The sequence below is a fragment of the Hakea prostrata genome, chromosome 1 (assembly GCF_041222555.1).
Source record: "Hakea prostrata isolate BN-2017 chromosome 1, UWA_Hpros_2, whole genome shotgun sequence".
NCBI classification, from domain to species: domain Eukaryota; kingdom Viridiplantae; phylum Streptophyta; class Magnoliopsida; order Proteales; family Proteaceae; genus Hakea; species Hakea prostrata.
The window spans coordinates 48,766,317-48,910,495 of NC_142600.1; positions in this window are offsets into that span (position 1 = coordinate 48,766,317).

A 144,179-nucleotide genomic window follows, 5' to 3' on the forward strand; every position below is an offset into this window, starting at 1 on the left:
AGCATCCATCATTGATACTCTCTCGTGATGCCCTACCTTTGGGATGATGTTGCGGCCTACAATGCGACCGATGATTCTAGCCGAATCAGTCATCTGTGCACTAGTCTGTGGCATATAGCATCTGTCATCTCTCCAGAGTGTGGTGCAAATCTCATGAAGCTCATGTGGTAGTAAGAAAGCATCTATCTCTACCCCTGCCGGTATCCATACACACTCATGAGGATAGTGTGGTACTCTGAAGATCTCGGCCAATGTGCTAGTAGAAAATCGAATCCGTGTCTCTCGAACTCGACTCTTTAAGATCAACTCGAATGGACCTCGTCTCCGACCCTCCTCGATAGATGTAAGGTTGCTATAGAACAACTTCACTAAATCCGGATAAACTGGAAGATCCTCAGTAAAAAGATGTGTCCACTCCATCGTATCAAATCTCTGACGAATCCGAAATGTGGTAAGCTGTCGTAGCCTGAGTAATCTGCCATACTCAATGCGGCACCGCTCAAAGAAGGCCTCGTATAACTACTCCGCTCGGGGTGTACTGAATAGATCTCTGCGATTAACTTCGTCTCTCGGCTCCAAAAGTGGAACCTGACCTCTAGCTCTGCCTCTCCTCCCACCCTGTCGTCCGCGAGGAGCCATGATGTCAATATAGCTGTAAAGAAGACAAGAAGAGAATTGACATTAGTAGAATTTCAAAATTTAGCATGAAGGGTATTTTCGTAATTTTTCGGAAATTTTCGATTTTGGCAAAATTTCAGTTTGAGCATACTAGCATGTGCATGATACTTAGAATAGTAGGTTAGTATGTTTTATTGGAGAAAAACTTATCAATTTGATGATCTAAAGGACAAAATTCAGCAAGCATAGAAAGGGGGGAAATTCTCAAATTAGGTCAAAATGCAATTTTTGAAGTTTGGAATTGGCTTAATCGATTTAGATACGCATGTTCATCATATCATTGCAAGAATGTAGGAATTGATTTGAAGGCGAAACTCTTTGTGGTTTGAAAATGAGGGAAGATTTTCAAAAGAAGGTTTTCGGTTGAGAAATCGTTAGCAAGAAACCATGAGATCAATAGCAAGCGTTGTAAAGACATGGCATTGTATTAAGATCACCTAGAACACATTCCTAGACATGTTTCCTAGCAATCCTAACAAGTAAATCATGATATTTGAAAGAATGCATCTTAGTTTAGAAGTTGTAAAGCAAGGAAATGAGAGATTTTACCTTAGATGGTGTTGTAAGAATGTTGAAGACACTTTCTTGAAGTTAGATGGCCTAGAATGATTCTTGAAGATTTTAGAGAACCTTGCCCTAGAGCTCTCCCACGAAGCTTGGTGTTTTGAAGTGAGAATGAAATGAAAAATGTGATTTTTAAGGTGTTTTTTGCGCACTGTTTGAAGACTCGACCCAGCCACTCGACCCAAGGTGAAAATTTTTGGAAATTTGGGATAAATTTGGGATTTTGATATATAATTCTTGGGTGACTTTATGATGATTAAAGTGATGATTTTTAGTCTTATTTGGATATGCTAAGACTAAGGGCAGAAGTATGAGGAATTATTTTACTTTGCCCCTGAGTCTGTAAGACTTGATCGTGCCAAGGCAAAGAAGTTTTTCAAGGGATTGCGTCCTGCAATCAAGGCTTATTTGACTGTGATTCTGATTGAGAGCTACGCTCAGGTAGTTCAAATTTCGAAGAAGATTGAAGAAACTGAAAAAGAAAGTGCACGTGTGCAAAGGACGTGGCAGCCAAGGAATAATGGTCTGGTTGACCGTTCGGAAAGAAGATTCGTTAGGCCTACTCCGTATCCTACTCCTAGTTTTCAGCCTAGAAGTGTGAGCCAAAATGCTAGTTTTTCACCACTGGACAAAGAGCGTCAATTCAAAGGTGGGAGACCGACAAAAATTGCGAATGTTCCAAGTGCTAAGTCAGTGAATGTGAATCCTCGACCTATGGGTCCGAAGTCTCCAGTAGTAGTACCTTCAGTTGGACCGCCGGTTTGTTTCTTTTGTAAGCAGCCCGATCATTTTGCTCGTACTTGTCCCAAGAAGCCTAATCAGCCCTATGTTCCTGTAGCAAAGAGTGTATCCGCCTTTGTGCGCTCGGAAAAGTGTTTAGTATATCTAGTACTGAACAAGATGCAAGTCATGAAGTTTTGACAGGTACTTTGTTAATCGCTTCTATTCCTGCATTTGTATTGTTTGATACGGGTGCATCTCATTCGTTCATTTCATCTACATTCATTAGGAAGACTGACTTGATACCTAAGAATTTGTCTAGTTGTTTGATGATTAGTACTTTTACTAGATCAGTTGTGAAACTAGATAAGATGATAGAAGATTGTCCCGTTATGATTTGTAAGAAGAAGTTGAAAGCCGATTTAGTGATTCTTGACATGAAGGATTTTGATGTGATTCTTGGAATTGATTGGTTGACAGCCCATAAGGCTGTAATTGTTTGTTCTTCGAAGAAAATTCAATTTCAGATTAGTAGAAATCCAGCCTTTGAATTTCAAGGTGATAAAGGAAGAATTAGTAAGAAGACTTTGTCTGCTTTGATGCAAGTCTGTGCATTAGTGGAAAGTGCTGCAGCTGAAAGTGAAGTCAAGGAAGTGAAAAAGAAGCTTGAAGAAGTTGAAGTTGTTTGTGATTTCAAGGATGTCTTTCCAGATGATTTATCAGGATTACCTCTGGATAGAGAGTTGGAATTTTCGATTGAATTAATTCCAGGAGCCGCTCCGGTATCTAAAGCTCCATATAGAATGGCGCCAACCGAGTTGAAAGAACTACAAGACCAGCTGAATGAACTCTCAGATAAAGGTTATATACAGCCTAGTGTATCGCCTTGGGGAGCCCCGGTTTTGTTTGTTAAGAAGAAGGATGGTAGTATGCGTATGTGCATTGATTACCGTGAGTTGAACAAATTGACCATTAAGAATAGGTATCCGCTGCCTCGGATTGATGATCTTTTTGACCAGTTAAGAGGTGCAGCAGTGTTCTCGAAGATTGATTTGAGATCCGGATATCATCAGTTGAAGGTAAAAGCTAGTGACATTTGTAAGATAGCTTTTAGGACAAGATATGGTCATTTTGAGTTTAGAGTTATGCCTTTCGGTTTGACTAATGCTCCTACAGTGTTTATGGACTTGATGAATCGAGTATTTCATGATGTGTTAGATAAGTTCGTTATTGTATTTATCGATGACATTTTGATTTACTCAAAGAGCGAAGAAGAGCATCAGAAGCATCTTGGTATGACTTTGCAAAGACTAAGAGATAAGAAGTTGTATGCCAAGTCTAGTAAGTGTGATTTCTGGCTTCTAAGAGTGGTATTTCTTGGTCATGTTGTTTCAGCCAAAGGTATTCGTGTCACTCCTGACAAGGTTAAGACAGTTGCCGAGTGGGAAAGACCGAAGACGGTGTCTGAAATAAGAAGTTTCTTAGGTTTGGCTGGTTATTATAGGAGATTTATTGAGAACTTTTCTAAGTTGGCTGCTCCTATGACTAAGCTAACTAGGAAAGAAGAGAAGTTTGTTTGGTCTGACGCATGTGAGAAGAATTTTCAAGAATTGAAGGATAGATTGACAAGTGCCCCGGTTTTGACTATACCCGATAATTCCGGTGGTCTGACAGTCTATACTGATGCGTCTAAGATTGGTTTGGGTTGTGTTTTAATGCAACATGGGAAGGTGATAGCTTATGCTTCAAGACAATTGAAGGTTTATGAGCCGAACTATCCCACTCATGATTTGGAACTTGCAGCCGTTGTTTTTGCTCTAAAGATTTGGAGACATTACTTGTATGGTGAGAAGATTGCGATTTTCACAGATCATAAGAGCTTAAAGTATCTCTTTACCCAAAAGGAGTTAAATATGAGACAAAGAAGAAGGTTGGAATTAGTCTCTGACTATGATTGTGATATCCAGTATCATCCTGGTAAAGCAAATGTCGTTGCGGACGCTCTTTGTAGGAAAAGTAACAAGAAGGATTTAGATTTGAATGCTATGAGCAAGTCGTTGTTGAAGTCAATTTCAGATTTAGAATTGGAAGTTGTTTCTCAAAGTTTAGATGTTGTGCTTTCAGCCATGACAGCAAGATCCACCCTTAGGGATCGAATTGTTGCCTTGCAAGATTCGGATCCGGAATTGAAAGAGAAGATAGAGAAGATTTCTTTAAATTCTGATTTGGACCCTGATTTTAGTATATCTATGGATGGTGCATTATTGTTTAGAGGAAGACTTTGTGTGCCTGCAGTTGAAGAAGTTAAAAAGGAAATTTTGAAGGAAGCACACCAGTCGATCTTTACCATACATCCAGGAGGTACAAAAATGTACAAGGATTTGAAAGAACATTTTTGGTGGATTGGATTGAAGTCTGATGTGGAAGATTTTGTAGCTAAGTGTGAGACTTGTCAACGTGTTAAAGCTGTTCGACAACCTCCATCTGGATTATTGCAGCCCTTACCCTTGCCTGGTTGGAAATGGGAGAACATTACTATGGACTTCGTGACTAGTTTGCCCCGAACAAGTAAAGGTAATGACACTGTGTGGGTAATTGTTGATAGATTGACCAAATCAGCCCATTTTATTCCTATGAAGATGACTCACACTATGGATAAGTTAGCTAGGCTTTATGTGGACAATGTTGTTCGTCTGCATGGAGTGCCTGTGAGTATTGTGTCTGATCGTGACCCTAGATTTACTTCAAGATTTTGGAATAGTTTGCAGAAAGCTTTGGGAACCCAGTTGAATTTGAGTACTGCTCACCACCCTCAGTCTGATGGAAAGTCTGAGTGGAAAATTCAGATTTTGGAAGATATGCTTAGATCGTGTGTTGTTGATATGAATGGTAATTGGGATGAACATTTAGCTTTGGTTGAGTTTGCCTATAACAATAGTTATCAGTCTACAATAGGCATGGCTCCTTTTAAAGCTTTATATGGAAACACTTGTAGAACACCTCTGTATTGGATCGAAACTTCAGAAAGGAGAGTGTTAGGACCAGAAATGATTGAAGCTACTATTGTGATGGTAGATATGATAAGAGAAAGGATTAAGACTGCTCAGTCAAGACAAAAATCTTATGCTGATAGAAGAAGGTCAGATTTGGAATTTCAAGTTGGTGAGAACGTTTTTCTAAAGGTATCGCCTATGATATAATGAGGTTTAATGTGAAAGGAAAGCTTAGTCCTCGTTATATTGGACCTTATGAGATTCTTGAAAGAATTGGATCAGTTGCTTATCGTTTGGCTTTACCTCCGTCACTCGCTGAGACTCATAATGTATTTCATGTTTCAATGCTTCGGAAGTATGTTGAGAACCCAGATCACATACTACAACAAGAACCTGAAGGACTTTGTGCTGATTTATCTTATAAGGAAGAACCGGTTAAAATCTTGGATAGAAAGGACAAGCAGTTAAGGAATCGAACTATCCCTTTGGTGAAGATTTAGTGGAAGAACCATACCCCTGAAGAAGCGTCTTGGGAAAAGGAAGAAGATATGAAGGAGAAGTTTCCTCATCTTTTTGGAAGTTCAGGTATACTTTCAATTTCGAGGACGAAATTTATTTTAAGGAGGGGGGAATGTGAAACCCGGCCCTAACCTTAACCCGGATACTCTTTGATTGTAGGTCCGAAGACCCGAAGTAGAAGTGAAAGTCAACTATGGGCCATATTGGTAGATGATATAGTGTTCGACTCCAAACCTATGGAGATTGAAGATGATGCCCCATACTTGAAGTCAGTGTTGGATATAGAGAAGAGACTGGACCTTGATGAAGAGAAGATTAGTTGATGACCTTAGAGCTTGGTGGGATATGATTTAAAGCCATTTTTCCATGCTAGGTATGTTATAGAATATGTGTTTAAAGTTTCGTTTGATTCCGAGTAGTGGAAAACCCTCAAATCCCTATTTTTGGCTTTGCTGTCAGCCTGGGTCGAGTGCTTGGGTCGAGTGCTCAATGCTACCCAGCCAATCGACCCAGTGTTGCTGAACTCGAACGAATCTTCTGTTTTGAGAATCTTGCTATATATACCCCATGACTTCGTGATTTTAGTATCCCTAGCCTCCATAACACCTAGAGAACGAAGGGAAACCATCTCCAAGCCTCCAAGAGTGAAGAAGAAGACCTAATCTTGCAATCTTGCAAACTCTCTCTTGTTCTTCAATTAAAGGTTAGTAATCTATCTTTTATGTTAATAATTTATTCTTTCTATGATCACTCTCATCTCTGAACTGAGATTATGATGAAGATGCTGCAACCATGTAGTCATATCTTTACAATCTCTTTTCTATTTATGGAAACTGAATCTTGATGAAGATCGGATTAGTTGATGGACTTGGAGTGCTCTCTATCTTGGTTTGAAGGCATTTCTACCTATTAGGTAAGTCACTTGACATGTGTGCAAAACCCCTTTAGGATTGGATTTGATCTGGGCCTTCAATTCCCTGTTTTGGATTTGCTGTCAGCATTAGTCGACTGATTGGTCGACTGGGCCAGTCGACCAATCCACTCGACCAATGAGTGCTGTCTTTGGCAATTAGGTTTTTCTTGCTCTATTTAAGTCCAATCTCGAGTCCACTTCGTATTTGCTGCCTCCAAACTCTTTGGAACGAACCAAAGACCTCTGCAAGTCATCTCCCTTGCATCCTTGGTGATTTTCTTGACGGATCTTCGTCGAAACTCTTCCTTTTCGTCAAAAGGTATGTCTACACTCTCTTCTTCTCCTCTATCTCTTATTTTCATTCCTTTTTGAGTTGGGACAGTAGAGGAGATGCTGCATTCTCTGTTGCAAACATCTCTGGACTTGTTCTCATGATCATCCTAAGGATTAGAGGCTAGAACAATGATCTTAACCATGATCATTGCAAGCTTTTGAAGGAATCATGATCAAACCATGATCTAATCTTGTTAAACTTCTGATTTGAATTCTGATCTCTTTGGGTCTTCTATATTGATCATGTTAGTAGTTAATTACTGTGTTTTCTTTCCATGATCCATGATCTATCAATCTCTAGTTGTTCTCTTCTACCATACTATGTGTTCTTCATGAATCATGGTAGTTACATATATGGTAGGTTTTGTTTCCTTATTTAGATTTATGCTTCTAAGCCTATTTCCTTGAAGATCTAAGTATGTTTTCATGATACCTTTACCTGAAGCAATGATCCATCCTCCTATTGTTCTTGTCTTTGATTTCTATTTCGAATTCATCAAGATCCATGATTGATCTAATTATGGTAACTTTTTGTTTCCTAATTTGGATCTTGATGTCTTGTTTGGATTAGTGTTTTGAGGTCCCCTATATGTTAGAATACTACTGATGTAGTTTACCCCTTGATTAGTACCCTTTTGAACCACCAAATTCGGATTTCATATCTTAAAACTCTGTTTTTTTTAGGCTATCGTTTCGCATTGGTCGATTGGACCAGTCGACCAATCCACTCGACCAATGAGTACAGCAACTCCATAATTGGTCTGTGTTGGATGTTTTGGTATCTTTTCTGTTAGGGATCTTTCCTAATATGTTGTATACACTTGTTTAGGACCTTCTTCTCAAGTTTGCCAAGATCTTACTTGATTTCTTAGGATTCCTTTGCGAGTTATAAAAGGTAAGGATGGTTATTTCCTTAATTACATAGATAGCATGAATCTAGTTTCTATATTTGAATATCATTGATTTGTTTCCTTAATTAGATTCTTATAATGATATACTACTGTTGCATAACCTTGATTACAGTAGCATTACTTGTTTATGATTAATTGATTCATGTATGATTTACTTGCCAATTATATACAAGTGATTGTAATTATCGATTTCTTTCCATATATGAAGTTACCATATATGTGATGATATGAATTGATGCATGTGTATGCTCAAGTATGGTTTGGAAAGGAGAGGTGTCCTTTTGACACTTCTGTCCTTGGACTACTACGGGAATATTATGGGATGTTTACGGAGATGCCCTCTGGACACCCTCCTAAACTGTTGGATGACATATCTAGGATTGTCTAGTAGTGTTTGGCTAGGATGTCCTGTTATGTCAGACCCTAATCGGAGGGGTATTGAGACCGAACGACCCGTGGTAGCAATGGGGATTCATGGGCGCTCAAGACCGGTAACCAACCCGTGAGAGGACAGGAATCACATTGTGGGGGCCATTTATTGGTAGGGTTGCATATGGTTAGACTTGGGCTCACGGGCGCTTAAGACCGGTAACCAACCCGTGAGAGGACGTGAGAGCTTCCCGTTTACCATATGTGGATGATCAATAGGGTTGATGAGTCCGTAGTCAGGGACTATGAGGACTCTAGTGTGAAGGATACCGGAAAGGATCGTCGGGGACGAGGAATGGACGTATCTGGATCCGACTTGATGTAACTAAGTAGAAGACTTGCATTTGGCTAGGTTTTACCCTGACATGCGCCGGTACTTATGCCAAATGGTTGTGAGAGAGTGTGTTGACTTAACCCCCTGCCATGGTTAGTCCTGAGGGATGAAGGACCCATTACCAATCGGCTGCTCAAGACCGGTGAAATGATCCTTGAGAGAATCCAAGATATCTTAAATGGTTGAGGATGTGAGTGGACTTTCCTAAAGAAGTACGGTGCTATGACTTAAAGCATGTCTGCCAATAGAGACCAGCATACATAGAGTTAGATTCATTCATTCATTGCTTGTCTCATATCATATTGCATTTATGTTTGTTCTGAAATCCTGCCATTTATGTTATTATGGATTTAACTGCCTTACTGGGTTTCTTTGAAACTCATTCCTTTATTGTACAATGTTTGTTAGACTATCCTGCAGGTACTGAGTACTCTGACGGTCCCTATGAAGAAGCGGAAGGCGAAGAGGCATATCTCCAGGAAGGTGATTGCGGTTACCACAATTACACTGAAGATTCCGCGAGTGGTTATGCTCCGTACGATGCTTAGTCCGACCATTGAGTGGAAGCGTCCTTGTGCCATTTATGAGATTTACACTTATAAGGATGTTGTCTATAAAGTGGAGAACAATTTAGTTACCCATTGTACTTGCTACTGGGATTAGATTTTGTCTAGTTTATTCGAGCTACATTTCCGCTGGTTGTAGAGTGGGATTTTTGCCTCACTTTACTTATCTGTTTGACACTCTGATTATATCTATTATTCTGATTATTTATGATTCATTTTTTCCTTATTGGATCTATGGTTTATCTTCCGCACTTTTATTATGATTGTTCATGATTATGTTATTGTTTATGTGGGAGGTTGATCACTCGATACCTGATCTTCAGGCTGTGGATCACACTCTCAGGTATGCCAGATAGGGTACCAGCTGGGAGGACGTGACACTATACGGAGCTTTAGATACCAGAGGGCAATCCTGACAGATCATCTGGAAATACATCAGCAAAATCACAAGCAACCTTGACTTCTTCAAGTCTCTTCGCTTCTTTGACCTTGCTTCAAGGTGAAGCACTTTCCACTAAAGCGTGGACTTGCATTAAAGCGGTCAAAGTTTTCTTGCTAACTCTTCCCTTTTCTCCTCGGAACTGGAAAACTAAATTTCCTTCCTTTCGAAACTAAATCTTCTTTGAAGAGCACAAGATTACAGCATTGTAGGATGTCAACCAATCAATTCCCAAGATTACATCAAAATCCTTCATATCAAACAACACTAGATTTGCCTTCAAGTTCTTTCCACAAATTAACACATGACATTCTTCTAACACTTTATCTAGTTTAACAGCAGACCCAACATGTGAAACCCAGCCCTAACCTTGACCCGGAAACCTTGTTATTTGTAGGTCCGATGACCCGAAGTAAAGTAAGAAGTCAGCTTTGGGCCATCCCAGTAGAGGACTTGGTGTCTGGCTTTGAATCCATGAAGGTTGATGATGAGGTTCTATTTATGGAAACAGAATCCTGATGAAGATCTAATTAGTTGATGGACTTGGAGTGCTCTCTATCTTGGTTTGAAGGCATTTCTACCTACTAGGTAAGTCACTTGACTTGTGTGCAAAACCCCTTTAGGATTGGATTTGATCTGGACCTTCAATTCCCTGTTTTGGCCTTCTTGTGTCAGCATTGGTCGACTGATTGGTCGACTGGGCCAGTCGACCAATCCACTCGACCAATGGGTGCTGTCTTTGGCAATTAGGTTGATTCTTGCTCTATTTAAGTCTAACCTCGAGTCCACTTCGTATTTGCTGCCTCCAAACCCTCTGGAACGAACCAAAGACCTCTGCAAGTCATCTCTCTTGCATCCTTGGAGTTTTCTTGGCGGATCTTCGTCGGAACTCTTCTTTTTGCATCAAAAGGTATGTCTACTCTCTCTTCTTCTCCTCCATCTTTGTTTTTCTTTCCTTTTTGAGTTGAGACAGTAGAAGAGATGCTGCATTCTCTGTTGCAAACATCTCCGAACATGTTCTCATGATCATCCTAAGGATTTAAGGCTAGAACAATGATCTTAACCATGATCATTGCAAGCTTTTGAAGGATTCATGATCAAACCATGATTTAATCTCTGTTAATCTTCTAATCTGAATTCTGATCTCTTTGGATCTTCTTTCATTGATCATGTTAGTGGTTAATGGTTGTGTTTTCTTTCCATGATCCATAATCCATAGAATTCTAGTTGTTCTCTTCTACCTTACTATGTGTTCTTCATGATGCATGATAGTTACATATATGGTAGGTTTTATTTCCTTATTTAGATTTATGCTTCTAAGCCTTATTCCATGAAGACCTATGCATGTTTTCATGTTTTCATTACCGAAAGCAATGATCCGTCCTCCTATAGTTCTTGTCCTTGTTTTCTATTTCAAATTCATCAAGATCCATGTTTGAGTTAATTATGGTAACTTTTTGTTTCCTAATTTGGATCTTGATACCTTGATTTGATTAGTGTTTTGAGGTCCCCTATATGCTAGAATACTACTGATGTAGTCTACCCCTTGATTAGTACCCTTTTGAACCACCAAATTCGGATTTCATATCTTAAAACTCTGATTTTATAGGCTATCGTCTCGCATTGGTCGACTGATTGGTCGACCGGACCACTCGACCAATCCACTCGACCAATGAGTACAAGCAACTCCAGAATTGGTCCGTTTCGGATGTTTTGATATATTTTCTGTTAGGGATCTTTCCTAATATGTTGTATATACTTGTTTAGGACCTTCTTCTCAAGTTTGCCAAGATCTTACTTGATTTCTTAGGATCCTTTTGCGAGTTATAAAAGGTAAGGATGGTTATTTCCTTAATTACATAGATAGCATGAATCTAGTTTCTATATTTGAATATCATGAATATGTTTCCTAAATTAGATTCTTACAATGATATACTACTGTTGCATAACTTTGATTTCAGTAGCATTACTTATTCATATTGAATTGATTCATGTATGATTTACTTACCAATGTTATACAAGTGATTGTAATATCGATTTCTTTCCATATATGTAGTTACCATATATGTGATGATATGAATTGATGCATGTGTATGCTTACGTATGGTTTGGAAAGGAGAGGTGTCCTTTCGACACTTCTGTCCTTGGACTACTACGGGAATATTATGGGATGTTTCCGGAGATGCCCTCTGGACACCTTCCTAAACTGTTGGATGACATATCTAGGATTGTCTAGTAGTGTTTGGCTAGGATGTCCTGTTATGTCGACCCTAATCGGAGGGGTATTGAGACCGAACGACCCGTGGTAGCAATGGGGATTCATGGGCGCTCAAGACCGGTAACCAACCCGTGAGAGGACAGGAATCACATTGTGGGGGCCATTTATTGGTAGGGTTGCATATGGTTAGACTTGGGCTCACGGGCGCTTAAGACCGGTAACCAACCCGTGAGAGGACGTGAGAGCTTCCCGTTTACCATATGTGGATGATCAATAGGGTTGGTGAGTCCGTAGTCAGGGACTATGAGGACTCTAGTGTGAAGGATACCGGAAAGGATCGTCGGGGACGAGGAATGGAAGTATCTGGATCTAACTTGATGTAACCAAGTAGAAGACTTGCATTTGGCTAGGTTTTACCCTGACATGCGCCAGTACTTATACCAAATGGTTGTGAGAGAGTGTGTTGACTTAACCCCCTGCCAAGGTTTGTCCCGAGGGATGAAGGACCCATTACCAATCGGCTGCTCAAGACCGGTGAAATGATCCGTGAGAGAATCCAAGATATCTTAAATGGTTGAGGATGTGAGTGGACTTTCCTAAAGAAGTACGGTGCTACGACTTAAAGCATGTCTGCCAATAGAGACCAGCATACATAGAGTTAGATTCATTCATTCATTGTTTGTCTCATATCATATTGCATTTATGATTGTTCGGAATCCCGCCATTTGTGTTATTATGGATTTTAATCGCCTTACCGAGTTTCTTTGAAACTCATTCCTTTATTGTACAATGTTGTTAGACTATCCTGCAGTGTACCGAGTACTATGACGGTTCCTATGAGGAAGCGCAAGGCGAAGAGACATATCTCCAGGAAGGTGATTGCGGTTACCACAATTACTCGAAGATCCCACGGGTGGTTATGCTCCGTACGATGCTTAGTCCGACCATTGAGTGGAAGCGTCCTTGTGCTATTTATGAGATCTACACCTACAAGGATGTCGTCTACAAAGTGGAGAATAATTTAGTTACCCAATGTACTTGCTACTGGGATTAGCTTTTATCTAGTTTATTCTTTAGAGCTACTTTTCCGCTGGATGTAAAGTGGGATTTTTGCTTCACTTTACTTATCTGTTTGATACTCTGATTATGTCTATTATTCCGATTCGTTTATGATTCATTCTTTCATTATTGGATCTATGATTTATCTTCCGCACTCATGTTATGATTGTTCATGATTATGTTATTGTTTATGTGGGAGGTTGATCACTCGATACCCGATCTTCGGGCTGTGGATCACACTCTCGGGTATGCCGGATAGGGTACCGGCTGGGAGGGCGTGATGATTGGTATCGAGCCCAAGGTTCGAGGAGATCCTAACCACAAAAGACAACAACTGAACATTCCTGAGTCATTAATCTGAAATGACTCTTCTACTCTTAGAAGTGAATAATAAAACACAGAATTAGAAACTTGAACTTTGTGGCATAACAGAACATTTCTGAATAACATACCATAATTATACTTGAACAAATGTCACTAATGCAAGGAAAAGAAAAGTGCATAACATACAATAATTAAAGAGAAACAAAATGAACTTCATTAATTTCAAAAGTTTTTACAATGATTACATCTGAAATGCATAAATGGAAAATCCTAAGGTACAGTCTATCTAGGTGATCTACTCGATCTCTATATGCTCGAACTCCTCTCGCTAGCCGAGTCACCCGATGCTCTATCCTCGTCCGTCGAGACTCCATCCTCTCGTACATCTGCTCTGTCCGACCTCCATCCTCTCTAGCATGGAAGTCATCGATCTCATCTGTGCACCAAGATCCGAAGTCTCCGGAACCGCATGTGAAGGGCCGCCTGCCTCGAAGTGTGATGAAGGAAACTCGTGATGCACGGCTCAGCCTCGCGCATATCTCAGTATCATCTCCGGCCTGATCATCACTATCGGGACCGATATCCTCTCCTCCATCCTCCGATCCCCGATCCTCATCCTCCGATTCATCATCATCCTCACCCTCTGGACCAGGAGAGATCTCTCTAACCGATGTAGTCTCATCCGTCGAATGGTCCGAGTCCCAATGGGGTATCCCCGTGATCTAGTGTCCATCGGTGTATCCTCGAAACTCACCCCGAAATGCCCGAAGATCAAAGTCGAAGCCTCCCATAGCAAAGGTTCCGCATGCTAGGCCGCAGAACTAAGTCCAAGCATGACCTGCTGAATGATGTAGGAGAGATCGATCTCGAAGCCCATGTAGGTGCTGTAAATGACCAAGGCCTCCATCACCGTGACCCGATGGTGATGTCCGGCTTTCGGCATGATGTTTCGGCCGACTATGCGACCGATAATACGTGCAGAACCCGTCATCCGTCCGCTAGTCCACGGTGTGAAGCATCGGCGGCTATCCCATAGCGTAGAGCATTTCTCGCGAAGCTCGTACGGCATCGAGATGGCTGTCCGGATCTGCTCCTGCAGGTATCCACACACACTGCTGTGGATAGTAAGGGACCTGCAAGATCTCGGCCGGTGTCCGGGTAGAGAAGCGAATCCGAGTCCGAAGGACCCCGCTCCCGAGGACAAGTCCGAGTGGATGTCCCCGGCCCCGAGCCTCCTCTGTGTAAGTAAGGTTGCTGAAGAACAACCTCACTAGCTCCGGGTATACCGGCAAATCCTCGGTGAAGAGGTGAGTCCACTGTAAAGTGTCGAACCTCTGCCGGATCCTAAAGGCTCTGAGCTGGCGTAAGTGAAGTAGACACCCCATCTCGATGTTACAATAGCTGAAGTAGGCCTCGTACAGAAACTCGGCCTGAGGTGTGTCAAATAGGTCCGGTCTCCTAACCTCCTCTCTAGGCTCGAAAGGAACCTGACCTCTGCCCCTAAGAGCACCTACGATGCGACCTCGACCTCTACCTCCTCCTCGTCCTCCCCTCTGCATGATGTATCTGTGGAAGAGACAAGAGACATTTCCAATTATTGCTATTTCAAGATTTGAGCCAAAAGGGTATTTTCGTAATTTTTCGGAAAATTTCAAATTTGGGGGAAATTTGATTTGAACATACTAGCATGTGCACAATACTAGTAATTTCATGTCTATGATGTTGTTTTGATGAAAATCGATCGAAAACATGGATTAAAGCGAAAAATTCAGCAAGAAGGCAATTTGGGGATTTTGCAATTTAGGTCAAAATTGGATTTTTGAAAAGTTGAAATTGGTTAAATCAAATTGTATGGACCTATCTACAATGTCATCTTGAGCATGTAGCATTTGATCTCGTGCGAAAATTTCAAGCGGTTTGAGAGAAAACGAAATTTTTCTAAAGATATCGATTTCGGTATAAAACTTTGCGAGATGAGCACCAAATGTGTTAAAACTTGTTGTCTATGCATGTCATTGTGTTTAAAACCTAGGGAATATGTTTCTAAGCATTCCTAAGCATGATTTCTAGCATTGGATACAAGTAAAGCATGGTTTTATTGAAATGCAAGCATGAGAAGATGAAAATGGAAGAAAGAATGAGAGATTTACCTTGTTTATGAAGATGGTGTGTTGTGGTGTTGTTGTTGAAGCACTAAATCACCTCAAGAACACTTGTGGGAACTCTTGGATATTTTCCCTAGAGCTCTCTCACCTTTGGAAGAAGTTAGAATGAGGTTGGAATGTGGAAATGAGGCTTATAATGCGAATTTTCGCATTCTGTCTTCATTGGTCGATCGATTGGTCGACCGGGTCACTCGACCAACCACTCGACCAATGGTCACAGTGACCTCATTTGCTGTTGAATTTTTGGAAAATGTGATTTTTGCCTTATGGAATATTGTTTGATGACTTTATGGATATTTTTTAGCATGATTTAAGTTTTCAAATCATTTGGACTTGTGGTTTATGTTGAATCTTCGAAATTCGGTATTTTGATGTTCTCGGTTTTGCAGAATGGTTACTCTGAGAAGTGGGCGTGGTGAATCCAGTGGTCATGGAGGTGGTGAAATACCTCGGGGAGGTGGTGAAGTACCTCATGGAGGTGGTGAGATACCAAATGCTGATCGGGGTACTCATGAGATCCCTGGTGCCCCGAATGTTGGAAGTTTCGGAGATATTGCCAATATTATGGGCAATATGATGCAGCGAGCAAGCAGCTCAATTCAACCAGATGTTGGTGGGTTTCATGACTCTGCATAATGAGACCCGGGCTGGTGCTAATGTGAATCCTCATGCCGCAGTCTCGAATGCGGGAGGTTTAGCTGGAACTCCTCATACTCGACCTTGATGGAGAGTTTTCCCAAGATGCAAGTACCCACTTTTACTTGGAGTTACCAAGGACCCCTTGTTTCCTAACAAGTGGCTTCGTGAGTTGGAGAAGGCTTTCCGGCATCTGCAATGCTCGGAAGCTCGAAGATTTTGTTTGCTTTGAGCGAAGTTGCAACAAGAAGCCGATGCATGGTGGATTTCCACTCGTCCTGTTTTGGAAGGTTTGCATGCGGGAGTTGTAACTTGGGAGTTATTCAAAGAGGCTTTTTGTATGAACTACTTTCCCGAGGCGGTGAAGGATGCAAAGGAAGCTGAGTTTATGATTCCGACTCAAGGAACTTTGTCCGTGTTGGAGTACCAACGAAGTTCGAGGAGCTTCATTTCTTTGCTCCAGATTCTTTGAAGGAAGACCTCGCCAAAGCAAAGAAGTTCTTCAAAGGATCTGCGCCCGCCATTAAAGCTTATCTCACACGTCCAGCCTATAGTGAGCTATGCTCAAGTGGTGCGAGAACTCGAAGAAGTTGGAAGAAACGAGAGAAGGAAAGTGCTCGTGTGCAAAAGCCTTGGCAGTCAAGGAATTCTTGTATGGTGGATCGCAATGACCGTCGTTATGTGAGACCTACACCCTACCCCACTCCTACCTTTCGGGCTAAGAGTGTAGGTCGAACACGGGTTTTCAGCAGCCCGGCCGGTTTAAACAAGATGGCGGAAACCGACCACCAGCAAATGCAAGTGCAAGTGCAAGTGCGAGTGCAAGGCCTTTTGTTCGAAGCCCTCTGTTGCAGCCACCCCCGTTGGATCCAGCAATCCTGTTTGCTTCTACCGCAAGCAAGCTGGTCATTTTGCTCGTGCCTGTCCGAAGCGGCCCGCCCAGCAGCCCGCCCGGTGGTGAAGAGTGCTCCTGCTCCTCCCTCTCGGTAGAGTTTTCAGTATTTCCAGATGCGAGCGGGATCCAAGCCATGATGTGATTACGGGTACATTGTTAGTCGCTTCTATTTCCGCATTTGTCTTATTTGATACTTGGTGCATCTCATTCGTTCATGTCATCTCGCATTCATCAAGAAGACTAACCTAATCCCCGAGAAGTTGTCTAGTTGTTTATTGATTAGTACACCTACTGGTCCTGTTGTGAAACAAGATAAGGGGTTATCTAAATGTCCTGTGTTGATTGGTGAGAAGAACTTGGAAGCCAATTTTGTGATTCTTGACATGAAGGACTTCGATGTTATTTTGGGAATTGATTGGTTGACAGCCCACAAAGCTGTGTTCCTTTGTTCCTCAAAGAAGATTCAGTTCCATATTTGTGGAAGTCCGGTCTTTGAATTTCAAGGTGAAAAGAGAAGGGTTTGTAAGAAGGTGCTGTCTGCACTGATGCAAGTCTATGCCCTAGTGGATGATGCTTCATCTGAAGGCAAGGGTAAAGTGGAGAAAAGAGTCGTTGAAGTCAGGGTTGTCTATGACTTTGTTGATGTCTTCCCTGATGATCTATCGGGAGTGCCTCCAGACAGGGATGTCGAGTTTTCTACTGATCTCGTCCCTGGTGCTGCTCCGGTATCTAAAGCTCCGTATAGGATGGCTCCTACTGAGTTGAAAGAGTTGCAAAACCAGTTGAATGAGCTCATTGATAGAGGTTTCGTACAACCTAGTGTATCACCTTGGGGAGCTTCGGTCTTGTTTGTCAAGAAGAAAGATGGTAGTATGCGCCTGTGCATCGACTACCGTGAGTTGAATAAGTCGACTATCAAGAATAGATACCCGCTGCCCAGAATTGATGATCTCTTTGATCAGTTGAAAGGTGCAGTTGTGTTCTCAAAGATTGACTTGAGATCCGGATATCACCAATTGAAAGTGAAGTCTAGTGATGACTTCAAGATAGCTTTCCAAACACGGAATGGCCACTACGAGTTTAGAGTCATGCCTTTCGGATTGACCAATGCTCCTGCGGTGTTCATGGACCTCATGAACCGAGTATTTCACGATGTGCTTGATAAGTTTGTGATTATTTTCATCGACGACATCTTGATCTATTCGAAGAGCGAAGAAGAGCATGCGAGCCATCTATGTTTCACTTTGCAAAGATTGCGAGAAAAGAAGTTGTACGCCAAGTTTAGCAAGTGTGATTTCTGGCTTAAGAGAGTAGTATTCCTTGGCCATGTGGTTTCAGCTGAAGGTATTCGTGTCGATCCTGAAAAAGTCCAAGCTGTGGCTGATTGGGAAAGACCGAAGTCGGTAACGGAAATAAGAAGTTTTCTTGGATTGGCGGGTTACTACAGGAGGTTTATTGAGAACTTTTCTCGGTTGGCTGCTCCTATGACTAAGTTGACCAGGAAAGAAGAGAAGTTTGTTTGGTCTGACGTCTGTGAGAAAAATTTCCAAGAGTTGAAAGATAGATTGACAAGTGCCCCGGTTTTGACTATACCTGATAGTTCCGGTGGTATGACAGTTTATACCGATGCGTCAAAGATTGGTTTGGGTTGTGTACTGATGCAACATGGCAAGGTCGTAGCCTATGCTTCTCGGCAATTGAAGGATTATGAGCGGAATTACCCCACTCACGATCTAGAACTTGCCGCCGTTGTCTTTGCTTTGAAGATTTGGAGACATTATCTTTACGGTGAGAAGATTGCCATTTTCACGGATCATAAGAGTTTGAAATATTTCTTTACCCAAAAGGAGTTGAACATGAGACAAAGGAGATGGTTGGAACTCGTCTCCGATTATGATTGTGATATTCAGTATCATCCTGGGAAAGCAAATGTTGTTGCTGATGCTCTTAGTAGGAAGAACCAGAAAAAGACTTTGGATTTGAATGCTTTGAGTTTACCATTGTGGTCTTCTATTGAGAGTTTTGATTTGGAAATCGTCCCCGAGAATTCTGATTTTATTCTTTCCGCCATGACGGCAAGATCTGGTCTTAGAGACAAGATTGTTGCTCTGCGAGTTCGATCAAGAGTTTTTGACCAAAGTTGAGAAGATTTCTTCGAATCCCGAGTCGGACCCCGACTTTGGTATATCCATGGATGGTGCTTTAATGTTTAGAGGAAGACTGTGTGTGCACCAAACGAAGAAGTTAAGAAAGAAATATTGAAGGAAGCACACCAGTCGGTCTTTCTCAGTACACCCGGAAGCACCAAGATGTACAAGGACTTGAAGGAACATTTTTGGTGGATTGGTCTAAAGGCGGATGTTGATGATTTTGTTGCCAAGTGTGAGACATGCCAGCGTGTGAAAGCCGTTCGACAACCTCCATCTGGATTACTTCAACCCCTTCCTATTCCTAGTTGGAAGTGGGAAGATATCTCCATGGACTTTGTGACTAGCTTGCCTCGGACAAGTAAAGGCAATGACACTTGTGTGGGTGATTGTTGATAGGTTGACCAAATCAGCCCATTTCATTCCTATGAAGATCACTCATACTGGATAAGCTAGCCGGGCTTTATGTGGATAATGTGGTTCGTCTGCATGGTGTGCCATTGAGTATTGTCTCGGATCGTGATCCTAGGTTCACCTCAAGGTTTTGGAATAGTTTGCGAAGGCCTTGGGAACCCAATTGAACTTGAGTACAGCTCATCATCCACGGTCGATGGACAATCCGAGCGGACAATTCGGACATTGGAAGACATGCTCGAGATCTTGTGTGATGGATATGGGTGGTAATTGGGATGAACACCTAGCTTTGGTTGAGTTTGCCTATAACAACGGTTATCAAGCAACAATAGGCATGGCTCCATTCAAGGCTTTGTATGGTAGTACTTGTAGGACACCTTTGTACTGGACTCGAGACAGGTGAAAGAAAAGTCTTAGGTCCCGAGATGATTGAAGCTACAAGTGCTATGGTAGATATGATAAGAGAAAGGATTAAGTCTGCCTGATCGAGACAGAAATCTTATCTTGATAAGAGAAGGACCGATTTGGAATTTCAAGTTGGAGAGAAAGTCTTTACGAAGGTCTCACCAATGAAGGGTGTGATGAGATTCAATGTTAAGGGAAAGCTTAGCCCTCGTTACATTGGACCTTTCGAGATTTTGGAAAAGGTTGGACCCTGTTGCGTATCGATTAGCATTACCTCCGTCTCTTGCTGGTGTGCACAATGTGTTCCATATTTCGATGCTCCGAAAATACATAGAGAATCCGGAACACATTTTGCAGCAAGCACTGAAGGACTTAGTGCTGATTTGACCTATGATGAAGAACCGGCCGAAATCCTGGATAGGAAGGACAAGCAGCTGCGGAATCGCGCCATTCCTTTGGTGAAGATTCGGTGGAAGAACCATACCCCTGAAGAAGCTTCTTGGGAGAAGGAAGAAGACATGAAGGAGAAGTTTCCTTACCTCTTTGGAAGCACAGTACGCTTTCAATTTCGGGGACGAAATTTCTTTAAGGGGGGGAGAATGTGAAACCCAGCCCTAACCTTGACCCGGAAACCTTGTTATTTGTAGGTCCGATGACCCGAAGTAAAGTAAGAAGTCAGCTTTGGGCCATCCCAAGTAGAGGACTTGGTGTCCGGCTTTGAATCCATGAAGGTTGATGATGAGGTTCTATTTATGGAAACAGAATCCTGATGAAGATCTAATTAGTTGATGGACTTGGAGTGCTCTCTATCTTGGTTTGAAGGCATTTCTACCTACTAGGTAAGTCACTTGACTTGTGTGCAAAACCCCTTTAGGATTGGATTTGATCTGGACCTTCAATTCCCTGTTTTGGCCTTCTTTGTCGGCATTGGTCGACCGATTGGTCGATCGGGCCAGTCGACCAATCCACTCGACTAATGGGTGCTGTCTTTGGCAATTAGGTTGATTCTTGCTCTATTTAAGTCTAACCTCGAGTCCACTTCGTATTTGCTGCCTCCAAACCCTCTGGAACGAACCAAAGACCTCTGCAAGTCATCTCTCTTGCATCCTTGGAGTTTTCTTGGCGGATCTTCGTCGGAACTCTTCTTTTTGCATCAAAAGGTATGTCTACTCTCTCTTCTTCTCCTCCATCTTTGTTTTTCTTTCCTTTTTGAGTTGAGACAGTAGAAGAGATGCTGCATTCTCTGTTGCAAACATCTCTCGAACATGTTCTCATGATCATCCTAAGGATTTAAGGCTAGAACAATGATCTTAACCATGATCATTGCAAGCTTTTGAATTCTGATCTCTTTGGATCTTCTTTCATTGATCATGTTAGTGGTTAATGGTTGTGTTTTCTTTCCATGATCCATAATCCATAGAATTCTAGTTGTTCTCTTCTACCTTACTATGTGTTCTTCATGATGCATGATAGTTACATATATGGTAGGTTTTATTTCCTTATTTAGATTTATGCTTCTAAGCCTTATTCCATGAAGACCTATGTATGTTTTCATGTTTTCATTACCGAAAGCAATGATCCATCCTCCTATAGTTCTTGTCCTTGTTTTCTATTTCAAAATTCATCAAGATCCATGTTTGATTTATTTATGGTAACTTTTTGGTTTCCTAATTTGGATCTTGATACCTTGATTTGATTAGTGTTTTGAGGTCCCCTTTATGTTAGAATACTACTGATATAGTCTACCCCTTGATTAGTACCCTTTTGAACCACCAAATTCGGATTTCATATCTTAAAACTCTGATTTTATAGGCTACTGTCTGCATTGGTCGACTGATTGGTCGATTGGACCACTCGACCAATCCACTCGACCAATGAGTACAAGCAACTCCCGAATTGGTCCGTTTCGGATATTTTGATATATATTCTGCTAGGGATCTTTCCTAATATGTTGTATATACTTGTTTAGGACCTTCTTCTCAAGTGTGCCAAGATCTTACTTGATTTCTTAGGATTCTTTGCGAGTTATAAAAGGTAAGGATGGTTATTTCCTTAATTACATAGATAACATGAATCTAGTTTCTATATTTGAATATCATTAATATGTTTCCTAAATTAGATTCTTACAATGATATACTACTGTTGCATAACTTTGATTACAGTAGCATTACTTATTCATATTGAATTGATTCATGTATGATTTACTTACCAATGTTATACAAGTGATTGTAAATATTGATTTCTTTCCATATATGGAGTTACCATATATGTGATGATATGAATTGATGCATGTGTATGCTTACGTATGGTTTGGAAAGGAGAGGTGTCCTTTTGACACTTCTGTCCTTGGACTACTACGGGAATATTATGGGATGTTTCCGGAGATGCCCTCTGGACACCTTCCTAAACTGTTGGATGACATATCTAGGATTGTCTAGTAGTGTTTGGCTAGGATGTCCTGTTATGTCGAGACCCTAATCGGAGGGGTATTGAGACCGAACGACCCGTGGTAGCAATGGGGATTCATGGGCGCTCAAGACCGGTAACCAACCCGTGAGAGGACAGGAATCACATTGTGGGGGCCATTTATTGGTAGGGTTGCATATGGTTAGACTTGGGCTCACGGGCGCTTAAGACCGGTAACCAACCCGTGAGAGGACGTGAGAGCTTCCCGTTTACCATATGTGGATGATCAATAGGGTTGGTGAGTCCGTAGTCAGGGACTATGAGGACTCTAGTGTGAAGGATACCGGAAAGGATCGTCGGGGACGAGGAATGGAAGTATCTGGATCCGACTTGATGTAACCAAGTAGAAGACTTGCATTTGGCTAGGTTTTACCCCGACATGCGCCAGTACTTATACCAAATGGTTGTGAGAGAGTGTGTTGACTTAACCCCCCGCCAAGGTTTGTCCCGAGGGATGAAGGACCCATTACCAATCGGCTGCTCAAGACCGGTGAAATGGTCCGTGAGAGAATCCAAGATATCTTAAATGGTTGAGGATGTGAGTGGACTTTCCTAAAGAAGTACGGTGCTACGACTTAAAGCATGTCTGCCAATAGAGACCAGCATACATAGAGTTAGATTCATTCATTCATTGTTTGTCTCATATCATATTGCATTTATGATTGTTCGGAATCCCGCCATTTGTGTTATTATGGATTTTAATCGCCTTTACCGAGTTTCTTTGAAACTCATTCCTTTATTGTACAATGTTGTTAGACTATCCTGCAGTCTTCGAGTACTATGACGGTTCCTATGAGGAAGCGCAAGGCGAAGAGACATATCTCCGGGAAGGTGATTGCGGTTACCACAATTACTCTGAAGATCCCACGGGTGGTTATGCTCCGTACGATGCTTAGTCCGACCATTGAGTGGAAGCGTCCTTGTGCTATTTATGAGATCTACACCTACAAGGATGTCGTCTACAAAGTGGAGAATAATTTAGTTACCCAATGTACTTGCTACTGGGATTAGCTTTTATCTAGTTTATTCTTTAGAGCTACTTTTCCGCTGGATGTAAAGTGGGATTTTTGCTTCACTTTACTTATCTGTTTGATACTCTGATTATGTCTATTATTCCGATTCGTTTATGATTCATTCTTTCATTATTGGATCTATGATTTATCTTCCGCACTCATGTTATGATTGTTCATGATTATGTTATTGTTTATGTGGGAGGTTGATCACTCGATACCTGATCTTCGGGCTGTGGATCACACTCTCGGGTATGCCAGATAGGGTACCGGCTGGGAGGGCGTGACACAACAGGGGTACTAATCGACAAACAACTAGATAAACACCGGGGTGTTAGGTTAGTCTTCAAAGCAAAAGTAGATGAGATGATCGAATGAGATGCACCCATATCAAACAAAACAAATGCTAGAAATGAAGCAACTAACAATGTACCTGTAACAACATCATGCCAAGGATCCTGTTGAACACCAGATATGTTGAATACTCGCCAGAGGGAGGGGCAGGGGGCAGGAACAAGAGCACTTTTCACGACTGGAGCATAAGGTTGGGCTGGTTTCTTCGGCCAAAAGCGAGCAAAATGGCCTGCTTGCTTGCAAAAGAAGTAGAATCTTTCTGTCCAATAGGAGTCACAAAAGTGGGAGGTCTCTGGAATGCAGGTCTAGGGAAAATGACTTTCTAGGGTTTCTTAGGGTTTCCAAGCTTGATTCAAGGTTCCAACAACACTTGCAAATCTTCTTTGATTCAACAACACAAGTAAGCTCTATTTCTTCTTCTCTTTTCTTTCAAAAATCAAATACCATTGATATGATTCTCTTCAAAACTGAATAATGTTTGTTGCTAATGGTTAGAATCATGCTTAGGGATGTTTAGAAACGTGTTCCCATTAGTTTCCAAACAAATCCAAGTTTAAATCACAAGATTGCACACCCTTTGGTTCCAAAATCACTATTCATCTCACCAATTTCCAACCTTGCAGACACTTGTCCTATTTTCAAACCAAATTGAATATTGACACAAAACGAATTTCTACAAGACTGATTTACTATGGGGAAGGTGTTCCCACTCTCCGTTTGGTAAAATTCCAATTTTAAAAAATTCACAAACGCAAGCCCAAACAGGATTTTCCCTATTTATACTTGCTGAATTTTCACTTTCATAATGCCAAATTGATTGATTTCCACCAAACGAACCATCCCAGCATGTTTATCCATGTCTTATGCACATGCTAGTATGGTCGAAACGCAATTTCCTCAAAATCAAATTTTTTTTGAAAATTTACGAAAATGCCCTTCATCTACCAAATACACACAAGGACTAATCCAAATGCAATTTCCTCTTTGTTTCAACAGATTCACTATGCCTAGAGGAGGGCGGCAAGCTGATAGGGGTCGAGGACATGTTCCACGGTCGGAGGTTACAGACGAGGATCACTTCACCACTCCTATGGCCGAGTTTCTATATGAGTACTACGTCCACGACATACCGATCGAGCATGAACAGTTGGTTGTCTTTGATGACCTAGAGGCATTCCGCATATGAGAGAGGCTGGAGGCTATGGATTGGTTACACTTGCACATCACGGCATATCCGGTCTACCCAGATCTCGTTAGGTACTTCTATAGTAACCTGACTTACCGCATCGAGGATGACCCACGAGATGGTTCTAGGATTGTCATGGACTCTATGGTTGGGGGCAAGGAGATCAGTTTCACTACTAGGACACTAGCTCACATCTTAGATGCTCCAATTGTACGGGATTCCCGTTGGCACAGACATCACTGAGGCTCTTCTTCCACACGAGTCACACGAGGTATACATGACTCTATGGGATGACATTGACTGTTATATGCCCTGGAGTGGCACTGCAATGCGTCCTTCAGCTTGGGTTATCGCTTGAATCGTCGGGCGAAACATTATTCCGAAGGCAGGGCACCACAGCAAGGTTTCAACGATGGAGGCATTGGTCATCTACAGCATGTACACTGGAGTGCAGATAGACTTAGCCTACATCATGTAGAACGTTCTGATAGACCGAGTTGAGCTTCCTGGGGCTAGGAACTTGGCTTTCTGTCGACTCTTGACACGCATTTTCAAGCACTTCGATGTGGACCTTGAGGATACACCAGTGATTCAGGGCCGAGATATAGGTGAGGACATCTGTTCATGGTTTATCAGGAAGATGGGGCTCCGCAATGCAGCCAGATCAGAGGATGAGGATGACATTGCTGTGGCACCTGGGGATGATGACTCAGAGGATGAGGATACCGATGATGATGATGATGATGATAGTGATGGTGAGGATGATGATGAGCATGGGGATGATGATGATCAGGGAGATGAAGATCGGGGTCAGCCTGAGATTCCGAGACACGAGAAGATTCCTACTCCGCGATTCTTCGAGGTTGGAGGTCCATCTCATACAACTTCTGAGGCTCCAAGTGTGGCTTCTCATCAGTCATTGATTCATTCCATACTTGAGAGGATCGAGGCTCGTTAGGAGGCTATAGAGGCTAGACAGAGGAGGATAGAGTCACACATGTGCACCCTAGGTGAGAGGTTTGCACGACTGGAGGAGGAGTTCAGATCTAGGAGGGATCAGACAAATAGTCGGAGTCGATCACTTAGATAGATAGTACTCGGAGTTTCCTTTGATGCTTTGTTAGATGTATTTCCTTTCAGACTTGTAAAAATTTCTTATGTGATTAATGAAGTTCAGTTGTTTTGTTTATATTATTATGTCTTAATGAAGTTCGGTAAGTTTCAAATCCAAAACTCAGGCTTTTGATCATCCGTTTTCAAACCGGATTTAGAGTGATCATAGCCTGAATCTCGAATCTAACACTCCTATAGCCAATGGGTGAAAGGAAACCTTACAATCATCATAATTGGATGACCCAGAAACCTTCCCTTGATCAGATCAGCCCTTGTCACAAAAGCAGGGTTTCGTTTTTGGATATGATCTAACCAAGATTATCAAAAGGATAAACTATGCAATGGAAGGATCAAGAACAACCAAAGATGAACATTGAACTACCTTAATCATAGCAACTGGTGAAGCATAAGCTAACAGGGAATCACTTACCTCAACCAGATCAACTATGGAAGTCAGTAGAACCTTCTCCGCAACCGTCTAACCTCCAAAAACGGTAACCACGAATAAAATATTCGTAAAATAGCCGAAGGCTACTATTTATAGAAGTCAGGGGGCAAAATAGGGCAAAACCCTGGAACCAGAACCAGGCGGTCGCTCCAGGTGGTAGATTGGTTCAATCAACCACCACTAGCAACAACTCCCATGTATTTTGCCATACAAGGGTGCTTTTGCCAGGTGGTTGCTCTCTCTCTCTGTAAAACCCAGCCCTAACCTTGACCCGGAAACCTTGTTATTTGTAGGTCCAGTGACCCGAAGTAAAGTAAGAAGTCAGCTTTGGGCCATCCCAGTGGAGGACTTGGTGTCTGGCTTTGAATCCATGAGAGTTGATGATGAGGTTCTATTTATGAAAACTGAATCTTGATGAAGATCGGATTAGTTGATGGACTTGGAGTGCTCTCTATCATGGTTTGAAGGCATTTCTACCGATTAGGTAAGTCACTTGATATGTGTGCAAAACCCTTTTAGGATTGGATTTGAGCTGGGTCTTCAATTCCCTGTTTAGGAGTTGCTGAACTGATTGGTCGACTGGACCAGTCGACCAATCCACTCGACCAATGGGTGCTGTCTTTGGCAATTAGGTCTTGCTTGCTCTATTTAAGTCCAATCTCGAATCTACTTCGTATTTTCTGCCTCCAAACTCTTTGGAACGAACCAAAGACCTCTGCAAGTCATCTCCCTTGCATCCTTGGTGTTTTTCTTGACGGATCCTCGTCAAAACTCTTCCTTTTGCATCAAAGGTATGTCTACACTCTCTTCTTCTCCTCCATCTCTGTTTTTCTTTCCTTTTTGAGTTGAGACAGTAGAGGAGATGTTGCATTCTCTGTTGCAAACATCTCTGGAGTTGTCTCTCATGATCTTCCTAAGGATTAATGGCTAATGCAATGATCTTAACCATGATCATTGCAAGCTTTTGAAGGAATCATGATCAAATCATGATCTTGTCTTTGTTTATCTTTTGATTTGAATTCTGATCTCCTTAGATCTACTATATTGATCATGTTAGTAGTCAATTGCTGTGTTTTCTTTTCATGATCCATGATCTATCAATCTCCAGTTGTTTCTCTTCTACCATACCATGTTTTCTTCATGAATCATGATAGTTACATATATGGTAGGTTTTGTTTCCTTGTTTAGATTTATGCTCTTAGGTCTATTTTCTTGATGATCTAAGTATGCCTTTCATGATACCTTTATCTGAATCAATGATTCATTCTCCTATTGTTCTTGTCTTTGATTTCTATCTTGAATTCTTCAAGAACCATGATTGATCTAATTATGGTAACTTTTTGTTTCCTAATTTGTATCTTGATTTGATTAGTGTTTTGAGATCCCCTATATGTTAGGATACTACTAATGTAGTTTACCCCTTGATTAGTACCCTTTTGAACCACCAAATTCGGATTTTATATCTTAAAACTCTGATTTTATAGGCTATCTTTATCTGCATTGGTCGATCGGGGCGAGAGACCAATCCAATCGACCAATGAGTACAACAACTCCCGGGTGGTCTGTTTTGGATGTTTTGGTATCTTTTCTGTTAGGGATCTTTCCTAATATGTTGTATACACTTGTTTAGGACCTTCTTCTCAAGTTTGTCAAGATCTTACTTGATTTCTTAGGATTCCTTTGCAAAATATAAAAGGTAAGGATGGTTACTTCTTTAACAACATAAATTGCATATCTTAGTTTCTATATATGAATCTCGTTAATTTATTTCTTTAAATAGATTCTTATAATGTTATACTACTGTGGTACTGTCTTGATATCAGTAGCATTACTTATTTATATTGAATTGACTCATGTATGATTTACTTACCAGTTATATACAAGTTAATTGTGATTATTGATTTCTTTCCATATATGAAGTTACCATATATGTGATGTTATGAATTGATGCTTGTGTATGCTCAAGTATGGTTTGGAAAGGAGAGGTGTCCTTTTGACACTTCTGTCCTTGGACAACTACGGGAATATTATGGGATGTTTCCGGAGATGCCCTCTGGACACCCTCCTAAACTGTTGGATGACATATCTAGGACTGTCTAGTAGTGTTGGGCTAGGATGTCCCGTTATGTCAGACCCTAATCGGAGGGGTATTGAGACCGAACGACCCGTGGTAGCAATGGGGATTCATGGGCGCTCAAGACCGGTAACCAACCCGTAAGAGGACAGGAATCACATTGTGGGGGCCATTTATTGGTAGGGTTGCATATGGATAGACTTGGGCTCACGGGCGCTCAAGACCGGTAACCAACCCGTGAGGGGACGTGAGAGCTTCCCGTTTACCATATGTGGATGACCAATAGGGTTGATGAGTCCGTAGTCAGGGACTATGAGGACTCTAGTGTGAAGGATACCGGAAAGGATCGTCAGGGACGAGGAATGGACGTATCTGGATCTGACTTGATGTAACTAAGTAGAAGACTTGCATTTGGCTAGGCTTTATCCTGACATGCGCCGGTACTTAGACCAATGGTGATGTGAGAGAGTGGTGACCTATACCCCCAGCCATGGAATGTCCCGAGGGATGCCGGACCCATTACCAACTGATGATGAGTGATTGAGACCTTCCTAAAGAAGTACAGTGCAATGACTTAAAGCATGTCTGTCAATAGAGACCAGCATATGTAGAGTTAGATTCATACATTCATTGTTTGTTTCATACCATATTGCATTTATGTTTGTTCTGAAATCCTGCCATTTATGTTATTATGGATTTAACTGCCTTACTGAGTTTCTTTGAAACTCATTCCTTTATTGTACAATGTTTGTTAGACTATTCTACAGGTTCTGAATATCATGACGACCCGTATGAAGAAGCGCAAGGAAAAGAGGCATATCTCCAGGAAGGTGATTGCGGTTACGACAATTACATTGAAGATCCCGCGAGTGGTTATGCTCCGTACGATGCTTAGTCCGACCATAGAGTGGAAGCGCCCTTGTTCCGTTTATGAGATTTATACTTATAGGGATATTGTCTATAAGATTGAGAACAATTTAGTTACCTATTGTACCTGCTATTGGGATTAGATTCTATCTTGCTTATTCTTTAGAACTACTTTTCCGCTGGTTGTAGAGTGGGATTTCGCCTCACTTTACTTATCTGATTTAGACACTCTGATTATATCTAGTACTCTGATTTATATATGATTCATCCTTTTCTTATTTGGATCTATGGTTTATCTTTCGCACTTTTATTATTATTGTTCATGATTATGTTATTGTTTATGTGGGAGGTTGATTACTCGATACCTGATCTTCGGGCTATGGATCACACTCTCGGGTATGCCAGATAGGGTACCGGCTGGGAGGATGTGACACTCTCTCTCTCTCTCTCTCTCTCTCTCTCTCTCTCTCTCTCTCTCTCTCTCTCTCTCTCTCTCTCAAGAACAAAGGATCAGCCTTTATAAAATTAAGAAACGATTTCACACTCAGGAACCACACAGTCATCCCTGCAACAAAAGTTACCCCCAAACACACCCAAACTCACGGGTAATTCCTTTATTAGAGGCAAAGCAACAATGAATGATCAACATTATACAACATGAACTAGTACTTGAACCTTGGTAGTTGCATAGGATCCCATTGCAACTCCCTCGATCTGGATATAGTTAGGCCACTCTCCTAATGGGGTAGAAGTTTGATCTTGCGAACCAGATCTCGCATTAAAGTCTACAATCGAATTCGCTTAATGGAAACACTGCCAAATCCTCCACTCTATTTCCCCCAGGAACTCCTTCACACTATGCCAAAAATCCAACACAAATCATGGGATACAAAGAGCCTTCATACCCATCACAACCATCAGCGAATCCATGTCTTTCCAAGTTTCCCCAGTCCTAAATCACGAGCAGCAACCTAACCTTTCATAGAGGCCCAGAAAACTCAACTTGCATACTTGTTTTAACACCCTAGTACCAACTAAAAGAGGATACAAAATCCAGAATCAGCTCACCCACTTTTGCATGTCCTACGTTAGCTAGAGCTGACCTATCCACATCAGTTTAAACCACTCCTCTAATGGCATTTCCCAAATCACATCTCTTGGCTTGTTCCTTGCTTTATGAATTGGACCACCTATGTCTCAGCAGTAGTCAGCGTGTTCTCTACCTTATATGGCCTCTCCTGCAACTCCCTCAAAACCACCCAACCCCACTTGTATTGTATTTCCTAGAGTATATATATTTATTTTGGTTAAGGACTTCAAAAAGGATAACTACAAAAGAAAAAAGGGTTTGAACGTGAAATTCATTCATCTTAAGCAAGTCTTTAAATGCAATAAAGAAAAATCATCGTAATCACAGTATTTGTTCTTGTAAGGTTATTAACGTCATTTAAAATATGTATAGACCACACAATCCGTTCCAAATTTTTTCGATAATTGACGAATCCCTACTAAAGAAATCTAGGTACCATCCCGTTCTATTATTATTAATCAATATTAACTCCTTGATTTCAAATTGATTAGTTAATCATGAAAAAAAGGTTAGAATCAGTTAGAATATTCTATTGTATTCTGATTGACACTTGTTTACCAGATTAGAATCTATATTCAAGGATATCCAACTTTCCACTTGTTGCAGGTTGAAGAATGAAAATGGCATACATGGTTATTTTAGAATTTTCTCTCGTCTACGGACAAGAATCACTTTCATTCAATTATATCAATATCCAGAAAGAAGAAGAAAAAAAACAATTATATCAATATCCATTTACCAAGACAAAATTTAACCAACATACATGGACTAATAAAACATAATTTTGGTCCACACTTACAAAAAAACTCTTCAAACTAATACACAAATAGAAGTGGATGGAAGCATATGATTCCAATGAAAATATAGCTGATGAAGTCCATCAACGAGCCGGTGGTGGAAAGCCCAGACGATATGACTTAGATGGCGCAAATTAAGGAACTGGTCCTTTAGAAAGAATTGGGACTTAAACCTATGGTGAAGGGCCCATATGAGATCCTTTAGATACCCCAGATGGAGGGACTGGCCCTTTAGGAAGAATACGCACACGAACTGGTGGTGGAGTGCCTGGACTTTATGAGCCAGATGGCCCAGATGGAGGGACTGGTCCTTTAGGAAGAATACGCACACGAACTGGTGGTGGAGTGCCTGGACTTGATGAGCCAGATGGCCCAGATGGAGGGACTGGTCCTTTAGGAAGAACATGCACATGAACTGGTGGTGGAGTGCTTGGACTTGATGAGCCAGATGGCCCAGATGGAGGGACTGGTCCTTTAGGAAGAATACGCACACGAACTGGTAGTGGAGTGCCTGGACTTGATGAGCCAGATGGCCCAGATGGAGGGACTGGTCCTTTAGGAAGAATACGCACACGAACTGGTGGTGGAGTGCCTGGACTTGATGAGCCAGATGGCCCAGATGGAGGGACTGGTCCTTTAGGAAGAACATGCACATGAACTGGTGGTGGAGTGCTTGGACTTGATGAGCCAGATGGCCCAGATGGAGGGACTGGTCCTTTAGGAAGAATACGCACACGAACTGGTGGTGGAGTGCCTAGACTTGATGAGCCAGATGGCCCAGATGGAGGGACTGGTCCTTTAGGAAGAATACGCACACGAACTGGTGGTGGAGTGCCTGGACTTGATGAGCCAGATGGCCCAAATGGAGGGACTTGTCCTTTAGGAAGAATATGCACACGAACTGGTGGTGGAGTGCCTGGACTTGATGAGCCAGATGGCCCAGATGGAGGGACTGGTCCTTTAGGAAGAATACGCACACTAACTGGTGGCGGAGTGCCTGGACTTGATGAGCCAGATGGCCCAGATGGAGGGACTGCTCCTTTAGGAAGAATACGCACATGAACTGGTGGTGGAGTGCTTGGACTTGATGAGCCAGATGGCCCAGATGGAGGGACTGGTCCTTTTGGAAGAATACCCACACGAACTGGTGGCGGAGTGCCTGGACTTGATGAGCCAGATGGCCCAGATGGAGGGACTGGTCCTTTAGGAAGAATACGCACACGAACTGGTGGTGGAGTGCCTGGACTTGACGAGCCAGATGGCCCAGATGGAGGGACTGGTCCTTTAGGAAGAATACGCACATGAACTGGTGGTAGAGTGCCTGGACTTGATGAACCAGATGGCCCAGATGGAGGGACTGGTCCTTTAGGAAGAATACTCACATGAACTGGTGGTGGAGTGCTTGGACTTGATGAGCCAGATGGCCCAGATGGAGGGACTGGTCCTTTAGGAAGAATACTCACACGAACTGGTGGTGGAGTACCCACATTAGATGACCCAAATGGAGGAATTGAAACTCCCTTGGAACCTACTCTAGCTCCATTAACAGCAACACCTATGATGGCCGGTGATAGAAGGATGAACAACACCAAGAACTTCATTGCTAATGCAGGCATGTCTAGATAGTTAGTGTCTCGTAGAAGGAAATGAATTTGTTGAGGCAAAGAAATTAAATTCATATATAGAGAACTAAGTGAAGGTAGAAACCAATATAATCCTATTTTTAGTTGTGAAGATCACAATTAGTTTTACTTTATTTTGGCATTCACTAACAAAAGTATAGAAGGGAGATTATTCTAATGTAAGGAAGTTAATATCTTTTTAGGAGTAAGGAATTCTCATCCACCATGTAATACCTACTTTAGTTTTCAGTTTTCTTACTAGAAAACAAATGATGATACATGTTATTGGACTTGATCCAAACTACAAACTAAAAGAAGAAAAAATTACCTACATCAATAGAATGACAGTTACATTTACAAAATTAGTAGGTTTACATTAAATTTCCAATTTGAATTACATTTTTTTAGGGGAAAATTTCTACCTCTCCCTTGTATTTATTCTCTATTTTCTCTTACACAATTTGACAGTTACATCTTCATCCTCATCCGCATCATCCTCATCATCATCCTGGATTCTAATTTTATAGAAACAAACACAATGATGACTAATAGGGTTAGGTCTTGTGTAAGGGTAAGGAGATAGAGGGCCATGTTGGAATCATGTATTAGGAGTAATGTTGCAAGCGTTAATTACCTTCAACAACAGAACTGAAGAACCAACCTTTGGACCTCTATTCCTTTTTCTTTTCTTTTTTTATCCTTCAACCCAAGTCTTCTCCTAAGGAATTTCTCCAACAAGTAAGCAACGCAGCAACCGTTAGAGACTGGTACATGAAAAAGCGCAGATCTGGCTTGTGTGTATAGCAGTGCATACGGCAATAATTTTCACCTAATGATTTTTTTCCACTTCTAGAACCACAAGAAAGTTTGTGATCGTATCTCTACCTCAAGGCTTGCACTATGAGTTTGTATGCAATATGATAATAAAATTGACTTGAGAGCTAAGTTGCATCGAAAATCAAGAGAATGGTAGATAAATTTGAGCAAGTTGCGAAGAGAAACAAAAACGTTCAATCGTTATGTACATATATGCTAAAGGAGTTAAGAAAGCATCTTCCCATTTCTTGTCCATTCGTTTAGGGTCTGTTTGGTTACATGAATCTAGAGATTTCAAATCTCTGGATTCACAAATGGGAGATTTATACCTGTTTGGTTGTGTGAATCCTTAGATTTATGGGTATGAGGTGAAATCCAGAGATTTCATCCCTACTATAAAAGCATTAAATATTTGAACCATGAGTCCATAAATGTTTTTTTATGATGAATTTAAATATTTCATTTCAAAGATTCAGGCTAACCAAACAATTTATTTTATGAACCATGACTCCATAGATTTGAAATCTCTAGATTTTTTAAATCTCCAGACTCAAGGCTTGCTTCTTGAATGTGCTTGACAATTGATTGCATAATTTTAACATTTAACATTCTACAACACTGAACAAAACATTTAGAGGTACAAAAACATACCTAATCCCAGAAACAGAATTAAATATAGCTTGCAATGACATACATGTATCTACTTTATAGTAATTTATATATTTTGTCTAAAAGCATCATTTCTTTACGTGTTTGGAATTACTAATTTTTGAAAAATGAAACTTCAATTCACAAACAATTGATAATTTTTTGAAGTTCTAGATAGTGGTAGTGATATGGAGAGATTATGATCAGACCGGGTTCATACCTGCTCCGACCCTCGACCCCAGTCGAGACGAAGAGATCCGACTCGCTCCCGAGAAAACCGGATCCGGAAGATGGCTTGCGGAAGAAGAAAGCTTATTCGGCCGCAAGCGCGCCCTAATCCTACTTATGGATTAGGGTAATCACCCTAATAATGGCAGACTCGAATTGACGGCTGCGGATAATCATTATCGAAGGGATAATCATCACATAACCTAAAGGTTATCTCAGGAGTCCTCTACTAGTCCAAACTAGTAGAAGTCCATTGCTCAACGGATCTAACTGTTAAGATCCAACGACTACCCGAAGAAGGCTCAAGTGCATCCAACGAAGGAGATTTGAAGGTACACTCTATATAAACCTCACTACCATACAAGGTGAGGGGATCGAAAAGAATACTATCTGAGACTCAGGTTCAGATACATACTGATAGACCTAAACTATCAGCGATCTGCTATCTAGATCACCTTTCTCAGTTCTTCATTCCTTAAGCTCTGCGCTTCTAGCAGAGCCGTTTGTGATTAAGTTCATCAACTGACTTAGCCTTCGGAGGTGGACTCCCGACCCCAGCGGTCGGGCCATGTCACATCCTCCCAGCCGGTACCCTATCTGGTATACCCGAGAGTGTGATCCACAGCCCTAAAGATCAAGTTTAGGAACGATCATATCCATTTCGCACAATAACATAATCAAAAGCAAGAACAAATCATAATGTTCAAGTAATTTATAATAAAAGTCAAGAAAGGATCTCAGAAGGATCACTATAGAATATCAGAGTGCGGAATAACAAGATACCAAATCAAAAGACAACTGTAGAGTATAGCGGAAATATACCCTACAAACACATGCGGAAGGTAGATCGAAATCTAAATAAAGCTCTAAGCTAATACAAGTAAAGTAAAAGATAAATCTAGAAGAAACAAAGGAAATCTAATCCACAACTTCAGTCAGCTTTTCTTGTTCTTCAGTCTTCATCTTCTTCACCTTGCGCTTCCTCATACGGGCCGTCAAAGATATCCAAACCTGTAGAGAAGTCTAACAACAGATTGTACAAAAAAAGGAATGAGTTTCGAAAGAAACTCAGTAAGGCAAGTTAATCCATAACATCATAGGTAACATGTGGCAAAAAAACAACCAAAACAAAAAAAAAAAAACACCACCACCCTCACCACCCTCCCCCCCCCCCCCCCCCCCCCTACACCCCACCCCCCCCCCCCTCTCCCCCCCCCCCCCCCCCCCCCCCCCCCACCCATTTTCTCTCCCCCCCCCCCCCCCCCCCCCCCCCCCCCCCCCCCCCCCCCCCCTAGGGGCCCCCCCCCCCCCCCCCCCCCCCCCCCCCCCGGGGGTAAGCCCCCCCCCCCCCCCCCCCCCCTTTGCCAAAAAACTCAGGAAACCCCCCCATTTCTACCCTTTAACCCGTGGTTTTAAGACCGAGAACCTGGGCCTTGATTCGGCGACAATTGTGGACCATTCAATTCGAGCCCGAAGGATTGGAAATTAAACAAATGTTGGTAGATGACCCTTATAATGACTCAAAAACTCTCTTAGAGTTTAAGTGAAGAGAGAAGATTAGTCTCGATAGTGTAAAAAGGGTAATTTTGGAATATCTGTAGATCAGTGATGGAGAATCCAATTGATGCAAATAATGTACCAAATCGAAGATCGTCGAAAGACCTTTCCAACGAGCCAAAGATCATCAAAATCGGAGTTCGTTTGGGGGTCCAACCATGAGCCAGAAGTTTGAGCTGTTTAGGTGAACCAACCCCCACCCTATTTTCTATTTAGGGGCAAAATTGGAAATTCGGATTTTTAAACCCTATTTATGTTTTATCTCATCCGTAAACGCATTTTTGGAGGCTAGAAAGAGGCGGAAGCTTTGGAGAAAAGGAGAAATGAAAGAGAGGAGTGATTTTCATTCTCCCGAAGGTGTCTGTGATCCGAATCTTTGCAGAATCATTACGAAAGGTTAATTTTCTTTAATGCTTCTCTTACTCACAATTTTGTGAGTATTTTCTCTCCTTTCTTTTTGAGGAATCTTGAAAGGGAAGGTCGTTAGGTATCTTGGTTGCTTTCCTTTATTGTATTAATGTCCCTTCCTAGTTTGTGGGAGTGATATCTTTTCTCTTCTATTGAGGGATCTGTGAAAGGGAATAATGATAAGTACCCTAGATGCTTATATTTTCTTATATTAATGTTTTCCTTGAGTTTGGGAGTATTGGTTTATCTCCTTGCAAAAGATTTTAGAATTTGATTCTCTAGGTCACCCACGGGTGATTTATGAGAGCCAAATTTGGGGCATTTTGATTTTGGTCAAATTTAATAAAATTGAAGGTAACCGTAGGATCCTTTTGTTTCCAATTAGATTTTCCCAAAGTTTTGCTTCATTATAAACTTCGAGTTGGTGGCAAATTAGTGACCATTCACTAGTGAGGTTGAGAACTTCCCATTTTTTTACCTAGTTTTCATATTTGGGTTTTCGTGGGAAGATTTTAGGATATCCTTTGAAACCCAAATTGGCTCTAATTTGTGATAATTATTTCTTTTGCATAAATAGGTTAATATATCTTTAATCACTAATTTGTGGGAGTGGATTCTTGGATTTGGAGGAAGAACAAAGTAAAAGGTGAGGAATATACTTAACTTTATATTACATGTGTAATGATGTCAGATACTTTTCATTATTGATATCTTGTATTGCTTTAGTATTATCTTGTGGTTATTTTATGTCTTTTGTTAAATATGAGTTGCTATGATTTATGTTTATTATTACTTCTGATGTTGCTCCTTGCTTTGAAATCTATTATTGTTGTTATGAAATGGAATGTGATTGTATAAGAGGAGAAATATTATTATTTCTTCTACCTTGTATTTTCTACTAGGGTTGTGGGTTCACCCATTGCCCTAGTGATATTATATGATTGCTTATATTGTGGTTGGGAATGGGGAATGCCCTTTGGGCATTTCTCGCCATAGGATACCAAAGGAGGCGGTATGGGACGCATTCCTATGGTGCCCTTGGCTCTTTCCCGATTACTAATTTACATATTTAGGGCATGTCTAGAAGTGTTTGGTTAGGTGACCTCAGGAGTACTACTACCCTTTCGGCAAGGGTATTGAAGCCGGTTAACCCGTGATGTTAGTGGCTGGGTCCCGTATGTCAAGCGTGCCCACTATCATCATAGAGAGGTAGGGTTGCATATAATAGATAAGGGCTCATGGACGCTCAAGACCGGTGAAATGACCCGTGAGAGGACATGGAGATCATCCTGTCCATTATATGTGGATGACCACTGGGTTAATGAATGGGGTCCAACAGATGCCTCCATTGAGGATTTCATTCATAGGTGGGAAGGTATTGAACCAACAGAGCACTAGGCGTGAGGGGAAATATCCGGACCATATGTAGTACGAGACCATATGACTTTGCATTGGGCCTAAGATTATCCTTGACACGCGCCAGATCTTATACCAATGGTGATGTGAGAGAGTGGTGACCTAATCCCCAACCATGGCTTGACAGGACTTTACACAACAACCGCGGAGAACCCAACAGACGTGCTTGAGTGCCGTGAGGGAAGAGTGATGAGACCGCCCAAAGAAGACTGGTGTGTGACTTAATGCGTGTCTACCATAGAGATTTCATGATAGAGTTAGGAGTATAATCATTCATATATCATATCATTGTCATTAATTTCATTATCAATATTTATATTATATGTGTGGTGTGGAATCTTGAGAATGAATGTGTGATATAATGTTGAGTTGACCTCACTGAGTTCTGTTGAACTCATTCCTTTTATATGTCTTTTTCTATTAGATTATACTGCAGGTTATGAGGACTTCTTCCAAATGGAGGATTCGTTGCTAGTATATCTTCTTGAAGGAGTGACCGAAGAAAAAGTGGACGCACATGGAGCTTCATGCCAGTATCAAGACTGTTCTTTTGGATTGGATTCCATTAGAGAACAAGTTTAGTTTATTTTTCCGCTGCGAATAAAACTACTCTCTTTTCTTTTCAAAACTCTGATGTTATACCTTTTATTTTGAAGTAATGGATGACTGTAACCATTATTTCGGTTTTGATAACTTAGTATGATAAACTTGATTTATTCTTGTCCATTTAATTATGCTATATCATGTTTTGTATGGATTTGTCACTGAACCTAGATCTTGCGGTGTATCACCCCCACGGGTATTCGGGTATGACCGGATCCGGCTGGGTGGGGTGTGACAAGTACCGGCGCATGTCAGGGAAAAGCCTAGCCCAATGCAAGTCATCTACTCAGTTATATCAACTTAGTTCCAGATACGTCCATTCCTCGTCCCTGACGATCCTTTCCGGTATCCTTCGCACTAGAGTCAGCGTATCCTATGGCACCGACCAACTCGGACTACGGACTCATCAACCATATTGGTTATCCACATATGGTAAACGGGAAGCTCTCATGTCCTCTCACGGATATAACTCACCGGTCTCGAGCGCCCATGAGCCCAAGTCTAGCCATATGCAACCCTCCAATAAATGGCCCCCACAATGTGATTCCCGTCCTCTCACGGGTTGGTTACCGGTCTTGAGCGCCCGTGAATCCCCATTGCTACCACGGGTCGTTCGGTCTCAATACCCTTCCGAATCGGGTCTGATATAACAGGGGTATATCCTAGCCAAACACTGCTAGACATCCCTAGGTATGACAACCATTGATTCGGGAAAGTGTCGATGGGCAACCCCGGAAACATCCCATACTATTTCCGATAATGTCCAAGGACAGAAGTGTCAAAAGGACACTTCCCAATCCCAAACCAAACTTAAGCAAACACATTCTAAGATCAGTCATGACATACACAACCAGTAGTTCATCATATAAAAGAGAATGTAAAAGCAACATCAGATTAAGCAGTAATAAGTAATTCATATAACATAAACAATGAAAAGATGATATAAATAAGTGCTACTGTTCCCACAGTAGGAGATCAGAATTAAAATACAATAACAGTAGGTAATCTCATAGTTTCATAAAGTAGAAACTAGAGAACAAGCAATCTATGTAGTTAAGAAATCAATTGTCCTTACCTGATTATCGCCGAAGATAATCCAAAGATCAAAGAGAGAGACACCAAACATGGCAAATAAACCCCTAACAAGCATAGATATAACATTAGGAAAGATACCTAAAAGATCAGAGAGCAAACGAATCAAATCGAGCGAAAATTGAAGCTACTGACTTCATTGGTCGATTGCCTTGGTCTATCGACCCGATCGACCAATCGATCGACCAATCGAGTCGATGACGGAATAGTGAAAACTGTTTTGGCCATAACTTCTTCTTTTGAAGTCGGATTGATCCGAAATTCGAAGGGGAACTTCTTAGGATGTATTAGAATCATATGGGAAGATAAAATCATCAAGTCATGGTAAAAATATGGGTTCTTGATTTAACCCAAGAAATTAGGGTTTCAACCTTTATGGCTCTCATGAGAAGGTTATGATCATAGGAAGAAAGGGAATGGTTGCAATCAAGAACATAATAAGAAAATCTTGTTTAGGTTAATAGAAACATTATGGGAAGATAATCATGGAAAAAGATGGGTTCTTGATCTAACACAAGAAATTAGGGTTTCACCCTTATGGTTCCCATAAAAAGGTTAAGATCACAGGAGGGAGGGAATTGATGATTGGTCAATTACAACAAGAAGAATTAAAGAATATTGAATTTAGATCAACCTCCACATTACCCATGAGGTTTCCCTCACATGGGAGGTTACCAAAAAGGTTCTCAGATAATCACCCAGGTTAGGGTTTCAAAGGATTAGGGTTAGGGTTTTCAAAGATTCCACTGGCTGGGGTTGAGATCATGATGATGATCATAGATCTCAAGGAACAAGATGAGATCATGGAGTGGATGGTTGCAAGAGTGCATCATCTTCTTCCTGATCTCAGCCAAGAACAGATTAAAGAAAGAAAATCAGAGATGGAGAAGAAAGAAAAGAGAGTAGACATACCTTTGATGCGAGAGGAAGAAGATTACTTCAAGTCTTGTGAGAGATAACCAAGGAATGCAAGGGGATTGATTAGATTAGGATTCTAACTCATTCCAGAGGCTTAGGAGGCATAGGAGGCGAAGTAATCCCGAGATTAGACTTAAATAGAAGAGACAGGACCAAATTGGTAAATTCAGACACCATTGGTCGATTGGATTGGTCTACTGGTCCAGTAGACCAATGAGTCGACCAATCAGAACAGCAAGGTTCAAACAGGGATTCGGAGGGCTATACAAGGTCAAATTGAGTGAGGTTTTCTTCTACGAGTCAATCAAGAAGTCTAGTTTCCAGAAATACCTTCGGATCAAGAATTGGAGTTCATTAGGTTCACCAACTAGGCTCATCTTCTTCGATGCGCAAGCAGGATTTGACAGACATAGTTCAGCAACTTCGGACAGGGATTTGGAAGGTTATATGGGGTCAAATTGAGTGGGGTTTTCTCCTACAAGTCCATCAAGAAGTCTAGTTTCGGGAAATATATTCAGATTGGGCACAGGAGTTCATTAGGTATTTCAACTAATTCACCCCTCTTCGGTGCGCAGATTCAAAACTAACACTGACAATGCTCTCAAGTGAGGGGCATCATCGACAATGTCCATGGGCTTGGGTTCCGACACCAAATCGTCAACCAAAAGGGTCTACAAGCCACAAGATAAGATCAAATCAAGGTCCAACTTTAAGGTCAAACATTTAAACTAACCCTTCTTTACCCAAAACAGATAGGGTGCCCTGGCTAGGTTTGGGCTGGATTTCACATTCTCCCCCCCTTAAAATAATTTCGTCCTCGAAATTGGGAGAGTGCTTGGTTTCAAAAAGGCAGGGGTACTTTCCTATTATCTTGGCTTCCTTTTCCCAAAGTCCTCGGAAAACAAATAACAATAAGTCTTTTTGTAAGAAAACAAGGAGTAAATCTGACATGCTTTGAAATCAAATGGAAAGTATGATCATGGCTTCATGAAGATTTCACAAGGATCATGGTGAAGATTAATATGAAGATCATAAAACTTTAAGAATGAAAGGAGATTGTAGAAGAGATGGTTGCAAGGATCAATATGTTGCAAGGATGCAACATCTACTTCATAATCTCAATCTCAAAGAATAAATCATAGCAAGAGTAGATCAATACAACACAAGAGAGATTACAAATCTTTGATTGAAGAATAGGAGATGAAAAGCTTGAAACAATTAGAAGGAATAACAAATCATGAAGATCACACTTGATTTCTCTTTGAAATCATCATGTGGAGAATTTACAAGGTTATAGAGTGTATGGAGATCCACTCTAGAACAACAGGGATAGAAGGATCAGTCATGGGAATGATTTAAGATCATCCTCCTATCAAAGGGAATGTAAGGCACAAGAAGAAATCGTGGAGATAATAGATCAACTTTGGGGTAAACTTCTACCAAACGAAACTAGGCAATTCGTACAGCAGAGAATAAATTGAACAATGCATATGGTATATATGTATTTAGTACAACAGCAAGGTTAGGAATAGGTGGGATCTCACAATCTCCCCCCCTTAAAATAATTTCGTCCCCGAAATTGAAAGCATACCTGGGCTTCCAACAAGATGAGGAACTTTCATCAGGGGTGTGATTTTTCCACCGAATTTTTACCAGGGGATGGAGGGTACAACGAAAAATAGATCTAATAGGTAAAGAACACGAAAGTCTTGGCTGACTCTCAGACAGCTAAGAGGAATTCAAAACAATACTGACAAGCACTTCAAAGAGACTAGGAAAACTCACAAGGTAAGAATAAATCAAAACAATGCATATGGCCTATATGCAATGCATCTGTAAGGATTAAATCAAGCAACGCATATGATATGTATGTAATGCACAAGTAAAGAATAAATCAGGGCAATGCATGTGGTATTCATACAATGCGCAAGCAAAGATAAATCAAAGCAGAAGTTAAAGGATAAAAGCAACGTACCGATTGCGACATTGAATCTTCTATCGGCTCATGGTTGATCTGGAAGATGGGGCTTCGAGATGCAGTTAGATCAGAGGATGAGAGTGCTGATGACAGTGATGATGATGATGGGGGTATGATGAGAATGAGCATAATGAGAATGAGGATGAGTACGGGGATGAGGTTCAAGCTCAGGATGAGACTCAGGATCAATAAGTTCAGGAAGATGAGGAGGAAACTATTACAGCTCGACAGTTTGAGGATGAAGGCACACAATTACACTATAGAAGATTGATTGACACGACTAAGATGAAAGTCTCGGGCTATGAGAGGTCAGCTCGATTCTCAGGAACAATTTCTTAAACAAATAGCACTAGAATTGTCATCAAGTCTACGGTTGGAGGCAAAGCGGTTTGTTTCACTACCAGGGACATCATAGGGGCTTCGCGACGTAGCTAGGTCAGAGGATGAGGGTGACATTGTCAAGGCTGATGACACAGAGGATGAGGATGCCGACGACAATGATGATGATGATGATGCTGATAATGATAATGATGATGATGATGATGATGATGATGATGATGATGATCATGATCATGATGATGATGATGAGGATGAGTATGGATACAATGATGATCATGATGGGGTTCCAGTTCAGGTTGAGGATGTTATTGATGATCAAGGAGATGAGAATCAGGATCAGGGTGAGATTTCGAAACACAAGGAGATTCCTATACCACGCTTCCGTGAGATTGGAGGTCCATCACATACGACACGACTGGAGAAAGAGTTCAAATTTAGAAGGGACCAAACAGATCACCGGAGTTGATCACCTAGATAGACAGTACTAGGAGTTTCCTTTTATGCTTTCTTAGATGTATTTTCTCTCATACTTGTAAACCTAAGTGATTAGTGAAATTCAGTTTGTTTCACTTGTGTTATTGTACATTATGCATTTTCTTTTGTTGTATTAGTAGTTGTTAATGTTTAGTTATGACTTATAACTCATAACGACTACTAACGACCATTACTCCCAATGACAACTCCTGACTCAGACTTACATGACAACACACGACAGCAACACGACACAGACTCATGTGACAACTCATGACGACAATGACGACAACACCTCACAATGAAAATTTACTCCCAAAAACAACTCACCACGACAACTTTCAAAGCAAGACTCAACTCACAACTCAACATACATACCCAATAACTTAAAACTGACAACTTAACTCTAACCATGACTACAACCCAAGTACAAGTCATAAACTTTAATTATTGTGTATTATTCAAGCTCGGTATATTATGCTTTGATTGTTCAAGTTTCTAATCCAAGTTTTCTATTATTCACTTCTAAGAAAGTTTGAGTCACTTCTGGATCTATGACTCAAGGATGCTTTCATTACTGTGTTCTATGGTTATGATTGTCCGAAAACTTAGGCTCTGATACCATTCTGTCACATCCTCCCAGCCGGTACCCTATCTGGCATACCCGAGAGTGTGATCCACAGCCCTAAAGATCAAGTTTAGGAACGATCATATCCATTTCGCACAATAACATAATCAAAAGCAAGAACAAATCATAATGTTCAAGTAATTTATAATAAAAGTCAAGAAAGGATCTCAGAAGGATCACTATAGAATATCAGAGTGCGGAATAACAAGATACCAAATCAAAAGACAACTGTAGAGTATAGCGGAAATATACCCTACAAACACATGCGTAAGGTAGATCGAAATCTAAATAAAGCTCTAAGCTAATACAAGTAAAGTAAAAGATAAATCTAGAAGAAACAAAGGAAATCTAATCCACAACTTCAGTCAGCTCTTCTTGTTCTTCAGTCTTCATCTTCTTCACCTTGCGCTTCCTCATACGGGCCGTCAAAGATATCCAAACCTGTAGAGAAGTCTAACAACAGATTGTACAAAAAAAGGAATGAGTTTCGAAAGAAACTCAGTAAGGCAAGTTAATCCATAACATCATAGGTAACATGTGGCAAACCATAACAAGATGCAATGCAATATGAAATAGATAATGTATGAATGCATCTAACTCTATGTATGCTGGTCTCTATGGCAGACATGCTTTAAGTCATAGCACCGTACTTCTTTGGGTAGGTCCGCTCACATACTCAACCATTTAAGATATCTTGGATTCTCTCACGGATCATTTCACCGGTCTTGAGCAGCCAATTGGTAATGGGTCCTTCATCCCTCAGGACAAACCATGGCAGGGGGTTAAGTCAACACACTCTCTCACAACCATTTGGCATAAGTACCGGCGCATGTCAGGGAAAAGCCTAGCCCAATGCAAGTCATCTACTCAGTTATATCAACTCAGTTCCAGATACGTCCATTCCTCGTCCCTGACGATCCTTTCCGGTATCCTTCGCACTAGAGTCAGCGTATCCTATGGCACCGACCAACTCGGACTACGGACTCATCAACCCTATTGGTTATCCACATATGGTAAACGGGAAGCTCTCATGTCCTCTCACGGATATAACTCACCGGTCTCGAGCGCCCATGAGCCCAAGTCTAGCCATATGCAACCCTCCAATAAATGGCCCCCACAATGTGATTCCCGTCCTCTCACGGGTTGATTAACGGTCTTGAGCGCCCGTGAATCCCCATTGCTACCACGGGTCGTTCGGTCTCAATACCCTTCCGAATCAGGTCTGATATAACAGGGGTATATCCTAGCCAAACACTGCTAAACATCCCTAGGTATGACAACCATTGATTCGGGAAAGTGTCGATGGGCAACCCCGGAAACATCCCATACTATTTCCGATAATGTCCAAGGACAGAAGTGTCAAAAGGACACTTCCCAATCCCAAACCAAACTTAACCAAACATATTCTCAGATCAGTCATGACATACACAACCAGTAGTTCATCATATAAAAGAGAATGTAAAAGCAACATCAGATTAAGCAGTAATAAGTAATTCATATAACATAAACAATGAAAAGATGATATAAATAAGTGCTACTGTTCCCACAGTAGGAGATCAGAATTAAAATACAATAACAGTAGGTAATCTCATAGTTTCATAAAGTAGAAACCAGAGAACAAGCAATCTATGTAGTTAAGAAATCAATTGTCCTTACCTGATTATCGCCGAAGATAATCCAAAGATCAAAGAGAGAGACACCAAACATGGCAAATAAACCCCTAACAAGCATAGATATAACATTAGGAAAGATACCTAAAAGATCAGAGAGCAAACGAATCAAATCGAGCGAAAATTGAAGCTACTGACTTCATTGGTCGATTGCCTTGGTCTATCGACCCGATCGACCAATCGAGTCGACCAATCTAGTCAGTACGGAATAGTGAAAACTGTTTTGGCCATAACTTCTTCTTTTGAAGTCAGATTGATCCGAAATTCGAAGGGGAACTTCTTAGGATGTATTAGAATCATATGGGAAGATAAAATCATCAAGTCATGGTAAAAATATGGGTTCTTGATTTAACCCAAGAAATTAGGGTTTCAACCTTTATGGCTCTCATGAGAAGGTTATGATCATAGGAAGAAAGGGAATGGTTGCAATCAAGAACATAATAAGAAAATCTTGTTTAGGTTAATAGAAACATTATGGGAAGATAATCATGGTCAAAAGATGGGTTCTTGATCTAACCCAAGAAATTAGGGTTTCACCCTTATGGTTCCCATAAAAAGGTTAAGATCACAGGAGGGAGGGAATTGATGATTGGTCAATTACAACAAGAAGAATTAAAGAATATTGAATTTAGATCAACCTCCACATTACCCATGAGGTTTCCCTCACATGGGAGGTTACCAAAAAGGTTCTCAGATAATCACCCAGGTTAGGGTTTCAAAGGATTAGGGTTAGGGTTTTCAAAGATTCCATCAGTGCTGGGGTTGAGATCATGATGATGATCATAGATCTCAAGGAACAAGATGAGATCATGGAGTGGATGGTTGCAAGAGTGCATCATCTTCTTCCTGATCTCAGCCAAGAATAGATTAAAGAAAGAAAATCAGAGATGGAGAAGAAAGAAAAGAGAGTAGACATACCTTTGATGCGAGAGGAAGAAGATTACTTCAAGTCTTGTGAGAGATAACCAAGGAATGCAAGGGAATTGATTAGATTAGGATTCTAACTCATTCCAGAGGCTTAGGAGGCATAGGAGGCGAAGTAATCCCGAGATTAGACTTAAATAGAAGAGACAGGACCAAATTGGTAAATTCAGACACCATTGGTCGATTGGATTGGTCTACTGGTCCAGTCGACCAATCAGGACAGCAAGGTTCAAACAGGGATTCGGAGGGCTATACAAGGTCAAATTGAGTGAGGTTTTCTTCTACGAGTCAATCAAGAAGTCTAGTTTCCAGAAATACCTTCGGATCAAGAATTGGAGTTCATTAGGTTCACCAACTAGGCTCATCTTCTTCGATGCGCAAGCAGGATTTGACAGACATAGTTCAGCAACTTCGGACAGGGATTTGGAAGGTTATATGGGGTCAAATTGAGTGGGGTTTTCTCCTACAAGTCCATCAAGAAGTCTAGTTTCGGGAAATATATTCAGATTGGGCACAAGAGTTCATTAGGTATTTCAACTAATTCACCCCTCTTCGGTGCGCAGATTCAAAACTAACACTGACAATGCTCTCAAGTGAGGGGCATAATCGAAAATGTCCATGGGCTTGGGTTCCGAAACCAAATCGTCAACCAAAAGGGTCTACAAGCAACAAGCTAAGATCAAATCAAGGTCCAACTTTAAGGTCAAACATTTAAACTAACCCTTCTTTACCCAAAACATATAGGGTGCCCTGGCTAGGTTTGGGCTGGATTTCACAGGCCACATCTGACGCTTTCGTTTCCCAGGACATCATGAGGAGATCTAAGGGCTGAGCAGATTTTGGACGCATCAATTGGCGCCGTCTGTGGGAAACAACTTGAAAAGCCATGGTGACTAGATCAGCAGCCGCTGCACAACGCAATTCCGGTGTTCAGATCCCTGGAGTGAATAATCCAGATATTCCCCAGGAAAGCCAAAATCCTATAGAGGTAGATGGTGGCCAGGGAGGACGAAATCCTCCTCCTGATACAATCCAAGATCAATTGGATCAGGTAAGGATTCAACTCTTGGAGGTGAGCCAAGCACTCCGCATGCTCACCAAATGAGTGGTTTTACCACAAGAGCCTGATCAGCGCGATTCAGGGAGACTTGCATTGCCACATGACCAGAGATTGGCTGAAGACCGGAATATCGATCAGAATTTCCGTGAAGCAGACCGAGGACTTAGGAGGATCGATGATCAACTGAGGCGAGACGATCGGTTCGACAGACCGCAAGAGAGTACAACTGATTCAAACACAAGGTTGGATATAGGGGTAAGAACTCACTCACCCACTATCAGAAGAACCGTTCGTGATGATCGAGCAGTTCGCGACGAGAGGAATGCTCGGGAAGGACGGGCTGTTCGTGATGATCGAGTAGCACGGGATGATAGTGTTAATCGAGGTCGTGATCATATTGCTGAAGATCACCCGACCCAGATTGGTCAGGAATTGGCCAACATCAATGAGAAATTAGGGCAGTTGGCTAAGGGAAGAATAACTGAGGATATTTACTCAGTCATTCGGAAGACTCCCTTTGCCGAGCCAATTGCGGGATATCATTTTCCCCGTAACTTCCGTTTGCCTACCTTTTCAACATTCGATGGCTCCGGAGATCCAACAGCTCACATTGGCTATTACCAACAGACCATGGCGCTTCGGGTAATTACGATGAAATTTTATGCAGGGTTTTTGGTTCATCACTTACTGGAGCAGCACAAAAGTGGTTTTCGAACCTCCCCTCTGGAAGGATCGTAAACTTTGACGAATTGGCGCGCCAATTCATAGGGCGATTCCAATGTGGAATACAGGTCAAGAAAATGGAAGAAACCTTGTTTACTGTCAAACAAGGAAAGAGCAAATCAATTAGAGAGTTTCTAAAAAGATTCAACTAAGTGACGATGGAGATAGAAAATTTGGATGAACAAGTAGCCAAAACTGCTCTATTCACGGGACTCACTAATCGGAAACTCCTGGAGTTATTACTATAGGATATGCCTGCGACTTTATGCTGAGTTGGTACAGAGATGCCAGAAGCAGGCTGAAGTCATGGAGATTCTAGATGCGCGCCAAGGAGATAATAAAGTCTCCAATAAGGAACAGAAGGCTCTGAGCCAGAAGCAAAAGCCAAAGAAAAATGTTCGTGATCGGGTTGGAAAATCTCAGCCTTGGCGCCAAAGGTCCCTCGGTAAAAGTGAGTACACTCTATTGAATGCTCCTCGGGCTGATATTTTAAATATCCTCAAAAGAAAAAATATTTTAAAGTGGCCGCCTAAAATTCTTTTGAAACCCGGAGAGCAGCAGGATCGAGAAAAGTATTGCCGATTCCACAAGGACTATGGTCATTATACTAATGACTGTCGTCATCTGAAGGCAGATATTGAGAGATTAATATCTCATGGACATCTGTCTAGTTTCGTTAGCAAAAGAAGGGAGGAGCCACGTGAGCCACGTGCGGCTGCTCTGAAAAGGGATCGTTCGGTTAGTTCGGAACGATCAAGGGAGGCCCCAAAATCTAAGAAGGGCAAGGAGGTGATTGACGCTACTCGGTCACCAATCCTTACCATCTTCGGGGGACCAGAGCCCGAATCACTCCGGAGTCTGAAAACAAAATCCAAATTTGTTGGAACCGGAGAGACGCAGAAGCGGAAGAAGCTGAATGGTGAAGATTCTATCACCTTTAGCGAGGAAGACGAAAGAGATGTTTGTTTACCTCATGATGATGCTATAGTCATCAAGGTTGAGATTGCACGACGGGAAGTGCATAGAGTTTTGATTGATACAGGGTCTGCAGCTGACCTAATTTCCTACGAAGTGTATCAAAAATTGAAGGTGTATCAGGACTTGATGAAACCTTCATCCACACACCTATATGGTTTTGCAGGGTCATCTGCAGTGGCTGAAGGATCGGTCCAGTTGGATTTATCCATTGGAAGTTTTCCTAAGTAAACAACTGTCCGAATCAATTTTTTGGTGGTTCGGGAACTGCCAGCTTATAATATGATCCTCGGGCGACCATCTTTATCCAAGATAGGTGCTATTGTTTCGACAAAGCACCTGAAGATAAAATTCCCGACCGATATGGGAGTTGGTCAAGTCTCCTTTGACCAGAAGATCTCTCGGCAGTGTTATGTTGCCTATTTAATAGACAAGGAGGGCCCGAGGAAGGTAACTGCCCTCCCCATAGAAGTTCGAGATGATCGGGAAGAGACAGAGATGCAAAGACCCGAACTAGTGGAGAAGCTAGAACAAATCCAGTTGTGTACCGGGGATGAGAAAAAGATTACTTATATCGAGTCTGAACAGCTGGAAGAATTTAAAGATGAGTTGAAGTTTTTTCTTTAGCAGAATAAAGATGTATTTGCATGGTCTGCTGAGGACATGCCTGGAATCGATCGGGCCATTGCAGAGCACAAACTCGGATAGACCCTAAGGCGAAACCAGTGATACAAGAAAGAAGAAATTTCTCCATTGAAAAGTATGAAGCCGTTCGAAGCGAAGTTGAAAAACTTAAGAATTCTGGTTTCATAGAACCAATTGAGTGCCCAACTTGGTTGGCCAACGTGGTAATGGTAAAAAAGGCGAATGGGAAGTGGAGGATGTGTACAGACTACACAGATCTTAACAAAGCTTGCCCAAAAGATTGCTACCCGTTGCCTCGGATTGACCTCTTGATAGATGCAACTGCAGGATATGAAACTTTAAGTTTCAGGGATGCCTACTCAGGGTATAATCAGATCCTTATGAATAAGGAGGATGAGAAGTATACGGCTTTCATGACTGATCGTGAGAGCTATTATTACAAGGTCATGCCTTTTGGCCTTAAGAATGCAGGAGCAACATATCAGAGGGCCGTCAACAAGATTTTCAAAGAGCTGATAGGAAAGAATGTTGAAGCTTATGTTGACGACATGCTAGTGAAAAGCTTTACAAAAGCAAGTCATATTGCAGATTTGACTGAGGTATTCTCAGTACTGCGGAAGCATCAAATGAAGCTAAACCCGAAAAATGTGCCTTTGGAGTCTCCTCGGGCAAATTTTTGGGCTTCATGGTATCACGAGGGGAATTGAGGCTAATCCCGCCAAACTACAAGCTCGATTGATATGGAGGCTCCCAAAACTATTCGGGATGTACAGTGTTTAACAGGGAGAGTTGCTGCTTTAAATCGATTCATCTCCAAGTCTGGAGAAAAATGTTTGTCTTCCTTCAAGGCACTTAAAGACCTGAAGGGCAGTAAGGAAGCAAAGTGGACTGAAGAGTGCCAAAAAGCTTTCGAGGAATTAAAAGAAGCACTTGGACAACCACCGATCCTTTCCAGACTAGAGAAGGGGGAAATATTACAGCTATATCTAGCGACGTCCCTTTCGACGGTCAGTGCAGTACTTGTTCGGGAAAAGATAAAAAACGGTGGCCGATTTACTATGTAAGCCACGTGTTGCTAGATGCGAGACAAGATATTCACGGATTGAGAAGCGTGCTCTGGCTCTCATGATGGCCGCCCGGAAGCTAAGGCCATATTTTCAGGCTCATCCAATTGAGGTATTTATAACTTTTCCTCTTAGTAAAGTTCTTAACAAACCTGATTTGTTTGGAAGGATTGTGTCCTGGTCGGTTGAACTCAGCGAGTTCCAAGTGAGCTTTAAGCCCAGAACTGCAATCAAGGCTCAGGAATTAGCCGACTTTGTAGTAGAAACTATCTGCACCAGTGGAACCCACCATTGAGGATCCCATTATACCAACCACTTGGGAGGTATATGTGGATGGTTCGAGTAATAAAGATGGAGCAGGAGCTGGAATTCTATTAAAAAGTCCAGCAGGATTTATTATTCGATATGCTTTGAGATTCGCATTTGACGCAAGTAATAACGAAGCCGAATATGAGGCTCTGATAGCAGGACTTCGGTTGTCAAAAGCATTATCTATTGCAGATGTTACTATTTATAGTGACTCTCAACTTATAGTCAACCAAGTCCAGGGGGAGTATGGTATTAAAGAACCACGCTTGCGAAATATCAAGAGATAGTGCGGGCATTTCAAAACCAATTTCGGAATTTGAAGATATCTCGGATTTCGAGGAATGAAAATTCAGTGGCAGATGAGCTATCCCGACTAGCCAATGCCAAGGAAAAGAATCTAGACCCTTCGGTTTACATTGAAGAGATAACTTTTCCAAGTTATCATAAGAAAGAAATTTCTTATATTGAAGCAGAATGTTGCTGGATGGATCCAATAATCGAGTATCTAAGGGATGACAAATTACCTGAGGATCCAGTAGAGGCAAGGTTGATCAAGATTCGATCAGCTAGATTTACCATTCAGAATGGGAGACTATACAAAAGATCTTATGCTGGACCCCTTATGAGATGTATAGGCCCCGAAGGAGCAAAATCAGCTTTGGTTGAGGTTCATGAAGGAATTTGTGGAGCTCACATGGGTGGACGAGCCCTGGCTCACAAAATTCTGAGACTTGGGTTATATTGGCCTAAGGTCCAAGAGGCTGCTATGGAATACGTTCGTCGATGTGGTAACTGTCAAATTAATGCTACAGTATCGAAGCGCCCGGCGGAAACTATGACTTCAATTCTAAATCCCATTCCCTTTGCAATGTGGGGAATTGATATCATGGGCAAATTCACAAAGGCATCAAAGCGGACGGGAATATCCGATAGTAGCAATTGATTACTTTACAAAATGGGTAGAAGCCGATGCACCGGCGGCAATTATTGAGAAAAAAAGTGGAGAAATTTGTGCTTGAATCAATCATATATTGCTTTGGGATTCCAAAGATTATTGTCACTGACCACGGTACTCAGTTCGACTGTCCACAATTTGAGCAATTCTGTGGAACATATATGATCGAGCATCGTATGTCCTCAGTGGCATGCCCCCAAAGCAATGGGCAGGTAGAGGTTACTAACCGAACGATACTGGAAGGAATAAAGAGAAGACTCGAAGCTGACAAAGCTTCTTGGGTCGAAGAACTTCATAATGTACTGTGGGCTTATAGAACAACGGTTCGAACACCCACAGGAGAAACTCCATTCAGGTTGGCATATGGATCCGAAGCATTGGCACCAGTGGAGATAATGGCGGGGACATTACGGGATCGTGAGTTCGAGGAAAAAGCAAATGAACAAGGGCTGCTTGATAGTCTTGATTTGTTGGACGAAGTTCGGGAAAAGGCAATAGCACGAACTCAACATTATCAAAGAAGGATAGCGTCTCATTATAATACTCGAGTGAAGAATCGTCGGTACTTAGCCGGAGATTTGGTGTTGAGAAACACCCTAGCTTCCGACCCGCGTCACCAAAGAAATTAGACCCTTCCTGGGAAGGACCTTATATGGTTGTGAAACCGGTCGGTTCAGGAGCTTACAGGCTGAAGAACATCAACACCCAGAAAGAGTTGGATCCTTCGTGGAATGCTATGCATCTCAAAAAGTTTTATCCTTGAGGATGATCTCAATTTTGTTCGCGATGTAATCATTTTCAACTCAATGCAATTTTTGGCTTTCAACAAACTATCTTTTGATTGGGGGGCATCATACACCACATTCAAAAACAAGATCCAACTATAAGGCATCGGATGAAAATTCGTGTGGGTCCTTCAACACTTATGGAAATTTTTGGACTTTCTTAAGTCGAGGCATCGGATGAAAATCCAAGTGAGTTCCTTTTGCAAGGCGTCGGTCTAAAACCCGAGTAAGTTCTTTCAAGACTTATTGAATTTTTGAATTATCCTTAAGTGAAGGCATCGGTTTAAAACCCGAGTGAGTTCCTTCTCAGGCTTATTGTATTTCTCCGGAAATTCTTAAGTAAAGGCATCGGTTTAGAACCCGAGTGAGTTCCTTCTCAGACTTATTGTATTTCTCCGGAAATACTTAAGTAAAGGCATCGGTTTAAAACCCGAGTGAGTTCCTTCTCAGACTTATTGTATTTCTCCGGAAATCCTTAAGTAAAGGCATTGTTTCAAACAACTAAGACCTAATGCAACAGCGATTCAAGTGGCTAGCAAAGTTCAAGATAAAGTTAATTTCTTATTTCTTCAAAAGATCCAAAGAGGCCAGTATCAAAACAATTACAAGAGCTGGATACAATCTTCGGTCAAGAAAGAAAGTCATCATAGGTGACTGTTGAGAAGTTATACAAGATCAACGCGACTTTGCTAGAAAAAACATATGAGTCAACCATTGGTGGGGATTCAAGGAAAAGAAGAGAAGAAATGAGGATTACAAAAATATTTCGGTATGCATAAAATCCTCCGCAATTTCATATTCTTTGTCCAGGAGAAGCATGGTCCTCGACCAAACTCGCATTAAGGACAAGCTCGTCATAATTGACTTCTTCCAGGGGAGAATAAACAGGAGAATCTTCCAGATAATGCATAATATCTGGATCGGAAGGTGGAGGATCAATCTTATCCTTGGTCCAGTCGGGAGGAGGAATACCCAGGTCAATAAATACTTCAGGATGGCAAACAACATTGTAGGGAGTCGTATCAAAATGAGGATCCTTCCTTAATATTGATTCCCATACTTCGTTCTCACCATCCTGGTACGCCTGCAAGTTATAAGCATTCAGCATATCAACAAAAGGCTTACTTGTGTAAATACTTGAAGACGCAGGCTCTGCGAACATCGGTTGGAAGGGATTCGGGCAAAGGAACGACAGCTTGCCTTTCAGGTAACGTTTCAGATCCTTTGGCTCCTGACTTTCAAACTGTTCGCTCCAGTCGCCGGATCTTCTCCTTGGCATCATCCAAGTCTGACTGAAGACAACCAATCATCGAATTTTTTTCTCCTGCCACCTCCCAAGCTAGATTCCGAAGGCGAGCAATCTCAACATCTTTAGCTTCGGAGATTTCCCGAAGCCTAGAAACTTCATTGCTCAATCTCTCGAGCCTAGTAACTTGCTTCCACTTGGTTGTGGAAGTTACCAAGAAGACTCCCGCAAACAACTTCCGAGTTAAAGAGGAGCGAGAAAAGTAATTTTTCAGAATCGAGAGGATAATGAAGAAAGACTTACATCACCGAGTGACTTCGTAAAGACTTCATCCGGAAGTTTGGAAAGAACTGCGCTCTCGGAAGTCATTCGAGCAGCAGTACACCATTCCAACGCTCTCATCAAACGATGAGAAGGATGAGCTACACCAAGAGAAGGATGAGCTGCATCACTTGTCACCCGACGGCACTTCCTAGTGGCAAAATCCTCCAACTCGGAAGGAGAGGAGGAGGATGCCAAACAAGCACTGAGTTGGAAATAGGAGCAGTACCTACTGGGACCACACCTTCATCAGATGCCAACATAGATGCCTCGGATGCCCGAAGAGTCTCTTTCGGGGGTGCACCAACAGTCTCACCAGCAGGGGCATCGGCAGCACCATCGGCAACGGAGTGATCAAGATCTTCCTGGGAAAGACGAGCGATCACTTCGGGCAAAGGAGGCGCAGGGACGACATCAATAGAAACTGTGGGAATCGACTTGAAGATTCACGCAGCGCGATAGCGCCTTACGCTTGGAGGATTCACTAGCTGAAACCACCGCACTGGCCCCAACCACCACCGACGGAACGATTTTCTTGCAAGATTTTGCTCTGATAAAGTTCGGGTTGATCTTGGGAGCCACTATGCAAACAAACAAGCCGTATCGGTCTGAGAAATAAACGACAACAACAAGAGGGAAAACCCTAGTTTTTTATTACTTCCAACAAACCCAAATAACTAAACCCCAAGTATAACTACTGTGCAGTTTACTCAGGGGGGAAGTGGGGAAAGAGATGAGTAATCAAGAAACTCACTTGTTCAGAAGTTGATAGAGCTATTGTTGGAGTACGAGGAATACGGAAGTAGGCCAAAGGACGAAAGGTCGCTTTAACACTTTAGCAAATCTAACATGCAGAAAACAGGATAGATGGAGAGTACCCACGAAGGCTTTAAATAGCCTCAGGTATTAAGACGACGGTTGAAGGCTAAGGACAACCGACGACCTAGATCGAAATGACGCTTCAAAATCCGCAGAAAGCAAGATCAACAGTCGGAGGGATGCCACATGGAAACATGTGGAAGCGAGCACCGATGCGAGAGATACCTCCAATCATCGCACCACCATTAAAATAATGGATGTATTTCCGATTCATTGGAAACAGTGAATGGTATACAAAGGCAAGAAAACGTTTGAACTTCGTAGAAGGGAAACGTGCGGACTTTGCAATAAATGAAGTAGTGGAGAAGATTAATGCATCTTCCCGAAACGCATCTTCACAATATTTCTACAAGATTATTATTTGGCGAGGAATGTAAAGTTAAGTGATGAGTTTTATCATTAATACTTTGATATTCAAGGCAAGATTTCGGCAGGAGACGGGGAAATATAAAGGCCAACATGAGAAAGAAATGTCTATTCATTAAATAGAGGGTAAACCTGTACAAAAAGATAACTCCCTAAGCCTTTTCTTCATTGTTGCCCGAGGGACCCTGGTCAGGAGGACTTTTCTCAGGATCATGAGAAGAGCCTTCCTCAAGAATGGCATCGGTCGAGTCCTCTACAGCAGCAACTTGAGACTCGGCTTGTGATTTCTCCTCTGGAAGTGCCGGCTCGTCAGCCAGGTATGCCTCATATTGAGGGTCAGCTGGAAAAGGATCATCTTCTTCCCGAGCCCCGGTCCGGAGATCCATACCAACTTTCCCGAAGACCTCTTTGTGGCACACCTCACGAAAAGGAGCAGTGTCGAAGGCAGGGATTGATCCGAGGATTCGCTCCCAAACGTCGTTCTGCCCCAAGCAATAAGCTTGAAGGTTGTAGATACCTAGCAGCTCGGAGAAAGGTACGCTGTTCAGGTATTTCCGAACACACTCCTTCCGAAGCTCTGGCTTTATATGCTCGGGCTTGCTAGGGATCGCCAACTTCAAATGTTCTTCGAGCTCCCTACTTTTGAATTCAAGCCTGTCACCAAACAACGTGGCAGCTGCTTTTTGCTTCCTGGCCTCGCGCTCGGCAGCAGCAGCATTAATCTTCGACGCTTCGAGGGCCTCCTTGAGGGAGATCACTTCTTCCTCATGCTTTTTCTGCAGCTCCACGGCAGCTGCAGTCAGCTGGTCTATTTCAGAATTGGCTTTCACCAAATTCTCTTCACAGGTTTGCAGCAAGGAGCTGGTGCGACCAACCCGGCTCAATGCTTCCATGTGTTGATAAAAGCTCAACACAGCATTCCTTGGAAGGCGGAAAATATCAGAAGAAGTCATAAGGAATTATGAAAAAATAACTAAGCAAGAAGACCGGTACCTTGTATATTGACTAACAAGGGAGGTATCATCCAGGGCTTCAAATTCTTGGCGATCAGAAGGAGCAAGACTGAGGGAGCTCCATTCTGCAGCTTTCTCGGGATCCCGAGTCACCCTGTCCGGTCGGCTTCGGCTGGTCCACCGGGGGGTGAAGACCTCCTCACCATCCGTTGAAGCTTTGGATTTTTTATTGGAGGGAGCATCAATTGTGTCATGCCTCCTCTTGGTTCGGGCGGAGGAAGAGACATTAGACCTCTCCACCATCGGTTTCTTCCCTTTACCCACAGCATCAGCCATGGGCCTGATATTCCTGATACCCCTATAAGAGGGGTCGGGAGAGGGAATAGAAGCCTCTTGATCTACGGTAAAGGCTCTGGGTGATCGTTGCTCGGCTGTCACAACGGCCCTAGCGGCCTTCACCTGCAAGCTTTCAGGGTTCATTCTTGGAGGCACTGCAAAGAAGAAGGACAAGAGTCGAAATTAAAAGCATATCACTTCAGTCAAATTAAAGGATGGTGGTTAGAAGCTCACAATGAGCCAAGCCCCAGTACTTAAGGATGGAGTTATACTCCACTTCAAGTCCATGTATCTCTTGATACCACGGAATGGATTTGATCTTCCTGATGGCCGCCTCGTCTTCTCTGGATAAGGGAAGGCCTCGGTTATTCTCGGAAGAAGAAGTACACCTCCTCCAGGTGGTTGGAAGTTAAGATCTGATGGAGGCGCTCGACAGAAAAAGTATCGTTCGCGCCATCTTTTGTGGTTAGAAGGGCAAGTTCCTTTGACAAGGATGCTGCCCCTCCAATCAAGTTCAACCTTATTGCGTTTGGACGAGAAAAAACCCATCCGGGAGGATGGGAGATAGAAAGAACATGAAAATGTACAAAGAGAGAAAGAGATGGCGTAATGCCAAGTTCAAAACACAAACCCAAGAAGCCGATGATGAGACGCCAGCTATTGGGGAGGAGGAGCATTCCAGGACAAATATTCAAATGATTCAGAACTGCGGAGAACAAAGGATTAAAAAAGGGAAAGCGAACCCCGCTTTCCAGTGCATCTATATACAGAGAAAATTCACCCGAAAGGGATGAATCAACCCTCTCATCAGGGTGGGGAGCCCTAACCTGATATGAGGAAGGAAAATCAAAATCTTGGACAGCTGAAAGAAGGGTTTCCTCATCGTAAATGGAGGGAACAGAGCCAGGTCCACCATCGGACCCGGAAGTTTGAGGCTGCTTAGAAGACTCGACAATCTTGGAAGATCCAGACTCGAGAAGGACAGGAGAAGTTTCGGTTTTTCTTTCAAAACCATTTTGAGAAACTTCAGCGAACTCGCGCCGGGAGGACAGTTTAGGGTTTTGTTATCACTATCCGACTATTCGGGAGCGGGGAGAAGCAAAAGCCTCACTTGCTATTACCAACACTGGGTACCGGAGAAGCCCTATCGTCCGCCATTACTTGTTTCAAGAAACTACAAACGAGAAAAGACCAAGAAAACTTACCGATTCGGTGAGGCGGAAGCTTGAGAGCGAGAAGGCGCAAAGCAGACAACAAAGGTTCAAATTCCAGAAAGGAAGAATGAAACCTACGAAGACAACGAACCGCTATTAAAACTCCCGCACGAGTGTTCGGGAATCTGAATGATCGAGATTGATTCAAAATCAGCGATCAAGATTGAAAGACGTTTTGAAAGTTTGAACTCACGAATCCGAAATAGGTGTTCGGAAACTGTCGCTTGGATGACATGAGCCACGACAGATCAACTGCAAGGAGATATGTGGCCTTACACTCACAACGCTCGAGGAAAAGTGACCACCGCATTAAATGTGATATGACATTTAATGAAGCACGCAGAGATTATCACCTGACGACGAACCCAGTTAAAAACCAAGCCCTCGGGATCAACCGAACGCTTGGTCTGAGGGGCTCGTGATATGGAGAGATTATGATCAGACCGGGTTCATACCTGGTCCGACCCTTGACCCCGGTCGAGACGGAGAGATCCGACTTGCTCCCGAGCGAACCGGATCCGGAAGATGGCTTGCTGAAGAAGAGAGCTTATTCGGCTGCAAGCGCGCCCTAATCCTACTTATGGATTAGGGTAATCACCCTAATAATGGCAGACTCGAATTGACGGCTGCGGATAATCATTATCGAATGGATAATCATCACATAACCTAAAGGTTATCTCAGGAGTCCTCTACTAGTCCAAACTAGTAGAAGTCCATTGCTCAACGGATCTAACTGTTAAGATCCAACGACTACCCGAAGAAGGCTCAAGTGCATCCAACGAAGGAGATTTGAAGGTACACTCTATATAAACCTCACTACCATACAAGGTGAGGGGATCGAAAAGAATACTATCTGAGACTCAGGTTCAAATACATACTGATAGACCTAAACTATCAGCGATCTGCTATCTAGATCACCTTTCCCAGTTCTTCATTCCTTATGCTCTGCGCTTCTAGCAGAGCCGTTTGTGATTAAGTTCATCAACTGACTTAGCCTTCGGAGGTGGACTCCCGACCCCAACGGTCGGGCCACATCTGACGCTTTCGTTTTGCAGGACATCAAGAGGAGATCTAAGGGCTGAGCAGATTTTGGACGCATCAGGTAGTTTTAATGTTTGATGCTCAACTAAATAGAGACTGATCGATTATACTTTTCTTTTATGTTCATTCTATGTGTATATTTGTTTGTTAACCTTGACATGTTTCTTAGAATGTATCCATGGTTAAACAATTAATGTTCAAACTTATTAGTTGCTTGTATTCTTGAATTATGCACAACGCCATCTCTCATCTCCACCATCTTTATGATCTCAAATGCAACCATCTTTAGCCTTTCCCTTACACTCATAGGTTCAAATTACTTGGATAAGATTGACTTGAAGCCTTTTCCTAGAGTTTTGTCTTCTCAATTAGTCTGTGCTTCAGTTCTACACATACACCTTAAGACAATCAATGACTCCAGCTTTCATAGAAGTTCAAATTCGACTCAAACATATATGCTAAATTCAACACTTAAAAGATACACATATTGATATATGTGTAAATTTGGAAGCTCAAGTTGGTTACTCGGATAAATATTACAATATATTGCTTCTCTTTTAGCCAAAAAGTATGAGTTGCTTTAAGTCTCTATTTGGAAATTTTCTTGTTTCAAATTTGTTGTAATTTTGGAGAGACCTGTAGTATTCTTGTTTTGTACGAGGAAAATTCTTGGATCTCACCAAGGTTAAATGAAGGATTTGGACCTTGAAGAATTCAAGTAATGCATCATTGTTGGAACGCCATACAAAAGCACAAAGCTGTAGCCTGCACTAAAAGGGTCCTACATTAAATAAGAATCTTTCCAAATAAAAATGGATGTAGAACTCACTTTAACAAGCTTTACCATACCCACTTTGGTGAACCTGAAGGTTTTGAGGATTTATGACATTGGGGAGTTTAGTTGGACAATTTAACTTATTTTGTTCATTTTTGTTTTGGCACCAATATCATCTTTTCAAATAGGAACCAATTGAACAAGAATTTTAAGCTCTTATTTAGTTTATTATTAAATCTATTGCACATTTTCAAGAATCAAAAGCTAATGCCATGTTTGGATAAGGCCTAAGCAATTGAGGAATTCATTCAATTTTTTTTTCTTATGATATTAATGGGAAGAACATGGAATATTGAACATCCATATGTTTAGTTATTTTTCGTAGATATTATGCTTCATTTTCTTTCCTTTTGGATTCATTGAAAACTACTTATACACTTACTGTCGAAATCCAGCCCAAGCCCTAACCTGAACACCATTTCTGTTTTGGATGAAGAAGGGCTTGTTTGTTATTTGACCTTCAAGATGGACCTTGAGTGTAGTGTTGTTATCTTTGGAAGGTCTTAGGAAGTAAAGTCAAACCTCTCCCTTAATGTATGTCCAAAGACCCAAAGAAGGAAGAATCTTTGTGGGCCATCTCAGTAGAAGACATGGTTTTCGACCCGAAACCCATGGATATTGATGATGGTGTTCCCTTATGGAAACCTTACCTGATTTGAAGCTAAACTGCACATTGATGAAGAAGAACTTGGTTGATGGGCCTAAAGCCTAGTTGGACATGGTTTGAGACATCCCTCCATGCTAGGTAAGTGAATAGATGTGTTGAAAGGAGCCCATTCAAAGATATTGAAGTTAGGCCCATCAAATCCTTGTTTTGGAGTTGCTGACATGGTTGGTCGACCGATTGGTTGATTGGCCAGTCGACCAACCATCGACCAACAGGGTCATTAAGGTCAAAATTGGAAATCTTGGTAACTTTTAGACTTTTTATGCTATTTAAAATGGGAAACTCCGTGTTTTTCACTCACAATCTGTTCTAAGCCTCTGGAGAATGTGGGAAGAACCCTAGAACCTAGTCGACCAATCAGTCGACCAACAGGGTCATTAAGGTCAAAATTGGAAATCCTGGTAATTTTTTGACTTTTTATGCTATTTAAAGGGGGGAAAGTCCCTGTTTTTCACTCACAATTAGTTCTAAGCCTCTGGAGAACGTGGGAAGAACCCTAGAACCTCTCCTCCAAAGCCAAAGAAGATCCTCAAGCATCCGTTTGAATTTCTTCATCGGTTATTCTTTTAAAAGGTTAGTAATCGATTCGTTTCTTCTTTGTTTTATTGTTTCTTCTATACTTTTGATCTTTTGATTATGAGAAAGGTATTACACTTTTGTAATGACCTCTTCTCTGATTCTTTTAGCCCTAGAGTGAATCCCCCAATTCACTCTATGTTCTTGAAGCCATATGGCGATGATTCTTGAAATTGACTTTACCTAAGATCTTGATCACTCCCTCACTACTTTCTAATGATCTTGGTGATTGTGGGAAAGGTCTCACACCAGTGTTACAATCTTTCCTTCTATCCCCATGATTGTTGGGTTGATCTCCCTATTTTTCTTGTACCTTGAGAATCTGCTATTGGTTGATTTTGGGAGGAAACCCTTGGGTAACCCTCATGAAAGAATATCCAAATTGGGTAACCCTCATGAGAGAGTATCCAATTTGTGAAGCCTAGTTTTATTTAATTCGTTGGATCCTCCCCAACACCTTTCTAGATGTAAATTCTTTGCCCTAGGGCGAATCTTTATTCTCCCTAGTCTTTCCGTGGGATACATAGATTCTTGTTAGCAAAACCCTAATTGTATGATTAGAATTTGTTTCCTTTCACTTTATGTGAAACCTTGTTGTCTCTCATTGCCCTACCCAATACCTTTCTTGAATTTGAAATACTATTCTTACTTTCCTAGAGTGAATTCCCCAATTAACTCAATGTTCTTGAAGTTCTTGAAACCATATGGTGATGTTCCCGTTTCTTGATTTTACCTGAGTTCTTGATTACTCCCTTGTCATTGTTTTTCCTACCAAACTTGTTGATTGTGGGGAAGGTCTCACACCATCACCATGACATTCCCTTGTGTCCTCATGATTGAGGGGTTGATCCCTAATTTTCCTTGGACCATTGGAAGGCTAAAGTAGGGAGATTTTGGGAGGAAACCCTTAGGTAACCCTCATGAGATGGTAACCAAATTTGGTTAAAACTATTGTTTTTGTTAATTTGATGGATCTTCCCCAATGCAATTCTTGATTTTGAAATGTTAATTTTATGTTTCCCTTACCCTCTGTGAACCTAACTTGGGTTATTTTGTGAGAGTTGATTTTGGGTAACTCTCATGAGAGGTAACCAAATTGGGGAATCCAAATCCACTAGTAATTTATTGGGTCCTCCCCAAAGCTTTTCCTAATATAATTTCTTATTCTTTATTCCCTAGGGTGAATCTTTATTCTCCCTAGCCTTTCCATGAGAGCCATGAACTATATATGATGAAACCCTAATTTTTATGGCTCAATTAAGATCCTATCTTTTGACCATGATTTGATGCTTTGACCTTCTTAGACATTCTTAATATGTTCTAGGAAACTCCCCTTCGAATTTCTGACCAATCGGACTTCAAACGAAGAAGTTATGAACAAATTAGGGTTTGCAGCCCCATACTGTTCCATTGGTCTACTGGTTGGTCCACTAGGCCAGTAGACCAACTAATCGACCAATAGAGTCAGTAGCCTCAAATCTGCTCTATTTGCTTCTGTCACATCCACCCAGCCGGTACCCTACCTAGCATACCCGAGTATGTGATCCACAATCCAAGGATCAAGCATCAAGGGACCATGCCTCCCACATACGCGATAACACAATCATGGACAATGATAATCAAGGTAAAAACAATAAATAACAAATATCACGGATAAGATACGAACAGATAATCAAAAGTGTGGAAATAAAATGATACCAAGTGTATAAGTAAAATCAAAGAAAGAGGACATGAGTGGAAGTCACTCTCTCAGTGGCAGTGGAAAAGTAGCACGAAATCAAGTTAAGTTAAAATCTAGCATCTAAAGAGCAACTCAGTGAAAGTTAGTTACATATCCCTGTGTTGAACAAAAATCCAAGGGAATGGGGCACTAAGCAAGGGTTTCTTCTATCTTAATAATTATGTCTTCATAAGTGTGGACGAAGAAAGCCCAACACGGCCACTCCCTCACCACAGTGGGGCTAACCCTGGTACGCAGTGTAATCCTCCTCGGCACCATAACCTTAATCTTCACAGTAGCTACCACCCTAAGGGTAGTATGTGGAATCATTGTCCGTCTCGTAGGTTGCACCACGTAGTCTTCAACACCTGCGGGATAATCTAACAAACATTTGCACAAAAGGAATGAGTTCAAAAGAACTCAGCAAGGCAGTTATTCTATAATTCATAACCATATAAGTACAAATCATAACATGATGCAATATGATATGAAACACATGATGCAATATGATTCTAACTCTATGAATGCTAGTCTATGGTAGACATGCTTTAAGTCATACCACCATACTTCTTTAGGTAAGTCTCAGTCACTCAATACCGGGGGGAATTGGGTCCTGCATCCCTCTCGAACAATCCATGGCTGGGGTTTCGGTCACCGCTCTCTCGCATCACCATTTGGTCTGAGTATTGGCGCATGTCAAGGTAAAGCCTAGCCCAATGCAAGTCATCTACTCAGTCGTATCAAGTCAGATCCGAATACATCCATTCCTCCCATCCCGGGATCCTTTCCGGTATCCTTCACACTAGAGTCACGGATATTACCCACCGGACTCACCAACCCTATTGGTCATCCACAAATAGTAGACGGGAACGTCTCATGTCCTCTCATGGATATGACTCACCGAACTTCGAGCGCCTGTGAGCCCAAGTCTAGCTATTTGCAACCCTACCAATAAATGGCCTCTTTCGGGTATCTATAGTATGGTTTATGTCCTCTCACGGGTTGGTTACCGGTCTTGAGCGCCCATCAAACCATACACTACCACGGGTCGTTCGGTCTCAATGCCCTTCCAATTCGGGTCTGACACGACAAGGACATCCTTGCCACACAACTAGACAATCCTATGTATGTCATCCAATAACCCGGGAAAGTGTCGACAGGCACCTTCGGAGAACATCCCATACTATTCCCTCTGATGCCCAAGGACAAAAGTGTCAATAGGACACTCCCCGATCCCAAGTTATACCTAAGCAATCACATACTCAAGTCCATCATATCGCATACATTTGATACATCATCATGATAGAACTAAAATCATAACATCAAAATGATTCATCATATATATAAGTAACAAGAATGACTGATCATTATAACAAGAATATATGAAAGCAGAATACTACAGTTCTAAAACATGTATAGCAGTCCTATGGTATTCAAAAGCAAATAAGAGACTATGTTCGCTAAGTTATGAACATCAAGACATAAGTACATAGCCTATGTATTATGGCGATAACCATCCTTACCTTAAGTTTAGTTGATGATGATCCAAGAGTTACAAAGGAATGACCCAATAATAGTGTTAAGACCCTAAACAAACACAAATGAAAGATTAAAGAAGAAATCGGGAAAATCGGAGGTCGAACGGGTAAAAACTGGGTGAAGTTGTGAAACCCAGCCCTAACCCTGACCCGGAAACCCTGTTGTTTGTAGGTCCAGTAACCCGAAGTAAGGCAAGAAGTCAGCTTTGGGCCATTTCAGTAGAAGACTTGATGGCTAGAGTGGAATCCTTGACTGTGGATGTGAAATCTATCCCAATCCTAGCCAGGACACCCTATCTATTTTGGGTGAAGAAAGGTTAGTTTAATGTTACATCTTGAAGTTTTTCCTTGATTTCAGTGTTCTGTCTCCTTCTTCTCTCTTTTCTTCTTCTTACTGTTCTATCTTGATGTTTTGATTGTGGAGAAGGTGTTACACTACTATAACTACCTATTCTCTAATCTCCTTATGTCTTAGAGTGAACTCCCAATCACTCTATGCATTCCTTGAAACCACATGGTGAATCTCCTCAATTCTTCACTGATTTTGATTGAGTTTTGGACAGCATGATCATTCTACTGTAGCTTCTTTTCTCATTAATGTTTAACATGTTTGATCTTAGCCTTTACTACTGTTCCAATGTGTTTCATCTCCTTGAATCAATTCCCCTTTCTTTCTAGCCATTTTAGCCTTCTATGTTGACCATTGATATAAGCATTCTAGTAAGTTTCTATTTTTGATTCCTCTCATTCTAGGATTAGTATTCTTTTGATTTTCTATTTAGTTATTCTTGCCTCTGATATGTTCTTGATATTCCATTAGAGTGAAGCCTTGTTCTCTCTAATTCTTCCCTTGAATCCATGGTGAGTTTGCTACGGGAACCATGTTGTTTCCAATTTAGAAACTCATGTTTCCAATTTATAAAGTACTTATTTTTGGACCATGGAATGCCCAATTCATGCTAGATAGTCTTAATATGTTTGTGTGAAGTTCCCCTTCGAATTTCGGATCAATCGGACTTCAAACGAAGAAGTTATGACCAAAACAATGCAATCTGTACCTTGCTGTCTCCATTGGTCGACTGGGCCAGTAGACCAATCCAATCGACCAATGAGATCTGTTTTCCAGATTTAGGTCTTTCTTGCTCTATTTAAGTCCAATCTCGGGATTAGTTCGTCTCCTCTGCCTCCTAAGCCTCTGGAACGAGTGAAAACTCCATTCCAATCAATTTCCTTGCATCCTTGGTTGATCCCTCGCAAGAACTCAAGTAATCTTCTTCCTCTTGCATCAAAGGTATGTCTACACTCTCTTCTTCTTCTCCATCTCTGTTTTTCTTTCCTTTTTGGGCTGACATAGTAGAGAAGATGCTGCATTCTCTGTTGCAAACATCTCTCTACTCATCCTTCATGATCTTCCTAAGGATTAATGGCTAATGCAATGTTCTTAATCATGATCATTGCAAGCTTTTGAAGGAATCATGATCTAAATCATAATCTTGTCTTTGTTCATCTTTTGATTCAAATTCTGATCTTCTTAGATCTGTTTTATTGATCATATTAGTAGTCAATCGCTGTGTTTTCTTTACAAGAGTTGTAACCTATCAATCTCTAGTTCTTTTTTCTTGATCATACCATGCTTTCTATGAAAACCATAATTGATACATTTATGGTAAGTTTTGTTTCCTTATTTAGATTCATGTTCTTTAGTCTTAGATCTATTTTTCTTGAAGATCTATGCATGCTTTTCATGATTTCTTTATCACAATCAATGATCCATCATCCTATTGTTCTTGCCCATGATTTTTACTATGAATTCTTCAAGAACCATGATTGATCTAATTATGGTAACTTTTGTTTCCTAATTTGTAACTTGAAGACTTGATTTGATTAGTGTTTTGAAGTCCTCTATATACTAGGATACTGTCATAGTAGTTTCCCCCTTGTTTGGTACCCTTTTGAACCACCAAATTCGGTTCTTTATTCTTAAAACTCTGATTTTGTAGGCCACTGTCTCTGTTGGTCGACTGAGACAGTAGACCAATCCAATCGACCAATGAGTACAGCAACTCCAGATTTGGTCTGTTTTGGATGTTTTGATATCTTTCCTTCTAGGTTTCTTTCCTAATATGATATATATACTTGTTTAGGACCTTCTTGCAAAGTTTGGGAAGATTCTCCTTGATCCTTGGAGATTCTCTTCAAGTTATATAAGGTAAGGATGGTTACTTCTATAATAGCATAGATTGTGTGATTTTAGTTTCTATATTAGAATCTTTCGGATTTGTTACCATAATTAGATTCTTTTATGAATATATTACTGTTGTATTTACTTCAATTACAGTTGTATTATTTACTTGCTTTCTTTAGTTTATGAATGTCTTTAATTGTTAACTGTATATGAGATGGATCTTATCATGGTATATTTTCTATATACTGTAAATGTACATGATATGATTGATTTGTGATTGTGATTGATTAAGTATGGTTCGGGAAGGAGAGGTGTCCTTTTGACACTTCTGTCCTAGGACTACTACGGGAATATTATGGGATGTTTCCGGAGATGCCCTTTGGACACCTTCCTAAACTGTTGGATGACATATTTAGGACTGTCTAGTAGTGTTTGGCTAGGATGTCCCGTTATGTCAGACCCTAATCGGAGGGGTATTGAGACCGAACGACCTGTGGTAGCAATGGGGATTTGTGGGCGCTCAAGACCGGTAACCAACCCGTGAGAGGACAGGAATCACATTGTGGGGGCCATTTATTGGTAGGGTTGCATATGGATAGACTTGGGCTCACGGGCGCTCAAGACCGGTAACCAACCCGTGAGGGGACGTGAGAGCTTCCCGTTTACCATATGTGGATAACCAATAGGGTTGATGAGTCCGTAGTCAGGGACTATGAGGACTCTAGTGTGAAGAATACCGGAAAGGATCGCCAGGGGCGAGGAATGGACGTATCTGGATCTGACTTGATATAACTAAGTAGAAGACTTGCATTTGGCTAGGCTTAACCCTGACATGCGCCAGTACTTAGACCAATGGTGATGTGAGAGAGAGGTGACTTAACCCCCAGCCATGGAATGTCCCGAGGGATGCCGGACCCACTACCAAAAGGCGTTGTGTGATGAGACCTTCCCAAAGAAGTATGGTGCTATGACTTAAAGCATGTCTGCCAATAGAGACCATCATACATAGAGTTAGATTCATACATTCATTGTTTGTCTCATACCATATTGCATTTATGTTTGTTCTGAAATCCTTCCATTTATGTTATTATGGATTTAATTGCCTTACTGGGTTTCTTTCGAAACTCACTCCTTTTGTACCATATCTTTTGTTAGACTTCTCTGTAGGTTTCAAATATGATGACGGTCCATATAAGGAAGGGCAAGGTGAAGAAGATGAAGACTAAAGATGAAGAAGAGCAGACTGAAGATGTGGATTAGATTTCTCTTGTTTCTTCTAGACTTATCTTTTACCTTACATGTATTAGCTTAGAGGTTTACTTAGATTTCGATCTACCTTCCGCATATGTTGTGGAGTATATTTCCGCTATACTCTACAGTTGTCTTTTGATTTGGTATCATGTTTTCGCACTCTGATATTGTTAGTGATTCTTTTGAGATATTTTCTTGAATTTTATTATAATACAATGATTTGTTCTTGCTTTTGATTATGCTATTGTGCTAAATGGATATGATTGTTCCTAAACTTGATCTTTTGGGCTGTGGATCACTCCCCCGGGTAATCCAGATAGGTTACCGGCTGGGGGGATGTGACAGTGGATGTCAGTATCCCTTCTATGGAAACTGCACCCTGATGAAGATTGGATTAGTTGATGGACTTGGAGTGCTCTCTGTATTGATTCAAAGGCATTTCTACCTACTAGGTATGTCACTTTAGGTGTGTGCAAAACCCCTTGATGTTTGTATTTGATCTGAGCCTTCAATTCCCTGTTTTGAAGTTGCTGTTTTGATTGGTTGACTAGACCAGTCGACCAATCAATCGACCAATTGATTCTGTTTTTGAAATTTAGGTAGTGGCTACTCTATTTAAGTTTAGTCTCGGGAATACTCTGCCTCATCTGCCTCTTAAGCCTCTGGAACGAGTTAGAACCCTATTTTAATCGATTCCCTTGCATCCTTGGTTGATATCTCGCAAGAACTCAAGTAATCCTCATCCTCCTGCATCAAAGGTATGTTTAATATGTCTTTCCTCTCTATCTCTGATTTTCTTTCCTTTAATCTGTTCTTGATTGAGATCAGGAAGATGATTCTGCATTCTTGCAACCATCTATTCCATGATCTCATCATGTTCTTTGAGATCTATGATCATCATCATGATCTCAACCCTTGCCAGTTAAATTCTGGAAACCCTAACCTTGTGTGGTCATCAGGAGAACCTTTTGGTAACCCCCCCCATGTGAGGGAAACCTCATGGGTAATGTGGAGGTTGATCTAAATTCAATGTTCTTTAATTATTCTTGTTGTAATTGACCTAACAATTTACCTCCCTTCATCCGGTGCTCTCAACCTTTTCATGGGAGCCAAAAAGGGTGAAACCCTAGTTTCTTGAGTAAAATCAAGAACCCCTATTTTGATCATGTTAGAAGACACTCACTTTATTTTCTTTACTAGAATTGTAGCCTATCAATCTTTAATTCCTTACCCTTGATCATACTATATTTTTCCCTTCATGATCTATGTTTAACCTAATTAGGTTAACTTTCTTGTTCCTAAGTTGTAACCTGGAAACTTGATTTGACTAATGGTTTGATGTCCTCTATAGACTTAGATGCTTCCATTAGAGTTTCCCCCTTATTGTGTACCCTTTTGAACCACCAAATTCGGATTCATATTCTAAAAATTCTGATTTTTGAAGGCTACTATCTCTGTTGGTCGACTCATTGGTCGACTGGGGCAGTAGACCAATCAGTCAACCAATGGGTACAGCAACCCCTTTCTTGGTCTGTTTTGATTGAATTGTGATCTTTCCTTTTATGTATCTTTCCTAACTTATTGTATACACTTGTTTAAGACTCTTTTCTCAGGTTTAGTCAAGGTCTAACTTGATTCTCTAAGTTCCTTTACGAGTTAGAAGGTAAGGACAGTTATCTCCTTAACTACATAGATCACATACTCTCTAGTTTTTATCTTTAAGAAACTATGAGATTAACTACTGTTTGTATACTTTTACTTCTGATATACTACTGTGAGAACAGTTGCACTTGTTTAGGTTATCTTTTCATTATTCCTACTTATATGAATTGGTTATTATCATGTTGTTAATGATTAGATCATGACTTTATATTCTCTTTGGTATATGATGAACTGTTGACTGTGTATGTCATGACTGATCTGAGATTGTATCTGATTAGGTATGATTTGGGATTGAGAGGTGTCCTTTTGACACTTCTGTCCTTGGACATTATCGGAAATAGTATGGGATGTTCCCGGGGTTGTCCATCGACGCTTTCCCGAGTTATTGATTGTCATACCTAGGGCTGTCTAGCAGTGTTTGGCTAGGATGTCCCCGTTATATCAGACCCAATTCGGAAGGGTATTGAGACCGAACGACCCGTGGCAGCAATGGGGATTCACGGGCGCTCAAGACCGGTGAGTTATATCCGTGAGAGGACGGGAATCACATTGTGGGGGCCATTTATTGGAGGGTTGCATATGGCTAGACTTGGGCCATGGGCGCTCGAGAATGGTGAGTTATATCCGTGAGAGGACATGAGAGCTTCCCGTTTACCATATGTGGATAACCAATAGGGTTGATGAGTCCGTATTTGAGAGAGTCAGATACGCTGACTCTAGTGGAAAGGATACCGGAAAGGATCCCGAGAGGGGAGGAATGGAAGTATCTGGACATGACTTGATTTAATTGAGTAGATGACTTGCATTGGGCTAGGCTTTACCCTGACATGCGCCGGTACTTATGCCAAATGGTTGTGAGAGAGAGTGTTGACTTAACCCCTTGCCATGGTTTGTCCTGAGGGATGCCGGACCCACTACCAACAGGAGCTGTATGCGTGACCTACCAAAGGAAGTACGGTGTTATGACTTAATGCATGTCTGCCATAGAGACCAGCATACATAGAATTTAGATGCATACATACATTACTTGTTTCATATTGCATTGCATCTTATTATGGTTTGATTTCATGTTATTTATGTTGTTATGGATTAACTACCTTACTAAGTTTCTTCAAAACTCATTCCTTTTTGTACATTTTGTTAGACTATTCTACAGGTATTGATTACTATGGCGAACAGTATGATGAAGCGCAAGCCGATGAAGCATACTTCACGCAAGGTGTTGGTAACAATCAAGATTACTCTGATGATCCCTCAGTTGATCAAGCTGCGTACTATGATTAAAGACAACGTATATATGGAACGTCTCAAATGGATTGATGAAGTCCACTATTTTAAAGACGTCATCTATATAATTGAAAACTCTGATGTTTAGTTATCTTTATTAGTTCCTTTGATTTAGTTGTTATTTCTTTTAGACTTACATACTACGTTCCGCTGTATTTTGTGGAGTGAGTTTCCGCCTCACACTACTTCTTTTGATGTGATTAAATCTGGTATCATATTTTTGCACTCTGATTATATTGATTATTTCTTGTTTATGATTATGTTATGGTATATGTGGGAGGATGATTTCCTTGATACTTGATCTTCGGGGCTGTGGATCACACTCTCGGGTATGCCAGCTAGGGTACCGGCTGGGAGGATGTGACAGAAGTTGCAGTCAGCAACATGTTTGGTCGATGCTTTTGGTCGATGGCATCGACCAAAGAGGATCGACCAGGACAGTCTCGGGGCTTCATAGTGGATTTTGGGATTTTGGTCCAAAATTCGTCTTCCGGCGCTCGGATCGATCCAAAACTTGGAGCGATGCTTAAGAATAGTATAAGAACACCACTAATCAAGGAATTAACACAATCTAAAGGTCTAAATAGAAAGCCCCAAATTGGACTACTACGTTCTATAGATAAGAATCATAGCATGGATTGCAATCAATTGCATTTGCATTGGAAATGCATGAATTAGCCAGGGGAACTTATAGGAATTTGGTTAGAATCATATGCTAGTAATAAACATAAACATAGCACACTATATACCTCAGTTTATATTAAGAATGCATGAAGTTAAGAAGAAAATCAAGGAATACGAATGCAAGGCTTGAAATGAGAGCATAGCATCAATGGACAAGTGAGAGGATCATAGGTTAAGCAAGAGCGAACACTTGGAGTGATGGTTGAAAGGTTGCAGCATCAACTCCAAGGTTTCAACAGCAAGAAAAGGAATAGAAAAGAATAGAATAGAGAGTGAGAGTGATGAATCATACCTTGTATGTAAAACCCAGCCCTAACCTTGACCCGGAAACCTTGTTATTTGTAGGTCCGATGACCCGAAGTAAAGTAAGAAGTCAGCTTTGGGCCATCCCAGTAGAGGACTTGGTGTCTGGCTTTGAATCCATGAAAGTTGATGACGAGGTTCTATTTATGGAAACTGAATCCTGATGAAGATCTGATTAGTTGATGGACTTGGAGTGCTCTCTATCTTGGTTTGAAGGCATTTCTACCTATTAGGTAAGTCACTTGACTTGTGTGCAAAACCCCTTTAGGATTGGATTTGATCTGGACCTTCAATTCCCTGTTTTGGTCTTGCTGTCAGCATTGGTCGACTGATTGGTCGACTGGACCAGTCGACCAATCCACTCGACCAATGAGTGCTGTCTTTGGCAATTAGGTTGTTCTTGCTCTATTTAAGTCCAATCTCGAGTCCACTTCGTATTTGCTGCCTCCAAACTCTCTGGAACGAACCAAAGACCTCTGCAAGTCATCTCTCTTGCATCCTTGGTGTTTTCTTGACGGATCTTCGTCGAAACTCTTCTTTTTGCATCAAAAGGTATGTCTACTCTCTCTTCTTCTCCTCCATCTTTGTTTTTCTTTCCTTTTTGAGTTGAGACAGTAGAAGAGATGCTGCATTCTCTATTGCAAACATCTCTGAACATGTTCTCATGATCATCCTAAGGATTTGAGGCTAGAACAATGATCTTAACCATGATCATTGCAAGCTTTTGAAGGAATCATGATCAAACCATGATCTAATCTTTGTTAAACTTCTAATCTGAATTCTGATCTCTTTGGATCTTCTATGTTGATCATGTTAGTAGTTAATTACTGTGTTTTCTTTCCATGATCCATAATCTATAGATCTCTAGTGTTCTCTTCTACCATACTATGTGTTCTTCATGATGCATGGTAGTTACATATATGGTAGGTTTTATTTCCTTATTTAGATTTATGCTTCTAAGCCTTATTCCATGAAGATCTATGTATGTTTTCATGATACCATTACCTGAAGCAATGATCTATCCTCCTATTATTCTTGTCTTTGTTTTCTATTTCAAATTCATCAAGATCCATGGTTGATCTAATTATGGTAACTTTTTGTTTCCTAATTTGGATCTTGATATCTTGATTGGATTAGTGTTTTGAGGTCCCCTATATGTTAGAATACTACTGATGTAGTTTACCCCTTGATTAGTACCCTTTTGAACCACCAAATTCGGATTTCATATCTTAAAACTCTGTTTTTTTAGGCTACTGTCTGCATTGGTCGACTGATTGGTCGACTGGACCAGTCGACCAATCCACTCGACCAATGAGTACAGCAACTCCAGAATTGGTCTGTGTTGGATGTTTTGGTATCATTTCTGTTAAGGATCTTTCCTAATATGTTGTATATACTTGTTTAGGACCTTCTTCTTAAGTTTGCCAAGATCTTACTTGATTTCTTAGGATTCCTTTGCGAGTTATAAAAGGTAAGGATGGTTATTTCCTTAATTACATAGATAGCATGAATCTAGTTTCTATATTTGAATATCATTGATTTGTTTCCTTAATTAGATTCATACAATGATATACTACTGTTGCATAACTTTGATTACAGTAGCATTACTTATTCATATTAAATTGATTCATGTATGATTTACTTACCAATTATATACAAGTGATTGTAATTATTGATTTCTTTCCATATATGAAGTTACCATATATGTGATGATATGAATTGATGCATGTGTATGCTTAAGTATGGTTTGGAAAGGAGAGGTGTCCTTTTGACACTTCTGTTCTTGGACTACTACGGGAATATTATGGGATGTTTCCGGAGATGCCCTCTGGACACCTTCCTAAACTGTTGGATGACATATCTAGGATTGTCTAGTAGTGTTTGGCCAGGATGTCCTGTTATGTCAGACCCTAATCGGAGGGGTATTGAGACCGAACGACCCGTGGTAGCAATGGGGATTCATGGGCGCTCAAGACCGGTAACCAACCCGTGAGAGGACAGGAATCACATTGTGGGGGCCATTTATTGGTAGGGTTGCATATGGTTAGACTTGGGCTCACGGGCGCTTAAGACCGGTAACCAACCCGTGAGAGGACGTGAGAGCTTCCCGTTTACCATATGTGGATGATCAATAGGGTTGATGAGTCCGTAGTCAGGGACTATGAGGACTCTAGTGTGAAGGATACCGGAAAGGATCGTCGGGGACGAGGAATGGACGTATCTGGATCCGACTTGATGTAACTAAGTAGAAGACTTGCATTTGGCTAGGTTTTACCCGGACATGCGCCAAGATTTATACCAAATGGTTGTGAGAGAGTGTGTTACTTAACCCCCCGCCAAGGTTTGTCCCGAGGGATGAAGGACCCATTACCAATCGGCTGCTCAAGACCGGTGAAATGATCCGTGAGAGAATCCAAGATATCATAAATGGTTGAGGATGTGAGTGGACTTTCCTAAAGAAGTACGGTGCTATGACTTAAAGCATGTCTGCCAATAGAGACCAGCATATATAGAGTTAGATTCATTCATTCATTGCTTGTCTCATATCATATTGCATTTATGTTTGTTCCGGAATCCCGCCATTTATGTTATTATGGATTTTTAATCGCCTTTACCGAGTTTCTTTGAAACTCATTCCTTTATTGTACAATGTTGTTAGACTATCCTGCAGTACTTGAGTACTATGACGGTCCCTATGAAGAAGCGCAAGGCGAAGAGGCATATCTCCAGGAAGGTGATTGCGGTTACCACAATTACTCGAAGATCCCGCGGGTGGTTATGCTCGTACGATGCTTAGTCCGACCATTGAGTGGAAGCGTCCTTGTGCCATTTATGAGATTTACACTTACAAGGATGTTGTCTATAAAGTGGAGAACAATTTAGTTACCCAATGTACTTGCTACTGGGATTAGGTTTTGTCTAGTTTATTCTTTAGAGCTACTTTTCCGCTGGTTGTAAAGTGGGATTTTTGCCTCACTTTACTTATCTGTTTGATACTCTGATTATATCTATTATTCTGATTCATTTATGATTCATTCTTTCTTTATTGGATCTATGATTTATCTTCCGCACTCTTGTTATGATTGTTCATGATTATGTTATTGTTTATGTGGGAGGTTGATCACTCGATACCTGATCTTCGGGCTGTGGATCACCTCTCGGGTATGCCGGATAGGGTACCGGCTGGGAGGGCGTGATGATTGGTATCGGAGCCCAAGGTTCGAGGAGATCCTAACCACAAAAGACAACAACTGAACATTCCCGAGTCATTGATCTGAAATGACTCTTCTACTCTTAGAAGTGAATAATAGAACACCGAATTAGAAACTTGACCTTTGAAGCGTAACAGAACCTTTCCGAATAACATACCATAATTATACTTGAACAAATGTCACTAATGCAAGGAAAAGAAAGGTGCATAACATACAATAATTAAAGAGAAACAAAATGAACTTCATTAATTTCAAAGGTTTTTACAACGATTACATCTGAAATGCATAAATGGAAATCCTAAGGTACAGTCTATCTAGGTGATCTGCTCCGATCTCTCGTATGCTCCGAACTCCTCTCGCTAGCTGAGTCACCCGATGCTCTATCCTATCTCCGTCGTGACTCCATCCTCTCGTACATCTGCTCCTGTCCGACCTCCATTCTCTCTAGCATGGAAGTCATCGATCTCATCTCGTGCTTCAAGATCCGAAGTCTCCGGAACCGCATGTGAAGGGCCACCTACCTCGAAGTGTGATGAAGGAAACTCGTGATGCACAGGCTCAGCCTCGCGCATATCTGCATCATCTCCGGCCTGATCATCACTATCGGGACCGATATCCTCTCCTCCATCCTCTCGATCCCCGATCCTCATCCTCCGATTCATCATCATCCTCACCCTCCGGACCAGGAGATCTCTCTCGATCGTTGTAGTCTCATCCGACGAATGGTCCGAGTCCCAATAGGGTATCCCCGTGATCTAGTGTCCACCGGTGTATCCTCGAAACTCACCCCGAAATGCCCGAAGATCAAAGTCGGTAGCCTCCCATAGCAAAGGTTCCGCATGCTAGGCCGCAGAACTAAGTCCAAAGCATGACCTGCTGAATGATGTAGGAGAGATCGATCTCGAAGCCCATGTAGATGCGGTAGATGACTAAGGCCTCCATCACTGTGACCCGATGGTGATGTCCGGCTTTCGGCATAATGTTTCGGCCGACTATGCGACCGATAATCCGTGCAGAACCCTTCATCCGTCCGCTAGTCCACGGTGTGAAGCATCGACGGCTATCCCATAGCGTAGAGCATATCTCGCGAAGCTCGTACGGCATCGGATGGCTGTCTAGATCTGCTCCTGCAGGTATCCACACACACTTCCGTGGATAGTAAGGAACCGCGCAAGATCTCAGCCGGTGTCCGGGTGGAGAAGCGAATCCGAGTCCGGAAGACCCTGCTCCTGAGGACAAGTCTAAGTGGATGTCCTTGGCCTCGAGCCTCCTCTGTGTAAGTAAGGTTGCTGAAGAACAACCTCACTAGTTCCGGGTATACCGGTAGATCCTCGGTGAAGAGATGAGTCCACTGCAATGTGTCGAACCTCTGCCGAATCCTAAAGGCTCTGAGCTGGCGTAAGTGAAGTAGACGTCCCATCTCAATATTGCAAGAATCGAAGTAGGCCTCGTACAGGAACTCGGCCCGAGGTGTGTCAAACATGTCCGGTCTCCTAACCTCCCGTCTAGGCTCGAAAGGAACCTGACCTCTGCCCCTAAGAGCACCTACGATGCGACCACGACCTCTACCTCGTCCTCACCCTCCCCTTTGCATAGTGTATCTGTGAAAGAGACAAGAGACAATTCCAATTAGTGCTATTTTAAGATTTGAGCCAAACGGGTATTTTCGTAAATTTCGGAAAATTTCAAATTTGGGGGAAATTTGATTTGAACATACTAGCATGTGCGCAATACTTGGAATTTCATGTCTATGAGGTTTGTTTGATGAAAATCGATCGAAAACTTGGATTTAAGCGAAAAATTCAGCAAGAAGGAAATTTGGGGATTTTGCAATTTAGGTCAAAATTGGATTTTTGAAAAGTTGAAATTGGTTAAATCAAATTGTATGGACCTATCTACAATGTCATCTTGAGCATGTAGCATTTGATCTCGTGCGAAAATTTCAAGCGGTTTGAGAGGAAACGAAATTTTTCTAAAGATATCGATTTCGGTATAAAACTTTGCGAGATGAGCACCAATGTGTTAACACTTGTTGTCTATGCATGGCATTGTGTTTAAAACCTAAGGAATATGTTTCTAAGCATTCCTAAGCATGATTTCTAGCATTGGATACAAGTAAAGCATGGTTTTATTGAAATGCAAGCATGAGAAGATGGAAATGGAAGGAAGATTAAGAGGTTTACCTTGTTTGTGAAGATGGTGTGTTGTGGTGTTGCTGTTGAAGCACTAAATCACCTCAAGAACACTTGTGGGAACTCTTGGAGATTTTCCCTAGAGCTCTCTCACCTTTGGAAGAAGTTAGAATGAGGTTGGAATGTGAGAATGAGGCTTATAATGCGAATTTTCTCATTCTGTCTGCATTGGTCGACTCATTGGTCGACTGGGTCACTCGACCAATCACTCGACCAATGGTCACAGAGACCTCATTTGCTGTTGAATTTTTGGAAAATGTGATTTTTGCCTTATGGAATATTGTTTGATGACTATATGGATATATTTGAGCATGATTTAAGTTTTCAAATCATTTGGACGTGTGGTTTATGTTGAATCTTCGAAATTCGGTATTTTGATGTTCTCGGTTTTGCAGAATGGTTACTCTGAGAAGTGGGCGTGGTGAATCCAGTGGTCATGGAGGTGGTGAAGTACCTCAGGGAGGTGGTGGGATACCAAATGTTGATCAGGGTACCCATGAGATCCCCGGTGCCCCGAATGTTGGAAGTTTCAGAGATATTGCCAATATTATGGGCAATATGATGCAGCAGACAAGCGGCTCGGTTCAACCAGATGTTGGTGGGTTTCATGACTCGCATAATGAGACCCGGGCTGGTGCTAATGTGAATCCTCATGCTGCAGTCCCGAATGCGGGAGGTTTAGCTGGAACTCCTCATACTCGCCGATGGAGAGTTTTCTCAAGATGCAAGTACCCACTTTTACTGGAGTTACCAAGGACCCCTTGTTTCCTAACAAGTGGCTTCGTGAGTTGGAGAAGGCTTTCCGACATCCGCAATGCTCGGAAGCTCGAAGATTTTGTTTGCTGAACGGAAGTTGCAACAAGAAGCCGATGCATGGTGGATCTCCACTCGTCCTGTTTTGGAAGGTTTGCATGCGGGAGTTGTAACTTGGGAGTTATTCAAAGAGGCTTTTTGTATGAATTACTTTCCCGAGGCGGTGAAGGATGCGAAGGAAGCTGAGTTTATGATTCCGACTCAAGGAACTCTGTCTCGTGTTGGAGTACCAACAGAAGTTGGAGGAGCTTCATTTCTTTGCTCCAGATTCTTTGAAGGAAGACCTCGCCAAAGCAAAGAAGTTCTTCAAAGGACTGCGTCCCGCCATTAAAGCTTACCTCACAGTCCAGCCTATAGTGAGCTATGCTCAAGTGGTGCAGAACTCGAAGAAGTTGGAAGAAACAGAGAAGGAAAGTGCTCGTGTGCAAAAGCCTTGGCGAGTCAAGGAATTCTGGTTTGGTGGATCGTAATGACCGTCGTTTTGTGAGACCTACACCCTACCCCACTCCTACCTTTCAGGCTAAGAGTGTAGGTTAGAACACGGGTTTTCAGCAGCCCGGCCGGTTTAGACAAGATGGCGGAAACCGACCACCAGCAAGTGCAAGTGCAAGTGCAAGTGCAAGTGCAAGGCCTTTTGTTCGGGAAGCCCTCTCATTGCAGCCACCCCTGTTGGATCCAGCAATCCTGTTTGCTTCTCTTGCAAGCAAGCTGGTCATTTTGCTCGTGCTCGTCCGAAGCGGCCCGCCCCAGCAGCCTGCCCTGGGTGGTGAAGAGTGCTCCTGCTCCTCCCTCCGGGTAGAGTTTTCAGTATTTCCAAGGTCTTGAGCAGGGATCCAAGCCATGATGTGATTACGGGTACATTGTTAGTCGCTTCTATTTCGCATTTGTCTTATTTGATACGGGTGCATCTCATTCGTTCATGTCATCAGCATTCATCAAGAAGACTAACCTAATCCCTGAGAAGTTGTCTAGTTGTCTATTGATTAGTACACCTACTAGTCCTGTTGTGAAACTAGATAAGGGGTTATCTAAATGTCCCGTGTTGATTGGTGAGAAGAACTTGGAAGCCAATTTTGTGATTCTTGACATGAAGGACTTCGATGTTATTTTGGGAATTGATTGGTTGACAGCCCACAAGGCTGTGTTCCTTTGTTCCTCAATGAAGATTCAGTTCCATATTTGTGGAAGTCCAGTCTTTGAATTTCAGGGTGAAAAGAGAAGGGTTTGTAAGAAGGTGTCATCTGCACTGATGCAAGTCTATGCCCTAGTGGATGATGCTTCATCCGAAGGCAAGGGTATAGTGGAGAAAAGAGTCGATGAAGTCGAGTTGTCTGCGACTTTGTTGATGTCTTCCCCGATGATCTATCGGAGTGCCTCCGGACAGAGATGTCGAATTCTCTATTGATCTCGTCCCCGGTGCTGCTCCGGTATCTAAAGCTCCGTACGGATGGCTCCTACCGAGTTGAAAGAGTTGCAAAATCAGTTGAATGAGCTCATAGATAGAGGTTTCGTGCAGCCTAGTGTGTCACCTTGGGGAGCTCCGGTCTTGTTCGTCAAGAAGAAAGACGGTAGTATGCGCTTGTGCATCGACTACCGTGAGTTGAATAAGTTGACTATCAAGAATAGATATCTGCTGCCCAGAATCGATGATCTCTTCGATCGTTGAAGGGTGCAGTTGTGTTCTCAAAGATTGACTTAAGGTCCGGATATCACCAATTGAAAGTGAAGTCTAGTGATATCTTCAAGACAGCTTTCCCGAACGCGGTATGGTCACTACGAGTTTAGAGTCATGCCCTTCGGATTGACCAATGCTCCTGCGGTGTTCATGGACCTCATGAACCGAGTATTTCATGATGTGCTTGATAAGTTTGTGATTGTTTTCATTGATGACATCTTGATCTATTCGAAGAGCGAAGAAGAGCATGCGAGTCATCTAAGTTTCACCTTGCAAAGGTTGCGAGAAAAGAAGTTGTTCGCTAAGTTTAGCAAGTGTGATTTTTGGCTTAAGAGAGTGGTATTCCTTGGTCATGTAGTTTCAGCCGAAGGTATTCGTGTCGATCCCGAAATGGTCCAAGTCGTGGCTGATTGGGAGAGACCGAAGTCGATAACGGAAATAAGAAGTTTTCTTGGATTGGCGGGTTACTACCGAAGGTTTATTGAGAACTTTTCTCGGTTGGCTGCTCCTATGACTAAGTTGACCAGGAAAGAAGAAAAGTTTGTTTGGTCCGACGCCTTGTGAGAAGAATTTCCAAGAGTTGAAAGATAGATTGACAAGTGCCCCGGTTTTGACTATACCCGATAGTTCCGGTGGTATGACAGTTTATACCGATGCGTCAAAGATTGGTTTGGGTTGTGTACTTGATGCAACATGGCAAGGTCGTAGCCTATGCTTCTCGGCAATTGAAGGATTATGAGCGGAATTACCCCACTCACGATCTAGAACTTGCCGCCGTTGTCTTTGCTTTAAAGATTTGGAGACATTATCTTTACGGTGAGAAGATTGCCATTTTCACGGATCATAAGAGTTTGAAATACTTCTTTACCCAAAAGGAGTTGAACATGAGACAAAGGAGATGGTTGGAACTAGTCTCCGATTATGATTGTGATATTCAAGATCATCCTGGGAAAGCAAATGTTGTTGCTGATGCTCTTAGTAGGAAGAACCAGAAGAAGACTTTGGATTTGAATGCTTTGAGTTTACCATTGTGGTCTTCTATTGAGAGTTTTGATTTGGAAATCGTTCCTGAGAATTCTGATTTTATTCTTTCTGCCATGACGGCAAGATCTGGTCTTAGAGACAAGATTGTTGCTCACAGAGTTCGATCAAGAGTTTTTGATCAAAGTTGAGAAGATTTCTTCGAATCCCGAGTCGGACCCCGACTTTGGTATATCCATGGATGGTGCTTTGTTGTTTAGAGGAAGACTGTGTGTGCCTCGCAAACGAAGAAGTTAAGAAAGAAATATTGAAGGAAGCACACCGGTCGGTCTTTCTTGTACACCCGGAAGCACCAAGATGTACAAGGACTTGAAGGAACATTTTTAGTGGATTGGTCTAAAGGCGGATGTTGATGATTTTGTTGCCAAGTGTGAGACTTGCCAACGTGTGAAAGCCGTTCGACAACCTCCATCTGGATTACTTCAGCCCCTTCCTATTCCTAGTTGGAAGTGGGAGGATATCTCCATGGACTTTGTGACTAGCTTGCCTCGGACAAGTAAAGGCAATGACACTGTGTGTGGGTGATTGTTGATAGGTTGACCAAATCAGCCCATTTCATTCCTATGAAGATCACTCATACTGGATAAGCTAGCAAGGCTTTATGTGGATAATGTGGTTCGTCTGCATGGTGTGCCATTGAGTATTGTTTCGGATCGTGATCCTAGGTTCACCTCAAGGTTTTGGAATAGTTTGCAGAATGCCTTGGGAACCCAATTGAACTTGAGTACAGCTCATCATCCACAGTCGATGGACAATCCGAGCGGACAATTCAGACATTGGAAGACATGCTCAGATCTTGCGTGGTGGATATGGGTGGTAATTGGGATGAACACCTAGCTTTGGTTGAGTTTGCCTATAACAACAGCTTATCAAGCAACAATAGGCATGGCTCCATTCAAGGCTTTGTATGGCAGTACTTGTAGGACACCTTTGTACTGGATCGAGACAGGTGAAAGAAAAGTCTTAGGTCCCGAGATGATTGAAGCTACAAGTGCTATGGTAGATATGATAAGAGAAAGGATTAAGTCTGCCCAATCGAGACAGAAATCTTATGCTGATAAGAGAAGGACCGATTTGGAATTTCAAGTTGGAGAGAAAGTCTTTCTGAAGGTCTCACCAATGAAGGGTGTGATGAGATTCAATGTTAAGGGAAAGCTTAGCCCTCGTTACATTGGACCTTTCGAGATTTTGGAAAAGGTTGGACCTGTTGCGTATCGATTAGCATTACCTCCGCCTCTTGCTGGTGTGCACAATGTGTTTCATATTTCGATGCTCCGAAAATACATAGAGAATCCGGAACACATTTTGCAGCAAGCACCGAAGGACTTAGTGCTGATTTGACCTATGATGAAGAACCGGCCGAAATCTTGGATAGGAAGGACAAGCAGATGCGGAATCGCACCATTCCTTTGGTGAAGATTCGGTGGAAGAACCATACCCCAGAAGAAGCTTCTTGGGAGAAGGAAGAAGATATGAAGGAGAAGTTTCCTTACCTCTTTGGAAGCACAGTACGCTTTCAATTTCGGGGACGAAATTTCTTTAAGGGGGGAGAATGTAAAACCCAGCCCTAACCTTGACCCGGAAACCTTGTTATTTGTAGGTCCGATGACCCGAAGTAAAGTAAGAAGTCAGCTTTGGGCCATCCCAGTAGAGGACTTGGTGTCTGGCTTTGAATCCATGAAAGTTGATGACGAGGTTCTATTTATGGAAACTGAATCCTGATGCAGATCTGATTAGTTGATGGACTTGGAGTGCTCTCTCTCTTGGTTTGAAGGCATTTCTACCTATTAGGTAAGTCACTTGACTTGTGTGCAAAACCCCTTTAGGATTGGATTTGATCTGGACCTTCAATTCCCTGTTTTGGTCTTGTTGTCGGCATTGGTCGATCGATTGGTCGATCGGACCAGTCGACCAATCCACTCGACCAATGAGTGCTGTCTTTGGCAATTAGGTTGTTCTTGCTCTATTTAAGTCCAATCTCGAGTCCACTTCGTATTTTCTGCCTCCAAACTCTCCGGAACCGAACCAAAGACCTCTCGCAAGTCATCTCTCTTGCATCCTTGGTGTTTTCTTGACGGATCTTCGTCGAAACTCTTCTTTTTGCATCAAAAGGTATGTCTACTCTCTCTTCTTCTCCTCCATCTTTGTTTTTCTTTCCTTTTTGAGTTGAGACAGTAGAAGAGATGCTGCATTCTCTGTTGCAAACATCTCTGAACATGTTCTCATGATCATCCTAAGGATTTGAGGCTAGAACAATGATCTTAACCATGATCATTGCAAGCTTTTGAAGGAATCATGATCAAACCATGATCTAATCTTTGTTAAACTTCTAATCTGAATTCTGATCTCTTTGGATCTTCTATGTTGATCATGTTAGTAGTTAATTACTGTGTTTTCTTTCCATGATCCATAATCTATAGATCTCTAGTGTTCTCTTCTACCATACTATGTGTTCTTCATGATGCATGGTAGTTACATATATGGTAGGTTTTATTTCCTTATTTAGATTTATGCTTCTAAGCCTTATTCCATGAAGATCTATGTATGTTTTCATGATACCATTACCTGAAGCAATGATCTATCCTCCTATTATTCTTGTCTTTGTTTTCTATTTCAAATTCATCAAGATCCATGGTTGATCTAATTATGGTAATTTTTTGTTTCCTAATTTGGATCTTGATATCTTGATTGGATTAGTGTTTTGAGGTCCCCTATATGTTAGAATACTACTGATGTAGTTTACCCCTTGATTAGTACCCTTTTGAACCACCAAATTCGGATTTCATATCTTAAAACTCTGTTTTTTTAGGCTTATCGTCTCGCATTGGTCGATCGATTGGTCGATCGGACCAGATCGACCAATCCACTCGACCAATGAGTACAACAACTCCAATTGGTCTGTGTTGGATGTTTTGGTATCTTTTTCTTAGGGATCTTTCCTAATATGTTGTATATACTTGTTTAGGACCTTCTTCTCAAGTTTGCCAAGATCTTACTTGATTTCTTAGGATTCCTTTGCGAGTTATAAAAGGTAAGGATGGTTATTTCCTTAATTACATAGATAGCATGAATCTAGTTTCTATATTTGAATATCATTGATTTGTTTCCTTAATTAGATTCATACAATGATATACTACTGTTGCATAACTTTGATTACAGTAGCATTACTTATTCATATTAAATTGATTCATGTATGATTTACTTACCAAATATATACAAGTGATTGTAATTATTGATTTCTTTCCATATATGAAGTTACCATATATGTGATGATATGAATTGATGCATGTGTATGCTTAAGTATGGTTTGGAAAGGATAGGTGTCCTTTTGACACTTCTGTTCTTGGACTACTACGGGAATATTATGGGATGTTTCCGGAGATGCCCTCTGGACACCTTCCTAAACTGTTGGATGACATATCTAGGATTGTCTAGTAGTGTTTGGCTAGGATGTCCTGTTATGTCAGACCCTAATCGGAGGGGTATTGAGACCGAACGACCCGTGGTAGCAATGGGGATTCATGGGCGCTCAAGACCGGTAACCAACCCGTGAGAGGACAGGAATCACATTGTGGGGGCCATTTATTGGTAGGGTTGCATATGGTTAGACTTGGGCTCACGGGCGCTTAAGACCGGTAACCAACCCGTGAGATGACGTGAGAGCTTCCCGTTTACCATATGTGGATGATCAATAGGGTTGATGAGTCCGTAGTCAGGGACTATGAGGACTCTAGAGTGAAGGATACCGGAAAGGATCGTCAGGGACGAGGAATAGACGTATCTGGATCTGACTTGATGTAACTAAGTAGAAGACTTGCATTTGGCTAGGTTTTTGCCAGTACTTATACCAAATGGTTGTGAGAGAGTGTGTTACTTAACCCCCTGCCAAGGTTTGTCCTGAGGGATGAAGGACCCATTACCAATCGGCTGCTCAAGACCGGTGAAATGATCCGTGAGAGAATCCAAGATATCATAAATTGTTGAGGATGTGAGTGGACTTTCCTAAAGAAGTACGGTGCTATGACTTAAAGCATGTCTGCCAATAGAGACCAGCATATATAGAGTTAGATTCATTCATTCATTGCTTGTCTCATATCATATTGCATTTATGTTTGTTCTGGAATCCTGCCATTTATGTTATTATGGATTTTTAATCGCCTTTACCTGAGTTTCTTTGAAACTCATTCCTTTATTGTACAATGTTGTTAGACTATCCTGCAGTGCTCCGAGTACTATGACGGTCCCTATGAAGAAGCGCAAGGCGAAGAGGCATATCTCCAGGAAGGTGATTGCGGTTACCACAATTACTCTGAAGATCCCGCGAATGGTTATGCTCCGTACGATGCTTAGTCCGACCATTGAGTGGAAGCGTCCTTGTGCCATTTATGAGATTTACACTTACAAGGATGTTGTCTATAAAGTGGAGAACAATTTAGTTACCCAATGTACTTGCTACTGGGATTAGGTTTTGTCTAGTTTATTCTTTAGAGCTACTTTTCCGCTGGTTGTAAAGTGGGATTTTTGCCTCACTTTACTTATCTGTTTGATACTCTGATTATATCTATTATTCTGATTCATTTATGATTCATTCTTTCTTTATTGGATCTATGATTTATCTTCCGCACTCTTGTTATGATTGTTCATGATTATGTTATTGTTTATGTGGGAGGTTGATCACTCGATACCTGATCTTCGGGCTGTGGATCACACTCTCGGGTATGCCAGATAGGGTACCGGCTGGGAGGGCGTGACATTGTAGTTGGTGATGGAGACAAGGAACAATGATTGACAATGATTTGGGTGGAATCTTCTTCACAAATGCCAAGGAGAAGGTTTGGGGAACTTTCTCCACGTTCTCTGGTGTACTAATAATTAGAATAGGGCTCAAAACACGAGGCAAGCCTAAATATGATAGGGAATATTCCAAAGAATCATTAACTTCGAGTCTAGGAAACTTTGGTCGATGGCATCGACCAAGGAGGATCGAGCAAAATAGGTTTCAGCAGAAAATCCAGAAATAGTTCAGCAACTTCGGACAGGGAGTCAGAGGGCTATAAAGGGTCAAATTGAGTGGGGTTTTCTTCTACAAGTCAATCAAGAAGTCTAGTTTCAGGAAATACCTTCAGATTGTGCACAGGAATCCATTAGGTACTTCAACTGATTCATTCTTCTTTGATGCGCATATTTTCACTAAACACCGACAATGTACTCAAGTAAGGAGTATCATCGTCAATTTCCATGGGCTCGGACTCCGACTCAAAATTATCAATCAAAAGGAACCACAAGTCTCTTCTACCACCACTTCGGGTCTTCGGACCTATAAACAACAATGGATCTTGGTCAAGGTCAGGGTCAGGGTTAGGATAGGGCTGGATTTTACATTCTCCCCCCTTTAAAAGAAATTCCGTCCTCGAAATTGAAAGCGTACCTGTGCTTTCAAAAAGATGAGGAAACTTCTCCTTCATGTGTTCTTCTTTCTCCCATGAAGCTTCTTCCGGGGTGTGATTTTTCCACCGAATCTTCACCAAAGGGATGGTGCGATTCCGCAACTGCTTGTCCTTTTTGTCTAGGATCTCGGCTGGTCCTTCATCGTAAGAAAGATCGGCACTAAGTCCTTCAGGTGATTGTTGTAGTGTGTTTTCTGGGTTCTCTATGTACTTTTGAAGCATCGAAACATGAAACACATTATGAACTCCAGCAAGAGATGGGGGCAAGGCCAAGCGGTATGCGACAGGTCCAACCTTTTCCAAAATCTCATAAGGTCCAATGAAGCGAGGGCTAAGCTTTCCTTTCCTTTCACATTGAATCTCGTCACCCCTTTCATAGGTGATACTTTGAGGAAAACTTTCTCTCCAATCGGAAATTCCAAATCGGTTCTTCTCTTGTCGACATAAGATTTCTGTCTAGACTGGGGAGACTTGATCCTTTCTCTAATCATGTCAACCATCGCACTTGTAGTTTCAATCATTTCTGGACCCAAGACTCTTCTATCACCGGTCTCACTCCAATACAAAGGCGTCCTACAAGTGTTACCATACAAAGCTTTAAATGGAGCCATGCCTATTGTTGTTTGATAACTGTTGTTATAGGCAAACTCAACCAAATCTAAGTGATCATCCCAATTTCCACCCATATCCACCACACAAGATCTAAGCATATCTTCCAATATTTGAATTGTCTGCTTAGATTGTCCATCAGACTGTGGATGATGAGCTGTACTCAGATTCAACTGGGTTCCCAAGGCTTTCTGTAAACCATTCCAAAACCTTGAGGTGAACCTAGGATCACGATCAGAAACAATACTCACAGGCACTTAGTGCAGACAAACCACATTGTCCACATAAAGCCTAGCTAGCTTATCCAAAGTGTATGTGATCTTCATAGGGATAAAATGGGATGATTTGGTCAACCTATCAACAATCACCCACACATTGTCATTTCCTTTACTTGTCCGACGCAAGCTAGTCACGAACTCCATGGAGATATCTTCCCACTTCCAACTAGGAATAGGAAGGGGTTGATGCAATTCAGACGGAGGTTGACGAATGGCTTTCACACGTTGACATGTCTCACACTTGTATTCTAATAAGTTAATAATAAAATTCAAGAAAAGATCTTAGAAGGATCACTAAGAATATAAGAGTGCGAAATAAAATGATACCAAACAAAGACAACTGTAGAGTATAGCAGAAATATACTCCACAACATATGCAGAAGGTAGATCGAAATCTAAGTAAAGCTCTAATCTAATACAAGTAAAGTAAAAGATAAGTCTAGAAGAAACAAAACAAGTCTAATCCACATCTTCAGTCAGTTCTTCTTCATCTTCTTCACCTTGCACTTCCTTATACGTACCATCAAAGTATTCCGAACCTGTAGAGAAGTCTAACAAAAGATATGGTACAAAAGGAGTGAGTTTCGAAAGAAACACAGTAAGGCAAGTTAACTCATAACAACATAAGTAACATGCGGCAAAACATAACAAGATGCAATGCAATATGAAATAGATAATGTATGTATGCATCTAAACTCCATGTATGTTGGTCTCTATTGGCAGACATGCTTTAAGTCATAGCACCATACATCTTTGGGTAGGTCACGCATACGGCTCCAGTTGGTAGTGGGTCCTTCATCCCTCGAGACAATCCATGGCTGGGGGTTAAGTCACCGCGCTCTCACATCACCATTTGGTCTAAGTACTGGCGCATGTCAGGGTAAAGCCTAGCCCAATGCAAGTCATCTACTCAGTTACATCAACTGAGGTCCAGATACTTTCATTCCTCACCTCGGGTGCGGGTGATCCTTTTCGGTATCCTTTCTACTAGAGTCCTAATAGTCCCGGACTACGGACTCATCAACCCTATTGGTTATCCACATATGGTAAACGGGAAGCTCTCATGTCCTCTCACGGGTTTATTACCAGTCTTGAGCGCCCATGAGCCCAAGTTTAGCCATATGCAACCCTCCAATAAATGGCCCCCACAATATGATTCTCGTCCTCTCATGGGTTGGTTACCGGTCTTGAGCGCCCGTGAATCACATTGCTACCAGGGGTCGTTTGGTCTCAATACCCTTCTGATTCGGGTCTGATATAATAGGGACATCCTAGCCAAACACTGCTAGACAGCCCTAGGTATGACAACCAATGATTCGGGAAAGTGTCGATGGGCATCTTCGGAGAACATCCCATACTATTCCCTCTGATGTCCAAGGACAAAAGTTCAAAAAGGACACTTCCCAATCCGAAACCATACTTAATCAAACACATTCTCAGATCAGTCATGACATACACTGTGAAACCCAGCCCTAACCTTGACCCGAAAACCTTGTTATTTGTAGGTCCGATGACCCGAAGTAAAGTAAGAAGTCAGCTTTGGGCCATCCCAGTAGAGGACTTGGTGTCTGGCTTTGAATCCATGAAGGTTGATGATGAGGTTCTATTTATGGAAACAGAATCCAGATGAAGATCTAATTAGTTGATGGACTTGGAGTGCTCTCTATCTTGGTTTGAAGGCATTTCTACCTACTAGGTAAGTCACTTGACTTGTGTGCAAAACCCCTTTAGGATTGGATTTGATCTGGACCTTCAATTCCCTGTTTTGGCCTTGCTTTGTCAGCATTGGTCGACTGATTGGTCGACTGGGCCAGTCGACCAATCCACTCGACCAATGGGTGTTGTCTTTGGCAATTAGGTTGATTCTTGCTCTATTTAAGTCTAACCTCGAGTCCACTTCGTATTTGCTGCCTCCAAACCCTCTGGAACGAACCAAAGACCTCTGCAAGTCATCTCTCTTGCATCCTTGGAGTTTTCTTGGCGGATCTTCGTCGGAACTCTTCTTTTTGCATCAAAAGGTATGTCTACTCTCTCTTCTTCTCCTCCATCTTTGTGTTTCTTTCCTTTTTGAGTTGAGACAGTAGAAGAGATGCTGCATTCTCTGTTGCAAACATCTCTGAACATGTTCTCATGATCATCCTAAGGATTTAAGGCTAGAACAATGATCTTAACCATGATCATTGCAAGCTTTTGAAGGATTCATGATCAAACCATGATTTAATCTCTGTTAATCTTCTAATCTGAATTCTGATCTCTTTGGATCTTCTTTCATTGATCATGTTAGTGGTTAATGGTTGTGTTTTCTTTCCATGATCCATAATCCATAGAATTCTAGTTGTTCTCTTCTACCTTACTATGTGTTCTTCATGATGCATGATAGTTACATATATGGTAGGTTTTATTTCCTTATTTAGATTTATGCTTCTAAGCCTTATTCCATGAAGACCTATGTATGTTTTCATGTTTTCATTACCAAAGCAATGATCCATCCTCCTATAGTTCTTGTCCTTGTTTTCTATTTCAAAATTTATCAAGATCCATGTTTGATTTATTTATGGTAACTTTTTGTTTCCTAATTTGGATCTTGATACCTTGATTTGATTAGTGTTTTGAGGTCCCCTTTATGTTAGAATACTACTGATATAGTCTACCCCTTGATTAGTACCCTTTTGAACCACCAAATTCGGATTTCATATCTTAAAACTCTGATTTTATAAGCTATCGTCTCGCATTGGTCGACTGATTGGTCGATCGGGACCACTCGACCAATCCACTCGACCAATGAGTACAAAGAACTCCAGATTTGGTCCGTTTCGGATATTTTGATATATATTCTGCTAGGGATCTTTCCTAATATGTTGTATATACTTGTTTAGGACCTTCTTCTCAAGTTTGCCAAGATCTTACTTGATTTCTTAGGATTCTTTGCGAGTTATAAAAGGTAAGGATGGTTATTTCCTTAATTACATAGATAGCATGAATCTAGTTTCTATATTGGAATATCATTAATATGTTTCCTAAATTAGATTCTTACAATGATATACTACTGTTGCATAACTTTGATTACAGTAGCATTATTTATTCATATTGAATTGATTCATGTATGATTTACTTACCAATGTTATACAAGTGATTGTTATATCGATTTCTTTCCATATATGTAGTTACCATATATGTGATGATATGAATTGATGCATGTGTATGCTTACGTATGGTTTGGAAAGGAGAGGTGTCCTTTCGACACTTCTGTCCTTGGACTACTACGGGAATATTATGGGATGTTTCCGGAGATGCCCTCTGGACACCTTCCTAAACTGTTGGATGACATATATAGGATTGTCTAGTAGTGTTTGGCTAGGATGTCCTGTTATGTCAGACCCTAATCGGAGGGGTATTGAGACCGAACGACCCGTGGTAGCAATGGGGATTCATGGGCGCTCAAGACCGGTAACCAACCCGTGAGAGGACAGGAATCACATTGTGGGGGCCATTTATTGGTAGGGTTGCATATGGTTAGACTTGGGCTCACGGGCGCTTAAGACCGGTAACCAACCCGTGAGAGGACGTGAGAGCTTCCCGTTTACCATATGTGGATGATCAATAGGGTTGGTGAGTCCGTAGTCAGGGACTATGAGGACTCTAGTGTGAAGGATACCGGAAAGGATCGTCAGGGACGAGGAATGGACGTATCTGGATCTGACTTGATGTAACCAAGTAGAAGACTTGCATTTGGCTAGGTTTTACCCTGACATGCGCCAGTACTTATACCAAATGGTTGTGAGAGAGTGTATTGACTTAACCCCCTGCCAAGGTTTGTCCCGAGGGATGAAGGACCCATTACCAATCGGCTGCTCAAGACCGGTGAAATGATCCGTGAGAGAATCCAAGATATCTTAAATGGTTGAGGATGTGAGTGGACTTTCCTAAAGAAGTACGGTGCTACGACTTAAAGCATGTCTGCCAATAGAGACCAGCATACATAGAGTTAGATTCATTCATTCATTGTTTGTCTCATATCATATTGCATTTATGATTGTTCCGGAATCCTCGCCATTTGTGTTATTATGGATTTTAATCGCCTTTACCGAGTTTCTTTGAAACTCATTCCTTTATTGTACAATGTTGTTAGACTATCCTGCGCAGTCTCGAGTACTATGACGGTTCCTATGAGGAAGCGCAAGGCGAAGAGACATATCTCCAGGAAGGTGATTGCGGTTACCACAATTACTCGAAGATCCCACGGGTGGTTATGCTCCGTACGATGCTTAGTCCGACCATTGAGTGGAAGCGTCCTTGTGCTATTTATGAGATCTACACCTACAAGGATGTCGTCTACAAAGTGGAGAATAATTTAGTTACCCAATGTACTTGCTACTGGGATTAGCTTTTATCTAGTTTATTCTTTAGAGCTACTTTTCCGCTGGATGTAAAGTGGGATTTTTGCTTCACTTTACTTATCTGTTTGATACTCTGATTATGTCTATTATTCCGATTCGTTTATGATTCATTCTTTCATTATTGGATCTATGATTTATCTTCCGCACTCATGTTATGATTGTTCATGATTATGTTATTGTTTATGTGGGAGGTTGATCACTCGATACCCGATCTTCGGGCTGTGGATCACACTCTCGGGTATGCCGGATATAGGGTACCGGCTGGGAGGGCGTGATGATTGGTATCGAGCCCAAGGTTCGAGGAGATCCTAACCACAAAAGACAACAATCTGAACATTCCCGAGTCATTAATCTGAAATGACTCTTCTACTCTTAGAAGTGAATAATAGAACACAGAATTAGAAACTTGAACCTTGAGGCATAACGTAACATTTCGAATAACATACCATAATTATACTTGAACAAATGTCACTAATGCAAGGAAAAGAAAAGTGCATAACATACAATAATTAAAGAGAAACAAAATGAACTTCATTAATTTCAAAAGTTTTTACAATGATTACATCTGAAATGCATAAATGGAAAATCCAAAGGTACAGTCTATCTAGGTGATCTACTCGATCTCTATATGCTCCGAACTCCTCGCTAGCTGAGTCACCCGATGCTCTATCCTCGTCTCGTCGAGACTCCATCCTCTCGTACATCTGCTCTCCCGTCCGACCTCCATCCTCTCTAGCATGGAAGTCATCGATCTCATCTGTGCACCAAGATCTGAAGTGTCCGGAACCGCATGTGAAGGGCCGCCCGCCTCGAAGTGTGATGAAGGAAACTCGTGATGCACGGAGCTCAGCCTCGCGCATATCTCAGTATCATCTCCGGCCTGATCATCACTATCGGGACCGATATCCTCTCCTCCATCCTCTCGATCCCTGATCCTCATCCTCCGATTCATCATCATCCTCACCCTCTGGGACCAGGAGATCTCTCTAACCGATGTAGTCTCATCTCGTCGAATGGTCCGAGTCCCAATGGGGTATCCCCGTGATCTAGTGTCCATCGGAGTATCCTCGAAACTCACCCCGAAATGCCCGAAGATCAAAGTCGAAGCCTCCCATAGCAAAGGTTCCGCATGCTAGGCCGCAGAACTAAGTCCAAGCATGACCTGCTGAATGATGTAGGAGAGATCGATCTCGAAGCCCATGTAGATGCGGTAAATGACCAAGGCCTCCATCACCGTGACCCGATGGTGATGTCCGGCTTTCGGCATGATGTTTCGGCCGACTATGCGACCGATAATACGTGCAGAACCCGTCATCCGTCCGCTAGTCCACGGTGTGAAGCATCGGCGGCTATCCCATAGCGTAGAGCATATCTCGCGAAGCTCGTACGGCATCGGATGGCTGTCCGGATCTGCTCCTGCAGGTATCCACACACACTGCCGTGGATAGTAAGGGACCTGCAAGATCTCGGCCGTTGTCCGGGTAGAGAAGCGAATCCGAGTCCGAAGGACCCCTGCTCCCGAGGACAAGTCCGAGTGGATGTCCCCGGCCCCGAGCCTCCTCTCGTGTAAGTAAGGTTGCTGAAGAACAACCTCACTAGCTCCGGGTATACCGGCAAATCCTCGGTGAAGAGGTGAGTCCACTGTAAAGTGTCGAACCTCTGCCGGATCCTAAAGGCTCTGAGCTGGCGTAAGTGAAGTAGACGCCCCATCTCGATGTTACAATAGCTGAAGTAGGCCTCGTACAGAAACTCGGCCTGAGGTGTGTCAAATAGGTCCGGTCTCCTAACCTCCTCTCTAGGCTCGAAAGGAACCCGACCTCTGCCCCTAAGAGCACCTACGATGCGACCTCGACCTCTACCTCCTCCTCGTCCTCCCCTCTGCATGATGTATCTGTGGAAGAGACAAGAGACATTTCCAATTATTGCTATTTCAAGATTTGAGCCAAAAGGGTATTTTCGTAATTTTTCGGAAAATTTCAAATTTGGGGGAAATTTGATTTGAACATACTAGCATGTGCACAATACTTGGAATTTCATGTCTATGAAGTTGTTTTGATGAAAATCGATCGAAAACATGGATTAAAGCGAAAAATTCAGCAAGAAGGCAATTTGGGGATTTTGCAATTTAGGTCAAAATTGGATTTTTGAAAAGTTGAAATTGGTTAAATCAAATTGTATGGACCTATCTACAATGTCATCTTGAGCATGTAGCATTTGATCTCGTGCAAAAATTTCAAGCGGTTTGAGAGAAAACGAAATTTTTCTAAAGATATCGATTTCGGTATAAAACTTTGCGAGATGAGCACCAAATGTGTTAAAACTTGTTGTCTATGCATGTCATTGTGTTTAAAACCTAGGGAATATGTTTCTAAGCATTCCTAAGCATGATTTCTAGCATTGGATACAAGTAAAGCATGGTTTTATTGAAATGCAAGCATGAGAAGATGAAAATGGAAGAAAGAATGAGAGATTTATCTTGTTTATGAAGATGGTGTGTTGTGGTGTTGTTGTTGAAGCACTAAATCACCTCAAGAACACTTGTGGGAACTCTTGGATATTTTCCCTAGAGCTCTCTCACCTTTGGAAGAAGTTAGAATGAGGTTGGAATGTGGAAATGAGGCTTATAATGCGAATTTTCGCATTCCGTCTTCATTGGTCGATCGATTGGTCGATCGGGTCACTCGACCAACCACTCGACCAATGGTCACAGTGACCTCATTTGCTGTTGAATTTTTGGAAAATGTGATTTTTGCCTTATGGAATATTGTTTGATGACTATATGGATATTTTTGAGCATGATTTAAGTTTTCAAATCATTTGGACTTGTGGTTTATGTTGAATCTTCGAAATTCGGTATTTTGATGTTCTCGGTTTTGCGAGAATGGTTACTCGAGAAGTGGGCGTGGTGAATCCAGGTGGTCATGGAGGTGGTGAAATACCTCGGGGAGGTGGTGAAGTACCTCATGGAGGTGGTGAGATACCAAATGCTGATCAGGGTACTCATGAGATCCCTGGTGCCCCGAATGTTGGAAGTTTCAGAGATATTGCCAATATTATGGGCAATATGATGCAGCAGCAAGCAGCTCAATTCAACCAGATGTTGGTGGGTTTCATGACTCGCATAATGAGACCCGGGCTGGTGCTAATGTGAATCCTCATGCCGCAGTCCCGAATGCGGGAGGTTTAGCTGGAACTCCTCATACTCGCCGATGGAGAGTTTTCCCAAGATGCAAGTACCCACTTTTACTTGGAGTTACCAAGGACCCCTTGTTTCCTAACAAGTGGCTTCGTGAGTTGGAGAAGGCTTTCCGGCATCTGCAATGCTCGGAAGCTCGAAAGATTTTGTTTGCTGAGCGAAGTTGCAACAAGAAGCCGATGCATGGTGGATTTCCACTCGTCCTCCGTTTTGGAAGGTTTGCATGCGGGAGTTGTAACTTGGGAGTTATTCAAAGAGGCTTTTTGTATGAACTACTTTCCCGAGGCGGTGAAGGATGCAAAGGAAGCTGAGTTTATGATTCTGACTCAAGGAACTTTGTCTGTGTTGGAGTACCAACAGAAGTTCGAGGAGCTTCATTTCTTTGCTCAAGATTCTTTGAAGGAAGACCTCGCCAAAGCAAAGAAGTTCTTCAAAGGACTGCGCCCTGCCATTAAAGCTTATCTCACAGTCCAGCCTATAGTGAGCTATGCTCAAGTGGTGCAGAACTCGAAGAAGTTGGAAGAAACAGAGAAGGAAAGTGCTCGTGTGCAAAAGCCTTGGCAGTCAAGGAATTCTGGTTTGGTGGATCGCAATGACCGTCGTTATGTGAGACCTACACCCTACCCCACTCCTACCTTTCAGGCTAAGAGTGTAGGTCAGAACACGGGTTTTCAGCAGCCCGGCCAGTTTAAACAGTATGGCGGAAACCGACCACCAGCAAATGCAAGTGCAAGTGCAAGTGCAAGTGTCACACCCCGCCCGCCAGGCCCGGTTAACCACCCGACAACCCGCGGATGTGAACCGTCACAGGATCCATGGTTTTAGTCTATCAATAATAATAAATACAAATACAGATAATCAAGAGCAAGAAAAGTGCAATAATTAATAAAAAGGTTACAGGAGTCCAAATACTCCAATAAATATCCAAGAAATAATCAAAGGAAAGAATCAAGAATCAAATGTAATATCGAGTTCAGCGGAAGCAAAAAGAATAACTAAATAATCTTCATCTTCAGGAGGCTTCATGCTCTGCAAGTTCATGTATCACTGTCTGTGCCACATCAGCTTCAAACGAGAAGGCTCTTTCATACGAATCATCTCCAACTTCCGACGTTGTGCAACCATCTGTACAGTTTATATAATACATACAATGAAAGGAATGAGTTCCAACGAACTCAGTAAGGAACAAGCAATTCTCATATATATGTCAATACAATCCACGAATGCACATATGAAATGATATGGATGATATGTAGAAATATGAATGCTACTAAGATCTAACTATGCAAGTCTCTAATGGCTGACATGCTTTAAGATATACACCAGCCCTCCTCTGGGTAAGTCTCATCACTCTGATCCGGCAAGGACTGGTTACCTCTGTAGGGATCCTGGGCAAAGGGGTAAGTCCACACCTGGCTCTCAAAACCGTGGCTGGGGGTTAAGTCAACACTCTCTCACCACGACCATTGGCAATGAGTGCTGGCGCATGTCGGGGTTTCTAATCCAATGCAAGGTCATAATGGTAACATACTATATGAAGTCCAGATACTTCCCCTATGGCACCAACCAACTCGGTTCAGTATCCTTCGCAACCTAGGAGTAAGAATCCTCACGGACTGGCTACCTCTGTTGGACTCCACTCCTTAACCCTATGGTCATCCACATATTATTGGGGCGGATGCTCTCATGACTCCTCGCGACACCCGGTCCGCTCCTTGGACGTCCATGAGCCCAACCCTAACATATGCAACCCTACCATTACATGACCAATAGTGGACCACTGAGTCTCCGCACGGACTGGTTACCGCTGTTGGATGAAACATAGTCACGTCACCATTGTCACGGGTCACCCGGCTTCAATTCCCCTGCCGAAAGGGTAATAGCATGTGGGGTACCTAGCCATGCAATTCTAGACTCCCTAAGTATGTCATCAAGTAATCATGATAGTGCTGGAGACATCAGCGGGCATGTGTCCCATTCCACAACCTTCGATATCCCAAGCCAAGATATCCCAATGGAATACCCCTTCCATCACAATCACACTACAACACTCTTTATCATACCATGAACAGTTGTGCAATATCATGAAAGATGAAGTACATCAAGGAATACCACAAACAGCAAGTGTACAATAAGATTCACATACTTTATACAATTACAGCAAGTTACATGATCAAAGAATAGTAAATAGAACAACAGAATCATCATGTATATGTAATTGCATATAAATAAGAATGCATGTCCTTACCTGTAATTTAGTAGAAGTCCTCTAACTTGCAATCCAAAAACTATTATAAGACTTTTATTTGAAACAGAGAACACCTAGGCATAGGGTTACAAGAATGTATAAGAGTCAAGAGTCAAAACAATTCAAAAATCAAACCTACACGATTCTTTCGAAAACCAGCCGGTTGCTTGTGGCGGTTGCTTAAGTTAAGCGACCTCCACAAGCGACCGCCCTGTTCAGACAGTTTCCAACTCCGAAAATCAGACTTTTTATCATCCGATTTCAATCCGTTTTGGGATGATCTTAGTCCGAATTTCAAGCTTAATAGGTCTAGAACAAGGGGGTAACAAGAAACCCTAGAATTAACAAAGATTTATTACCCAAATCATTCCCCTTGATGGGATCCATCCATTAAACAAATGCGGGGATTCGTTTCTGGACAGGATCTCATCAAGAACATTGGAAAGGGAGATACAACAAATCAATTGGGTAACCACCAACAAAATGGGGATGGGTTCATATCAATCAGAGGTTAAAAAGAAGAGAATAGAAGATGGAGATTCATTACCTTAATAAGAATCACCAAGAATAGAAGAGAAAATGTTTCATATCATTAACAGCACCTCAGACCTGAATCCCGCACGATTCCACTGCCGCCTAATCGCCCAAAATAGCAATCCCGAACATAATAATGCGTTAATAGGGCGAGGGATGCTATTTATAACGAACAGGGGGCAAAATAGGGCATTTTCCCGCAAGCAGAACCGGGCGGTCGCTTAAGGCGGTCGCTTGGTTTAATCAACCGCCACTAGTAACCGCCCCCAAGTATATTGCTATACAAGGGTGCTTTGCTCATGGGGTTGAAGACCAAGTACAACCTAACCCAAATGAAGACATGGGGGAGATCATAGTCCGAAAAATCAATCATAATAGGTTTGTAACAAAGAGGTTAGGGTTTCATCATAACATATGGCTCATGAAAAGGTTATGATCACGGAAAGAGAGGGAATGATTGTTATCAAGAAAATAACAAGAAATCATAGGAAATCTAGTTTATGTTAACAGAAACATTACCCATGAGGTTTCCCGCACATGGAAGGTTACAAAAGGTTTCCAGAAAGATCATTCAAGGGTTAGGGTTAAGGTTTCAAGAATCTATTAGCTAGGGTTAAGATCATGATGATGATCATAGATCTCAAAGAATAGAATGAGATCATGGAATAGATGGTTGCAAGGATGCATCATCTTTTTCCTAATCTCAAACAAGAACAAGAACGAAGAAGGAATAATTAGAAATCCTAATTAGGTTAAACATGGATCATGAAGAACATATAGTGATCAAGTTTAGGTTAACACAAATATCACCCAAGGGAAAGAGAAACAAAGAATGCACAATCTGAAAAAGTGTTGGGAAGTTTCCAACAAATAAAAGAACAATAGGGTTTCATATATGGTTACCTCTCACGAGAGTTGGTTACCTCCCATGAGAGTTACCCATAATTAATTCTCATAAAAACAACCCAAGATAGATAAAGGAAAATCTCATTAGTATTTCAAAATAAAGAATGGAATTAGAAAGGGTCTACTAATGAGAGAAAATAAGGTTCTCAATTAAAGTGAAGGGAAATAAATTCAAATCATACAATTAGGGATTACTAACAAGAATCCATGTATCCCACGAAAAGACTAAGGAGAATAAAGATTCACCCTTAGGGCAAGGAATTTACAATCAAGAAAGGTTTTGGGGAGGGTCCAATGAATTAATAGAAAATAAAAGGGTTGCCAATTGTTCCAAGGAAAAACAAGGATCAACTCCTCAATCATGAGGACACAAGGGAAGGTCATGGTAATAATATGAGACTTTCCCCACAATAATAAAGATAGGTAGGAAATTAGGGAAAGTATCATTAAGAGCTTTGGTGGAATCAAATTCAAGGGTCATCGCCATATGGCTTCAAGATCATAGAGTGAATTGGGGGATTCACTCTAGGGCTAAAAGAATTAAAGAAGAGGCGAATTGAATACCAACCTTTTAGAAGAGAAACCGTTGAAGAAACCTGAACAGATACTAGAGGATCTTCCTTGGCTTCGAAGGAGAGGTTCTAGGGATCTTCCCACATTCTCCAAAGACTTAGAAACAGATTGAGAGTGAAACACATGGAGTTCCCCCTTTTAAATAGCACAAAGAGTTCAAGAGTTACTAGGGTTTCACCAAACTGACCAAACTGACCCTGTTGGTTGATTGGTTGCCAAAGAGGAAGTTCAACGGTCGATCCCACACTATCAAGAGGTTTAGAAACATAATGGGAATAGTTTACCACGAAATTAAAAGAAATAAAGCTTTTGAAAACCTTCAAAATAGATATTTACCAAAATGCCACTGCTCGGACAGCTTATTCAAAAATAGGGATTTAATGGGCCTAACTTCAATATTTTTGGATGGGCTTCTTTCAATACATCGTACTACTTACCTAGTATGGAGGGAAGTCTTCAAACTAGGTCCAACCAAGTTCTTCTTCACAAATAAATAGTTCAACACCAAATCAAATAAGGTTTCCATAAGGAAACACCATCATCAATATCCATGGGTTTTGGGTCAAACACCATATCTTCTACTGAGATGGCCCACAAAGACATCTTCCTTCATTTTCAAAGATAGTAAAACTGAAATCACGGTCAAACTTCAAAGTCAACATTAAACAAACCCTACTTGACCCAAAACAGATCGGGTTTCCAGGCTAGATTTGGGCTGGGTGTCACAGCAAGTGCGAGTGCAAGGCCTGTTGTTCAGAAGCCCTCTGTTGCAGCCACCCCTGTTGGATCCAGCAATCCTGTTTGCTTCTACTGCAAGCAAGCTGGTCATTTTGCTCGTGCCTGTCCGGAGCGGCCTGCCCAGCAGCCTGCCCCAGTGGTGAAGAGTGCTCCTGCTCCTCCCTCTGGTAGAGTTTTCAGTATTTCCAGTACTGAGCAGGATCCAAGCCATGATGTGATTACAGGTACATTGTTAGTCGCTTCTATTTCTGCATTTGTCTTATTTGATACGGGTGCATCTCATTCGTTCATGTCATCTCGCATTCATCAAGAAGACTAACCTAATCCCCGAGAAGTTGTCTAGTTGTTTATTGATTAGTACACCTACTGGTCCTGTTGTGAAACTAGATAAGGGGTTATCTAAATGTCCTGTGTTGATTGGTGAGAATAACTTGGAAGCCAATTTTGTGATTCTTGACATGAAGGACTTCGATGTTATTTTGGGAATTGATTGGTTGACAGCCCACAAAGCTGTGTTCCTTTGTTCCTCAAAGAAGATTCAGTTCCATATTTGTGGAAGTCCGGTCTTTGAATTTCAAGGTGAAAAGAGAAGGGTTTGTAAGAAGGTGTTGTCTGCACTGATGCAAGTCTATGCCCTAGTGGATGATGCTTCATCTGAAGGCAAGGGTATAGTGGAGAAAAGAGTCGACGAAGTCGAGTTGTCTGCGACTTTGTTGATGTCTTCCCCGATGACCTATCGGGAGTGCCTCCGGACAGAGATGTCGAATTCTCTATTGATCTCGTCCCTGGTGCCGCTCCGGTATCTAAAGCTCCGTATAGGATGGCTCCTACTGAGTTGAAAGAGTTGCAAAATCAGTTGAATGAGCTCATTGATAGAGGTTTCGTACAGCCTAGTGTGTCACCTTGGGGAGCTCCGGTCTTGTTCGTCAAGAAGAAAGACGGTAGTATGCGCTTGTGCATCGACTACCGTGAGTTGAATAAGTTGACTATCAAGAATAGATATCCGCTGCCTAGAATCGATGATCTCTTCGATCAGTTGAAGGGTGCAGTTGTGTTCTCGAAGATTGACTTAAGGTCCGGATATCACCAATTGAAAGTGAAGTCTAGTGATATCTTCAAGACAGCTTTCCGAACGCGGTATGGTCACTACGAGTTTAGAGTCATGCCCTTCGGATTGACCAATGCTCTGCGGTGTTCATGGACCTCATGAACCGAGTATTTCATGATGTGCTTGATAAGTTTGTGATTGTTTTCATTGATGACATCTTGATCTATTCGAAGAGCGAAGAAGAGCATGCGAGTCATCTAAGTTTCACTTTGCAAAGGTTGCGGGAAAAGAAGTTGTTTGCTAAGTTTAGCAAGTGTGATTTCTGGCTTAAGAGAGTGGTTTTCCTTGGTCATGTAGTTTCAGCCGAAGGTATTCGTGTCGATCCACGAAAAGGTCCAAGCTGTGGCTGATTGGGAGAGACCGAAGTCAGTAACGGAAATAAGAAGTTTTCTTGGATTGGCGGGTTACTACCGAAGGTTTATTGAGAACTTTTCTCGGTTGGCTGCTCCTATGACTAAGTTGACCAGGAAAGAAGAGAAGTTTGTTTGGTCTGACGCCTGTGAGAAGAATTTCCAAGAGTTGAAAGATAGATTGACAAGTGCCCCGGTTTTGACTATACCCGATAGTTCCGGTGGTATGACAGTTTATACCGATGCGTCAAAGATTGGTTTGGGTTGTGTACTGATGCAACATGGCAAGGTCGTAGCCTATGCTTCTCGGCAATTGAAGGATTATGAGCGGAATTACCCCACTCACGATCTAGAACTTGCCGCCGTTGTCTTTGCTTTGAAGATTTGGAGACATTATCTTTACGGTGAGAAGATTGCCATTTTCACAGATCATAAGAGTTTGAAATATTTCTTTACCCAAAAGGAGTTGAACATGAGACAAAGGAGATGGTTGGAACTCGTCTCCGATTATGATTGTGATATTCAAGTATCATCCCGGGAAAGCAAATGTTGTTGCTGATGCTCTTAGTAGGAAGAACCAGAAGAAGACTTTGGATTTGAATGCTTTGAGTTTACCATTGTGGTCTTCTATTGAGAGTTTTGATTTGGAAATCGTCCCCGAGAATTCTGATTTTATTCTTTCCCGCCATGACGGCAAGATCTGGTCTTAGAGACAAGATTGTTGCTCTGCAGAGTTCTGATCAAGAGTTTTTGACCAAAGTTGAGAAGATTTCTTCGAATCCTGAGTCGGACCCCGACTTTGGTATATCCATGGATGGTGCTTTAATGTTTAGAGGAAGACTGTGTGTGTGCACATGCAAACGAAGAAGTTAAGAAAGAAATATTGAAGGAAGCACACCAGTCGGTCTTTCTTGTACACACCGGAAGCACCAAGATGTACAAGGACTTGAAGGAACATTTTTGGTGGATTGGTCTAAAGGCGGATGTTGATGATTTTGTTGCCAAGTGTGAGACTTGCCGGCGTGTGAAAGCCGTTCGACAACCTCCATCTGGATTACTTCAACCCCTTCCTATTCCTAGTTGGGAGTGGGAAGATATCTCCATGGACTTTGTGACTAGCTTGCCTCGGACAAGTAAAGGCAATGACACTGTGTGGGTGATTGTTGATAGGTTGACCAAATCAGCCCATTTCATTCCTATGAAGATCACTCATACTCTGGATAAGCTAGCCGGGCTTTATGTGGATAATGTGGTTCGTCTGCATGGTGTGCCATTGAGTATTGTCTCGGATCGTGATCCTAGGTTCACCTCAAGGTTTTGGAATAGTTTGCGAAGGCCTTGGGAACCCAATTGAACTTGAGTACAGCTCATCATCCACGGTCGATGGACAATCCGAGCGGACAATTCAGACATTGGAAGACATGCTCAGATCTTGTGTGATGGATATGGGTGGTAATTGGGATGAACACCTAGCTTTGGTTGAGTTTGCCTATAACAACGGTTATCAAGCAACAATAGGCATGGCTCCATTCAAGGCTTTGTATGGTAGTACTTGTAGGACACCTTTGTCTTGGACTGAGACAGGTGAAAGAAAAGTCTTAGGTCCCGAGATGATTGAAGCTACAAGTGCTATGGTAGATATGATAAGAGAAAGGATTAAGTCTGCCCAGATCGAGACAGAAATCTTATCCTGATAAGAGAAGGACCAATTTGGAATTTCAAGTTGGAGAGAAAGTCTTTCTGAAGGTCTCACCAATGAAGGGTGTGATGAGATTCAATGTTAAGGGAAAGCTTAGCCCTCGTTACATTGGACCTTTCGAGATTTTGGAAAAGGTTGGACCTGTTGCGTATCGATTAGCATTACCTCCGTCTCTTGCTGGTGTGCACAATGTGTTCCATATTTCGATGCTCCGAAAATACATAGAGAATCCGGAACACATTTTGCAGCAAGCACTGAAGGACTTAGTGCTGATTTGACCTATGATGAAGAACCGGCCGAAATCCTGGATAGGAAGGACAAGCAGCTGCGGAATCGCGCCATTCCTTTGGTGAAGATTCGGTGGAAGAACCATACCCCTGAAGAAGCTTCTTGGGAGAAGGAAGAAGACATGAAGGAGAAGTTTCCTTACCTCTTTGGAAGCACAGTACGCTTTCAATTTCGGGGACGAAATTTCTTTAAGGGGGGGAGAATGTGAAACCCAGCCCTAACCTTGACCCGGAAACCTTGTTATTTGTAGGTCCGATGACCCGAAGTACAGTAAGAAGTCAGCTTTGGGCCATCCCAGTAGAGGACTTGGTGTCTGGCTTTGAATCCATGAAGGTTGATGATGAGGTTCTATTTATGGAAACAGAATCCTGATGAAGATCTAATTAGTTGATGGACTTGGAGTGCTCTCTATCTTGGTTTGAAGGCATTTCTACCTACTAGGTAAGTCACTTGACTTGTGTGCAAAACCCCTTTAGGATTGGATTTGATCTGGACCTTCAATTCCCTGTTTTGGCCTTCTTTGTCGGCATTGGTCGACCGATTGGTTGGCTGGGCCGGTCGACCAATCCACTCGACCAATGGGTGTTGTCTTTGGCAATTAGGTTGATTCTTGCTCTATTTAAGTCTAACCTCGAGTCCACTTCGTATTTGCTGCCTCCAAACCCTCTGGAACGAACCAAAGACCTCTGCAAGTCATCTCTCTTGCATCCTTGGAGTTTTCTTGGCGGATCTTCGTCGGAACTCTTCTTTTTGCATCAAAAGGTATGTCTACTCTCTCTTCTTCTCCTCCATCTTTGTGTTTCTTTCCTTTTTGAGTTGAGACAGTAGAAGAGATGCTGCATTCTCTGTTGCAAACATCTCTGAACATGTTCTCATGATCATCCTAAGGATTTAAGGCTAGAACAATGATCTTAACCATGATCATTGCAAGCTTTTGAAGGATTCATGATCAAACCATGATTTAATCTCTGTTAATCTTCTAATCTGAATTCTGATCTCTTTGGATCTTCTTTCATTGATCATGTTAGTGGCTAATGGTTGTGTTTTCTTTCCATGATCCATAATCCATAGAATTCTAGTTGTTCTCTTCTACCTTACTATGTGTTCTTCATGATGCATGATAGTTACATATATGGTAGGTTTTATTTCCTTATTTAGATTTATGCTTCTAAGCCTTATTCCATGAAGACCTATGTATGTTTTCATGTTTTCATTACCGAAAGCAATGATCCATCCTCCTATAGTTCTTGTCCTTGTTTTCTATTTCAAAATTTATCAAGATCCATGTTTGATTTATTTATGGTAACTTTTTGTTTCCTAATTTGGATCTTGATACCTTGATTTGATTAGTGTTTTGAGGTCCCCTTTATGTTAGAATACTACTGATATAGTCTACCCCTTGATTAGTACCCTTTTGAACCACCAAATTCGGATTTCATATCTTAAAACTCTGATTTTATAAGCTACTGTCTGCATTGGTCGACTGATTGGTCGACTGGACCACTCGACCAATCCACTCGACCAATGAGTACAGCAACTCCAGATTTGGTCTGTTTCGGATATTTTGATATATATTCTGCTAGGGATCTTTCCTAATATGTTGTATATACTTGTTTAGGACCTTCTTCTCAAGTTTGCCAAGATCTTACTTGATTTCCTAGGATTCTTTGCGAGTTATAAAAGGTAAGGATGGTTATTTCCTTAATTACATAGATAGCATGAATCTAGTTTCTATATTGGAATATCATTAATATGTTTCCTAAATTAGATTCTTACAATGATATACTACTGTTGCATAACTTTGATTACAGTAGCATTACTTATTCATATTGAATTGATTCATGTATGATTTACTTACCAATGTTATACAAGTGATTGTTATACTGATTTCTTTCCATATATGTAGTTACCATATATGTGATGATATGAATTGATGCATGTGTATGCTTACGTATGGTTTGGAAAGGAGAGGTGTCCTTTCGACACTTCTGTCCTTGGACTACTACGGGAATATTATGGGATGTTTCCGGAGATGCCCTCTGGACACCTTCCTAAACTGTTGGATGACATATATAGGATTGTCTAGTAGTGTTTGGCTAGGATGTCCTATTATGTCAGACCCTAATCGGAGGGGTATTGAGACCGAACGACCCGTGGTAGCAATGGGGATTCATGGGCGCTCAAGACCGGTAACCAACCCGTGAGAGGACAGGAATCACATTGTGGGGGCCATTTATTGGTAGGGTTGCATATGGTTAGACTTGGGCTCACAGGCGCTTAAGACCGGTAACCAACCCGTGAGAGGACGTGAGAGCTTCCCGTTTACCATATGTGGATGATCAATAGGGTTGGTGAGTCCGTAGTCAGGGACTATGAGGACTCTAGTGTGAAGGATACCGGAAAGGATCGTCAGGGACGAGGAATGGAAGTATCTGGATCTGACTTGATGTAACCAAGTAGAAGACTTGCATTTGGCTAGGTTTTACCTTGACATGCGCCGATACTTATACCAAATGGTTGTGAGAGAGTGTGTTGACTTAACCCCCTGCCAAGGTTTGTCTCGAGGGATGAAGGACCCATTACCAATCGGCTGCTCAAGACCGGTGAAATGATCCGTGAGAGAATCCAAGATATCTTAAATGGTTGAGGATGTGAGTGGACTTTCCTAAAGAAGTACGGTGCTACGACTTAAAGCATGTCTGCCAATAGAGACCAGCATACATAGAGTTAGATTCATTCATTCATTGTTTGTCTCATATCATATTGCATTTATGATTGTTCTGGAATCCTGCCATTTGTGTTATTATGGATTTTAACTGCCTTACTGAGTTTCTTTGAAACTCATTCCTTTATTGTACAATGTTGTTAGACTATCCTGCAGGTACTGAGTACTATGACGGTTCCTATGAGGAAGCGCAAGGCGAAGAGACATATCTCCAGGAAGGTGATTGCGGTTACCACAATTACTCTGAAGATCCCACGGGTGGTTATGCTCCGTACGATGCTTAGTCCGACCATTGAGTGGAAGCGTCCTTGTGCTATTTATGAGATCTACACCTACAAGGATGTCGTCTACAAAGTGGAGAATAATTTAGTTACCCAATGTACTTGCTACTGGGATTAGCTTTTATCTAGTTTATTCTTTAGAGCTACTTTTCCGCTGGATGTAAAGTGGGATTTTTGCTTCACTTTACTTATCTGTTTGATACTCTGATTATGTCTATTATTCCGATTCGTTTATGATTCATTCTTTCATTATTGGATCTATGATTTATCTTCCGCACTCATGTTATGATTGTTCATGATTATGTTATTGTTTATGTGGGAGGTTGATCACTCGATACCTGATCTTCGGGCTGTGGATCACACTCTCGGGTATGCCAGATAGGGTACCGGCTGGGAGGGCGTGACATACACAACCAACAATTCATCATATAAAAGATAATGTAAAAGCATAATCCGATCAAGCAGTAATAAACATTTCATATAAGCTTGAATAATGAAAAGAATACATAAACAAGTGCTACTATACATACAGTAGTATATCAGAAGTATAAAGTACAAGAACAGTAAACAAACTCATAGTTTCATAAAGTAGAAACCAGAGAGTATGCGATCTATGTTATTATGAAATAATTGTCCTTACCTTGATTATTGCCGAAGATAATCCAAAGATCAAAGAGAGGGACACCAAACTTGGCAAATAAACCCCTAACAATCATAGATATAACATTAGGAAAGATGCCTAAAAGATCAGAGAGCAAACGAATCAAACTGAGCAAAAATTGAAGCTACTGCCTGCATTGGTCGAGTGCCTTGGTCTACTGACCCAGTCGACCAAGCAGTCGACCAATCAAGTCAGTACGGAATTGCAAAATTTAGATTGGCCATAACTTCTTCGTTTGAAGTCGGATTGATCCGAAATTCGTAGGGGACTTCCTAGGATGTATTAGAATCATATGGGAAGATAAAATCATCAAGTCATGGTCAAATAATGGGTTCTTGATTTGACCCAAGAAACTAGGGTTTCAACCTTTATGGCACCCATAAAAAGGTTATGATCACGGAATGAAAGGGAATGATTGCTATCAAGAAAATAACAAGAAATCATTGAAAATCTAGTTTAGATTAATAGAAACATTGTCCATGACGTTTCCCTCGCATGGGAGATTACCAAAGGTTTCCAGATAGATTATACAAGGGTTAGGGTTTCAAGAAATTAATCAGGCTAGGGTTAAGATCATGAAGATGATCATAGATCTCAAAAGGACGATGATCATAGATCTCAAAAAACGAAGGAGATCACGAAGGGAAGGTTGCAAGAATGCAGCATTTCTTCCTGATCTCAGTCAAGAACAAGATCGAAGAAAGAATAATTAAAAATTCAGAAGAGATACTAACCTTGAATTGTCAGATCAGAGATGAGAGGCTTCAGATCTGCAGAGGAGTCTTCAAAATCACTAGAGAGAGTTTCGGAGAGGTCTTCTCACATTCAAAAAGTGTTTAGGAGGTAGCCGTAACAAAGAAACACGAAGTCGGGTTTAAATATAAGTGAAAAAACCCTAAAATTCCATTTTCTCGGATTTGACAATCCTTTGGTCGAGTGCTTGGTCGACCAAGCAGAACAACAAGGTTCAAACAGGGATTCAAAGGGCTATACAAGGTCAAATTGAGTGATTTTTCCTTCTTCAAGTCAATAAAGACGTCTAGTTTCCAGAAATACATTCATATCAAGCATGGGAGTTCATTAGGTCCACCAACTAAGCTCACCTTCTTATGCGTAAGCAGGATTTTCCAGACATAGTTCAGCAAATTTGGACAGGGATTTGGAGGGTTATATGGGGTCTAATTGAGTGGGGTTTTCTCCTACAAGTCCATCTAGAAGTCTAGTTTTGGGAGATACCTTCGGATTGAGCACAGGAGTTCATTAGGTATTTTAACTAATTCACCCCTCTTCGGTGCGCAGATTCAAAACTAACATTGACAATGCTCTCAAGTGAGGGGCATCATCGTCAACGTCCATGGGCTTGGGCTCCGACACCAAATCATCAACCAAAATGGTCTACAAGTCTCTTTTTCCCCCACTTTGAGTCTTCAGACCTACAACATAACAGATTCCGGGCCGGGTCAAGGTTAGGATATGGCCGGACATTACAGATCTACCCTAAGGGAAAGGTCTGGCATGACTTCCTAAGGCTTTCAAAGATAATAACACTGAAATCAAGGTCCAACTTTAAGGTGTAACATTTAAACTAACCCTTCTTTACCCAAAACAGATAGGATGTCCTGGCTAGGTTTGGACTGGATAAATCAAAGCAGTGCATATGGTATGTATACAATGCATAAGTAAAGAATAGATCAATAGCAGAAGTTAAAGGATAAGAGCAACGTACCGGTTACGAGATTTTTGTTTGGTTCTAACTCACTTCCAACTACGCTACACAGTTTACCAGCAGGAGGGGCTTGAACTAACCTTGCAGCTAAAGCAACTCGACAACTTAGTTTATGAGGGCAGCGACGGGCAAAATGTCCTTTTTGACAACAGTAAAAACAAGCAAATTTTCCCTGTCCTAAAGCTCGCACTGGCTCTAGAGATCTTTGATTCACTAGCCTCAGGTCTGCAGCAATTTGATTGAGGTTTGCATTCCCAACACTTTGTCCCACAGTCTGGGGCTGATAAGTCGAGGTGGAATACGGTGCAGGCCTAGTGAACTTTCTGTCGGTCCTTTTAGCATAGCTAGGACTTCTACTGGGTTGGGACTTCTGGTGACAAAACTTCTTTCTTCCAACTTCAGGCATAGTAGCAAGATTAGGGTTTGTCTGGGCAGCAGCACGGGTCTCGCATAGCCATAATCCCAGTCAAGATTTGGTTCAACTGTGCACTCTGCTGTTGCAACATATCCCCCATAAGAGGACACTCTAGCTCTAGGAACAACTCTCTTTCCATTCCCACTTGAGGAAGCACCAGAGTTCCTTCTTCCGGTCATTTTGACAAACGAATCGAAAGTCAAAAATCTACGAGAATATGTCCAAATTCAAAATCACACTTCCAACATGTCAAACATACTTGATTACAACTGCACATGCCATTAAAATCCAAACAATGCATCAAAATCAATATTTTCCAAGACTGCCAAAACAGCAAAATCTGCCCTGCTTAAAAAACAGCCTTGAAGGGACCAATTTCTCTATTTCAATCCCATTTCAACGCTTCCAACTTGAGTGAGGTTTTCTTCTACAAGTCAATAAAGAAGTCTAGTTTCCAGAAATACCTTCATATCAAGCATGGGAGTTCATTAGGTCCACCAGCTAACCTCACCTACAACATAACAGATTCCGGGCCGGGTCAAGGTTAGGATAAGGCTGGACATTACAGATCTACCCTAAGGGAAAGGTCTGGCATGACTTCCTAAGGCTTTCAAAGATAATAACACTGAAATCAAGGTCCAACTTTAAGGTGTAACATTTAAACTTACCCTTCTTTACCCAAAACAGATAGGGTGTCCTGGCTAGGTTTGGGCTGGATTTCGCATCGAGATGCAAAGCAATCTTTTCAATCTTCTCTTCCAACTCTTGATCAGAACTTTTCAAAGCAACAATCCTGTCTCTAAGGGTGGATCTCGCCGTCATGGCATAAAGAATACAATCCAAACTGGACCATTTCCAAACCAAACCTTTCCATCGACGACAACAAAGGCCGACTCAAACCATTCAAGTCCAATTCCTTCCTTTGACTTTTCCTACTAAGAGCATCCACAACAGCATTAGCCTTACCTGGGTGATACTGGATGTCATAATCATAATCAGAGACCAATTCTAACCAATGCCTCATATTGTGGGTTAGATGGAAAAGGATCATTTTCTTCCTGAGCCCAGTCTGGGAGATCCATGCCTAATTTCCCGAAGACCTCTTTATGGCACACGTCACGAAAGGGAGCAGTATCGAAGGAAGGGATTGATGAGAGAATTTGCTCCCAAACGGCATTCTGCCCCAAGCGATAAGCTTGGATGTTGTAGGCACCTAGCAGCTCCGAGAAAGGTACGCTATTCAGGTACTTCCGAACACACTCCTTCCAAAGCTCTGGCTTGATGTGCTCGGGCTTGCTAGGGACCGCCCGCTCCAGATATCTCTCGTTCTCCGCACATTGAAATTCAAGCCTGTCACCGAACAACGTGGCAGCTTCTTTTTGCTTCCTGGCCTCGTGCTCGGCAGCAGCGGCACGAGCCTTTGAAGAAACAAGGGCCTCTTTGAGGGAGATCACTTCTTCCTCATGCTTTCTTTGCAGCTCCTCGGCAGCTGCAGTCAGCCGGTCTATCTCAGAATTGCCTTTGGCCAAATTCTCTTCACAGGTCTGCAGCAAGGAGCTATTGCGGCCAACCCGGCTCAATGCTTCCATGTGTTGATAGAAGCTCAACACAGCATTCCTGAGAAGGCGGAAATTATCAGAAGAAGTCATAAGAAATTATGAAAAAATAAGTAAGCAAGAACACCGGTACCTTGTGGATTGACTAACAACGGCAACGTCATCCAGGTTTTCAAATTCCTGGCGATCAGAAGGAATAAGACTGAGGGAGCTCCACTCTGCAGCTTTCTCAGGGTCCCAAGTCACCCTGTCTGTCAACTTCAGGGTCAACTAAGGGGTGAAGACCTCCTCACAATCCGCTGAATTTTTGGATTTTTTGTGGGAGGAAGCATCAACTGTATCATGCCTCCTTTTGGTTCGGGCGGAGGAGGAGACATTAGACCTCTCCACCATTGGCTTCTTCCCTTTACCCGAAGCATCAGCCACGGGCTTGATATTCTTGATACCCCTATAAGAGGGGTCGGGAGAGGGAACAGAAGCCTCTTGATCAACGGTCAAGGCTCTAGGCGATCATTGCTCGGCTGTCGCAATGGCCCTAGCGGCCTTCACTCGCAGGTTCTCGGGGTTCATTCTTGGAGGCACTGCAAAGAAGAGAAAAAGTCAGAATTGAAGACGTATCACTTCAGTTGAATTAAAAGATGATGGTTAGAAGCTCACAATGAGCCAAGCCCCAGTACTGAAGAATGGAGTTATACTCCACCTCAAGTCCATGTATCTCTTGATAGCATGGAATGGATTTGATCTTCCTGACAGCCGCCTCGTCTTCTTCGGATAAGGGAAGGCCTCGGTTATTGTCGAAAGAAGAAGTACCGCCTCTAGGCGGTCGGGAAGTTAAGATCCGATGGAGGCGCTCGACAGAAAAAGTATCGTTCGCGCCATCTTTTGTGGTTAGTAGGGCAAGTTCCTTTGGCAAGGATGTTGCCCCTCCAATCAAGTTCAGCCTTATTGCGTTTGGACAGAAAAACCCATCCGGGAGGATGGGAGATAGAAAGAACATGAAAATGTACAAAGAGAGAAAGAGATGGCGTAATGCAAAGTTCAAAACACAAACCCAAGAAGCCGATGATGAGATGCCAGCTATTGGGAAGGAGCATTCAGGGACAAATGTCCCAATGATTCAGAACTGCGGAGAACAAAGGATTAAAAAAGGGAAAGCGAACCCCGCTTTCCAGTGCATCTATGTTCAGAGAAAATTCACCCGAAAGGGTTGAATCAACCCTCTCATCAGGATGGGGAGCCCTAACCTGATAAGAGGAAGGAAAATCAAAATCTTGGATGGCTGAAAGAAGGGTTTCCTCCTTGTAAATGGAGGGAACAGAGCCAGGTCAGCCATTGGACCTAAAAGTTTGAGGCTGCCTAGAAGACTCGGCAGTTACCCTAGAAGTCTTGGAAGATCCAGACTCAAGGAGGACAGAAGGAGTTTCGATTTTTCTCTCTAAACCTTTTTGAGAAACTTCAGCAAACTCGCGCTAGAGGACAATTAGGGTTTTGTTATCACTATCCAATTGTTCGGAAAGAGGAGAAGCAAAAGCTTCATTACCACTACTATTACTAACACTGGGTACCAGAGAAGCCCTATTATCCGCCATTACTTGTTTCAGTAAGCAACAAAAAGAAAAAGACCAGTAAACTTACTGATTCAGTGAGGCAAAAGCTTGAGAGCAGGAAGGCGCGAAGCAGACGACAAAGGTTCAAATTCCGGACAAGAAGAATGAAACCTACGAAGACAACGAACCGCTTTTAAAAGCACCCGCACGAGTGTTCGAGAATCTGAACGATCGAGATTGATTCAAAATCAACGATCGAGATTTGAAGACGTTTTGAAAGTTTGAACTCACGAATCCGAAACAGGCGTTCGGAAACCGTCTCTTGGATTACATGAGCCACGACAGATCGCCTGCAAGGAGACACATGGCCTTACCCTCACAACGCTCGAGGAAAAGTGACCACCACATTAAATGTGATATGACATTTAATGGAACACGCAGAGACTATTGCCTGACGAATAACCCAGTTAAAAACCAAGCCCTCGGGATCGACCGAACGCTTGGTCTGGGGGGCTCGTGATATGGAGAAATTATGATCGGACCGGGTTCATACCTTGTTCGACCCTTGACCCCGGTCGAGACAGAGGGAACCGACTCGCTCCCGAGCGAACTGGATCAAGAAGATGGCTTGTTGAGGAAGAAAACTTATTCAGCTACAAGCACGCCCTAATTCAACTGATGAATTAGGTTAATTACCCTAATGATGGCATACTCAAATTGATGGCTGCGGCTAATCATTATCGAAGGGATAATCATCGCATAACCTAAAGGTTATCTCAGGAGTCCTCTACTAGTCCAAACTAGTAGAAGTCTATCGCTCAACGGATCTAACTGTTAAGATCCAACGACTACCTGAAGAAAGCTCAAGTGCATCCAACGAAGGAGATTCGAAGGTACGCTCTATATAAACCTCACTGCCATACGAGGTAAGGGGGACACAATCTGGGACTCAGACTCAAATTCAGATACATACTGATAGACGTAAACTATAAGAGGCTTACGATCTAGATCACCTTTCCCAGTTCTTTATTCCTTAGCTCTGTGCTTCTAGCAGAGCCGTTTGTGATTAAGTTCATCAACTGACTTAGCCTTCGGAGGTGGACTCCCGACCCCCGCGGTCGGGCCACATCTGACGCCTTCGTTTTTGCAAGTCATCACGAGGAGATCTAAGGGCTGAGCAGATTTTGGACGCATCAATGGGTATGATGTGAAATCTAGAGATTTCATCCCTACTATAAAAGCATTAAATATTTGAACCATGACTCCATAAATGTTTTTTTATGATGAATTTAAATATTTCATTTCAAGGATTTAGGTTAACCAAACAGTTAATTTTATGAACCATGACTCCATAGATTTGAAATCTCTAGATTTTTGAAATCTCCAGACTCAAGGCTTGCTTCTTGAATGTGCTTGACAATTGATTGCATAATTTGAACATTTAACGTTCTACAACACTGAACAAAACATTTTGAGGTGCAAAAACATACCTAATCTGAACACCAGCTTTCATAGAAGTTCAAATTCGACTCAAACATATATGCTAAATTCAACACTGAAAAGATACACATTGATATATGTGTAAATTTGGAAGCTCAAGTTGGTTACGCGGATAAATATTACAATATATTGCTTCTCTTTTAGCCAAAAAGTATGAGTTGCTTTAAGTCTCTATTTGGAAATTTTCTTGTTTCAAATTTGTTGTAATTTTGGAGAGACCTGCAGTATTCTTGTTTTGTACGAGGAAAATTCTTGGATCTCACCAAGGTTAAATGAAGGATTTCGACCTTGAAGAAGTCAAGGAATGCATCATTGTTGGAACGCCATACAAAAGCACAAAGCTGTAGCCTGCACTACAAGGGTCCTACATTAAATAAGAATCTTTCCAAATAAAAATGGATGTAGAACTCACTTTAACAAGCTTTACCATACCCACTTTGGTGAACCTGAAGGTTTTGAGGATTTATGACATTGGGGAGTTTAGTTGGACAATTTAACTTATTTTGTTCATTTTTGTTTTGGCACCAATATCATCTTTTCAAATAGGAACCAATTGAACAAGAATTTTAAGCTCTTATTTAGTTTATTAATAAATTTATTGCACATTTTCAAGAATCAAAAGCTAATGCCATGTTTGGATAAGGCCTAAGAAATTGAGGAATTCATTCAATTTTTTTTTCTTATGATATTAATGGGAAGAACATGGAATATTGAACATCCATATGTTTAGTTATTTTTCGTAGATATTATGCTTCATTTTCTTTCCTTTTGGATTCATTGAAAACTACTTATACACTTACTGTCGAAATCCAGCCCAAGCCCTAACCTGAACACCATTTCTGTTTTGGATGAAGAAGGGCTTGTTTGTTATTTGACCTTCAAGATGGACCTTGAGTGTAGTGTTGTTATCTTTGGAAGGTCTTAGGAAGTAAAGTCAAACCTCTCCCTTAATGTATGTCCAAAGACCCAAAGTGAAGGAAGAATCTTTGTGGGCCATCTCTCTAGAAGACATGGTTTTTGACCCGAAACCCATGGATATTGATGATGGTGTTCCCTTATGGAAACCTTACCTGATTTGGAGTTGAACTGCACATTGATGAAGAAGAACTTGGTTGATGGGCCTAAAGCCTAGTTGGACATGGTTTGAGACATCCCTCCATGCTAGGTAAGTGAATAGATGTGTTGAAAGGAGCCCATTCAAAGATATTGAAGTTAGGCCCATCAAATCCCTATTTTGGAGTTGCTGACATGGTTGGTCGACTGATTGGTTGATTGGCCACTCGACCAACCATCAACCAACAGGGTCGTTGAGGTCAAAATTGGAAATCCTGGTAACTTTTAGACTTTTTATGCTATTTAAAATGGGAAACTCCGTGTTTTTCACTCACAATCAGTTCTAAGCCTCTGAAGAATGTGGGAAGAACCCTACAACCTAGTCGACCAATCAGTCGACCAACTGGGTCATTAAGGTCAAAATTGGAAATCCTGGTAATTTTTTGACTTTTTAAGCTATTTAAAGGGGGGAAACTCCCTGTTTTTCACTCACAATCAGTTCTAAGCCTCTGGAGAACGTGGGAAGAACCCTAGAACCTCTCCTCCGAAGCCAAAGAAGATCCTCAAGCATCCGTTTGAAATTCTTCATCGGTTATTCTTTTAAAAGGTTAGTAATCGATTAGTTTCTTCTTTGTTTTATTCTTTCTTCTATACTTCTGTTCTTTTGATTATAAGAGAGGTATTACACTACTGTAATGACCTCTTCTCTGATTCTTTTAGCCCTAGAGTGAATCCCCCAGTTCAATCTATGTTCTTGAAGCCATATGGTGATGATTCTTGAAATTGACTTTACCTAAGATCTTGATCACTCCCTCACTACTTTCTAATGATCTTGGTGATTGTGGGAAAGGTCTCACACCAGTGTTACAATCTTTCCTTCTATCCCCATGATTGTTGGGTTGATCTCCCTATTTTTCTTGTACCTTGAGAATCTGCTATTGGGAGGAAACCTTTGGGTAACCCTCATGAGAGAATATCAAAATTGGGTAACCCTCATGAGAGAGTATCCAATTTGTGAAGCCTAGTTTTATTTAATTCGTTGGATCCTCCCCAACACCTTTCTAGATGTAAATTCTTTGCCCTAGGGTGAATCTTTATTCTCCCTAGTCTTTCCGTAGAATACATAGATTCTTTTAGCAAAACCCTAATTGTATGATTAGAATTTGTTTCCTTTCACTTTATGTGAAACCTTGTTTTCTCTCATTGCCCTACCCAATACCTTTCTTGAATTTGAAATAATATTCTTACTTTCCTAGAGTGAATTCCCCAATTAATTCTATGTTCTTGAAGTTCTTGAAACCATATGGTGATGTTCCCGTTTCTTGATTTTACCTGAGTTCTTGATTACTCCCTTGTCATTGTTTTTCCTACCAAACTTGTTGATTGTGGGGAAGGTGTCATACCATTACCATGACATTCCCTTGTGTCCTCATGATTGAGGGGTTGATCCCTAATTTTCCTTGGACCATTGGAAGCCAAAAGTAGGGAGATTTTGGGAGGAAACCCTTAGGTAGCCCTCATGAGAGGGTAACCAAATTTGGTTAAAACTATTTTTCTGTTAATTTGATGGATCTTCCCCAATGCAATTCTTGATTTTAAAATGGTAATTTTATGTTTCCCTTACCCTCTGTGAACCTAACTTGGGTTATTTTGTGAGAGTTGATTTCGGGTAACTCTCATGAGAGTAACCAAATTGGGGAATCCAAATCCACTTGTAATTTATTGGGTCCTCCCCAAAGCTTTTCCTAATATAATTTCTTATTCTTTATTCCCTAGGGTGAATCTTTATTCTCCCAAGCCTTTCCATGAGAGCCATGAACTATATATGATGAAACCCTAATTTTTATGGCTCAATTAAGATCCTATCTTTTGACCATGATTTGATGCTTTGACCTTCTTAGATAGTCTTAATATGTTCTAGGAAGCTCCCCTTCGAATTTCTGACCAATCGGACTTCAAACGAAGAAGTTATGAACAAATTAGGGTTTGCAGCCTCGTACTGTTCCATTGGTTCAGTGGTTGGTCCACTAGTAGACCAACTAATCGACCAACAGAGTCAGTAGACTCAAATTTGCTCTATTTTCTTCTGTCACATCCACCCAGCCGGTACCCTACCTGGCATACCTAGGTATGTGATCCACAGTCCAAGGATCAAGCATCGAGGGGCCATGCCTCCCACATACGCGATAACACAATCATGGACAATGATAATCAAGGTAAAAGCAATAAATAACAGATATCACAAATAAGATACGAACAGATAATTAGAGTGTGGAAATAAAATGATACCAAGTGTATAAGTAAACTCAAAGAAAGAGGAGATGAGTGGAAGTCACTCTCTCAGTGGCAGTGGAAAAGTAGCACAAAATCAAGTTAAGTTACAATCCAACAGCTAAAGAGCAACTCAGTGAAAGTTAATTACATATCCCAGTGTTTAACAAAAATCCAAGGGAATAGGGCACTAAGCAAGGGTTTCTTCTATCTTAATAATTATGTCTTCATAAGTGTGGACGAAGAAAGCCCAACACGGCCGCTCCCTCACCACAGTGGGGCTAACCCTAGTACGCAGTGTAATCCTCCTCGGCACCATAACCCTGATCTTCACAATAGCTACCACCCTGAGGGTAGTATGAGGAATCATAGTCCATCTCATAGGTTGCACCATCGTAGTCTTCAACACCAGCGGGATAATCTAACAAACATTTGCACAAATGGAATGAGTTCAAAAGAACTTAGCAAGGCAGTTATTCTATAATTCATAACCATATAAGTACAAATCATAACATGATTTAATATGATTCTAACTCTATGAATGCTAGTCTCTATGGTAAACATGCTTTAAGTCATACAACCATACTTCTTTAGGGAAGTCTCAATCACTCAATACCGGGGGGAATTGGGTCCTGCATTCCTCTCGGACAATCCATGGCTGGGGTTTCGGTCACCTCTCTCTCGCATCACCATTTGGTCTGAGTATTGGCGCATGTCAAGGTAAAGCCTAGCCCAATGCAAGTCATCTACTTAGTCGTATCAAGTCAGATCCAGATACTTCCATTCCTCCCATCCCGGGATCCTTTCCGGTATCCTTCACACTAGAGTCACGGATATTACCCACCGAACTCACCAACCCTATTGGTCATCCACAAATAGTAGACGGGAAGCTCTCATATCCTCTCATGGATATGACTCACCGATCTTCGAGTGCCCGTGAGCCCAAGTCTAGCTGTTTGCAACCCTACCAATAAATGGGCTCTTTCGGGTATCCGTAGTATGGTTTATGTCCTCTCACGGGTTGGTTACCGGTCTTGAGCGCCCATCAAACCATACACTAGCACGGGTCGTTCGGTCTCAATGCCCTTCCGATTCGGGTCTGACACGACAAGGACATCCTAGCCACACAACTAGACAATCCTATGTATGTCATCCAATAACCCTGGAAAGTGTCAATAGGCACCTTCAGGGAACATCCCATACTATTCCCTCCGATGCCCAAGGACAGAAGCGGCAATAGGACACTCCGCGATCCCAAGTTATACCTAAGAAATCACATACTCAAGTCCATCATATCGCATACATTTGATACATCATCATGATAGAACTTAAATCATAACATCGAAATGATTCATCATATATATAAGTAACAAGAATGACTGATCATTATAACAAGAATATATGAAAGCACAATACTATTGTTCTAAAACATGTATAGCAGTCCTATGGTATTCAAAAGCAAATAAGAGACTATGTTCGCTAAGTCCTTCAGGTGCTTGCTGTAGTGTGTGTCACATCCTCCCAGCCGGTACCCTAACTGGCATACCCGAGAGTGTGAACCACAGCCCCGAAGATCAAGTATCGAGGAAATCATCCTCCCACATATACAATAACATAATCATAAACAGGAAATAATCAAGGTTTAATATTATAAACAAAGGTTCAAAACAATAATGGATACTCAGTATAATCAGAGTGCGGAAAAGATACCAGATATCCAATGATATCAAAAAGAGTAAAGTGAGGCGGAAACTCACTTCACCAATATAGCGGAACGTAGTATGAAAGTCAAAAGGAATTACAACTGAAATAAATGTACTGAGAAATAAACTAAGATCAAGCGTCTTCTAGCTTATAGATAACATCTTCATAAGTATGGACTTCGTCAATCCAATGAATTTGTTCTAACTCTATGTTGTTTTCAAAACTAGTACGCAGCTTCATACGCTGGGGGATCATCAGAGTAATCTTGATCGTTGCCAGCACCTTACGTGTAATACGCTTCATCGGCTTGCGCTTCACTGTATTGCTCATCATAATAATCTGTACGTGTAGGATAATCTAAACAAAGAATATACAAAAAGGAATGAGTTTCGAAGAAACTCAGTAAGGTAGTTAATCCATAACATCATAGATAACATGTGGCAAAACATAACATGATGCAATGCAGTATGAAACAGGTAAAGTGTGAATGCATCTAAACTCTATGTATGCTGGTCTCTATGGTAGACATGCTTTAAGTCATAGCACCGTACTTCTTTGGGTAGGTCACGCATAAGGCTCCTGTTGGTAGTGGGTCCGGGCATCCCTCTCGGACAAACCGTGGTAGGGGGTTAAGTCAACATACTCTCTCACAACCATTTGGCATAAGTACCGGCGCATGTCAGGGAAAATCCTAGCCCAATGCAAGTCATCTAGTCAGGTACATCAAGTCAGTTCCAGATACTTCCATTCCTCCCCTCTCGGGATCCTTTCCGGTATCCTTCACACTAGAGTCACGGATATTACTCACCAGACTCATCAACCCTATTGGTTATCCACATATGGTAAACGGGAAGCTCTCATGTCCTCTCATGGATATAACTCACCGGTCTCGAGCGCCCCTGAGCCCAAGTCTAGCCATATGCAACCCTCCAATAAATGGCCCCCACAATGTAATTCCCGTCCTCTCACGGATATAACTCATCGGTCTTGAGCGCCCGTGAATCCCCATTGCTACCACGGGTAGTTCAGTCTCAATACCCTTCCGAATCGGGTCTGATATAACAGGGGTATATCCTAGCCAAACACTGCTAGACATCCCTAGGTATAACAACCATTGATTCGGGAAAGCGTCGATGGGCATCTTCGGAGAACATCCCATACTATTCCCTCCGATGTCCAAGGACATAAGCGTCAAAAGGACACTTCCCAATCCCAAACCAAACTTAAACAAACACATTCAGATCAGTCATGACATACACAGTCAACACTTCATCATATACAAGAGGATGTAAAAGCAGAAATCAGATTAGGCAATAATCAGTAACTCACATATAATGAATAATAAAAAGACAATATAAACAAGTGCTACTGTTCCCACAGTAGGAGATCAGAATTAAAATACAATAACAGTAGGTAATCTCATAGTTTTATAAAGTAGAAACCAGAGAACAAGCAATCTATGTAGTTAAGGAATTAACTGTCCTTACCTTCTAACTTGGATAGGATCTTAAAGAATCAAGTATGATCTTGACTAAACCTGAGAAGACAGTCCTAAACAACTGCACACAACATGTTAGGAAAGATGCATAAAGGAAAAGATCATAAATCAATCGAAACAGACCAAGAATGAGGTTACTGTACTCATTGGTCGATTGATTGGTCTGCTGGACCAGTCGACCAATGCAGACAGTGGCCTGCAAGAATCCGAATTTTGAGAATCAAGAACCGAATTCGATGATTCAAAAGGGTACAAATCAGAGGGGAATTATCATGGTAGTATTCTAGGGTATAGAGGATATCAAAACATAAATCAAATCAAGTTCCCAAATTATAACCTAGGAACACAAAGGTTAACCTACTAGGTTAAACATAGATTATAAGAGAAAAATATTATAATCAAAGATTCAAGAATTAGGATATGAGGATTACAGATATAGTAAAGAAAACACATTGATTGGGTTACCATGATTAAACTAGAGGTTCTTGATCTTACCCAAGAATTAGGGTTTCACCCTTTTTGGATGAAGGGAGATAAATTATTAGCCAAAAATAACAAGAAGGGTCATTCAATGATGAAGTTTAGGTTAACTCAATATTACCCAAGAATATTTTCCTTCACAAGGGAGGTTACCAAAAGCTCTCCAAACGATCTCACAGGTTAGGGTTTCAAAGGATTAGGGTTAGGTTTTCGAAGATTCCACTGGCTAAGGTTAAGATCATGATGATGATCATGGATCTTAAAAACCATGATGAGATCATGGAATAGATGGTTGCAAGAGTGCATCATCTTCTTCCTGATCTCAACGAAGAACAGAATTAAAGAAAGAAAATCAGAGGTAGAAGAGAGAGTGAGTGAAATCATACCTTTGCTGTAGGAGGATGAAGAATTCTTCAAGTCTTTGCGAGAGATCACCAAAGAATGCAAGGGAATGGGTTAGATTAGGGTTCTAACTCGTTCCAGAGGCTTAGGAGGCAGAGGAGGCGGAGTATTCTCGAGATTAGACTTAAATAGAAGAGACAGGATTCAAATTTCAAAAACAGAATCAATTGGTCGATTGGTCCAATCGACCAATGAGTCGACCAATCAAGACAGGAACTTCAAAATAGGTAATTGAAGGCTCAGATCAAGTCCAAACATCAAGGGGTTTTGCACACCTCTAGAGTGACATACCTAGGAGTTAGAAATGCCTTTGAATCAATACAGAGACCACTCCAAGACCATCAACTAATCCAATCTTCATCTGGGTGCAGTTTCCACCATTGGGACACTGGCATCAACACTCATGGATTCCAATCCAGCCATCAAGTCTTCAACAGAAATGGCCCAAAGATAACTTCTTGCCTTACTTCGGGTCACTGGACCTACAAATAACAAGGTTTCCGGATTAGGGTCAGTGCTGGGTTTCACAGTGTGTGTTTCGGGTTCTCTATGTACTTTCGAAGCATCGAAACATGAAACACATTATGAACTCCAGCAAGAGATGGGGGCAAGGCCAAGCGGTCTGCGACAGGTCCAACCTTTTCCAAAATCTCATATGGTCCAAAGAAGCGAGGGTTAAGCTTTCCTTTCCTTTCACATTGAATCTCGTCACCCCTTTCATAGGTGATACTTTGAGGAAAACTTTCTCTCCAATCGGAAATTCCAAATCGGTTCTTCTCTTGTCGACATAAGATTTCTGTCTAGACTGGGGAGGCTTGATCCTTTCTCTAATCATGTCAACCATCGCACTTGTAGTTTCAATCATTTCTAGACCCAAGACTCTTCTTTCATCGGTCTCAGTCCAATACAAAGGCATCCTACAAGTGTTACCATACAAAGCTTTAAATGGAGCCATGCCTATTGTTGCTTGATAACTGTTGTTATAGGAAAACTCAACCAAATCTAAGTGATCATCCCAATTTCCACCCATATCCACCACACAAGATCTAAGCATATCTTCCAATATTTGAATTGTCTGCTCAGATTGTTCATCAGACTGTGGATGATGAGCTGTACTCAGATTCAACTGGGTTCCCAAGACTTTCTGTAAACCATTCCAAAACCTTGAGGTGAACCTAGGATCACGATCAGAAACAATACTCACATGCACTCAGTGCAGACAAACCACATTGTCCACATAAAGCCTAGCTAGCTTATCCAAAGTGTATGTGATCTTCATAGGGATAAAATGGGATGATTTGGTCAACCTATCAACAATCACCCACACAGTGTCATTTCCTTTACTTGTCCGACGCAAGCTAGTCACGAACACCATGGAGATATCTTCCCACTTCCAACTAGGAATAGAAAGGGGTTGATGCAATTCAGGAGGTTGACGAATGGCTTTCAATCGTTGACAAGTCTCACACTTGGCAACAAAATCTTCAACATCAACTTTCAAAACATTCAACCAAAAATGTTCCCTTAAGTCCTTGTACATCTTTGTACTTCCAGGGTGTACTGTAAAGATTGACTGGTGTGCTTCTTTCAATATTTCCTTCTTGATTTCTTTAACAGCTGGCACACAAAGTCTACCTCTAAACAATACAGTACCATCCATAGACGTACTAAAATATGAGTCCATTTTGGGTGTCACATCCCCCCAGCCGGTACCCTATCTGGATTATCCGGGGGAGTGATCCATAGCCCAAAAGATCAAGTTTAGGAACGATCATATCCATTTAGCACAATAACATAATCAATAGCAAGAACAAATCACTGTATTCTATTAAGTTAATAATAAAATTCAAGAAAAGATCTTAGAAGGATCACTAAGAATATCAGAGTGCGAAATAAAAAGATACCAAACCATGACAACTGTAGAGTATAGCAGAAATATACTCCACAACATATGCGGAAGGTAGATCGAAATCTAAGTAAAGCTCTAAGCTAATACAAGTAAAGTAAAAGATAAGTCTAGAAGAAACAAAAGAAGTCTAATCCACATCTTCAGTCAGTTCTTCTTCATCTTCTTCACCTTGCGCTTCCTCATACGTACCGTCAAAGTATTCTGATCCTGTAGAGAAGTCTAACAAAAGATATGGTACAAAAGGAGTGAGTTTCAAAAGAAACAAAATAAGGCAAGTTAACTCATAACAACATAAGTAACATGCGGCAGAACATAACAAGATGCAATGCAATATGAAATAGATAATGTATGTATGCATCTAAACTCGATGTATGCTGGTCTCTATTGGCAGACATGCTTTAAGTCATAGCACCATACTTTTTTGGTTAGGTCACGCATACGGCTCCGGTTGTTAGTCGGTCCTTCATCAGTTGGGACAATCCATGGCTGGGGGTTAAGTCATCGCTCTCTCACATCACCATTTTGTCTAAGTACTGGCGCATGTCAGGGTAAAGCCTAGCCCAATGCAAGTCATCTACTCAGTTACATCAACTGAGGTCCAGATACTCCCATTCCTCGTCCTGGGCGATCTTTTTCGGTATCCTTTCCACTAGAGTCCTAATAGTCCAGGACTACGGACTCATCAACCCTATTGGTTATCCACATATGGTAAACGGGAAGCTCTCATGTCCTCTCACGGGTTGGTTACCGGTCTTGAGCGCCCATGAGCCCAAGTCTAGCCATATGCAACCCTCCAATAAATGGCCCCCACAATATGATTACCGTCCTCTCACGGGTTGGTTACCTGTCTTGAGCGCCCGTGAATGACATTGCTACCACGGGTCGTTCGGTCTCAATACCCTTCCGATTCGGGTCTGATGTAACAGGGACATCCTAGCCAAACACTGCCAGACAGCCCTACGTATGACAACCAATGATTCGGGAAAGCGTCGATGGGCATCTTCGGAGAACATCCCATACTATTCCCTCCGATGTCCATGGACAGAAGTATCAAAAGGACACTTCCCAATCCCAAACTATACTTAATCAACCACATTCTCAGATAAGTCATGACATACACAACCAACAATTCATCATATAAAAGAGAATGTAAAAGCATAATCCGATCAAGCAGTAATAAACATTTCATATAAGCTTGAATAATGAAAAGAATACATAAACAAGTGCTACTGTACTTACAGTAGTATATCAGAAGTATAAAGTACAAGAACAGTAAACAAACTCATAGTTTCATAAAGTAGAAACCAGAGAGTATGCGATCTATGTTATTATGAAATAACTATCCTTACCTTGATTATCGCCGAAGATAATCCAAAGATCAAAGAGAGGGACACCAAACTTGGCAAATAAACCCCTAACAATCATATATATAACATTAGGAAAGATGCCTAAAAGATCAGAGAGCAAACGAATCAAACTGAGCAAAAATTGAAGCTACTGCATTCATTGGTCGAGTGCCTTGGTCTCTTGACCCAGTCGACCAATCGAGTCAGTACGGAATTGCAGAATTTAGATTGGTCATAACTTCTTCGTTTGAAGTCGGATTGATCCGAAATTCGAAGGAGAACTTCCTAGGATGTATTAGAATCATATGGGAAGATAAAATCATCAAGTCATGGTCAAAATATGGGTTCTTGATTTGACCCAAGAAACTAGGGTTTCAACCTTTATGGCACCCATATAAAGGTTATGATCACGGAATGAAAGGGAATGATTGCTATCAAGAAAATAACAAGAAATCATAGAAAATCTAGTTTAGATTAATAGAAACATTAGCCATGTGGTTTCCCTTGCATGGGAGGTTACCAAAGGTTTCCAGATAGATCATACAAGGGTTAGGGTTTCAAGAAATTAATCAGGCTAGGGTTAAGATCATGACGATGATCATAGATCTCAAAAAAACGAAGGAGATCACGAAGGGATGGTTGCAAGAATGCAGCATCTTCTTCCTGATCTCAGTCAAGAACAAGATCGAAGAAAGAATAATTAAAAATTCAGAAGAGATACTAACCTTGAATTGTCAGATCAGAGATGAGAGGCTTCAGATCTGTAGAGGAATCTTCAAAATCACCAGAGAGAGTTTCGGAGAGGTCTTCTCACATTCAAAAAGTGTTTAGGAGGCAGCCGTAACAAAGAAACACGAAGTCGGGTTTAAATATAAGTGAAAAACCCTAAAATTCCATTTTCTCGGATTTGACAATCCTTTGGTCGATAACTTGGTCGACTGGCCCAGTCGACCAATCAGTCGACCAAGCAGAACAGCAAGGTTCAAAAGGATTCGGAGAGCTATACAGGGTCGAATTGAGTGAGGTTTTCTTCTACAAGTCAATAAAGAAGTCTAGTTTCCAAAAATACCTTCATATCAAGCATGGGAGTTCATTAGGTCCACCAACTAAGCTCACCTTCTTATGCGCAAGCAGGATTTGCCAGACATAGTTCAGCAACTTCGGACAGGGATTTGGAGGGTTATATGGGGTCAAATTGAGTGAGGTTGTTCTACAGCAACCTTACATCAGTCGAGGAGGGTCGGAGACGAGGTCCATTTAAGTTGATCCTAGAGAGTCGAGTTCGAGAGACACGGATTCGATTTTCTACTAGTACACTGGCAGAGATTTTCAGGGTACCACACTATCCTCACGAGTGTGTATGGATACCGATTGGGGCAGAGATAGATGCTTTCTTACTACCACATGAGCTACATGAGGTTTGCATCACACTTTGGAGAGATGATAGGTGCTATACACCACGGACTAGTGCACAAATGACAGATTCGGCTAGAATCATCGGTCGCATTGTGGGTCGCAATATCATCCCAAAAGCAGGGCATCACGAGAGAGTATCAGTGATGGATGCTCTACTGATTTACCGCATATATCAGGGTTTCGAGATTGATCTTTCCTTCATCATCCAGAACGTCATGTTAGAGGTCGTGACGTCACTGGGCGTACGGAACCTTTGCTTCGGTCGTCTACTCACACTTATCTTCCAGCATTTCGGCGTTAGGCTAGAGGATACACCGATGCAGAGACGATTGCTTGGCTATGCCATCGGAACCAGGACTATTCAGTAGATGCAGATTACTCAGACCGAGAGGTCAGATGATGAGGATGGTCTTGAGACTGATGAGGATGATGATGAGCCAGATGATGGTGATCATGATGCAGGTCGAGATACAGATGACCAGGCAGGAGATGACATTGAGATGCATGAGGCCGATCAGGGTCATCAGGATATTCCCACATCATCACACTTTGAAACCGGAGGCCCTTCACTAACAGTTCCAGAGCTGTGTGCACAGATGCGCTCTATGACTTCCATGTTAGGGAGGATAGAGGCGAGACAGGAGAGGATGGAGTCACAGTTGACTCAGGTTGTAGAGGATGTTAGAGTACTGAGAGAGCAGAGACAGTAGTCTTAGATAGATTGTACTAGGATTTCCCTTTATGTTTCTCAAATGTAACTTGTTGTAGAACTTTCCTAGAATTAATGAAGTTCACATTTGTTTCACCATCTTATTGTACATTATGCATTTTCTTTTGTTGTATTAAGTGATGTTTGTTAAATCAGAATTATTGTGTATTATTTAGAGTATATTATTCTTCACTTTTAAGTTTCTAATTCAAGTGTTCTATTATTCAATTCTAAGAATACTTGAGTCACTTTTGGATTTATGACTCGGGAATGTTCTATCATTGTTTATGTGGTTAGGATTTCACTTGGACATGTGGGCTCTGATACCACTCTGTCACATCCACCCAGCCGGTACCCTATCTGGCATACCCGAGTGTGTGATCCACAGTCCATAAGATCCAGTAGTTAGTGAAATCATCCTCCCACATTCACAACAATATAATCAAGAACAAGATTAAATAAATGTTAACAATATTATTCAAATGAATCATAGATAAGTAACGAGATAATCATCAGAGTGCGGAAAAGATACCAATAGATATATAAATTAAAAGTAGAGTGAGGCGGAATCTCACTCCACGAGTACAGCGGAATGTAGTTCGAAAATCAAATGGGATTACAACTGATTCTAAGACAAGAAAGATGTAATCTAACTAAACTAGAGTCTTTTCTACTTTATAAAGGATGTCCTCATAAATGTAGACTTCATCGATGATGCTCAGACGCTTCCACTCCACAGTAGGGCTAATCCTGGAAATAAGAGAGATCACTCGAGGAATCCTCATAGTAATCTTCGTAATCGCCAACACTTTGCGTATGGTACGCTTCTTCATCTTGTGCTTCCTCATGTTGCGCTTCATAGCCATCAATACATGTAGAATAGTCAAACAAAAGATATTGTACAAAAGGAGTTTCAAAAGAAACTCAGCAAGGCAAGTTATTCCATAATAGCATAAATAACATAGTATCACAAACAAAGCATAAAATGATATGATATGAGACAACAATGCATGTGTGAGTCTAACTCTATGTATGCTGGTCTCTATAGGCAGACATGCTTTAAGTCATAGCACCATACTTATTTGGGTACGTCTCATTGCACAACGCCGGTTGGTAGTGGGTCCTTCATCCATCTTGGACAATCCATGGTTAGGGGTTAAGTCACCTCTCTCTCACATCACCGTTTGGTCTAAGTATTGGCGCATGTCAAGGTAAAGCCTAGCCCAATGCATGTCTTCTACTTAGTCATATCAACTCAGATCCAAATACGTCCATTCCTCCCCTTTCGGGATCCTGTCCGGTATCCTTCACACTAGAGTCAGCATATCCGACTCTCTCAAATACGAACTCATCAACCCTATAGGTCATCCACATATAGTAAACGGGAAGCTCTCATGTCCTCTCACAGGTTGGTTACCGGTCTTGAACGCCCATGAGCCCAAGTCTATCCATATGCAACTCTACCCATAAATGGTCCCCACAATGTGATTCATGTCCCCTCACGGATATAACTCACCAGTCTTGAGCACCCATGAATCCCCATTGCTACCACGGGTCGTTCGGTCTCAATACCCTTCCGATTCGGGTCTGATATAACAAGGGTATAACCTAGCCAAACACTGCTAGACAAGTCCTAGGTATGAAAACCAATAATCCGGGAAAGCGTCAAAGGGCAACATTGGAAATATCCCATACTACTCCCAATGAAGTCCAAGGACAGAAATGTCAAAAGGACATTCCCCAATCCCAAATCATACCTAAGCAATCACAATCATAATTCTGTCATATCATCCACGACAAATATCTCATCATGTGAAAGAGTATAATAAGACAAGATTAAATAAATAAGGAAACATACATGAGAAAGTATTCATACATAATCAAGTACATAAAGTAAATAAGGAAATAAGATTCTAATGTACTTGCAACATTCATTTCATAATAGAAACTAACATAACAGTAACAAATCTAATTAGTTCCCAAATTAGAAACTAAATCTATGCAAATCTATGTTAATATGGTAACAACTTTCCTTACCTTAAATAGATCCGAGAATATTCCGGACGGACAAGAGGATGAATCCAAAGTTAGCAAATACACCCTAGAATAGCATCACACAATCATTAGGAAGTAGTCCTAAAAGAATAAGCATGATTTGAATCAAATCGGACGAAGAAAACAGATTTTGCTGTTGCGGGTTGATTGGCTGGGTAGCATTGGCGAGTCGACCCAGGCAGTCTGCCCAAGAGCAAATCTGAAAATAAAAAGGGAATCTTGATCCGAAACCTATGCTACACAAACCGGAATGCGACGAAACTTGGAGGGATTGTGTAACACAGTAGTCTAAGACTAAAAAGCATAATTTAGACATCAAACCACCATTAGAACATTACTTACTAATTTAGAACTATAGTTTCTATTTTGGTAAAAATCATAGTTTTCATTGGAAGCATGCTATGAATGAAAGAGATGAACTAGAGATGATTAGATCTCATTCTAGTACAAGAACACAGTAGATCAGAGGTATGAATAATCATAGGAGAAGCATCTATAATGCTAGAATGAATTAAAATAGGAAATATTATCATATTTTAAGAAGAAATCATAAGAATCATGTTAATAATGAATTAGATGATCATAGTACAAGAGAATGAAAAGAGATTGTAATGATATGACTACAAGGTTGCAGCATTTTCATCATAGTCTCAGTTCAGAGATGAGAGTGACCATAGAAAGAATAAATCAATAACATAAAAGATAGATTACTAACCTTTAATTGAAGAACAAGAGAGAGAGTTTGCAAGATTGCAAGATTAGGTCTTCTTCTTCACTCTTGGAGGCTTGGAGATGGTTTCCCTTCGTTCTCTAAGTGTTATGGAGGCTAGGGATACTAAAATCACAAAGTCATGGGGTATATATAGCAAGATTCTCAAAACAGAAGATTCTGTTCGAGTTCAGCAACTCTGGGTCGATTGGCTGGGTAGCATTGTCCAGTCGACCCAAGCACTCGACCCAGGCTGACAGCAAGGCCAAAAATAAGGATTTGAGGGTCTTCCACTACTCGGAATCAAACGAAACTTTAAACACATATTCTATAACATACCTAGCATGGAAAAATGGCTTTAAATCATATCCCACCAAGCTCTAAGGTAATCTACTAATCTTCTATTCATCAAGGTGCAGTCTCTTCTCTATATCTAACATTGTCTTCAAGTATGGGGCATCATCTTCAATCTCCATAGGTTCAGAGTCGAACACTATATCTTCCACCAATATGGCCCATATTTGACTTTCACTTCTACTTCGGGTCTTTGGACCTACAATCAAAGAGTATCCGGGTTAAGGTTAGGGCCGGGTTTCACAGGAGGGTTATATGGGATCAAATTGAGTTGGGGTTTCTCCTACAAGTCCATCAAGAAGTCTAGTTTTGGGAGATACCTTCAATTGAGCACATGAGTTCATTAGGTATTTCAACTAATTCACCCCTCTTCGGTGCGCAGATTCAAAACTAACACTAACAATGCTCTCAACTAAGGGGCATCATCGTCAATGTCCATGGGCTTGGGCTTCAACACCAAATCATCAACCAAAAGGGTCTACAAGTCTCTTTTTCCCCCACTTCGGGTCTTCGGACCTACAACATAACAGATTCCGGGCTGGGTCAAGGTTAGGATAAGGCCGAACATTACAGATCTACCCTAAGGGAAAGGTTTGGCATGACTTCCTAAGGCTTTCAAAGATAATAACACTGAAATCAAGGTCCAACTTTAAGGTGTAACATTTAAACTTACCCTTCTTTACCCAAAAGAGATAGGGTGTCCTGGCTAGGTTTGGGCTGGATTTCACATCGGGATTCAAAGCAATCTTTTCAATCTTCTCTTCCAACTCTTGATCAGAACTTTGCAAAGCAACAATCCTGTCTCTAAGGGTGGATCTTGCCGTCATTGCATAAAGAATACAATCCGAACCGGACCATTTCCAAACCAAACCTTTCCATCGATGACAACAAAGGCCGACTCAAAGCATTCAAGTTCCTTTGACTTTTCCTATTAACAGCAGACCCAACAGGGGTACTAATCGACAAACAACTAGATAAACACCGGGGTGTTAGGTTAGTCTTCAAAGCAAAAGTAGATGAGATGAACGAATGAGATGCACCCGTATCAAACAAAACAAATGCTGGAAATGAAGCAACTAACAATGTACCTGTAACAACATCATGCCAAGGATTCTGTTCAACACCAGATATGTTGAATACTTTGCCAGAGGGAGGGGCAGGGGCAGGAACAATAGCACTTTTCACGACTGGAGCATAAGGTTGGGCAGGTTTCTTCGAGCAAAAGCAAGCAAAATGGCATGTCTGCTTGCAAAAGAAGTAGAATCTTTCTATCCAATAGGAGCCACAAAAGTGGGAGGTCTCTGGAATGCAGGTCTAGGATTCATCATCTCAGGCCGAGGTGGATGCACAACTCCCGAAGGACTAACTCCACTGTACTGACCATGCTGGCCCATAGGAACAGAACTGGAACTCTTGCCAAAACTCCTTGGCTAGAAGGCAGGAGCAGGTCTAGCAAAGCGCCGATCAGTGCGGTCCACATAGCCTGGGTGCCTAGGCTGCCAGTGTGAAATCCAGCCCAAACCTAGCCAGGACACCCTATCTATTTTGGGTGAAGAAAGGTTAGTTTAATGTTACATCTTGAAGTTGGACCTTGATTCCAGTGTTCTATCTCCTTCTTCTCTCTTTTCTTCTTCTTATGTTCTATCTTGATGTTTTGATTATGGAGAAGGTGTTACACTACTATAACTACCTATTCTCTGATCTCCTTATGCCTTAGAGTGAACTCCCAATCACTCTATACATTCCTTGAAACCACATGGTGAATCTCCTCAATTCTTCACTGATTTTGATTGAGTTTTGGACAGCATGATCATTCTACTGTAGCTTCTTTTCTCATTAATGTTTAACATGTTTGATCTTAGCCTTTACTGCTGTTCCAATGTGTTTCATCTCCTTGAATCAATTCCCCTTTCTTTCTAGCCATTTTAGCCTTCTATGTTGACCATTGATATATGCATTCTAGTAAGTTTCTATTTTTGATTCCTCTCATTCTAGGATTAGTATTCTTTTGATTTTCTATTTAGTTATTCTTGCCTCTGATATGTTCTTGATATTCCATTAGAGTGAAGCCTTAATCTCTCTAATTCTTCCCTTGAATCCATGGTGAGTTTACTATGAGAACCATGTTGTTTCCAATTTAGAAACTCATGTTCCCAATTTATAAAGTACTGATTTTTGGACCATGGATGATGTCAAATTCATGCTAGATAGTCTTAGTATGTGTGTGTGAAGTTCCCTTTCGAATTTCGGATCAATCGGACTTCAAACGAAGAAGTTATGACCAAAACAGTGCAATCTGTACCTTGCTGTCTCCATTGGTCGACTGATTGGTCAACTGGGCCAGTAGACCAATCCAATCGACCAATGAGATCTATTTTCTAGATTTAGGTCTTTGTTGCTCTATTTAAGTGCAATCTCGGGATTAGTTCGTCTCCTCTGCCTCCTAAGCCTCTGGATTGAGTTAGAACTCCATTCTAATCAATTTCCTTGCATCCTTGGTTGATCCCTCGCAAGAACTCAAGTAATCTTCTTCCTCTTGCATCAAAGGTATGTCTACACTCTCTTCTTCTTCTCCATCTCTATTTTTCTTTCCTTTTTGGGCTGACATAGTAGAGAAGATGCTGCATTCTCTGTTGCAAACATCTCTCTACTCATCCCTCATGATCTTCCTAAGGATTAATGGCTAATGCGATGATCTTAACCATGATCATTGCAAGCTTTTGAAGGAATCATGATCTAAATCATGATCTTGTCTTCGTTCATCTTTTGATTCAAATTCTAATCTTCTTAGATCTGTTTTATTGATCATATTAGTAGTAAATCGTTGTGTTTTCTTTACAAGAGTTGTAACCTGTCAATCTTTAGTTCTTTCTTCTTGATCATACCATGCTTTCTTCGAAAACCATAACTGATACATTTATGGTAAGTTTTGTTTCCTTATTTAGATTCATGTTCTTCAGTCTTAGATCTATTTTTCTTGAAGATCTATGCATGCTTTTCATGATTTCTTTATCACAATCAATGATCCATCATCCTATCGTTCTTGTCCATGATTTTTACTATGAATTCTTCAAGAACCATGATTGATCTAATTATGGTAACTTTTGTTTCCTAATTTGTAAATTGAAGACTTGATTTGATTAGTGTTTTGAAGTCCTCTATATACTAGGATACTGTCATAGTAGTTTCACCCTTGTTTGGTACCCTTTTGAACCACCAAATTCGGTTCTATATTCTTAAAACTCTGATTTTGTAGGCCACTGTCTCTGTTGGTCGATCGATTGGTCGATCGAGACAAGAGACCAATCCAATCGACTAATGAGTACAGCAACTCCAGATTTGGTCTGTTTTGGATGTTTTGATATCTTTTCTTTTAGGGATCTTTCCTAATATGTTGTATACACTTGTTTAGGACCTTTTTCTCAAGTTTGTCAAGATCTTACTTGAATTCTTAAGATTCCTTTGCAAGTTATAAAAGGTAAGGATGGTTACTTCTATAATAGCATAGATTGTGTGATTTTAGTTTCTATATTAGAATCTTTTGGATTTTTTACCATAATTACATTCTTTTTATGAATATATTACTGTTGTATTTACTTCAATTACAGTAGCATTATTTACTTGCTTTCTTTAGTTTATGAATGTCTTTATTTGTCAACTGTATATGAGATGAATCTTATTATGGTATATTTTCTATATACTGTAAATGTGAATGATATGATTGATTTGTGATTGTGATTGATTAAGTATGGTTCGGGAAGGAGAGGTGTCCTTTTGACACTTCTGTCCTTGGACATCGAAGGGAATAGTGTGGGATATTCTCCGAAGATGCCCATTGACACCTTCTAAAACTATTGATTTTCATACCTAGGGCTGTCTAGCAGTGTTGGCTAGGAATAACCCGTTATATCAGACCCGATTCAGAAGGGTATTGAGACCGAACGACCAGTGGTAGCAATGGGGATTCATGGGCGCTCAAGATCGGTAACCAACCCGTGAGAGGACAGGAATCACATTGTGGGGGCCATTTATTGGTAGGGTTGCATATGGTTAGACTTGGGCTAACGGGCGCTCAAGACCGGTAACCAACCCGTGAGAGGACGTGAGAGCTTCCCGTTTACCATATGTGGATAACCAATAGGGTTGATGTGTCCGTAGTCAGGGACTATGAGGACTCTAGTGTGAAGGATAACGGAAAGGATCGCCAGGGGCGAGGAATGGACGTATCTGGATCTGACTTGATATAACTAAGTAGAAGACTTGCATTTGGCTAGGCTTAACCCTGACATGCGCCAGTACTTAGACCAATGGTGATGTGAGAGAGCGGTGACCTATACCCCCAGCCATGGAATGTCCCGAGGGATGCCGGACCCACTACCAAAAGGCGTTGTGTGATGAGACCTTCCCAAAGAAGTATGGTGGTATGACTTAAAGCATGTCTGCCAATAGAGACCAGCATACATAGAGTTAGATTCATACATTCATTGTTTGTCTCATACCATATTGCATTTATGTTTGTTTTGAAATCCTACTATTTATGTTATTATGGATTTAACTGCCTTACTGGGTTTCTTTCGAAACTCACTCCTTTTGTACCATATCTGTTGTTAGACTTCTTTGCAGGTTTGGAATACGATGACGGTCCATATAAGGAAGCGCAAGGTGAAGAAGACGAAGACTGAAGACGAAGAAGAGCCGACTGAAGATGTGGATTAGATTTCTTTTGTTTCTTCTAGACTTATCTTTTACTTTACTTGTATTAGCTTAGAGCTTTACTTAGATTCGATCTACCTTCCGCATATGTTTGTGGAGTATATTTCCGCTATACTCTACAGTTGCCTTTTTATTTGGTATCATGTTTTCCGCACTCTGATATTCTTAGTGATCCTTCTGAGATCCTTTCTTGACTTTTATTATAAATTACTTGAACATTATGATTTGTTCTTGCTTTTGATTATGTTATTGTGCGAAAGGGATATGATCGTTCCTAAACTTGATCTTTTGGGCTGTGGATCACTTCCCTGGGTAATCCAGATAGGGTACCGGCTGGGGGGATGTGACAGCCAGGGTCTCTATACTCGAGCATTTTCCGTCTTATTCTCTTCAAGCTTCTTTGAGTTTTGAACAACCTGAGCATAACCTTCCAGGGGTAAGACTGTGAGATATGCCTTGATAGAAGGCCGCAGTCCCTTGAAAAACTTTTTCGCCTTTGCCTTCTTCAAACCTCTGCTGATACTCTAGCACTGACAAAGAACCTTACACTAATGCCATAACTCGTCCTCTTTGGCATCTTTTACAACCTTAGGAAAATAATTCTTGCAAAAAAATTCCTTAAACCTTTTAAAGGAGACAACGTCGGCATTAAGATTTTCAAGAATGGGCCTGGTGGATGTCCACCATGCATAAGCCTCGTGCTGAAGCTTCTGCTTGGCAAAAAGGACCTTTTGGGCTTCCGAACACTGTAAGTGCCTGAAGGCCTTTTCTAACTCCCTCAGCCACTTATTAGGGAAAAGAGCATCTTTAGTCACGCCGGTGAATGATGGTACTTTGTAATTTTAGGAAGCTCTCCATCAGCCTGGTATGCGGGTTTCCAGTGAGCCTCTCCCTCTCCACATACAAGGCTGCAACACCCAGATTCCCTTGGTCACCAACACGGTTCTCTTCACAGAGGGTCATGAAGCCAGTCATCATCTGATTAAATTGGGCCTCCTATTGCTACATCATATTGGTCATGACACTAGCAATATCTTTGAAACTTCCGATCTCAGGGGCATTAGGAACCCCATTTGTAGTATGGCTATCCTCTTGAGTTTGCTGGTCGGCGCCCCTACCAGGTGCTTCTTCATTCCTGGCACCAACGAAATGATTTCTAAGAAGGACCATTCTGCAAAAATCAAAGATAAGGACGAATCAACTTAATCAATGATTAGGATACTCAAATCATGGTTAAAACTACGAATGTAGCAAGCAAATAAATCAACATTGGTCAAAATCCAAAGAAATCCAATCACAAATCAAAATTTTCTTAAAATTGGCCCAAGGCAGCAAAATGACCCATCTTGGTCGATGGCATCGACCAAACATTTCCTGCGAAAAAATCAGATTAAAGGGCCCACTTCCTCATTTTATTTTCATTTCATACACTTCCATTTCAAGTTTAGCTCTGGGGAAAACGACTTTCTAGGGTTTCTTAGGGTTTCCAAGCTTGATTCAAGGTTCCAACAACACTTGCAAATCTTCTTTGATTCAACAACACAAGTAAGCTCTATTTCTTCTTCTATTTTCTTTCAAAAATCAAATACCATTGATATGATTCTCTTCAAAACTGAATAATGTTTGTTGCTAATGGTTAGAATCATGCTTAGGGATGTTTAGAAACATGTTCCCATTAGTTTCCAAACAAATCCAAGTTTAAATCACAAGATTGCACACACTTTGGTTCCAAAATCACTATTCATCTCACCAATTTCCAACCTTGCAGACACTTGTCCTATTTTCAAACCAAATTGAATTTTGACACGAAACAAATTTCTACAAGACTGATTTACTATGGGGAGTTCCCACTCTCCATTTGGTAAAATTCCAATTTTAAAAAATTCACCAAACGCAAGCCCATAGAGGATTTTCCCTATTTATACTTGCTGAATTTTCACTTTCATAATGCCAAATTGATTGATTTCCACCAAACGAACCATCCCAGCATGTTTATCCATGTCTTATGCACATGCTAGTATGTTCGAAATGCAATTTCCTTAAAATCAATTTTTTTTGAAAATTTACGAAAATGCCCTTCATCTACCAAATACACACAAGGACTAATCCAAATGCAATTTCCTCTTTGTTTCAACAGATTCACAAAGCCTAGAGGAGGGCGGCAAGCTGATAGGGGTCGAGGACATGTTCCACGATCGGAGGTTACAGACGAGGATCACTTCACCACTCCTATGGCCGAGTTTCTATATGAGTACTACTTCCACGACATACCGATCGAGCATGGACAGTTGGTTGTCTTGGATGACCTAGAGGCATTCCGCATACGAGAGAGGCTGGAGGCTATGGATTGGTTACATTTGCACAACACGGCATATCCGGTCCACCCAGATCTCGTCAGGTACTTCTATAGTAACCTGACTTACCACATCGAGGATGACCCACGAGATGGTTCTAGGATTGTCATGGACTCTATGATTGGGGGCAAGGAGATCATTTTCACTACTAGGACATTGGCTTGCATCTTGGATGTTCCGATTGTATGGGATTCCCGCTGGCACAGACATCACTGAGGCTCTTCTTCCACACGAGTCACACGAGGTATACATGACTCTATGGGATGACATTGACTGTTATATGCCCCGGAGCGGCACTGCAATGCGTCCTTCAACTTGGGTTATCGCTTGAATCGTCGGGCGAATCATTATTCCGAAGGCAGGGCACCATAGCAAGGTGTCAACGATGGAGGCATTGGTCATCTACAGCATGTACATTGGAGTGCAGATAGACTTAGCCTACATCATGTAGAACGTCATGATAGATCGAGTTGAGCTTCCTGGGCTAGGAACTTGGCTTTCGGTCGACTCTTGACATGCATTTTCAAGCACTTCGATGTGGACCTTGAGGATGCACCAGTGATTCAAGGCCGAGATATAGGTGAGGACATCGGTTCATGGTTGATCAGGAAGATGGGGCTCCGCAATGCATCCAGATCAGAGGATGAGGATGACATTGCTGTGGCACCTGGTGTAACACCCCCATATTTCTAACCCGAGATCCGTATTCCAGGTCTGAGAACCCGAAGGTCTAGTCGGGTGAACTTGTGGAGTATCCGGATTGAAGCCCATGATCCATACCCAAAACCCATGGATCTGGATCCTTTATCTGAAGAGCCTGCCTTGGCTGAAGCTGGGAATTCTGAAAGTCAGGTGTTATTTAGAGATGTCCGGAATGAAGGTAAGATCTCACCCATCTCTAATTTAGGGCTAGGTTGGCCTTGGGTATCAAGCCCCTAGTAAAAGCACCCTTGTATGGCAAATTACATGGGGGCAGTTACTAGTGGCGGTCGCTTAACCTAAGCGACCGGCCCAAGCGACCGCCCGGTCTATTTTTGGGGATTTTGCCCTATTTTGCCCCCTGACTTCTATAAAAGGCAACCTCCGTCTAATTAACGAATACTTTATTCGTGGTTGCTTATTTGGGAGGTTAGACGGCTGCGGGAAAGATCCGAAAGAGTCTCTGGAGTACTGACAATGACTTGGAAGATTAGTTCTTTCATTCTCTGACTCTCTGGCGTGAGGTATTGAATTAACCCTTCGTTCTTTACTCTCTTTGTTCGTTAAATTAGTATTACCTTTTTCCCTCGTCTTTGTGATTACCCCCTTGAATTTTTTAACTCTCTTTTTAATCTACTTGAGATGGAATAACCGTAAACGGAACCTTGTTCCCGTGAGATGGTAAATCCAATCAAGGGGAGGGTTATGGGAAATCTATTGATGGTAATGGTTAATTTTCTCTCACCCTTTTGGATTAGGGAGTGTTTAATTCGAGACTTAGGTCAAGATTACTCGAAATCCGGATTGAAATTGAGTAATCAGAAGCCTGAGTTTCGGATTGAAACTCACTGTTTTTGGGGCGGTCACTAGTGGCGGTCGCTTAACCTAAGCGACCGGCTGGTAAACAGTGTCCAATTAGATTTTGGTTCTGATTCAAATTGATTCATGTGACTTATATATTCTAATAACCCTGTGTTTAGGTGTTTATTGTTTAAAAGAAAAGTCTACTAATAGTTATTGGATTCCATTTTACGGACGTTTCAATTATATGCAAGTAAGGACAGTCTATCTTATCTATCTACATATACTTGAACATGTTAATCTGATAGTTGTTAGTCTTAATTTCTATTGTTATATGCTACTGTACTTGTATTTAATTCTAATATACTACTGCTGTTTGCCTTGATTTCATAATTACCTGGTGAATTGTGAATGTTATATGATTATGGTAATTGGTATATGGTTATGATAGTTGGGGTGTTCCTTTTGGGATATCTTGGCTGATGATATCAGAAGGCTGTGGAATGGGACACATGCCTGCTGATACCTTCAGCACTATCATGATTAATTGATGACATTATTAGGATGAGTCTAGATTGCATGGCTAGGTACCCCACATGCTACTACCCTTTCGGTAGGGGGATTGAAACCGAGTGATCCGTGATGACAGTGATGTGACTTGGTGGTCCACTGTTAGTCATATAAATGGTAGGGTTGCATATGTTAGGGTTGGGCTCATGGATGTCCAAGGATCAGACCGGGTGTCGTGAGGAATCATGAGAGCATCCGCCCCAATAATATGTGGATGACCATAGGGTTAAGGAGTGGAGTCCAACAGAGGTATTCAGTCCGTGAGGATTCTTACTCCTAGGTTGCGAAGGATACTGAACCGAGTTGGTTGGTGCCATAGGGGATGTATTTGGACTTCATGTAGACATGTAACCATTATGACCTTGCATTGGATTAGAAACCCCGACATGTGCCAGTACTCATTACCAATGGTCGAGGTGAGAGAGTGTGGACTTAACCCCTAACCATGGTTTGTGAGCCAGGTGTGGACTTTCCCTTTTTCCCTGGATCCCTACAGAGGTAACCAGTCCTTGCCGGATCAGAGTGATGAGACTTACCCAGAGGAGGGCTGGTGTTTATTCTTAAAGCATGTCAACTGTTAGAGACTTGCATAGTTAGAAATCATAGCATCATTCATATTTTGCATTCATTCATATTACTGTTGTATCATGGCATTATTGGATGATGGATGAGATATATGATTGTTTCTTACTGAGTTCTTTAGAACTCATTCCTTTATTCTTTGTATGTTTATAGCCTGCACAGAAGAGGGATTTATATCTGAAGATGGGCTGGTTTCCTATGAAGGAACCATCCCGTTTGAAGAAGATGTGGCACCGCCAATGGGAGATGGAAATAGCATGTGCGGGAGTTCCTGCGGGTGCATGGAGTGCGCTTATCGCACCGGTTGATGGTCAGAGGCGAAAGGTGGTCAAGCAGTTCGCACAGAGACTGGAGAAGAATTGGAGGACCCCTCACCTTATTAAACTTGAGTCTAAGTTCATTGACTTAGAAAAGCAAACTGGATAGAAACTGATTTAAACACTTTTGAATTATTCCGCTGCCCTCATTTTTGTTTATCATTTATTCTTTATTTCTTTCCTTTGATATTGGAGTATTTTGGACTCCTGTAATTCATTTAATTCAGTTATTGAATATTCTTTGCTCTTGATTATCTATATTTGTCTTAAATATTGTTGATAGACTAAAACCTTGGATCTTGTGACGGATCGCACCCACGGGTTGTCGGTCGGGTAACCGAGACCGACGGGTGGGGTGTGACTGAGTGGTATCAGAGCCATGGTTTGACGAAGTCAATAATAATTAATACAAGTGTTAGATGAGCAATCTGAGTCATAGATCCATAAGTGACTCAAAAGAATTAGAGTGAATAATAGAACATCTTTCGTTAGAAACAAACTGAGAAAATAAGTGGATCTTATTTTGAATAACTTACAATAAGTCAAGTGAAATACATTCTCACATTGTAATTATCAAGAAAATGCATAAGAGACAATAATACAAGTGCAATAAACATTACTGTATTTCATTAATAAGATAAAGCTTTACATAACTTGGAGCGTACTCTATGCTTTACAAAATGTTTGGGAATGACATGTGCTGAATAAAAACTACAATAAACATATCTAAACCCTAAGGTCAGTATTGAATCAAAGTGAATCAAAACCTAAACCTATCTACTGCTGTGGTGGTGGTGGTGGAGCTAGCCTCATCTGGAGGAGTATGTCAAGGCACTCTGCTATCTGGCCCCTCATCTCTACCTGCCCCTGCTCGAACTGGTCCATTTGAGTGAACAGACCCCTAGCCCAAGGTGGTGCGACCTCCGAAATATCCTGAGTCTCGGATGTGCCTCCTGTCTCGAACTGGGAAGGTGGTGGCGAGTCTGCATGATCCTCATCATCAGCCTCTACATCCATGTCCTCCTGCTAGGCTAGCATCTCTGGTGAGTTTGGTCCGCCTGTTAAGTGCATCTGAGCGACCAATCTGTGCCCCATCGTACCGCCATGCCCAACTGGGACAGCCTCCTCTCCCTCGATGTCGACCCCGAAGTGCTCAAAGATCCGTGTCAGAAGTCGCCCGTATCCAAGGTTTGCTCCCCCCGGATGTGTCACTCGATAGATCATGGCATTTTGGATTATGTAAGCCAAGTCTATCTGGTAGCGGGTGTACACTGAAAAGGTCATCATAGCCTGCATGAGTGAAATCTCACTCTGATGACGTGCCTTAGGCAGCAAGTTCCGTGCTATGATCCTGGAGATGATCCTGCATGAGGGATACAACTCGGTCACTGACTCTACCCCGCTGCACTCCTGTGGGCAAATGCTCGAGAAGACGAGAGCTCTCTCCTCCCAGTGAATGACATCGTCTGACTCAGCCCCCGGCTCGAACCATCTCCTGTCGCTGTTGATGTATGGCACGTCTAGGATGTGAGCCAGCTCCTTTGTGGTGAAGCGTATGTCTGTAGTCTTCACCCGGCTCTCAATCACTAGCCTAGTGTCGTGCTCTCCATCCATCTCTCTGTGGAAGGTCAGGTTGCTGTAGAATAACCTGACTAGCTTGGGATAGGCATCCTCATTCAAAAACAAGGTACTTCTCCAGCCCACAGCCGCAAATCTACTCTCGATCTGGAACTGTGCTACCTCTGAAGTCACTATTGGTCGACCATGCTCGATCGTACGATGACTGAAGTGGCCAAAGTATAGCTCCTGTGCCTCCAGTGATCTAAAGTAGTCTAGGTGGACTAGGTCATGTGTGTCACCTCTACCTCGACCACGACCTCGGCCTCAAATGGGTACTCCCTACCTCCGCGGGCAGCCATCTAGTGAGAAAATCTGTTTTTAGGCGAAAAAGATGCAAAATGAGAAGCCATGAGATTTCTAATAATTACCTATTAGTGTAAAAATGCATAGTGAACAGTAGATCTATGCCTAGACATGTTATGTGAAGTAAAGGAAACATTTTTGCACAAAAGAAAACCTAAAAATAGTTACACATTGTAGTTCTATCATGCAAACCATAGAAATGAAGGGTTTCATGAGAGGATTACCTGTGTAGCGTGTATGCGTCGCGTGGGAAGTAGATCCGAAGCCAACGGAGTCTCCAAAATACCTTCCTAACCCTTTGCACGAAATCCCCAGAGCCCAAAATGTGTTTTGAGAAGTGTAGAAATGAAATGAGACCCAAAAACCGTATTTGAAACGTTGCTGTCGCGCGTATTTTGGGGCGGTCGATTGATTTGAGCGACCGGCTCAAGCGACCAGTCTAGTTACTGTTGCACAAATTTTTTGATTTTGGCTCTGTTTTGTTGATTTTTGGAATTTGTGCTTGTTGCTTCTTCTGTTTGTGAATGTTGGCCATGTTGTGGAGTTATTTTGACTTGTGAAATCTTTTCCAGACTTGATCATTGAGTGTTGCTAATCTTTGGAATTCTTTCGCAGAATGGTTCAATTAAGGAATCGTGCTGTTAATGGTCAAGATGAAGAAGAAGGTGGTGGGAATCAGAACCGTGCTGAGATACCTACAGTAAACACTGGAACTGAGCCTCCCCGAGTTGAAATTCCTTCCACTGGTGGAAATCCTCCGCTGGCACCGCAAGTAGTCTCTATTCAGGATGTGATGAACATTCTGGGAAATATGATGCATCAGCAGCAGAATCAGTTTACTACTATGATGCAAGGTTTTGCGGCTACTCAGTAGAATGCCCAGACAGCTCTTAATCCTAATGGAGCTGGTACTTCTGCAGCTGGTACTTTTGTGGACGGTTTTGCCCCTGGTCCGCATGCAAGGTTGATGGAGCATTTCTTGAAGCTTCAGATCCTTGCTTTTACTGGTATTTCGTCGGATGCATTGTTCCCTAACAAGTGGATCCGAGAGATGGAGAAAGCTTTTCACAACCTCCATTGCAATGAAGCTCAGAAGATTCTTTGTGCAGAGCAGAGACTGCAGCATGAAGCTAATGCGTGGTGGAATGCTATCGGACCTATTTTGGAAGCTTCGCACTCGGTTCTTACTTGGGAAATTTTCAAGGATGCATTCTGCAGGAATTACTTTCCTGAGTCTGTGAGAGATGCTAAGGAAGCTAAGTTCATGGCACTCACGCAAGGACCTAGTACTGTTCTGGAATACCAGAAGAAGTTTGAAGAATTGTTCTACTTTGCCCCTGATGCTTTCAAAGGTGACCGTGAGAAGGCAAAGAAGTTCTTCAAAGGTTTGAGGCCGTCACTGAAGACTTACCTGGCAATTCATCCTATTGTGGATTATGCTGAGATGGTACAGAATGCGAAGAAGGTAGAAGATAATGAGAGAGAGAATTATCTGCTCCAGCGTTCTGTTTCAAACAGGAATCATTTTGGTGACCGTAACCGGAGGTTTTCTAGGCCTTCTCCTTATACTGCCCCTTCCTTTCAGCCTAGAGGAGCTAGTTCCAGTTTCAGCTCTGCTTCGAGCTATGGTTCTAGTGGTGCACTGGTGCGTCCTGTTGCAGGTAGTCAGGGTACTGGACCGATCTATGCTAACCCTCGTCTAGTGGTTAATAACCAGAGGCCTGCATATCTTTCTTCAGCAGCTCCTGTGAGTGGTAGGGATTTGATCTGCTTTAACTGTGGGAAGCAAGGTCATTATTCTCGTAACTGCACTCAGAAGCCGAATTCTCAGGTGTCAGCTTTGAAGCCTGTTTCGAGTGTCCCCTCTGGTAAAGTGTTCAGTGTTGTTGGTTCTGAATTTGAGATAGATCACGATGTTGTGACAGGTATTATTTCAGTATCATCTACCTCTGCTTTCGTATTATTTGATACTGGTGCATCGCATTCATTCATAGCATCTTCATTTGTGAGTCGTATTCCTGTTACACTTGCGAAGTTGGAAAGAGGAGTAGTAATTAGTACTCCAACCAGATCTGTTGTTAGATTAGATGAAGTGGTTGAATCTTGTCCAGTGGTTATTGCTGGTAGAACCCTTGAAGCCCATTTGATCAAGTTAGACATGTCTGATTTTGATGTGATATTTGGAATGGATTGGTTATCTAAGTATGGTGCAGTTATCCTTTGTTCGGAAAGGAAGGTACTGTTTCATCCTTTGAATGATAGTCCGTTTGAGTATCAAAGTAGTCAAGAGAAGTTGAGCAAGAAGATAGTGGCTGTGAGTGTGAAAGTCAGGCAGTGGACTAAGAATGTTGGACTTCTTTCCTCTTCTGTGGATGTCTCTGAAGGTGTGAAACGGTTGTCTGATATCGAAGTTGTCAGGGACTTTCCTGATGTTTTCCCTAATGATTTGTCTGGTTTGCCTCCAGAGAGGGAGTTAGAGTTTTCCATTGATCTAATTCCTGGAGCAGCTCCTGTGTCGAAAGCTCCGTATCGGATGGCTCCGACTGAGTTGAAGGAACTTCAGACTCAGTTAAATGATTTTTCAAGCAAAGGGTTTATCCAACCCAGTGTATCGCCATGGGGAGCCCCGGTGTT